General features: G+C 41.0%; 2 protein-coding genes across 12 annotated transcripts in view; one reads left to right on the top strand and one right to left on the bottom strand.

Moving 5' to 3' along the window:
* The window catches only part of MYO6 (myosin VI), a 153,520-nt gene extending 133,816 nt beyond the window's left edge, over window positions 1–19,704 (top strand). For 5 of the 11 annotated variants that reach the window (XM_046674461.1, XM_046674463.1, XM_046674459.1 and 2 more), the window contains 10 exons: window positions 80–158; window positions 1,262–1,422; window positions 4,194–4,220; window positions 4,628–4,657; window positions 7,492–7,530; window positions 10,877–10,980; window positions 11,896–12,027; window positions 14,878–14,904; window positions 17,231–17,449; window positions 17,977–19,704. In XM_046674461.1, coding sequence (XP_046530417.1) covers window positions 80–158; window positions 1,262–1,422; window positions 4,194–4,220; window positions 4,628–4,657; window positions 7,492–7,530; window positions 10,877–10,980; window positions 11,896–12,027; window positions 14,878–14,904; window positions 17,231–17,449; window positions 17,977–18,176 — 1,018 coding nt within the window. In that variant the 3' untranslated portion in view covers window positions 18,177–19,704. The remainder of the gene's footprint in view (window positions 1–79; window positions 159–1,261; window positions 1,423–4,193; window positions 4,221–4,627; window positions 4,658–7,491; window positions 7,531–10,876; window positions 10,981–11,895; window positions 12,028–14,877; window positions 14,905–17,230; window positions 17,450–17,976) is intronic. The other 6 variants (XM_046674466.1, XM_046674465.1, XM_046674467.1 and 3 more) reach the window with 6 other exon arrangements.
* Window positions 19,705–24,251: 4,547 nt separating this feature from the next.
* On the bottom strand, window positions 24,252–143,659 carry IMPG1 (interphotoreceptor matrix proteoglycan 1). Its single transcript, XM_046676263.1, is given in 18 exon segments — window positions 24,252–24,329; window positions 25,887–25,931; window positions 25,933–25,960; window positions 31,688–31,883; window positions 47,502–47,721; window positions 50,209–50,741; window positions 77,043–77,121; window positions 78,003–78,079; window positions 79,452–79,699; window positions 81,068–81,088; window positions 85,276–85,334; window positions 91,152–91,304; window positions 94,538–94,614; window positions 95,267–95,331; window positions 107,061–107,089; window positions 107,352–107,518; window positions 113,640–113,873; window positions 143,593–143,659. Coding segments are annotated over 18 exon segments (2,376 nt in total).
* Between the last annotated feature and the right edge of the window lie 520 nt (window positions 143,660–144,179).

Genomic DNA, 144,179 nt, shown 5'->3' with positions numbered 1-144,179 from the left:
TTTATTAATAGTTAAATTGACTTCTGAAGGATTCATTATTTTCTGTTAAATTTTTGAAGAGTTTCTATTATTTTGTTAGGAAACTTGAGATGGAAGCCAAGAGAAAACAAGAAGAAGAAGAGAGAAAGAAAAGGGAAGATGATGAGAAACGTATTCAGGTATGTACTTATTAGACAATCAGAATTCTATCAAAATAGAATCTACAGAATTACAAAACAAGAGAAGTGAGAACAAGATGCTGATTTGCTGGATAAGCTGCCACTGGTTTATTTCAGAAACAAAAGGCAGTTTCTGAAGTGGTTGTGGGAAGGAGATTCTGGATCTGGGAGCGCATTCAAGTCCAGGCTGGGTCACGTGCAGAGCTCCTGGCCCTGCACACGCCGCCCTGAGTGACTGCGATGCAGCCTCCTCCTGTGGGATGGGGATGAGTTGTAGCTGTGAGCGTTGAACGAGTATGCCTGTTAAATCATTTAGAGCAGGGCCCAGCTCAGTAAGTGTGTTTGTTGTTGTTGTTATCATAGCTAGGGGAAGGTCAGATGAACATTCACTTAAAACATGATTACAGTGTTTTAAAATATTGTTTTCTACCTTTGTAGATACTAGTATTAGGTTAAGATTACGATTCTCTCCCCAAATCCCCCCTCCTTTTTTGGTGAGGAAGATTAGCCCTGGGCTAACATCTGTTGCTAATCTTCCTCTTTTTGCTTGAGGAATAGTGTTGCTGAGCTAACATCTGTGCCAGTCTTCCTCTATTTTATGTGGGACCCACCACAGCATGGCTGATGAGTGGAGCTAGGTCTGTGCCCGGGATCTGAACCTGTGAACTTAACCACTATGCCACAAGCAGGCCCCCCACCCCCATCTTTGAAGAAGTCCCTGTCTGAGAATAATTGATCATGAATTTGAGTTACAGTCTGTCTTGGCTTTCATAGTTTATCCTGAGCACAGCCAGTACTCTCAGTTCCTGGCATCTGCTATCTGGCTGTCATGTTAACTGATCCCTGGGATACTGGGGTACTGTTCGGGCTGCTCATAGTACAATGATAGAATGGTGCACCTGTGGTTCCTCTGCCTTCTCTTGGATTGGGAACGAGAGGAAGTGTTAATCATAATACAGAAGGGAAGAGAGACTGAAGAGGTTTCTGGTTAAACAGCAGATATTCTGTAGTAAAGTGCTTGTATGGAAGTTTTAAGTAGCAATGGGAAGGATCAAGTAAGCAAGTAGAGAGCCCTTGGTGAAACGGCGTTCTGCCCTTGGCAGGCTGAGGTGGAGGAGCAGCTGGCCCGACAGCGCGAAGAGGAATCCCAGCAGCAGGCAGTCCTGGAGCAGGAGCGCCGTGACAGGGAGCTGGCCCTCAGGATCGCTCAGAGTGAGGCAGAGCTCATCAGCGATGAGGCCCAGGCGGACCCGGCGCTCCGCAGGTATGGGCTACAGTGGGTGAGGGGGCATGACACGCCTCAGGTACTGGGCCATGGGGATGGAGGGGGCTCCACAGGTACTGGGCCACGGAGGGGGGAGGTGGCATGGTGCTCTTCAGGTACTGGGCCCCAGGGGGTGAGGAGGGGGTATGAGGCTCCTCTGGTACTGGGCCCCGGGGGGTGGGGAGGCATAGCACTCCGTGGGTACTGGGCCCTGGGGGTGTGTGGGGGGCATGGTTCTCCGGGGGTACTGGGCCCAGGGGGAGGGCTGCGGCATGGTGCCCTGTGGGTACTGGGCCAAGAGAGAGTGGGGACCATTGCTCTCTGGGGGTACTGGGCCAGGGCAGGGGGTGCGGCATGGCGCTCTGTGGGTACTGGGCCGCTGGCAGCAGCATGGCTCTCTGTGTGCTTTCTTTACATCTCTGCTTCTCATTTCAGTGTGAAGGGAATAGGAGGAAGCCATGTTCCTTAGGTCCTGATATATTTCAATTTACTTTGAAATTAAATTTCATTTTAAGGTTGTTTGTATCCACTTTTATAGCCAAGTGAATGAAACAATTGATTTCATCAAATTGTTAAACTGTTGAGAAGTAAAAGTGATATTTCAGTTCATAAGTACTTTGTTGAGAAAACATCTCAACTTTTACTCTGAAATTGTCAGAGTTTTGTATAAAAGCTAGACATCTAATTTCTAAATACCTGCCATTAAATACTGGCATAAAAATCAGTGAATATATTATAATCCTGTTTAATATATTTGTGGTTGGGATTTATTATTTTCCTAATGCAGTTAAAAAAAATATATATATCATACACCCTAACACTTATAATGAGGAGGAATTTCACACATCACCCCCTGCCCCCAACCACCACGTTTCAGAGTAAATAGATTTCCCTTTCCAAGAAAGAAAGTTAATCACATTGAAATATTTTGGCTCCTTGAGTTTCTGAATTATCTCTAAATACTTGATTTTTATTGGAGTGTGGAAGAATACAGAAGTTCTCATTAAAAGTTGCAGGAAAGTTTTAATATAGCAGATTCACTTTTTTAAAACTTTAGAAACATTTTTTATTTTGATTATTTCTAAAAACAAAGCAAAACTAGTCTGTAGGGTTCCTTTTTATGTAGGTATATATGTGGTTTGCATATTGAGAGGCATATCCATATACATAACCACTCTTTTCAGAATGTCATAGCACTGTTTGTAACAAAATATAATTAAAACACAACCACTAGACGCTATTTCCTTGTGAAAGAAAAGAACTTAGTTCAAACTGCAAGGCAGTGATTAGATTTTATTTAGCCAAAAACAAAGATAGGGAGGGAAAAGGGTGTGTTAAGTTGCCTTCACACTTTTTCATGTAAGTAATTATGTTGAGGAGGTCTGGGGTCTGAATTGTATAAGAAAGTATATTATATTTTTATTTTTATTTTATTTATTTATTTTTTTGAGGAAGATTAGCCCTGAGCTAACATCCACTGCCAATCGTCTTTTTGCTGAGGAAGACTGGCCCTAAGTTAACATGTGTGCCTATCTTCCTCTATTTTATGTGTGGGACGCTGCCACAGCGTGGCTTGATATGTGGTGCATACGTCCACACCCAGGATTCGAACCAGCAAACCCTGGGCTGCCAAAACGGTGCATGTGAACTTAACCACTGCACCACCGGGCTGGCTCCACAAAGTATATTATGTTTAAATAAATGAAATAGGCCTATCAAACACAAGGTAGTATAATAATTGTTAAACTTTTCTCTTCGAATCCAACATTTAGGGCATTTATTAACATTTCACTATAATTGGAATATTTTTGCCTGGCTGTGGCTTTTGTAACTGCAGACTCAGCTCGCTTGCTGTCCAGTCCCTTCCACCTGTGTTATGTTGGACTGGCTGGGAGCTTCTGTGTATGACTGACCAGCGGCTGGGCCAGGCTCCTGAATGAACAGGCTCTTAGAGCTGCTGTCCCTGATGTGTGTGAAGAAGCTCTGCAGTGGACAGAGCTGGCTTGATTATGGCTGAAGTTCGTTTCTCAGGGACTGATGAATGGAGTCATTGTTCGTATTCATGGCCAAGTTTCACGTTCCAGCATTTGAAATGCTGAGCTGTATCCAGTGTCATTCCATATAATATGTGTAAGATACTGGCTCATCTATGGGCTCTTTCCTGTCCTTAGAAAGGTGCACTTCTTCCAAGGTGAGTGGGCACAGAGAAAGAGTGGACCGTTTAGGACCTTTAACATAAATGACAAGTTACCTGTGATTTTCAGTTAAGGAGAATTAAGTAGGTGATAGGACCACAACTGAGTAATTCGGAGATGCTCAAGCACTTACGACTTGGAAGGCAGAAGAGTTAGTTTTAGTTCTCCTGGGGGCATCCCTCAGGGTGATGTCCCCTCTTCTGGAATCCTCCTTTAAGTCCTTTCTGTCACCATCTTGCGGGACGTTCGGTTCCTCGAGAGCCTCTCCCCTCCTGAACTCCTGGTTATTCTACACTCTGTCCTGCAAGCATTGGCACTTCACTGTGGATGATGTTCTGACAGATTTCATGTTTCATAATTTGATCTTACTCCATGGGCTGTAACTAAATGTTTTTGAATGTTTATTTTACCTTTGTTAGCACTGAATTCTTTCTAACAAATTTATGAGTAAGAGCTCTCTGATTAACCCTGTTCTTAATATATAGCATGAAAATGTTGTTTTTGGGTTTTGTGATGCATTAAAAATGTGTGTAGATGGATTCTGCTGCAATAAACAATTTCAAGTTGCTTTTCTAGCTTGGATTCCCATCGAGTAACTCCTAAGTAAGAACTGTTTTTCTACATATGTAACATGTTTTAAAATGTGATCTCAATCAATCACACATATGATCCTTGATGCAAAGTGATGATTTCACATTACCTAAAATTATAAAATAACATCCCACTTCTATTAAAAACAAGTAAACCTCACAATGTATGAATTTTCTAATCTAGATTTAATATATTTGTTCTTTAACTTGCATTGAATGCCTTTAATTTATTTTCTAATTATTTTTAATGAAGATTTTAAAACGTTAAAATTCTGAGTGATCTTATATGTAGATTAAATAAAGATAATGGAGTTTTTTAAAGTCAATGAATAAAATCATTGAAACACAGATTTGGCGCAATCCAGATTTTCACAATTCAGAATTGGTTATAATATTAACTAAAACATATTCTTTTCACAGCATTGATGGAAGAAGACCCAAAATGACACCGTATGTTATTTCCCATTTTAAAACTTGATTTATTTATATAACCTTTTTAAAAATAGGTTGTGGATACTTTTTTTAGGAGAAATGGTTTCCTCATTGAAGCAAACTTTACATTATTTCATTGTATTAGGAAGAATGAGATAACTCATTCTTTTCCCGTTCTTTTTTTTGCCTGGGGAAATGTCGAGTGCTTCTCTGCGGTGCTCCGTCACAGGAGTTTGATTTGGTTCCCTTCGTGTTTTCTAACTTTGTTTAAACTTTAACACCCATTTTGTATTACGTGTTTTTGATTATCTCTTACTTGTGTCTTTATAGAAGCAGATGTATAAATAAGATATTTAAAGTATTTGAGTTATAGCAGATAGCTTAGTTTTCAGTATATATGATAGTTCATTCTACTAAAGATAAAATAGCTCATAATCTGAAGTTATAGATGTAATCTAATTTTGGTGCTAGTGTATCTTTTTATTATGAAAATCTCTCCACAGGGAGAGAATCTTAAGTAACATTTGGATATACATATAAAATGTATTTTACATTTGTAAATACAATTTAAAATGTAAATACATTTTGTATGTATACTATATATATAAAATCTGAATTTTAGCAGGTTTTAAGACCCCAACTATAACCTTTATAGTGATGGCTCTCAACTCTGTCAGACACCAGTACCAATAACAAATGTTTTATAACTGATGCAACCTACATAAATAATTCTCTCCAAACAGTACGTGTAAAAGAGAAGTAAAAGGACAGTAGCTTATAATAAAACAATGTTTATTTTAATATGAAAGTGCTTGCTCACAAATCAGGTACTCGGATGTTTTTCTTATACATAGAATCACCACTGAATGCGACAGGTACAAATGTAAATTCATAGAAGAATGTTCTATCAGTCAATTAACTGCCATGAAATTGTGAATAATATTTCGTAAAGTTCTGAACAGAGCTAAGTACAGTCTCCTCTCAAATATATAATAGTTGCTCTTCTTAGAAAAATCCTGTCAGCATTGAAACTATGCATTAAAAAAGCTGGCTTTTTTACATGTTACAGGTAAATTCGTTTATATGTAAAACATATGTATATGCTCTTTTCACCTCTGTGCGTCTGGTGGACATGTTAAAGTCACGTGGGGCATAGGGCAGCTCTTCCTCGTGCAGGATATTTGGCACCCCTGACCCCTCATCTCATCAGATGCCAGCAGCACACTCTCACATCAGTGTTACCACAGTGCACCAAAAAATTTGAAAATGTCTCTGACAAGGTGCTCTTGCCCTCCATTAGAACAGCTGTTTTATGGTTACCATTTGAGCTTGAATTTAAATAAGCCCTTCCACCTATATCTAAGGTGAAATTATGAGAATTTGCATATAGTTTGGGAAAATTAGAGGGAAAAAAGTAGCTGGATGCAGGAACCATTTCTATTCAGGTTTGGTGTTGGTCCTAGAGCAATTACGTAGGGTTGGGTGGGATATCGAATCAGTAGAGAGTGACATCCAGTATAGTGTTGGGGCACACAGAGAAGTCTCTGTGTGATCAACAGACCAAGTAGCAAAGAGCTTTGAAAGGCCATGAATTCCCTTGAAACCTGCTGTGGGAAAAGAAATGGAGGAAACTTTAGGAGAAAGAGATGATAAACAGAGAGACGCTCTTGGATACTAAGGTGGGAACCTTGAGGTAGGGTGATAATACAATTAAAAATATTTATCAAAATCATGCTGAGTTTGAAAGTTAGAAAATTCTGACTAGCCTAGAGAGAGAGTGATAAATGTATTGCTCAAAAGATAATTTTTATTAGATTATATTTGTGGTTTTTACTTTGTGCTTATTGTCCTCGATCATCAGTTTTGAAGGCTTACTTCCTCTCTGACTGTGCTTGCTTGGCGAGGCTTCTGTCAGGACCTAACCATAGCCAGTGTTCACTACAGGAGCCTCCGCTCCGTTACCATCAGTCCCGGCTCTGGGCAAGCATCCAGCGAGCTGTGCTCTGAAGCGAACATATCATCTTCTTTGCTTAGGATTTTTACTGATTTTAAGATTTTGAGTTTACCAGAGTCTGATGAATAGAATGAGTGAGAAAATTAATTATAAAGGAAGAAAGCAAAAGACAGGAAAATAAATAAAGAAGTTAATGAAGTGTTGATAAACACATGAAACATCCATCCCATTTCACAGGATTAAACAAACATTGAGAGTGGTTACACTCTCCTGGGGAATAAAAGAAGTCTAAGTTTTTGCCTTTGGGAGATGTTTACCCTTGGAAGGTCAGAACACTTCTGATCTTTAATTTAACGAGTACTTGATGTATTTGAATTCTTTTTTTTAAAGAATGCTTTGAGTTAGAATTTTAGAGCTTTGAATATATCAGACTCTTACTTAAACTCTGACGCTGTAAAATAGATGAGCTTGGTTTATCCCTATTATGCCTTATCTAATTAATATTTACCAAGCAACCCCAGTGCAAAAATCTTTGCGTAGATCTCTATCCTGCTGAGTTTCCTGGACGTATTTAGAACATGCTGTTTATAGTCTATACATAAACAATACCACAGAAGCATGGCTCTCTTGAGATTTCATCTGAATTTTCTACTACAAAAATGGAAGTGTGTTCAAATAACTTTAACTGGATTTAAACAAAAATTTTGCTGTATTTTATGGCTATATATGTTGAAAAGTATATCATAGACTTTTATAAAGTAAAATAATAGTGAATGACTAATAAATCAATAATCTTATTGAAAATATAAACTTTTAATTATACTATCAGATCTTAATTTTAAGTAATTTATATAGTTGTCTTTTATATAACTATGTTGTGCTATCATTTTTCTTATAGGGAACAAATGGCGAAAGAAATTTCAGAATTTTTGAGTAGGTTAGTGCAGTGTAATTTCGGGTAATGTGTCACCTCAAAATCATATTTTTAAATTGCTTTTCATTATTTGGATCAGAACCTGTTATGTGAACAGCCTGCTCTTTCTATGTAAATTTTCTGTATAAGAAATGTTACTTCGGGGCCGGCCCTGTGGCCCAGTGGTTAAGTTTGTGTGCTCTGCTTCGGTGGCCCAGAGTTTCACCAGTTCAAATCCTGGGCGTGGACATGGCACCACTTATTAGGCCATGTTGAGGCAGCATCCCACATACCACAACTAGAAGGACCCACAACTAAAAAAATACAACTATGTACTGGGGGGATTTGGGGAGAAAAAGCAAAAAAAAAAAGAGATTGGCAAGTTGTTAGCTCAGGTGCCAAGCTTTAAAAAAAAAAAAAAAAAAAGAAATGTCACTTATCCCTCCTGCCACTCTAACATAGAAAAAGATAAAAAACAGTGTTCCTCTAAATTGATGTTCTCAGTGAGGATACCGCTGGCGTTTTGGATGGGACTTTCCCTTGTGGGTAGCACTGTCCTCATCACTGGCCCAACCGACTCAGTCTCAGTAGGGGAACTCTTGCGCTCATTGTGACAAAATGAATATGTGGAAACTCACCTTGGGGGTGGTGCTGCCTCCTGGTTGGGAGCCACTGGGTCTGAGTGAAGGGTAAGGAGAGGAAGCGTGTGGCTCCGGGGCCTCTCTCTATAGCATATGGTCTAAACCTCTGGTGCAGACACTGAGCCACCAAAGAGGGTAACTTTCAGCAGGATCTGGTCCGCTGCCTTCATAAGTGAGTATGAATCAGTAGTATTTTAACTGTCTATTTTGAAGTTACAGAGTTAATTGAAAGTGTTAAAATTAATTTATTTTTTAAAATAAAAAGTTAAATTTACTACTGCCTTACTGTATTGTTTACATGATTGTCTTTATAACAAGTCTAAATAATCAGTAAGTTACACTTTATTTTACTATTTTAATAATTCCAGAGATGGAAGGAAAAAACATTTAAATGCATTTCCTTTGTGTACTACTTAGCATGCTGAATGTATTTTTTAGCAGGTGTATTTTTGTTTGAGGTAGTATGAATGAAAAGTTAGTGATAATAAAACAGCATTTTAAGCAATAATAATTTGAATTCAGTGTTTTTATTTTTTAAAAGTATCAAAACATACCTTATTTATGTTGACGCTTCATGTATATTCTGACAATCTGTGAAACTTATATTATGTAAATTCACTTTCTCTTTCAAAAAGAATAGAAAACCCATAATAATTTTCAGCTGCTCTCCTAGAAAGACTCTTAGAAGAGCTAGGAAAAAAAGAGAACTTTTTTTCTTTAGTTTGCTGAATGGTAGTTGAGGGATGTAGAAAAGAATATTTGAATAAATGCTAAGGCATAATTTATCGTTAAGGGTAATAGAGAGACCTTGCTGACACACAGCTGGCCCTTTCTGAGCAATGCAGTTTAAAAGAAAAAGCCACGTGGAAAATTGCCAGTCACACAAGCCTCCGAAAAGTATAGATTCTGCAATAACCGTATCAAAGATTTTAGCCACAAAAATGCAGGAAGGACTAAATGGCCACACGTGATTCTTTAGCCAGGCTTATTTGTGATTGACAGTCATCCTGTCTAACAGTTTTTAAGTGCATAGGGTGAGTATTTTTATTCTCTTAAATGAAAGCATAAATAAGCCTTTTAAAGAGGCAGAGGTACCTTTTTTCTTTCATCGTTACCCTTCACGTTGAAGGAATAGTTTCTCTTCTTTCGGGAAGAAGGGTACGTAGTTTCAGACATCGTTGTTGAGTGATGTCAATCGTATTCTGTGTTTGTGGCCTGTTTGCTAAGATTGCTGTTCTCCTTCAGAATGTAAGATGATGAGAAAAACATGAGCCCATTTTCAGATGTTATACTTGATCGTCCCTCTTTAATAGGAAATATTTGCCAAGTAGTAGATGATAGGCAAAATTCCTTGTATGATACTTGAAAAGGAATATTTTAGTTTTGTGTTTGCTTCTAATATTTGTACCATCTTCTTTTCATGTCTTGAAATGTGATGTGTTTAAGTTCTTCTTTTATTACATTGAGCTTAAAAGTCCATTTGCAGCTTATTGTGGATGCCTGCTATGTGGCAAGTGTAATCTTTCACTGAAAAATAATGTTCATCATTACAGAAAAGGCATTTTTGCCATATTTGCTGAATAATTATTTTAAATTATGTGTGTAGAAACAGGTCTTGAGCCTGGAGTAGCACTGCTATGAAGAAGTTGAATTTATCCTATTTTATTTTTTAATTATTATATTTTATGTGTATATATTTTTAAATTTTTGTTTCCTCTTTCCCACTCAGATATTCCTACTACAGTGGGCCAAATACAACATTGTTCCCTTTGAAATCTCTGTTATCTGCCTCATGACCTAAAACCTCTTCCTTTAATTTACTAGTTGTCATATTATTACTCACTAAATATGAAGGCGTGATTTTATCTGCTTATAGAACTTTTCTAGGTGTTTGTTAACAGTGAGCTAAAACGTCACAGGAGTTTCCAGGTGCCAGCAGCTCTTTCAGCCTGTCCCTAACATCTAATGCAGTGGCTGCATTTTGGCCGTTCACATATGGCCCCTGTGAATATCCAGATGCCCAGGGAGATTCTGAGCCAGTAGGTATGGCTGGGGCTTGGCCATCTGTAGCTTCCAATAGTCTGCAGGTGATTGTATTGTGCAGCTAATGGCTCATAAACAAACCCTTAGTGTGCTTCTGATGATCTTTCAACTATGCTGAAGATTTATTTTTGATTTTGAGGAATACATATAAATGAATTTTCTTTTTTGATGAAGATTGTCCCTGAGCTAGCGTCTGTGCCAATCTTCCTCTACTTTGTATGTGGGACGCTGCCACAACACGGCTTGATGAGCAGTGTGTAGGTCTATACCCAGGATCCCGACCCATGGACCCTGGGCTGCTGAAGCGTAGCATACAAACTTAACCACTACATTACTGGGCTGGCCCCATAAATGAATTTTTTTAACTTTACTTGTTCATTTATCCATGAGTTAGAACGTTTAAACTGAAGTCTGGGAAAAGTCTGTGGTATCAGAATATTGGAATCAGAAGTTATGCTTGAAAACCTAATATGGCTATCAAATGGCACACTAGAAAATTTTGATTTACCTGGGCATGCTGCAGTACACCATTCTTAATCTCATCTGTCAAAGATAGAAAAATTATTATGGATGTTTTTCTAGTCATTATTTCCAGTTCTCAAGCTTATGCTCACCTTCTGGCCTGTTTAGTCAACATTTCATTCATGTTTCTAGTTTAAATGTGCAAAAATATATAATAATTACAGAAGTCCTGCTGTACAAGCCACCAAGGCAGCTGCTGGTACCAAGAAACATGATCTTAGTAAATGGAAGTACGCAGAGCTCCGCGACACCATCAACACTTCTTGTGGTGAGTGTGCGGAGAGGCTCGGCAGCGTCTGGGGCCAGTGCCTGGGTGGGGGCGGAGTTCGTTCTTTTGCATATAAATTAATTTAAGCTATTCTCTTTGTTACTCTCACCTTAAAATGAAGACCTAGTTTACTCACGAAGGTAAAAGAAAAACACACTTATTAAATTCATTTTGCGTATCTCTTGTCTAGGTCAGAGAGGAGCAGCATAGAGAAATTATGGTTGGACTGTATTAATGACTGACCCTCTAATGTTGCATAATAGTTACGTAACCTCTAGATCAGAATCTTGTGGTCCGTGAACACAAAGGGAAAAATGGCAATGCTGTCCTTCCTTTTTAAAGCTGTCTTTCTGCTAACAGAACAGAGGAAAATTCTCTACCCAGAGGCTCCATAGTTGTGTTTTTGTTTAAATCATAGAGTTTGAACTCAGGACACTATGACCAGGAACTAAATTGTCATAATTGTAAAAAACTCCTATGTTCTTTCCCTCCTCACTGAGTTTATCTCCATAGTTATAAACATAAAAAATGTCTTGCATGTAAATTTACCTTGCATTTGAGCACAGTGACTTTTTATTCTATTGCTGTGGCCTGTGACCTTGGACAAGTGACTTAACCTCTCTGATTCAGGTTCTTAATATCTAAGAGTCTGTTTAGTCCAGCGGTCTCGTGTGGAGAAAACGATATAAAATAGTAATAATGCATAAGAAAATGCTCTGTGGGTATAAAAGGTAATATTACCATAAAATGCTCATCTTTTAATAATTAGCTTACTTTTGGTTTTGCACTATTAATTTAAAAATGAAAACTTTATATATATAAATATATGTTTATGCCATAGAATTATTGTTAGATAATAAATTAGAGATGTTAATTTTTTTTTTTCTTTTTTGGTTCTTTCTATGTAATTGATAGATATTGAGCTCCTGGCAGCTTGCAGAGAAGAATTTCATAGACGACTAAAAGTGTATCATGCTTGGAAATCCAAGAACAAGAAGAGAAATACTGAAACAGAGCAACGTGCTCCAAAGTCTGTTACTGATTATGGTAAAAACCAGTCTGTACTTTTGAATGTTCCGAAGTATATGTGTTTAAATACATGTAAATATACATAAGACATTTGGGTAAAATGTCCAATATAAATTTTACTGTGAAACTGTGATCCACTGAACCTAACACAACCATGATAGCTTGTGTTTCATAGCATTATTTCTATTTAATATGTCTTTGAAGTCATATTTGTTAACATGTATTGAATTTACTTGTCAAGAAATTCTAGAGGTAAGAATATTATTGTCTATACTGAAGAGGTTTGGAATAATGTTACAAATGCATGTTTGTTCCACATATAGTCATCCATTGTTTAATGATGGGGATACATCCTGGGAAATGCATCATTAGGTGATTTCATTATGCGCACATCAGAGTCTACTCATACAAACCTGGATGGAGAGCCTACTGCACACCTAGGCTATGTGGTACTGATCTTGTGGGCCCACTGTTGTTGACCTAAACGTCCTCATGCAGCACATGACTGTACACATATATACACATACATAAAGATTACGTGTGGAAATGTAAAGATTGCTATGAAAAAAAGAATGTTTACTGCAAACATTATTTTCCAATACTGTGAAAATAGAAGAGCGAGAAATAGTACTTTGGTTTTGACCAGAGTTTTGCCTAGACCAGGATTTGATTTTTTTTGACTGAGACCCTAAAAATGAATTTTGTTATGCAAAAGGCAAAGTTGTGCACTTGAAATTGGAAAAATAGAGGAGGATAGACATAACCTAGTAAAAGCATGTACTAGCTTTAACATTAATTGAGAATACCTGTGATATAGGAGTTGTAATTTCAGTCTTAAAAGCAATAATTAGAATTTCATTTGTTCAACTTGTTACTTTTAAACTGGCACAATTTATTAGCTTATTTCTGGTTAAAGTCAAGGTGTCAGCATATTTAATGTCTTTTTTTTAAAGGGATATATTTCCAACACTTGATATTATAGTTTAGCGATACATGACCCAAGTTGAGTTAGAAAATTTTTGAGCTCTTGGTTACGTTTTGCCTCCCTTACCACCTTCCTGGCAAATAAAAGTAGTATTTGATTAAAGTCAATTAAATGGTGGAATTTTAGTGTTTCTAAGTCGTTGCAAAGAATAGAGTGAGTGAGGGAAATATTATTAATGAGAGAGATGTTGGTGCTGGTGATTGTTCAGGGCCGTCATCAGTTACCTCTGGGAGGGCAGGCAGAGATCGCCTGGAACCACGAAGTGGCTCTTGGAAGGCCCTCTGTCATTCTTCCTGCAGCCACCACTGCCTTCTCTAGTTTAAAAATTTGTCTCTGGCAGTTGAAGATGACGGGATGCTTCCATTCCCTGTTTACTTTCTGTACCAAGTTTCTAACCATAGTTACCTTTGTTTTGTAAAAATGGCAATAGTCTATTCTTTTTAGCTGTAATGTTCTAATCATGACCTTTAGCTGATAGGTTTTCATTATGTTTTATTTCAAAATTTATATGTCTGAATGATTGCACTTCTTAAAACAAGAAGAAATTAATGTTGTAATATTTGGCACACACATTTTTAATGAATATACAAATATTTCTTGTATTTTTAAACCAAACTTTGATACCTTACTCATCCAACTTTGCCCCAGAAGGAGCAAATAATATATAGCTTACCTTGCTGGTTCTCATACTGTTTCCGTTCATAATATACTATTTGGAAGAACAAAAGTGTAGGTTAAGAAAATTTCCCAAGTCCCATCCAGATATATGAACAAATTTAGGAATTCTATGTGAACACACTCCACATATACATGGACTTCAAAGAATTTGATTATGGACCATTTTAGGGATAAAATGTAACTTCTGCTTTGAAAAATTCTTTCTTATTTTTCTCTTTATTTTTTCCTCACATAAAATTCATTCTGACCCAGGAATACAGTTAAAAGGAAAGGTGAAGGGCACTAAGATGCTTAACAACTCAATTGAGAAAATTCTGTACTTAGATGGTTTCCTAATGGGGCTGTTAATCAACCTTTAAAAGGAGCTGCTCTGTAGTTTAATATTTAGAAGGATTAGAATTCATTAATTTGAGAAAATAAAATTATGACAACTTCCATGGTTGACAAAAATATAACTCGATATTATTGCCTCTAAGACTAATACATTGACAATTGGTGATGAATTCTTATAATTAGGAGTGGGGAGTCTCAGGCCCTCTAACTATGTGCAGTGCTGGGTGACCACACTCTCATCACATTTACTACAGAAAGAGGTTTTCAGAAATAATTTCTGGGGCTGCAGTAAATTATCCAGTAAAGATTTACAATATGTAGTTGCTTAAAACAGTGACTTTTGAGAGTAGTTTTATTTTATAGTTCCTGAAATAAAAATGACACGAATTTAAGACTTAGACAATTTGAGGAATTTAAAACATACTGAATATATATAAATGTGGCAATGCTTTTTCTCTAATGCATATAATTTTTTGATGAATTTAGAAGTTATTCTCTTTTTTATACAAAAAATTCTAATAATGCTTTAAGGCTCGATAATGTTTATTATTAAGTCATTGTTTTGGATTTTTGTTTGGATATTATTGTGTCTCAAAATTACAAATGAAATACAATTTTTGTAATTTTGGTTCTCTTTATATGTCCATTAAGCAGAATTTTCTAAAACATAATCAAAACAGCTTTTTTCTTTTTTTTTAAATCAGAAAGCAGCATCTACTTGTAGGTAGTTCTAAGAGTGTTTGGCTACGGATAGGCTATTTACTTGTTAGTCACCGCCTCAATTGATGGGAAGCTGTTATAAATTAGAAGAATGCTCATTTAACAGTTTTGGCATTTTTATCTTTTCTTCAACATAAAATATTTGTTCACAGATTTTGCACCACTTTTGAACAATTCACGTAAGTCAATGGGTGGTAACTCATGAGCTAACTGGAAGATGGGTTAAAAATACTTTATAAAATACTAACTTCTATTAAAGATTGTTTTGCTACAATTTTAAGTGGAATTGTAGTACATTAATGTTGGTTTATCTGTATTAAGAGATTTAATTTGAGATGATGCTTTCATTTGGATCACTCCAAAGTATATTTGCAGAGCAAAATTTATTTGTTTTATCAAATTAACTCCTTTTAAAAAAACTAGCATTTTAAACTGTGAGTATACACAATTCTTATTGTAGCAAAACTCTATCTTAATAAGCAGCTGATCTTTTAGAATAAAGACTAACTTTAGGTGCTGGTTTCAAACACTGTGATGGTATAAGCCTTTCTCCAAAAGATTTGAGTTCTGTATGCTAATGTACACAGGTTTAACAGGATAACCCCTAACAGGAAGAGGAGATTATTGTTACCTTTCTAGCTTCCTATGATGCACCTTTTTTAGTAATTTAGAGCTTTGAGTCATCTTGTTTACAGTAAATTTCTTATAGAATTCCTTGAACAATAATGATTTGGATATAATGCCATGTTTATTGCCAACTGGTTGGACCTGATTTCTTTTTAAGCGCCTCTAGTAATTCCTAGGGTTACATTTGAAACTTATTTCACACTTTTGAAGATGATGCAATTGGATGTGAAACAAAGTTGTTTAGATTAGTCTCAAGCTTTCAACATCCGTATCTTTGTATTTTTCCAGATGGATATTCGTTTCCAGGCTTCCCTAATACAATTTCAGTTCTCACATTAGAAAAAGCCATCAAAAACTTTCCATTGGGTTTCTCAGTTTTACCCAATATATTAAGTTACAGGAGATGTTATTTTAAAAGAAGAAAGTAGGTGAATTTAATGGGTAACCATCACTATCGTCATGAGCTTCCTGTCAAGTGGTCATCGAATGCTAATTCACTGCTTAGGATGGAGGGGAGGGGTTTTTTTTATCCTTTTAAAATGTCTTAGTTTTGAGTTAGTGTATTTTCTGCAGCGTAGGTAATTTTAAACTTAAAATGGAAACACTGAACTGTGAGTAGTTTTGGGGGAACAAGAACAAAAGAATAAAGCAGCTCATCTCTGCTGACGTGCTAAATGAGGTGCGGCTTTCTGCAATCACTAACAGCGCCCCTTTCACGGGCATGTGTCGCTTCGCTCCCTGCTCTTTGCTGTCTCTGGTTTGCACAGAAAGAAATCCAGCTGCCATAAAGCTTTTGCTATTAGTGTAAAAAGTAGAGTAAGAGTATTTTCACCCTTTCAGTATTTGCAAATTCTTACAAAAGCTGCGTGACTGTTCTTCACCTATACATATTATATAATTTTTCTGTGACGTACTTAGCTTTTCAGTGAGATTCTTAATTGAGCTGCAGTAAATGGTTGATCTACTTTTAAAGTTATGAGTATAAAGCATATTAAACAGACTTGCCAAATTAGGCTGCTGAAGATGTCAGGTCATTGCCCCAGAGAAAGATGTATACGTTGCAGATAAAATAAAAACCTGTTTAGTAATGAAAATTGAGCAAGGGAAAGAAGATTGATAGGAGTGCAATGCCCAGTATTAGCAGAAAAGCAAGGATTTTTTTCTGTTGGTGAAGAGAACCAAACATTATACACTTTGCACTTATTTCAGTGGATTTTTTTCCAAGAGAAATCTGATTTCAGAGTCAGTCAGTCTCTCTGAGGGAAAGTTCCTGCTTACCATTACAGTTTTGTTGTTGTTGTCATGAAGTTGTCTCAATATTATTAGTAAAAGGTCTGTGCTGTCTTGGCTGTTTTAAATCCCAGAGTCAGTTGGCAAAGAGAAAACTCATATGTTGTCCACTTTTTTGAGGAAATTGTGATTAAGTTGACAAATGTCTGTAATCCTTCACACTTGTGAAATTATCATTTGCTTGTTTTATCATAAATAGTCCCGTTAAAGTTATGCTGAACTCTTTGGAGGAAAAATATAATCCAGTCAGTAATACCAGCTGGCTCTCCTGCCGTGTGGGTTTATTCTAGGTTCCTGATGTGGTCACTTGTGGGAGTCTGCTAGGGCTTGGCCATTGGTGGTGGTGGTTTGTATGTGTGTGAATGTGTGTGTGTTTGCAATGCCAAGGAACATCTTCAGGGAGAGAAAATTCTAAGTCACACTCTGTATTCATTTGTAGGCAATTAGTATTTACATTTATTATTAGGAACCTCTCTTCTTCTTCTTCTCCTTTTTTTTAAAAAAAGAAACTTGTGATGCATTTTAGGATTAAAGGCTGTTTCCGTTACCCCCTGGGCAGCTGGTGTGACTCTCCCTGTTCTCTAACAGCTCAGCAGAACCCAGCGGTCCAGCTTCCTGCGCGGCAGCAGGAGCCGGAGCGGCACCGGCAGCAGCGCTTCTTCCGCATTCCGTTCATCCGCCCTGCCGACCAGTACAAAGACCCCCAGAACAAGAAGAAAGGCTGGTGGTACGCCCACTTTGATGGACCGTGGATTGCCCGGCAAATGGAACTCCATCCTGACAAGCCACCCATCCTTCTTGTGGCTGGTGTGTATGATTACATGAAAAAATTTATAGAGCAAAAAAAGGATTATAAACCCTCCGAATGAAACAATTTAATATATAATATAATTCATTAAATTTCAGGGTTGAGGGATGGAGTTTCGTGGTTAAGTCACATTTCCAATGAATTGAGTTTTAACTTATTTATAATGTGAAATCACCTGGATTAATTATGTCCTTGTAGACGGCAAAGTTGTCTGTGTCCTGAGACCTTTTCATTGGTGTTTAATTCTATCAGTTGATTTGCAGTGGTTTAAGGAAACGTAGCATTTTTACTAACCGTGGTGACTTCTTTGATCAACTGCAGCGTTAATACATTTTGAAAGGGATCTTTGTGGAGGACAAATTTAAGTTGTTTCTGGTGAATTTATTAAGCAGATTTAATCTTAGAGGAAGAAAATAGAGTTTTAAAAGTTCTCAAAACTATGGGAGTGGATAGCTATTTCAAGAATAAAGTTTATAATAAACGGGTCTGGAAAGAGACGTGATTTTTCTGCTGCCTCATCTGTCAGGTAAGGATGACATGGAGATGTGTGAGCTGAATCTCGAAGAGACGGGCCTGACTCGGAAGCGCGGGGCTGAGATTCTGCCGAGACAGTTTGAGGAAGTTTGGGAGCGCTGCGGGGGCATCCAGTACCTCCAGAGCGCCATCGAGAGCAGACAGGCGCGGCCCACGCACGCCACGGCCATGCTGCAGAGCCTGCTGCAGTAGCGGCCGCGCCCCCCGGCCCCCGCGCCCCGCCACGAGCGCGCGAGAACGCCCTTCGCGGAGGGAACAGAGTGCATTAATCATGGCCTGTGTTAATTTAAGGTTAATTATGGTAGTGAATTTGAGGTCTAGAAATTATTTTCCTGAATCCAGCTGTAACTGTTAAACCTCTCATTATTCTAATATTTGTTACACTTGGACAGATTCTGATATTTGTCATCCTTTGCCAACAGACTACCTTAAATCTGTCATAATTGTTTAAAAATTCAAAATACTTGCTTGTTAAGATGACACAGTACCAAATAATTGGAATAATGAAACTTGACTTAAATTTCCTTATAAAAATTAAGACACTTAAAATGATCAAAGCACCAATATTTTGATTTGAAAAGCTGTGTACTTTTTACTCACTTTTTCAGAAATTCATGGAAATTTCCATCAAAGGTGGAAATTGTTATTTTTCCCCCCTCCTTTGCCGGTGTCTTAGTTTGAGTAAAGCAGTTCACCTGAGATTCTAGCATTCCAGAGTCTTGATGTATGCTATGTACTCCATGATAAAGAAGGGATTCACAGTATCCTGCACAGATTTTTCTTTTCTATCACATTGTGTTGCTAAAAGACAATTTTTCTTACACTCCATGGACAAATAAAGGAAGTTTAGACCATTTAAATGCGTAAAAGTTTTGAGATAATGTTTGTTTCATTTAGAAAAGGAAGTAGGTTTTAGGTGGCATTGTGGCTTAGCCGGCCTGAACTCAAATATTCTTCAGCTTCATCTCAATTGCAATTTTTGTATCAGAATCTTGTCCAGGTTGTTTCATATGATTTAAGCTAGTGTTGTGCTTCAAAACATGTTGGTTTTTAAAAAATTCCTGTGTCTTTTCTGGCCTTTGAGATTTTGGTAAATGTAGAACTGTTGTATAAGCTTTGTAATTCAAAAGCCGTTGTACTTAGTAATGCTTGTTTCGTGTAACTGATAAATAGTTTTTTTGTGTGTTGTTCGTTTTGATCAAATGTCAGCGGTTTCAAGCCTGATATCCATGACTTCATATTAGGAATTTGGAGACAAAAACGCATCAAGGAATTAGGTTGACATGATCCTGAGGAGTCTTGTTTGTATTTTAGAATAAAATTAGAAAATAAAATTATTCTCTGCACTTTTTTCCCCTGATTGTTAAAGACCCTAACCTTTGAAATAAATTTCCAGTGATTTTTCCTAGAAAGAGGACTTCAGTTAGGGAAATATTTCTCAGCTGATTAGCTTGGTGCTTGTGAGCCACAGACGCTGTTTTCAGAATTGCTTCTCTCATCCTGTGTCTCAGTACAGACGTACTTATTTATTATACTGTGCAAATGGTTGTCTTCTGTTAAATTTAATGGGTCCTGTCTGTGCTACTGAGAATGTGAATGTGATTTTCTTTTGAAGGCTGTCTTACTGCACGGACTCACCCACCCTTGGGTCATATCATCCCTGTGATTGGTGACAGAAGGTCTGGTTACTGAAATAAATGACCTGTTCTCTCTCTTCTCATCGCTTGCCTTTAATTGGTGTTTTTATTTGTGTAGGATAATAAATGATAAGCTTTCTTAACTAGTAACAAGTCCTTGAAGAAAATTTAGTAACAGATTTTAATGACTTGTCTCTTTAGCACTGTTTCCAGAAACAGTTTTATGTATCTCTTAGGTACATATAGGCACTAGATGGAAAACTAATCAAACAGGTGGAAATTATTGTAATGAGAGAACTTAATGTTTTGAAGAATTTGTAAGAAATATATCACAGCAAAGCATTGGTACAAGTCTTTAGTTTTTTACTTGAATAGTGAATAAATATAGTCTTAAGCCATTTTGTTGCTAATGATGTCACACAGCTGTCCTAGCACTTATCTGTTTAGTCTCCTGAGTTAGTTTTGGCTACTGGGAGAGCTGCCCTCATTCAGACAGACTTACAGCGACCTACACACAGTAGATGCGCCTACACACAGAAACCCCTTTTCTGAAGAAATTTAGGACTCTGTTAGCCGTTAGGGAAAGAGCAGAAATGGTGTTGCTAAAAGATGTTGACGGACCGCTTTACATGTTCACAATCACACCCGTAAACTCTGGGTGAAAACTGTAGGAATCAAAAGTAAATTCATATTTTAATCAGTCATTTTAATTGAGATTTAAAATTAGAAGTTCAAACCAGCTTATTGTATAGTAAGAATAGTCTCACTCAATACCAGTTCCTTCCTTAGTGTATGCTTTGCAAAGGTAGACATATATAAAATAAAAATGAGAGGACAATGTTTTCACATTCAATTCAATTATAATGTACTTCCTAATTCCACTAACACATTTGAGATCTGTATTATGAGCTGTGGGTACGCACTGAGAGAGTCTCTCTGCTCCACATGTGTCAGGAGAACACTGAGGATTCTTAGTTGTGAAGATGAGCAGATGGCCCCTTCTCAGAGGATCATCTGAGGAAGAAAGAGAATGATGCACTCGGGAGCACGAGCGCCCACGGAAGACAGTCTGCTGTGGCTCACCTGCTGCTCCTGACTTTTCCTTAGCTTGTTCTTCCCAGGAACATGTGAGCCCTTTTGTTTTGCAAGCAACCAAGAAAATATCATCTTAAGCAGAAAATAGATTGTATTTGTGGAAGCTTAGATAAAGAATAGAAACCCACGGGTGAGAAGAATAAGAAGGATTTATTGTTTGTAGAGTTTTATTAGTTGGATCTTTTCAAAAGACATTTTCTTTCACAGCTTATTACTATGGTTCTCAGGGTGTCCAAATATGTAGATCTTTGGTTTCTTAACCTGAAGTACCTTAAGAGTTCTTGGACCAGTAGAGTAAATATTTATTGAATGCATCCGTCAGTCAATTAATACAAAGTTAGTGGTAGACCTGCCTCCTTTTGTAGAAGAGAGAACAGAGATCAGAGAGGTCAAGTAATGTAGTTGTACACCACGGAAGAGAGACGAATGCCTTTGCTTCAGTCATGCGGAGCAAAAAGAATCCAAAGTAACTGTTTTGAGTAGCCCCCTCAGCGTTTACAAAGGGTTGCCTCTCTCCACATCTTCAGAAGGTGTGACAGGTTTTCTTTATCATTACCAGCAACACCAGTTATTGAGAGTTTTAATTTCTCCCAGAAGATAAACTAACAAGGGGAGGGCAGAGGATCTCTAAAAATGAGAACAAGGACAAGTTAGGGGGAAAGTTCTAACAGCAGGGAAAGAGGAGAGCCGCGGCGGGAGAGAGAGAAAAGGGGTGTGCCCCGAGGACTCAACGCCCCAGGCTGAAAAACACCCATGTGTTTTAGGGAACAAAGCACTCCGAGACTCTCGCTAAGTTTCAGAATGAATTGTATGTAATATCAGAGCAGAACCTATTGCTAAAACTTGGATCAAGACAGACCTGATGTGTAGGTCCTTAGCGTGGGGAAACGGCACTGTCGCGGCCCACGAGAAGTGGACGTTGTGTGCCTTGGCCTCGGGAAGGCGCAGGGGAGACACGCAGAGCAGAGCCTGCCCTGCCGGGACGGGGTCTTTTGCAGTTCAGTTCAGTGCGAATCGATGCATTCTTCCTTCTCCATTGCTAACTTAGTATATGAAGTAAGTTTGGTGGTTGTAGTTTTAAAGAGATAATCAGGAAAGAAATTCATATCAAAAAGAGAATATTTAGTCCTAATTTGTACCTATGCAGAATCTCACCTTCAAACCTCAAATAGGCTTACCTGATTGGCCATTTTATTTTCACTTTCGAAAACTTGTCTAATAGCAACTGTTACTTAACTTTTCCTCATTTCCTTAAAACTATATACCTTCCTAAAACGCCGATGTACCGAAAATACAAATAATAAATGCTTTCTCTGTAGAACTCCCTCTTGCATCTTGTGTTTTTAATACAGTTACAGGGTGTTATAAACAAAGACAATTGTAAGTGTTGCACGTGTTGCCCTATGTCCCAGATGGAACAAGTTGGAGAAGTCTGGGATCCTGAAGCTTCATGCAGTCACCAGGGCTGGAAGCGCCGTGCTGGGCGGCTGTAGCAAGGGGCGAGGACTCAGGTGATTGAAACTTCTTGAGCTTTGGGTCCAACTCCTTTGGGACTTCCATCCAGGGAGCAAGCAAGACTGTGTGTGAGCTGTGACTACTCACTTTGCCTAAATTAGAGAAAAACCACATCTTGGCTGCCTTTCCCCAGGCCCTTACCCAACTGTTTGTGAGAAGACAGGATGTGAAAACAGGGGACCCAAAGAAGAGTCCTTCTCCCTAAGGCTTCGCGTACAGCTGGCCTAGAGAGTCACCTCGTGTCCCTCATCGGGAAGCTCCTGTGATCCTGGTGGGTCTGCTGAGTGCAGAGAGACGCCGACTGTGTTACCTCCACAGCTCCTCTCTGGCTGGTTGGAAAAGACCAACCCAAGAAGTGGGTGATGGGAACAATGAGAGGCACCTGCTTCAGAAGGGGACTTCCCCACAGGAGATGGGGTGTCTGCTTACTTGCCTTTCTCCCTCAAAGACGGCATTCTCTGCAGTTGTTAGAGCACAGCTGAAACGAAGGGGTGGACAGCCCATTATGGGAGGTGATTACATTCGGTTTTCATTCTCTCTCATGATGGAATTTTTTTCACGGGCTTTTTATTGGCCTGTCATGCATCTAACAAGTATATTTTCCTTTGGGAAGTTCCAGGGATATGGACGTAAGTAGGTACGTCTCTTGCCACCATTCTTTGGTCTGTGGCACTTTTATCACCATATCCCAATTTGAATCCTTGTCCCATATCAGCTTCTCACTTTGAGGGACACTTGGGGTGGGAATAGGGGTGAAAGCTGTGCATCTGCAAGGGCGCGTGAATGAATTTTCAAGGGTTCGTAGCCATGGGGAAGTATGTCTTCCCAAAAGCCTGTCTCTTGTCAGGAAACATTTTGTTTTTATTTCTGAAGCTTACTGTTTAAATGTTGCCATCAATGTTTAATATTTTGCTATCTTTTGGCAGCATTAAAATCATGCTTGAAATCATTTATCATCCATAAAGCAAATCCAGGGACTATTTAGTAAAACACAGACCCAATTTTATTATAAATCTATGAACACAGTGCTTATATTTTATTGAAATTAAGGTTTTACAGCAAATTTGATAATGGAACATTTGAAAGAGATACAGAGAGATTCATTTTTCATTAAGTAGCACATCAAAAACTGGCTGAACTGGTCTACCTTGAATCCAGTCTGCCTATCCTCTAGATGCCAAAGTTAGCGTAAAGAAGTAGTCAACGAACTTATTAAATTATAGGAAGACATAGTTCATCTGTGGTGGAAAACAAGAATTGGTCATGTCACAAAGTACAACCTCACTTTTTCCCCAATATGATGTCTTCCTTTACAATAGATTTACGCAGCAACAAGAAAAGTAAGATTTTCCATGGTATGTATATCTGAACCACAGTTCTTTTTTGTTTTAAAGGAACAAGTCAAATTATTGGCAACAAAATGATCTACTGTGTAAGCAGTACTTTCTTATAATGTGCCTAAGAACTGAAGGAGTGTGTGTGTGTTACAGACACAGAGGTGTGGAGCGTGTATACATGTGTGTATATTGTCTATACATTCATGCATTTGGAGAGGCCTGCATCTCTTTGTGTAATCAGTCAACCTTTATGTAACATATAACACGAGCTTTGCTTCTCAGGATATTGTTCACCCCCTCCTCCCAAAACAATAAGTAAGTTACACATGTTGTAAATGATCTGTGAGCAATATTTTAAGGGCAGCTGGAAACAAATCTGGTTTACCATCACCTTGACTGTCATCCAGGAATAGCCAAATATGTTTCACTGATGGTGTTTTCGATTTTGATTATATAAGCATCATTTTCTTCAGAATTTACCAGTCATCAAGTATCCAGCTCTTCTCTACTGGAAATGTGGCGTGTGCTGGTTCTCAGTGTTGACTATATGCCTGGATTCCCATGACCAGTGAATATCCCTGCCTATGTTTTCAGGGTTTTGACGGAGTGGATACAATATTTCTTGAGAAAGCAAGCCATCTCTCTTGAGATAGATTAAATGATAATTTGTACATTTTCAGTTTTTAATTTCCTTCCCAATCTTAATGGTTAAATTCTTCATATCCTACAGTCTGTAATTCAGAATTTCTTTTCCTGGTTACCTGGAAGAAAAATAGTTTTAAGGGCTTAAAAAATGCTACCCAAGGTCAAAACAATGGTTCATTCCAATATTACCTCTGCTGGGGGATGAGAGAGTATGTTTGCCATTTAGGATATCTTCTTTGAAAGATTAGAGATGCCCCCCCAAATATTCTTAACTTTATAACCTACTAGGAATGTATTCTATTTCTTCTTAAACCTATTTAGATTCTCAGGCTGCACCGTCTCCTGAAGCAGAGGTGGCACCATGTTCCCTTCCAGCCATAGCAGACATCATTGTCCCATGTCGCTTCTTCATTTGGCATGTGGTCCTTAATTCTACCTGGCACTTCAGGATGTAGTTGGTGTTTACTTCATCTGGGCATTTTGTTGATCCTGTGTCCCATTGTTATTTTATGGCCTGCGTATGAACTTTTTCTGTCTTCAGTTTTCTTTGTTTCAGGAAATCAAAATGGCACACGTTATTCTCAGTGAGCACTTGGATACAAGAAATTATGATTGGCATTTGGTGTGATTGCCTCCGTACCCTTCTTGATTGTAGATTGACTGTAATGACTTGTTTCAACTGCCAGCTTTAACGTATTTGTTTCCATCCAACCCTCTAGATCTCAGGTAGAGTGGACACTGGCTGATTTTCACTCATTTTTTACCATTAAAATTTTTAGGTATAATTTTTGAAACTAGGTATATTTTTCCAAAAGTTATTTAAAAATCTATTTGTAGGCTATATTTAACCTGGTTCTAGATAAGTTATTTTCCTTTGTAAAATAAAATTATTTTAGTCAAATGAAGTGATTGGATGAGTATTTTAAAAGAGACATCTAGGACACTGGAAGGAACATTTATCTGAGGATGAGCTTTTAGGAATTTTTGAAGTTACTCATTGTTCACAAATCATGTTCTACATTTTTTTTTAAAGATTTCATTTTTCCTTTTTCTCCCCAAAGCCCCCCGGTACATAGTTGTATATGTTTAGTTGTGGGTCCTTCTAGTTGTGGCATGAGGGACGCTGCCTCAGCATGGCCCGATGAGTGGTGCCATGTCCACACCCAGGATCCGAACCAGTGAAACCCCAGGCCGCTGAAGCAGAGCATGCGAACTTAACCACTCTGCCACGGGGCCGGCCCCCTACATATTTTTGCTTTAGCTGATTATTTGAAATCAAAAGAAGATATTTTACAAGAATATAAAGTTATTCAGTTCCAGTAATATAAATTATTATTATGACAATTTCAACCTTGTTGAAATGCATTTGATAAATCACATGTATATTTTTACAAGAAAAGGTTAGGAATATTATAAAATACTTGGATTGCTTCTGTTATTTTATTGTTTTGTTTATACATTTCAGTTAATGCCAGACTTCTGTCTCAATCCTTTCTGCAGCAGGAAACGCCCTTTTCTCTCTCAAAATACTAAATTAAAAAGCCTGGCAAATATAGGAAAAGTGTTTTTACTTATCTCTATTTAAAACAAGAGTAAGGCCCAGAAACGTTTTTAATTTCCTCCAAAATTCAAACTCAGTAATTAAAACTGACATATAAAAATATGATCTTTACCTTGTTATTTTGCTCATATAGCACTAGTTTTTAGCTAGTTTCATTATGCTTGATTTTTAGAGTGATCTGGTGACCTGAAGAATAAAGCAAAAGCAAGACTTCCTGTTGCCTGGGCTTATCAACATTAATAGCAACTACAACTTTCTATTATTTTAGTTTTAAAATTATTATGACAAGTAAAAATGGATAGCGTATTTTTGCAGGTGCCTTCTGTTGGGGCTGGAGGAAGTATGCTCTCTGCGTCCCCCCTGAGTTTTGCCTTCCAGTTGGCTCACTGTTTCTTAAGCAGTGGTCTCAGGAGGATTGAACAAAGCTCATGGGAGAGATAAGTGATCAGTTCATCTCTCAAGAAGTCAAGTTATTTTTAAAGTCAACTTCTGAGTTGTGGTTGCTGAAAAATATCTGGTATAATATACGAAGGTGTAATATTTGGGAGATACCTTCCGATATATGCTCCCTTATCAGTCAACTGTTTTCTTTCTTCCAACATTCTGTCCATTATAATTCCAGGGAAAAGGGGAAGCAGGGTTTCACTATGGGAAGGAGGGAAAATAACATCCCGGTCTCACTGCTTCATGGGAAGAGGGCAGAGGAGAGAGGAGTAGTTGGAGGAGGTTAAGTAGTAAGTCCCTTGTTCCTCCTGCCACCAGCTAACGTAGCATTTTTGGTTCCTGCTTGCCCTGGTTCCGTGATTTGGAGGCTCTGAGACTGCTGGGGGTCGGGCAGATGTCTGGAATCAGAACTGAGAGATCGCAGGTGAGGGGAACATGGGAATGGAAACTTTCCAAAGGACGTAGTGAGACAGGGAGAGCCACCCTCCTCACTTGCTGGACCTGCGGATACCACCTTGGAGAAGAGAACGGAAAGGAGAGGATCTCTGAGCCTGACTACATGTTCCAAGGGAGTGAGCTGCTGAAAGTGACTGCTCAAACTATTAATCAGATACAACTTTAGAAACCGGGTTGGACCATAGTAAACTCCAACCGTTCCCTGTCTCAGCTCTCTTGGTCCACCCATCCCTCGCCCTACCCACCGCGCCCACCTTCCCATCCAGTGGAGAAAGGGCTCAAAAAGGAGTTAGGAGCAGCTTCTAGAGGAACAAAACGAGCGCCCCCCTCCCCCCCCAAACACCTGAGGTGTAGCACGAGTAAAACTGTGACCTTGCTGTGGTTAAAACAAGTACTTCCGTACTATTAAAACTCCTCATAAATGTCACTTGGTACCATCATTTACTTAATCTGGCCCCTATATTTGTAAACAGTTTCCATTATTATAAATAATGTCACACAGAACACATTAGACCCAAGTTAAAGAACTAAAGGAAAATTTTTAGATCTGAAGAGGAAAAGTCATGAATAATTTATTCTGTTAGATCTAGATTTGCATTTACTGTGTATGTATAATGATAATTGTGATTAATAAAAATCAAACTCATTAAACCAAAAAAGGGAGCTTTGAAAACGAAATTTTGTTTATTCTTGGGAGAATTTTGCTAAGTTCCTAGTACAGCTGATTTGGTATATAGAACACCTAAAATTGAGGGAAATGAAAAATGTGTGGAGTGTATTCCTAAATACTGAGTGGAGGAGAACCGAACAGAAGGAAGAGGTGAAAGTATAATGAACGGCAATGACTTGGCAGAATGAAGAGAACTGCCCCAATTCCAAAAGCTCATTGTGTGTCAGCGCACTCAGCACCTCAGGGCACCTGCCCTCAACGTGATTTTCCTGTCTCTTCACTTTTAGGGAGAATAACAACAATGCAGCCGAGTTTACATGTTGTTTTTAAAGTTACACCACTTAGTGTTCTCAGCTGATATGCATCTGGGTCTGGTTTCCGGGACTGAGAGGCACTCGCAGGGGTTCCTCCCATGCTCCCCTTTGTTGACCACCAGACGGCTCCACTGCCACTGGGCTAGCAGTTGACACTGAGGGGCAGCGAAGACAGTGCTGACCTAATCCCATGATTCACTCCTATTATCTCTATTATATAGGTGAGGAATTTGAGGCTTACAGGGGGAAATGTTGCTCAAGGCACAACTAGTTAGGGATGGAGCTCGAATTGGAATTCAGGTTTCACGTTAAAGCCTCTAATCTTAATCATTGTCTTAATCTATGGTTGGTAAGGTCTTGCCATCTGATCCTCATATAGGTAAGTTGTCAGAGTCACACGAATGGCATTGTGTGAGGAACAGAAGTGACTGACGCCAGGGCTTGCCGGTGTCGGGGCCTGAGGGACTCTCAACACTGTGCACACAGGGTTCTTCTCCACTGAGAGGCTGCCGGAAGCAGCTCGTGGGGGCAACGGGGTTTGTCCGCCTGCTGAGGAGATCAGGCCTTCATATTTAACATTTAAAACGGAATCTTTAATCAAGGAATTGGAAAGGGCAGAATTGAGGTGGTGTGGGGATTTTTCTCTTATTCTCAAAAAGAAATTGAGTATCTTTCTCTCCTTCCTTCTTTCCTTCCTTCCTGTCTTCCTTCCTTCCTATCTACTGCCCGGCGTCTAACATGGTGACTCAAAATGCTGAACTGAACTGGTGTGAGGAGTATCGGATTCCCGTGAATGTGAACACCACAGGTCCATCCTGGCCCCCAGAGGCAGGCAGAGGTGGACGGAGTAGAACACCCGACTTGGCGAGAGCCGTTCTTTTCCAGATCACCCTGTGCCTTGCTCTGTTGATCTCAGGGAGGGCAACCTGGAATTAACGTGATCTTCTTACTCAAGAAAGGGAGCTGTTTAAGATTACAGCCTGTACAGCTATCTGAAACAGCAAATAGGGCTGATGAAAACAAAAACCGAATGCCGTACACTACTGTTCATAAAAGCCACGTGCAAGCCCCTTCTCCTCATTCATCGTGCTCATCGACTGTTTCTTCCTCCCCAGCCCCCTTTCTTTTAAATTATACAGTCATTATTAAAAAACTTGGACCCAATTCCACTTCTTTCATAAACAGAATCTATGATCCTGCAATTCTCTTTCTCATCTAATGAAATGTCTTGGCCTTTTTCTACGGCAGCTCTGGTAGAGCTGTGTTCTTGCTCTCCTTACCTGTTGTGCTCCACAGTGACTACTACGCCCCCCATGGATGATTTAACTATTCCCTACAGATGGGCTGGACAGTTGCTTCATGATCCAAAGCAATAATGCTGTGCACAATTTTTTTTTTTTTAAGCGAGAAAGATTAGCACTCAGCTAACATCTGTGCCAATTTTCCTCTATTTCTTGTATGTGGGATGCCACCACAGCATGGCTGATGAGTGGAGTAGGTCCATGCCTGGGATCCACACCCATGGACTCTGGGCCTGAGGTGGAGCGTGAGGAACTTTAACCACTCGGCCACAGCGCTGGCCCTGCTGTGCACATTTTTTTGTACATGTATCTTAGTGCACAAGTGCAACTATTTTTGTAGGAATAGTTGTCTGGAAGTAGAGTGAGTCAAATTTAAAATTTCATAGATACTAACAAATATTTCTTGGAAAAAGGTTTTCCAGTTTACACATCCACCAGCAATGTTTGACAGGACAAATTTGCCCTGGTGTCACCCACACTGGATAGAATCAATCTCCTTTTGCAAACTTGTGAGTGACAAGTGACAGCTCATCAGCTTGGACTGCCCTGACTATAGTGAGATGGAGCATCTTTTCCTACGTTTTGCTGGTCATTTGGATTTCTTCTATGGATTGCACCTCTGTATTCTTTGCTCATTTCACATTCACACGCTTGTCTTTTACTAATGTGTAGGGGCTCTTATTAATATGGCTGTTCATCCTCTAAGATATATGATTAAGATATATGATGAGTTGTACATATTTTCCTCCCACCTTGTTGCTTATAGGTAAATTTTACTTCTAGTGCCTTTTCCCTGTGGCAGTCCTCTTCTTAACGTCTTCTGGGATGAGATCTTAATTAGGGGAGGTTTTTTAGCCCAAGATTATAGAAATATTCTAAAAAGTGTTTGTCCTTGTACTATCATAGTTTTGATTTTAGGTTTGGCTCTTTGACGTAGAATTGATTTGTGTGTAGTAAGGAACTAACTTTATTTTTTTCTAAATAGAGGCCAATTGTACTCTAATCATTGTGGACCAGTCCATATTTTCCTTACTGATTTGAAATGCCTGTTAAAATAAATTCTCTAGTACATAAGGGTCTGTTTGGGGCTTATATTTGTTCTGTTAACCTATTGTCTATCTTAGTGTTATAAACAGAATTACTTTACATATTGCTTCTTACAGAGCAACCTCCTCATCATCGTACTTCAAGATTTTCTCCTGCACATTTTCATTCCCAGAGGAACTTTAGAACCAGAATGTCAAATTCCATAAGGAATCCTGTCAGCATTTTAATTGAGATTAATTTGGAGAAAATTGACAGCATTGTCATAATCCTCATTACCTGAATGAATACTCTGTGCTTTATGTTTTTTGTAAAGATGCTTTCTAAACGCAATTTCAAATACCCCTTGCAGTAACCCAGCCAAGTGGGTTTTATTAGTCTCATTCTCCAATGAGGAAATTAAGGTTTAGAGAAGTTAAGTAATTTGTGCAAGATCACTCAGTAGATTGCTAAACCTAAATCTTAATAACAATTTGACTCCAGAATATTGCTTCTTAACAACCATAGGATAGTTGTCTTTAAAGTGTTAATACTTTAAAGGAACAAGGTATGTTTCATCAAGGGAAAGGTTAAATCTCTCTTGTTTCTTGTTGATTGGGTATGGAAGCAGATGGCTACAAGTCCCCTTGGTGGGAAATTAGAGACTATGGCCACTAGAATGAGTAAGAGGACAGTAAAAAAACCCAGGATGGTCTAATGAAGACATGGGTCTGAGGTGATCAACACTGAGGAAATGTCCAGGTGTGTGAGATGGGAAGCCCGTGACTAGAAAGAGGACAGGCTCACAGAAGCCTGCAGAGGCGGAGGCCACAGTGTGGCCCATCTGGATGTCACAGGACTTGGAGAAGAATTAGGAAACTTCATGTTCCCTGTTTATTCCTAAAGCCGCCTACACCTTAAAGTCTGGTTTGTGACTAGAAGGCCCGTTATATCTCGCCTCCTCTCCCCCTCCTATGGAGCATCTCTTAATCTATCTTTTGGAAATGAAGGATTGATTAGACTTATAACAACTATAGAATGGACTACTATGTAATCATTAAAAATGATACTACAGAAATTATTTAATGGCATGAGGGAATGTTCTAAGTAAAAAACTGACTAAAAACAAGAAGCCAGTCTAATTCCAATTTGCTTTAGAAAAGTCTATATAAACATTCTATATAAACATGTACACCAAAAGATAATAGCAGTTAATGTGATGAATTCCACATGATTTTATCTTCTGCCTCATAATTTTCTATATTTTCCAGCTTTCTTATGAGGAAGGCAATTACGTTTGCAAACAGGGAAAAAACCAAATATCATACACACACACACACACACACACACTCACACACTGCACACACCTGCACATTAAGGTAATAGACCGTGTGGTTTTCTGTCTTAAAGCTGACACAGGATCTTTTTTCTTCCCTTATTTATCTTAAAAAAAATACTGCAGAAAGGCTTAGAGCAGTGGTTCTCAAAGTGTGGTCCTTGGCAGCAGCCTTCTCTGTGCCCCACCCAGACAAGCTGAAGCAGAAACTGCGCCCAGCAGGCCCAGCCATGTGTGTTCTAACAGTGCTTTTCTGGGAGATTCTGATTCGCCCTGAAGTTTGGGAACCGTGGGTTTAAAGGCCCTTGTGAAGTCATTCCAGCGGTAGGTTTCTGAGAAACATGAGTAACAAATTCGTGGGGCCACAACGTTAGTGTGCCCGACCCACCTGCAGGGAGCTCACATTCCTCTCCAGGGGCGCAGAGGCCCGCGTCCCCGCCGTCCAGGCGCCCCTGGCCCTCGCAGCCCCGTCGGCAGCGACACTCGGCTTCCTCGGTTTGCTCATTCCTCACACACTGCGCGGATTCTCCGCAGGCCAGGAATTTGCAGGGGTCTGCTTGATCAGCTGTAAGAGAGGGAGAAGATTTAACGAATGATGGCGCCTGAGCAGCAGGACTGGCAAAAGTCAGAGGCCAGAGACCAAGTATTTTGCCATCACCCCATTTTGGAGTGAGTTGTACAGCAGTGATAAGGGGCTGGAGTGAAAATGGAACCACATATCTCTGTGCCTTGAAGAGTGAGTTTATAGACAGGGGTGATAACATTTAGCTCCAAATATAATTATGCATAAACTTTGTTGGGCGTCAGAATCATCTGGGGGCCTTGTTAAAACAGAGATTCCTGGTCCCATCTTCAGAGTTTTTGATGCAGGAGGTATGGGATGGGGACTGAGAATTTATTTCCGGGGAGGTCCCAGGTGGCACGCATGCAGCTGATCTGCAGAGCACATTTTGATACCCAGTGCATTGGAGAACTAAGATTTTTTTGTCTATTAGTTTTTTTAAAGGTAGACATTTTTTGCAGAGATGAAGTGTAAACATATATTTTTAAGATCAGAGGTACCTTATAAAATAGTAGACAGTTATTTATGTGGACAATTCTGAAGACTCAGCATGACTTCCTGATTTAAAAAACATTTTTCTCTTATTCCCTGGCTAATTCCTAAGACCCTAACGTTAGAGATTCCTTCCTTTGGAAAATCAAATAGACCTCTGGTATCTGGGTCTTCTTTGGTCATTAATTGTTCTCTTCTACTCTATTCTGAATTCTGTATGATTGTCTCAAATTCTTCGTAAAGTGGATTATAAATCAAGAGAAATGTACCCAGATTCTTCTATACAAGGAGCCCAGTACCTCGTCTGCTATAAGAGCTCTAAATACAAGCTCTAAATATAAGTTAGAGCAGAGATCACCACGGAGCGGATTGTCCGAACTGAGTATTTCAGGTGGGTTGCGTTTGTATGTGCGGGGACTACGAAAGGCCTTCCGACTGGACCCAGAGCACAGGCACAGAGGCGGGAAAGCAACAGACGGATGAAGAGAGAGCAGGGGAAGCCGCGACTCGTGGCCAGGAAGGAAGGGAACTGGGCCTGGAGAGGTAAGTGAAGGCCAGACTCTGGTAGGTCTGGAATGCCATGCTAAGGAATTGGGACTTTTCAGGCAGGTGGGAATCACGGCAGAAATGGGGGGGGGGGGGGGGGGGTGGGTATTAACCGAATTGTGCTTTAGAAGGCTTGTAAATAGAACTCAGAATTTTCAGAATTTGGCTTATTTCAGTAATCATCTGATCCAGTATTTCCCAACTGGGAACATCTGCAGAGCCCTAATTCAGCAAGACTCAGTAAGTTTTATAATAAGGTTTGCTGGCTACACAATGTTTTTTAAAAAAGCAAGTGAAACCAACGTAACAGGTTTCTTTCTTTTTCCCTTGTTCTTTCTCCCTTTCTCTCTTGTCAACCTCACCCATTCTCTTTGTACTTTTAACTGCCCTGGGGTTATTAATAAGCTAATGTCTATTGCGGCTCTTCAAGCGGAGAACACAGTTGCAGCTTCGTGGAAGTTACGACCACGGACTGTGTGCATGGGCCACTGGGGCACAGCTGGCGGGCAGAAGGCCACTGGTCCTGAGGTTTGCTGTCCTGATCCCGCACCTCTTGTGGTGGGAAAAGCCAGAGTGAGGGAGATGAGTGGGCCCAGCCCAGGCTGGGGCCAGAGCAGGTCCTTGAAAACCTGTTTTTGGTTCTCCCAGCAAGGTACACCCGCCACAGACTCCGTGTGAAGTTGTACATCTCTGCAGCTGGAGGGGCCCTCCTGGACGACCAGGCTAATATGAACCAGCTCGCTCTGCCTCGCAGCCCCTGAAGCTGGACATGTCAAGGGATCCTTGTCACTGTTTAGAAGGTAACTCAGATTTCCCCTGACAACCCAGCTGACTCAGGTCCAGGGCCTGGTTTGATATACAACAGCTGTCAGCTGGTTTACACTCCGGACTGCGGTCTTGAAAACAGCAGCCAGGAGGCAGGAGTCAGAGGCTCCATCTCCCTCTCTGCAGTGGAGAAGTCAGTTTAACTTGGAAAGCGGACTGAATGCACTGATGCTGCCCCTCTGAAGAGGAATGGGAAATGTGTGATAACCAAAGGAGTTTCCCGTTAAGGAGATATTTCTGTTTTACCATAACTTCCTTCAGCCCAGCCACGTGTAGTCTGAACAGAACACAAGAAGGCAACACTGGAGAAATGAATTCATCCAAATTTGGGTATATTTGAAGAACAAATGCACCTAGCTCATGGAGTCCTTGCTTTCCCCACAGTACTGACTCAGGACCAGCCTACAGAGACGATGTGGAGACTTCACAGCGCCGACCGCAGTTTCTATTCGCTGTGCACAGCATCTATTCATTCAACAAATAGCCACTTGACCTTTCAAAATCATCAGCACTAAGAATTCTAGACCAACTAATTGCTTTAGATTTTTATTTTATCCATATATAAAATTTTACAATTCAGATAGAATTTTAGAGCTAGAAGGTATTTTAGAGACTTTCTCGACTGAGTTGCTCTCTTTGCAGAGGGGGAGGTGAGAGACTCAGTGAAGCTGCGTTACCAAGATCACGCCTGTCTGGGCTCAAGTCCTCTGACTCCCTCCCGCGTCCTTGGACTGTGCGGGCGGTTCCAGGGAAAGGCAGAGCCCAGGGCGCCGCCGGCTGTGGCCAGCCAGGGCACTGCTGCCGACTGGAGTCAGAACAGGAGAGACCAAACTTGCAACGTTAATGTGCGAAGCAACTGCTTCCGCTCCTCTACTACTTAAAAATATTCTCCCTAGGTATGCTGACGACCCTCCTCACTTACATATCACACCTACAACTTTGGGCTTTAGGTAAAGACTGAGGACAGAGTGTGAGCGGATTCTGGGGACGAAGCGTCTCGGAAGAGAAGAGATTGGCTCTGTGAGGAGCGAAGTTTAATAGTAGAAATTTCTCAAGCGAAACTTTCCCTATGTTGTTGTCATTTTGTTTGTTTGTCATATGCTAAAGACATTTCTCCTTAGAAGGATGGACTCGTTCACGGGTAGGCCATACAATGGTTTGCCTTTTCCTTAACACAGCCCCAGGGATTTGCACAAAACAAATGAATCTGCACTTCCCATTCCTTGCCCTTGATTTGGTCAAGATTAATAATATAAACATTATGTAGCAACAACCTAAAATGTTCTGTTCTAAACATGCTCTGTAGCTTGAAAAGAGGGAGGACAAGGAGACTGGAGATCAACAGTCAATGAGGAAGAGAACAACTGGATGCCATTTTCTAGAGGAATGTTTTCAAGTCATAATCAAGATGCATATGGATTTGAGGAGGTGAAGTCCTCATGCTTGCTGTATAGACTAATTGGTCTGTAATTGCCTTATCTTTTTGGATTTGCTTAAATCCCCTTTAAATAGATTATTTCTATGGTGGGTTTCTCCATGAGTCTGTACCGCACCCACCAAAGACCTAGTATGGTCTGGGGCCTCCTTTGGGCTTACTACAATTGCCTGCTGGAAAAATGACTTAATTTTCTGTCCTTGACCCGTTTGGACAGCTCTTCTGTAGAGCAAACTTGACAATCTCTCTGTAGAGGCAACCCAGGGCACTTGGATAGTGAGTCGAGTGGTGTCAGTAGCTGCTAGTTTGCAGCTGGTGGGAAAAATCCAGGTTCATCCTGGCACCCAGAGCTCCTGGCCTAGCCCTCAGCTTCCCGTGTGGATTCAGGCCATAGTCAGAGCATTAAGGTCATTCTGTTTCAGGCCTTGTCCCTGACTTGGCCCAGGGATCATGAGCCTGAACCTCCAGCTTCACCAGGAGCTCAATGACAATTATTTACACAAACAGGGAACTCACATTTATTGAGGGCCATTTTGTTTTTGACACTGTAAACATGTCTTCATTAATATTCACAACAAGCATCCAAAGTGGATATTGCTGACCTCATTTTCGTATGTGGAAAAATTAAAGTCCGTTTTAGCTAGTAAGTATGACCCAAGATTAATATCTGTATTCCTGTTTACAATGTTCACTTTTGACAGCATTCTAGTAGTTTGCAAATATGGGATTTCCAGGAGACACTTCAGGGCTCCAAGGGGCCAATAGGGGATGAGAGAGTGCGCAGGAGGCCGGACCACGCCAGCATCTCCTCTCTCATCAGTTCCCACATCAGACTTCCAGGAATGCTTTTCTTTGAAGGAGGGCTCTCCCAACTAAACCCAAGCTCAGAACCATCATCTGGCACCACTCCTGCAGGAGGCAGAAGGTTCCTTCTAGAAAGTACAGGCTGATGCTACAGTGGCTCCGCATTTGTTTCTGTTGTTCAAACGCGACAGCAGTGAACATGGCTTGAAGTAAGTGAGCTGCCCTGTGGGGCTTGGAAACATTTGTATCATTCTGCTAGTTCCAATGGAAGCTCATTTTCTGTATCAGTTTCTCCTTTGGATTTGCTTATGTGTCTTCAGTATGCATTTCAAAGGTCCTTAGAAGCACTCCCAACTGGCTGGCTGAGGAAGGCTTTCTCTTGCTCTCCATCATGTGATCAAAAAGTATTTAAATGAATGTCCCCTGCCTGCAGGGTACGCTTTGAGGCATTTTACAGTTAGAGTTAAGAAGATTATGGTCCTGATCATCAAGAAGTTCATAAATTCACGGAGGTCATAGGTCCCTGATGGTTCCTGACTGTCTTTTTCAAACTTCCTGTTTCTGGTCCCCAGGGTACTCACGCTTGTCAGCCTGAGAACAGGCTCTCCCTGTCTGCCAGGCTCAGGGGGTCTGAGGTCTGCGTTTCACCAACTCCAGTTCATGACGCCACCCCCTCCAACACCCCCACCCTGTCCTGTCACTTGCCTCACATCCTTGGGGCTGTGTATTGATTGCTTTTCTGCCTTCTTCTTTATCACTTCTTTGTCATTCCATCATCCCCTTCTCTGGTGCTGTCTGAGCACCGACGTGTTGGACAGGAAGTGGAGCACCTCCTTGCACTGGGTCCCGTCCTAGGTCGGGATTTCCGCTCAGGTTGGCTGGAACTCAGGCTTCCGCTGGGCTGGCCTGGCCTGGGGGCCGAATGCGTCTTTGCGGACGTTTTCTCATTTCAATGCTATGAAACCTTGTGTTCACTAGATGGCGCTCAAAAGCAAAAGAAATAGGAACGGACTTCGGGGGTGAAATTTGAGAGCTAGATCTGACTGTCTCCTTCGCACCCGAGTGCGCTGCGCGCCGGTGCAGGGCGGCGAGGCCTGGAAGGGGCTGGCGGGGCTGGCCGAAGCGCTCCAGGGGCCGCGGATAGAGCCGTCGTTGCTCCGCGATTGCCACGGGATGTGGCGGAAACTCCTGGATCATCTCCACCCGTTTCCAAGAGGCAGAGCTGGGGCTCCGCAGTTCAGAGGGAGGCGCCCCCTGCGCCCTGCGCTCCGCGTGACCGAGCCGCCCGCCGGGGGGTGCACGTGGGGAGCCCGCCACGTGCCACCTCCCTCCCCACCCGCGCTCGTCACCGAGCCTCTGCCGTCCCGCTCTTTCGCGAGGAGGACGGGAGGGCCCGTTCCTTTGCTTGGGGCATCAGGGAGGGACGTTCTCACTCGTCCCAGTCAATGGTAATGGGCTGGGCACAGGACACACAGCCTCAGGGCTCGCCACTCTCAGGGGCTCAGGAACATGTTCTAAATTCTTTAAAATTAGAAGAAAAAATTAATATAATCCAACTGGATTATATTTGTTTCTATACCAACGCAGTTGTAAAAATATTTTTACCAGTTAATATTAATATTTTTTAAAATTGATATTCATGAAGACAAAAGGGCCTAGAGCCCAGAAATCCGAATGCAGTCCTGGTAATCTGTTCCCTTCTCAATGCGAGACCATCACTTTCATACCCTGCGTGGTGCTTATTGCCTCTACTGAGGGTTCGTCTGAGACATACCGCAGGGACCTCACCCTCCGCACAGGCCCAGCGGGATCATGTTCCCAAATCCGGAGAACATTCGGGGATTGGCTGCACCTGCGGAGGCAGTGACCTTGCTCATCCTGCTGTCAACGCTGACGCTCCAGGAAGGCGCGCTGGGCCCTGAGGACTGGCCCCCAGCAGCTGTCTGCGGCCTTGGGAATGCAGGTTAGCGTCTTGACGTCTCGTTTTTCCCTTCTATAAAATGGAGTGTTTAAACCGGGTGATCACTAATGTCCCTCGGTCTCCCATTCTAGGTGTCCGACAGGAACAAAGACAGCAGGAGGGTTAGCTGGACATGTTGGCACAGGCCTCCAGAACTGTTGAGGCAATTCAGCGGTTAAAATGACTTAAAAAAAATCTACATTTAAGTTAATATTTCATTGTTATTTTATTATTGGCCAAAAATATTTTGCTTTTGGTTTATCGCTGTAGGACGGGATTAGAGTGAGAGTAATTATTTAATGATAAACAGCACACAGCACAGCACCGTGCACCCAGCTGGGGCTCAATGCGCACTGTGGAACTGGAAGTTATTGATGGGAGCGCTTTCTGGTTTACAGGGGCACGCAGTGTGGGAAACTTTGGGCTTCATTTCAATTCCTCACCATGCACAAGAGCACCCCCCCGGGAACTATTCAGAGCAGGCTGTCCACGATGCTTTCCTGCGGCTGTGTGAGTGCCCACACACACCCTGGCCTGGATGAGAGGCTGAAGGATTATCTCTGCTCTCAGCCATTACTGCATCTGCCAAACTGAGGTGTTTTGGGTGCACTGGCGTCAGGGCCTGAGTGTTCCAGGATCACTGGTGGAGGGAGAGTTTGACAGCAGGGCAGTGGGAGGTGGCCATGCAGCTGGGCTGAGGCCCTGGCTTGTGTGGAGTGTTTGCATTGAGGGCTTGGATGAAGGGCTCCGGGAGTAGCTTAAGGAGGCTCCATGGGGTGGCCTGGGTGTGGGATCACAGCCCGGGATGACAGTCTGGAGAGGGGTGAGAGGCATCTGCAGTCCAGCCGCTATGGGGTGCTCTTGTGGAAGCAGGCGGTAACCGAAAGCCCCTAGTGGTGGCGTCCCAGGAGCCCCAGGGCAGCAGCAGTGTCACCCCAGGAGACAGAGCCGGGGACACAGGAGGTGAGAAGGGGGACAAAAGGAGAGAGCAGAGGCTGGGGAGAGCCTTCTGGAAGGAGGATTCCTGTGGCTGTCCCCGCTGGGAAGGGACACTCCTAGCAGAGCCAACAGTACATATAAAGGGGACATCTGAAAGTTTGGGACTTTTGTTCCTGAGATTGAGCTTTTTTTTGACATTCTAAGAATATGACAAATTGTTATAGGAAATTTCATTTGGTGAAATGTAGAGCCTAATAGTTCATTCAGGATTAATTCCACTAAGTAGATTAAACAGCCTCTGTCTCCCCAGTGGGAGGGTGACAGGACTCCTTTGAAAGAGGCAGTGGGGAGAGCGGAGGGAAGCACACGGCTGCCCGTGAGTGCCGGCCACAGCCCTTGGCGGCTGTGTGGCCAGTACTGGAAGTTCCTCACGCTCCTCTGAGACACAGTGTCTCCAACTGGGCAATGGGGGGAAGGGATGCCTACTGTGGTAGTGAGCTATAAAGATTAAAATCATCTCAACTAATAGTAGCTCTTATTGTCTTTATTGTCATTATTGTGATGAATGACATCTACCGCCTTTCCAGAGCTGGTGACTAAATGGGAGTCTTAGAAATTATGCACTTTCCAGAGAAAAGTGACTTTGTTGGTCCACATTCTGGTTGGAAGCGTCCTGGATGGCTGACTGTAAGTGACTCAGTGTTTAACATATACCGGCCTTGAGGTCAGCCCATTTTTGAGGAGGCTTCTTAGGAATTCAAGGAGAGAATAAGTTATATGTAGTTTTGCATTTTTGAAATCTTCAACCTGCACAGCTAACTGTCATGAAAGCCCCACGTGCCTCTGAAGAATTCTCATAGCGGCTGAATCGAAAGATGCCTCTGGTAGTTGGGGCTGCTGGCGGAATACTGAGCAAGTGTGATGTTTGGTTTTCAGTTGATAAGTCACAGATAGTTCTAACATTGGTTTATGCTTTCATATCACAGATTCGTTTATTCAGGGAGTTTTCAAAACGTGAACGGCAAAGCACACGCCGTAGCCACCGCGCGGCTTCTCCCGGCTCCGCGCCTCTGCAGGGCGGCGCCCGCGAAACCGGGGGATCCTTCACGTTCGCTCTTCTCTTCCGTCCCAAAGTAGTCAGGAAGTGATGTTTCCCCTCCCAGCTCTACTACCACAAACTGCTTTTCCATCCTCACATTAGGTCAAAAAAGAAAGAAAGAAAGAAAGAAAAAGACTTGATTGGGTTTTGCTTCAAATTTTGCAAATGGAACTAAATAATTGGTCTGGCTGGGCATTGCCTGTAAATGTAAGAAAACCAGGGCATAGAAGAGAAATGCGAAATCCTCTGACCAAGAAGCCTGCGCCTCAGCTTGGCCCAGCTTCCCACGGGCTTCTTCCAGAGGCCCCTGACTTCCCTTTTCTTAGGGAAGTTGGTTTAGAAAACTTGTAATTGTAAATTCATTTTCTGCCCCTGTGAGATGTAAATCTTCTTGCCAGCGTTACCACTCAGGACTGTTTTCCCCAGGACCTGGGAGCCGTCCTTTGAAACGTAACCGTGGAGGAAGAGGGCGCCCCTATCTCCCAGTCTCTGGGGGAGGGTTGGAGCCTTGCTCCCGCTTCTGAGACAGGTGAACGGTGCAGGTTGACTGTCTCACTTTCCATTTCACCCCAGCCTCACTAAAATCTGCCCTCTGCCCTCGCCTCTCCACTGGATTGCTTTTGCAGAGGGTTCTAATGACTCTGAACTGTCAACTTAACTGACCTCCATCCGCTGTTCACTCAAAGCAGCTGAAATGGCTGCCCTGTCTCTCCCGCTCTCCTCCCTTCCAGCCTCTGCGGCGTCATCCTCTCCTCGCTCCCTTCACTGGCCGTCCTTCTACTTTCCCATTCAGTGCAGGGGTTTCTCAGCGTTCGGATCGCAGCTCTCTTTTCCTCCCGCCCGACACACACATGGCCCAGGGACGTTTTTTTCCCTGTTCGCTGGCTTCAGCTGAGGTTTCCCAAATGTACACTTTTGGCATCGGCCTTTCCCTGGCCTCTAGACACTTACTGCACGGGCTGGAGGGCAACTCGCCTGATGTCCGTGTTCGTAAAATTTGTTTCCCCAAAAACATTTCTTTTGGAGTAATATTATATCCTTAAGATAGCTTACTAATTTTTCCTTTATTTTTTGCATTAAAATTTTTAAAAATGAATTAATGTATGTACCTTTTGTAACTATTTATATATGTTTACTAAATATTTTCCAAATATGCAATATTTCATGAATAAGCTTTTTATTTTTATAATCTTGAGAATAAGGACTGTTTAGTACTTAGTTTGAAGTCTTTTTGAGGTTTACAAAATTGTATTAAAGTTTAACTCTAAAAGACCATAAGACATAAAAAATAAAAAGGAAAAGAAAAGTAGGACGCCAAAGTGGATGCAGACATTGAACAGGGCTCGCGGACAGCCAGGCTCTCCCTTCCTTCCAGGCCGAGCTCCCCTCCCTCCCTACTGTTTTTTTGTCTGAGGAAGATCAGCCCTGAGTTAATATCTGTTGCCAGTCTTCCTCTTTTTTCCTTGAGGAAGATTGTGGCTGAGCTAACATCTGTTGCCAATCTTCCTGTTTTATGTGGGACACCGTTACAGCATGGCTTGACGAGCAGTGCTAGGTCTGCGCCTGGGATCGAAATCCGTGAACCGCAGGCCGCTGACGTGGAGTGCGCGAACTTCACCAGTGCCCAAGCTGCTATCGAGATGGAATAGGTACCCCGGCCGCCCAGAAATGCCTGCCTTTTCCTCCTGCCCTTTCTGGAACAGCCCCTCCCTCCTCTGCCTGGGCCCACCACCATCGTACACCAAGGCATCCCGTACTCAATGTCGCCCTCTGTCTGGGGAGCCTGCCATGACACCCTGAGCCTCTGGAATTACTTGCTCTCTGTGCTCCGCAGCATTTCTGTGCATATTCTGATTATAGTATTTGGCTGACTCTATAGCTTTTCCTATACGTGTCTCTTTCTCCCGGTGCGCACTTAGTTCCCTGAGTGCACAGATGGCCTCCACGGACCTCTGGGTCCTGGTGCCTGTAACTGTGCCTGACCCGCGGCAGATACTGCCGAAGTGCTTCCTGAAGGTATGAATGAACAGAGACCCAAACCATGGCTGCAGTGTCATCTACTTGTCTAACTGTTCTGTAACGGTAGAGATAAGGGCCGGAGGAGCAAGACGCTGGGAAATCTTCTATAGTTTAAGAGCAATCATTCAACGTTGGGACATAGGGAGGGAAGCTGAGCGCGTGGCCTTCCGAGTCACGCAGGAGCCCTAACAATCGCGCCTGGGGGTTAGGGATCCCCTGGGGTCAGCCCGCGCCGCCTGCCTTTTACAGCCTGCAGGCAACGGATTTTAGGTTTTTAAATAGTTATGTAAGCACCTACATAATATCCTCGATTTTACCTTTTGGTTTGCAAAGCCTAAAATATTTACCATCTGGCCCTTTAAGAAACACTTTGCTGACCCCTAGAAGGTAGTAGTTTTGTTTGACTTACCATTTACTGTCGATTATGGCATTATAGAACTCTACAGAATTAGAAGTTGTCGTATAGAAATGCGTAAGATACAGTGATGGTGTTTTCTGTTTTGTATTTCGCTTAACCCTCTCATTTCGTCATTCTTTCTTTTCTCTGGCCATATAAAATCCCTGTTTGCATATCCTCTTTCAACCAGATTTGTCACCCTAACAATTCCCTTATTAATGAGTTAAATAAAACTTTGACATGCTCACTATCTATTTGTGTGACAATTGTGTTTTTCCTATTTTGAGAGTTATTCTCTGATAAGGGCTGGGGGAGAGGGGGAGTACAGCTGGCGGCTCCCAGCCTTGGGGAAGGTGGGCGGTGAGGCGGGGCGGGAGACACTCCAGGGTTGTGTAGCCTCGTTCTGAGCCCCTGTGTTTCCCAAGAAGTGGGAAAGGGGTAAGACACCAGGAGCTCAGTTTTGCTGTATTTGGCCATCCTGGCTGGGAAAAGGTTAAAGTGATAAGATGCCTTCTCCATTTTCCAAGGACAGATTCTTGGGCTTCTCGCCCATCAACAAGCTAGGTATTCATTCCTGACATGCAGCATTTCCAGCAGCCGCCCCTTTTCTCTCTAAAGATTTCCCCTTTTAATTCTCTTTCAAGGAGAGTTTTCTTGACAGATTGGAACAGCACCAATGAGGTCAAGCAAATATTCTCAAGATCCAACCTTAGTCAGGGAGCTTTCCTGTATTTGTTTAACTGACTTTCTGGCATTATCTGAGGTTTTGATTATCCGCACCCCTCAGACCTCCCTTACTACCTGCCGAGGAATGGGTATTGCTGGGCATCCGTCCAATCATTACATGTGAGGAAAGACCGTGCCAGTGATGGAGCCAGGGGCTGTGTAAATTGGAATTGGAGTCCTTATTCTCCAGGAACTGGAAGTCATCATCTTCATTCGGGGTCCAGGACCTGAGAGGCAGCGCGAGCAGTGGGCTGCACTGGCTGGTTGAACATTCTAATCAGCTCGCCTGTCAATCACCATGACAGCTTACACTCAAATATACACCAAAAGGAGAAAATCTGGATCAGCTGGTCACGCTGAAAAACTAGAAACAAGTAGCTGTCATATTCTAGATTACAAGGAAGAAAACTGTTGAAAACCATCTACATCTTTTCCCTTAATTTGTTTTCAAATCTAGACTCCCTTTTCTTCTATAGTCAAAGTACTAATTTTGCACATATTTTCCCAAACTAATATTATACAGGAGAACTGATGCTAGAAACACTTTACTATAACTGTATAGGTTTTTTAGAACAGCGTTTTAAATTTCAGGTTCAAGAAATTTTCTAAGACATGCAGATTCGTAGAAGTCAGAATTTGACTCTGTTCAGAAGCAATGGTTGTGAGTAGTTTGGGTTTTTGGGTCGTCTCTGCCTGGTTTGCAGCAAGCTGTGAACAGGGACGAGGAGCTGTGACTGACGTGAGAATGAGGGTGGGAGTGTTTGCGGGTCTGTGTCTGAGTGGTTCCCTGATCCCCGCTGGTTCTGGGGTGGCCACCTCCCTCTCCTCGGCAGCCACCACCCTCCAATGGCAGCTCCGACTACTGCCACCTACACCTGTGTGGCTGGTGTCCCCTCCAGCTCCAGTGTTGACAAAGACTTCCTCGACCAAACTCTGCTCAGACTCCTCTGAAGTGTCAGCTCAGCCTCGGCTTTTGGACTTCCGTGTCTGTCTCTTCCTTGTGCAGTTGTAGCAAGATTCCGGCTAAGCTGGGCTAGTTAGAATCCCCTATCCTCCAAATCTGATCACCCTCGATATCTAAGTGGGTTCCTCATCCCCTGCGGGGATGTCTGATTGCTCTGACCTGCCTTCCAAACGAATCCTGTGAGACCAGTTTAGCCAGAATCCCCCACCCCGACCCTGAAGTTTTGTCTTAGAACTTTTCCATCTCCTGAGCCCACCCTGCTGCTTGCCTATAAGCTTCCACTTGCCCCTGCTGTATTTGGAATGGAGGTCACCCCTCTCCCCGCTGCAGCCGTCGAGATGGTCCCCCTTGAATAAAGGCTTCCTCTCTGTCTCTAACAAGGGTTGTGGTAATTGTTTCTTGAACGGTGCTGGTTGTCTCTGCGGCTGCTGCAGCTGTTCAGCCCGCACCACCACCCACCACCACAGGCTGCCTCGCTGCCTGAGACGAGCCCCGCGGGGCTGGGGTTCCCTACAATAATCTCCCCCACGCTCTCTCTTCTGTTCAGGCTCCAGGCCTCAACGAAATGGGATTTCAAGGGAAACTCAGTGCTGTCTTCATTATGGGACCACTCCTTAGTGATCCCCAGACTCACAGGCCTTCACAACAACGTGTGGCATATCCAAAAGTGCTCATTAGAAAGTCTTTTTGAATGAAAAAGGCGTAGTTTGGATTCTAGCATCATTCTAAGGTGTCCCTCTCTGGCCACATTCAGGTTCCTTGGGGCGGGGACCAGCTTTCGTCCATTGACGTGTTATGTGGCAGGGGATGGTGCTGCTTGTTTTGGATTAAGCAGGTGGAAGATGGTCAAGGTCCCATCATCAAGCACTTGCTGTTACAATTGGCGAAGCTACCCTTTGCCTTTGGCGAAATAACTAAGCCAGGCCCCCAGCCATGCGTGAGGAAGCGCCCCGCCCCTGCCCCTTCCTCCCTGCCTGCTCGCGGCTGTCCTCTCCCCCACTCCGCAGACTGGAAGGAACGCTTTTGGGGACAGGTTGGCACAGCAGCCACAGAGCCTCACTATAAATAGGACCCCTTTTGGATATTGGATTTATGCATTTTCATTTATATAGAGGAATTCATAGGTTCATTGTTTATTTTTAACTTTTATGGAATCCACACTTGGCTTCCTAACTCTGCTGTCCTCAAACTCTGGCTCAGGCCTTACGCATGTCCCAGCTGGCTCACGACAGCCGTTTCTGCGCCGACTTCTCCCATTCATTCATTTGTTTATTTATCCATTCTTCTAGGAGTTTTCAAAGTATTAAAAATACAGATTTTTTCCCCTCTCCAAGTATCTAGTAAGAAATCAAGTCAGGTAATTTCCCCGGTCGTCCAGTGCACTCCGGCGTTCATCGATGGTTCTAACATTAAAAGTCTGACTGGGCGTGTCCCCACAGTACACCAGGCAGCCTAGAGGCGTTCCTTGGGCAACTCAGTATCAATTTGGCTCCAGGAGGGGCTGAAACCCACGTTAGCACCATCTCATTTCTATTGCTATTGGCTTCTTAGAGGAAAAGCTACACAGCCGAACTGTTCGCAAGAAATTAGTGAAAATGCTTTCAGTTCCAAGCTCCACACAATACCTAGTCATGGTACTTTTTACTGTTCTCACTTGTACCCTTTGGGGTCACAGGTTATCAGTCAAGTTAATAATGACAGTGTTGCAATATTAACTACTAACATTTATTAGTCACTGTGTCTAATGTTATGCTAAGTGTTGTAAATATTCTTTTAGTTAATCCTCACCCCTGTTACTGTCTCCATCTTCCAGTTATGGAAATTGAGTGCCGTGTTAGCACACAGGACTGACATTCAGAACTCTGGCCCTCCAAAGTCATGGCTATGCTGTGCTTCCTTCCATCACCAGAGTCCCTTATGCTCCCTGGCAACGCACTCCTGGCTTCCTGACCTCTTTCTAAGGCACTGCTTAAGTGGCATCGACATTGAGAAGCCTGAATCCACAGCAGCACACCCGAGCGCTCCCCGCCGCAGCTTGGCTCCTTACCTTTACCTGATCCTGTTGCTGGACGGGTCTCTAAGGAGACTGTCAGCTCCCTGAGGGAGGAAGGAAGGGAGGGGCCTGGGCCCTCACCTCCCTTCTGCCCTCCAAGTTCTCCCTCAACATGTCCCTGTGTTGTTGGCAGTGGCCTGAGAAATCCATGTCCTGATCCTAACGCGGGCCCCAGCTCCTCCTCAGCGCTGAGGTTGTTTGCAGGGGAAGGCTGTTTGTCACTAGGATTTAGGAGGACTTTGACTTCCTACGGGGTCCAGAGGGCTTCCCGGGCCACCGCTGTTCAGAGGTCAGCACTCGAGCCACAGCGCCTAAGGGCACTCTGTCTTTTTAATGGTGCTGTTTACTCAGTTAGGAGGCAATTTTCCTAAAGTTGCTGAAAGTTCTGCTCTGTCAAAGATAAGTGTCTCCCAACTGAGCCTTTTTGTTTGCATTCACCCCTGGCCTCTCCCCTCTGCCTTCTGTTAGTTCACAGGAAGCCAGAGAGGATGTCAGAGATACTCCACTAATTCACAGCCAATTAGGAAGCTTTGCTTTGAAGCTGACTGGAAGGTCAGGCTGGAGCCTTGCCCCCTTAAACTCCAGGGAATTACAAAAACTTCCTTCAGTTGCTTAGCAAATAGAATTTTGAAACTAATGGTGGAAACACTTCCCAATTTGGGCAAAGCTGGTTACAATGGTCCATCCGCTAGGCTTTATTAGCAGAACAAATGTTGGCTTTCTGTTCAGTAGCTTTGGGCTAAGCCCCCAGATCTTTAAGAGTTTTCTTCACATCTAACTCTACTTTGTTTTAATCTGCTTGTGGAAACTGATCTAAGGTATACAGCGGGAAGGGACATTATTTTCTTCGTTCTTTGGTGATGGTGAAGTGGCTTTTCCCCAAGTTTGAATTTTGGTCTAATGCTTATTTTTCTCTCCTCGGGATGCTGTCGGTTTCATCTTGAATTGTCTTAGGAAGGAGTGATTTGGTAGTTAGACTGAAAGGTTTCTTGAGTAGGAGCCCCCCGGGTTGTTGTAGTTCACTGAGAAAGTGCTTTTGACTTTTAAGAGAATGTAGATTAGCATGGCTGTGGGCTACATTAGCCAACAACAACGCTTACGCTCAGTGAAAGTTTTGTTCTGAGGGGAGGTTAGAGCTCCCAGATGGTAAGCCAAGAAGCCTGCTTGTTCTTTGCTGTTGGCTGTAGGAAAACTTCTCTTCCTGCCTCAAGACTCTGCCTTTCTCATGGGGTGACCCACAGCCTCCAAAAGGTTATTCTATCGAGTGTAATTTTCATTTGGTTCTTGCTGACCTGCATGCTTAGACAAACAAGCAAAGAAAACCAAAAAGCTCCCGCAAGGTTCACGGTTGGACTCTTTTACCTGGCGCAATGTCGAGAGAGTGGCTGTCTATTTCCAGATCGAGCTGTTGGGCTGCCGCCGAGCGAAAACCCTCCAAGACCCCGTGCACTGCCTCGGTGAGGTTATATGGCACCGACCTGGCGAACCTCACTCTGCTGTTCACGATCACGCTCCCGTTTCTGAAGTTCAGTATTTCGAGTTGCTTAAATCCCGTAAGATTGGATCGTAGATATGGAACCAGCTGCAAAATCAAAGACGGTTTACTCTTAACGCTGTTCTAAGTGCTCAGCTGCTGCTAATTCATTTATATTCGCTTTTCATTATCTGAGGCATCAATTTCAGTTCCTTTCTTATTGCTTCTATTTTGCGGTTGCATTTAACGTGAGACCAGAAGACCACCATTTAATGATCTATTTGCAGTGATTACACCCCATATTTCCACCTTTCTATCTGTGTATGGAGATGGATGGGCAATGGTTTTCTTCATGATGCATTGTGAGAACAGAGGATTTTTACAAATCCAGGCCAATGCTATCAGCAAAGCAGGAATGCCAGGTTCAGTTATTAAAAAAAAAATCCAAGCAAATAAAAACATGTTCCAAGCTGAGCCCTAGAGCAGACTGACCTATGCCGGTCTAAATGGACATCTATTTGGAAGCAACCAATTTGAAATGACCTATCGAAATACACAGCAGCTTGAACGCCCACTTGTCTGTCTATGCAGGACATGTTTCATGGTCAACACAAATGCGGTGCCATGGAAACAGCAGGGACCTGGCAAGCAGGAGACTTGGGTGTCAGTCCTGGAACTGTCCCTAACTTGCTTGGTGACCTTCCTCAAGCCACTTAACCATGGTGTTGTACCTCAGTGCCTTATTTGAATAACGAGGGAGAAGAAAAAGTGGTTCCCTAAGGACCTTTTCCAAACTATAATTTAATATTCTCACACGTATGCCTGGGGCAGGTTCCCACACCTGCGTTTTGGGAGCCACAGCCATCCTTCAGACCCTCATTCAGAAGTGCTTGATGCTCAGCGACGTTGCTCTGTCCTGACCCTGAAAGTGACCCCTCCTTCGTGAACCAACACCTCGAAGCCAGGAGCACACAGTGTGAGCTGAAATCTCCCAGGCTTGGTCCAGACCTGCTTGTTCTTTGTCTCTGTCTCCACCCCACCAGAATTTTGACTCTGACCCTGACCCACATTCTGATACCCTTCTCCCCACAAGGTTATTGTGAAAATAAAATAAAATTTTACTCCAAGTGTGGAACTTCTCTTCTCAATCCACTCTCTCCAGATCTCTCCCACTCACCCTGATGGGCTCGTTCTTTGTGTCTTAGCACTGCTTTGGCCTCTGGTGGGAATTCCCCATCTTCACCTCGTGTGCAGACGACTGGCTGCTCCCTTCTCCCAAATCCATTCTCCTCTTCTTCATGCGAAAGAGCCTGCCTAGCTGGAGACCACATTTCCCAGCCTCCCTTGCAGCAAAGTGTGAACACGTGACCAATGGAATATGAGTGGAAGAGATGGCGGCAACTTTGATATTGCTTGCCTAGGAAATTGTTTGCTCTGGGCTTCCTCTCTTTCCCCTTCTCACAAGTGGAAACAGAGATGTCCCAGTGACCCAGCTTTCACTGTGTGAATGAGGAAACACCCTTGGGGTTGGCAGAATGCAATACAGAAGGCACGCGAGCCCCTGGATGACACTGCAGAGCAAAGCTGTTCGACCCACAAAGGGAAAGAGACATAAACTTGCATCTTATTTAAGTGACTGTATTTTTGATCTCTTCATTAAGGCAGCTTAGCATGCAGCCTAAGTAACACACCTGGGCAAGGTGCACTTGGACACTGGCCCTCACGTTGTTCCAGTATCTGCTCACTTCATTGTGGGGGGGGAGGGATGGAAAGACGGCACAAAGTCTTCCTTCAAAGTCAAGTCTTCCTTTAACTTCACTTGAAGAATTGGTTTTGATGTGGTTTTAATTTGCATAATAACGTATATGAACCTTACAAATATGTTTTCTGTTATTTTTAGAAATTCTGCCATCTGTGTGATATGATGGTGTACTTGACTCTCATTCACTGGGAGAGGCAACGCATAGTTCACGCTTCTTATTGTACGTGTATTTCTTATTGTACATGTAGAAACAAATGTGAGTTTTCGGGATGTTTTATAATCACAGATATATGCTATTATGACCATCTTCTCAGTTTCTTTGTTAAGGATCAGGAATGATAAGCCACTTAGCCATTTTTTAGGTTTACAGGAACTTAATGGGAACCAAGAAAGGAGCCCGTACCCCTGAACTCTCAGCCTCATCTGTGTTGGACCATTCTAGCTTTGTACCTTTGTCAGATGGCTGGAAAACAGCTTGTGGCATTACAACTTAGGAAAAGTCCACTTATATCACTTTTAAATTCCAAGTTCAGTACTTGAGTGACTATGTATTATTCCTGGGAAAACTAATTTAGGAAGAACTATAATAAAAAGATCTTAAGGATGAGTTTGTTCTCAAGAGGCTGGTCAGCAGTGTCTGTGTCCATCACGGAACTCACTTGCTTATTGGATCTAAATGCATCTCTACACTCTAGCTGAATGCCTTCAGCAAGAGCCATCTCAGAGGCGTGTCTCTTCCAACCTGCATTGCTCAAGACAGCCAGTGATCATATTACACAGTAACAACAAAAAAACAAAGAAGAGACAGAGACTTGTAAGCAGTGCCCACTCACCAGCTGTGTGAATCGTTGCTCCAGAGCTTGGTACTCCAGAGAGCTCTTATTGAATAGATCATTGGAGAAGGGCATGTTGGCGACACGCAGGCTGAAGAACACTATCAGCTCCTGGCCCTTGGCGGCGACGGTCATAGAGCTAGTGGTGATGTACTGTGAAGTTGGGACTGGAGTGGTATTCTCCAAGAAATGATCCGGGCTGGAAACATATCCACTGAGTCCTGGTACCTCAGAGGCGGCAGGCATGCTAGACAGCTCCATTCCATCGAAGTCTCTGACTATATCTCGACTGTGTGTACTCGCCCTGCTGTCTTCTGAAGGAGCAGGTGAATATAAAATTTCTGGAGCTGACTGATTGATGGCAGAATAATCACCTGTGGACATGGGTAGCCCAGGGCTTTGTACTGTCTGGTCAATGGACATGATGTCGACGGTACTTTGATCAGTCAGAGAGAAGATGCTCGAAGCAGTAAAGAAAGGTAGAGTTTCTGATAGGGAGGTAGAGGCCATAGTAGGTGAAGACCCAGAACCATCTGTGGAGGAAGCTCCTGAGACCGATTCATTATGTCCATGTGTTTCCCCAAAGAGTGGAAAGCAAAAAAGAAAATCCAAAGTTAAACTTAACTTAACAAAATGCATTTGCATTGATTAGTTTAATATCATCTTTTAAAAAACAAGAAAGGGCAAGCAACCTAAGGAGACAAACAGAGTCCCTGTGCTCTTTCTATTCAGGCCCGATACTTCTGGGTAGATGAGACTTAAAGAGCACCAGTGGCCTAGAATTTCTGGAATTACTGCCCAGCCACACACACCACACCTAGGGACCACCTGGTAAAAACTGACTATGTTACCAGGTGGTGCCAAACCACAGGTGGCATTGGAATAGATTTGGATCCCACATCCCCACCCAGAACTCCCAGCCAATTAGTTGTGCAGTTTTGGCCCTGAAATTTTATCTACTTTCCAGTCCTGCCAGGCTGAATTTTATGCAATTGGAGTTTTTGGATCCCAGTTATCACATTTTGGTAGTTTTACCAATTACAATTTAAATTTATGCTTTTCCAAAATTGGATATTCTGACTGAATAACTTGCAAATTTTCAAAACGATATGGCGAGAGTAAAGGTGTGAGTTGCATATATAATTTGAAGTTTATATTGACCATACAACTTGCTAAATATTTGATAATATTTCAAGATTTTGTCACTTTTACGTGATTATACCTCAGTAATTTCTGCCACCCCTTTGCATTGCTTTCTTGGGTACACATTGATCCACTGCAGTCCACTGCCTTTTTGGTGCAAAATTAAAATCAATAAGTATTTATGAACCAAGAAAGTGGTTATATGAAACTTCCAGATAAAGAGATTGGTGGGTTATTAAAATACTCCAATAAGCCTAAATCCAGAGCCACTGACAATATTTAAGGCATTAGGTGGATCAAAACAGGGAGCTTCCTGTGATTACTTCAGTGGCATTTTGGCACGTCTACGGGAAAGCTGTGCTGAGATCCAAAGACTAAGCATGATGAATGGACTGTCTGGGCGCAGATACCATCTTTGGACTCTCTGTCAGCTAATTTACTAGACTGCAATCACCCGAACTGAAACTCCAAGTGATAAACAGCCCTGAAAAGTGGAATCATATTAGTTTTATTAGTTTCCAAAATAAAATCTGCCTGTTGGTGAATTGTACTCAGATTTCAGAGGAGCGCCCTTTTTTCCTCTCATCTGGGGAGGTGTCTAGTCTGTTTACCTAAAATTCACTCAGCTGTCAGAATGATGTTTCCTAACATCCAAGATCTCTCTGGACATACACTTGTAGCAGTATTCAAATCTCCGTTGCTGTGGACTGAATGTTTGTATCCTCCCCAAATTCATAGACTGAAGGCTTAATCGCCGAGGTGACAGTATTTGGAGGTGGGGCCTTTGCGAGGTGATTAGGTCGTGAGACTGGAGCCCTCGTGGATGAGATTAGTGCCCCTAGAAGAAAAGGCACAAGAGAGATGATCTCTCTCCGACATGGGAGGACACAGCAAGAAGGCTGTGAACCAGAAAGAGGATCTCACCAGGAACTGAATCAGCCCGCAACCTGATCTTGGACTCCCAGCCTCCAGAACTGTGGGGAATAAATCTCTGTTGTTTAAGCCCCCCAGTCTGCGATATTTTGTTATAGCATCTTGAGCTGACTAAGACAGCCATGGAAGGATCTGGGATGAGTAAATTGAAAGGCTTCAAGTGCTCTCCGTGATTTGATTTGACTCCTTTGTACCACAGGGGAAATGCATCTGAATCTGTGTTCCTGTGATGTGATCTCTGTGCTCCCCCAGAAAAGGATCAAGGAGGAAGCATAATGATAGACATCTTCATCCCATTCCTGGGCCAGCATCTCATTATTCACACCTTTCTCACCATACAGACTTTAGTCAGAGTAAAATAGTCTGCTGCATTATGTCATCAACCAACAAAAATGACTTTCTAACTCTTTCCCTTTGTGGCATCTTAACATTAATTACTCACATTCACAATAAACCTAGCCAGGTTATTTCACTGGTGGAGCAGTTGGCTATTTAAATGTAGCGTTGCCAGATAAAATACAGGATTCCCACGAGAATATACTTCTACTAAAAAATTATTTGTTGTTTTTCTGAAATTCAAATTTAACTGGTCATCTTGTATTTTTCTTTGCTGAATCTAGCAGCCCTATTTATTTATTTATTTTCTTAAAGATTGGCACCTGAGCTAACAACTGTTGCCAATCTTTTTTTTTTTTTTTTCTGCTTTTTATCCCCAAATCCCCCTGGTACACAGTTGTATATCTTAGTTGCAGGTCCTTCTAGTTGTGGCATGTGGGACGCCGCCTCAATGTGGCCTGATGAGCGGTGCCATGTCCGCGCCTGGGATCCGAACTGGTGAAACCCTGGGCCGCCGCAGCGGAGTGTGCAAACTTAACCACTCGGTCATGGGCCTGGCCCTCTAACAGCTCTATTTAAATGTGATTTTAAAGACTCCTTCTACTCTCTCTTGGCTTGATATTGAAACTACTAAGGGTATAGTCAATTCCTTTGAAGTAAGAATATTATCCAAACCTTACCACCACTTATAAGTGTATTTTAAATAATTATGTTTCCATCAGATTCTTATGTAAAAATTAGACATGGCAGGGACACAGGCTGTTCCAACATTAAGTGTTTTACACTGTAACGGAGAAGTCAAACACTAAAGGCCAAGGCCATTCATTATGAGATGTGCAAAATAAGCAGACCCCAAATAATGTGAGCTTCAGCTGTTATGATAGAAGGTGTGTGGAGTTCCCGTGAGGGGGCAAGGTGTGTTCATAGGGACTTGTGCACGGTGGGGGTGCTGGTTAGAAGCCCAGCTGCTGGGTGCAGAGTAAAAGGCTGTTTTGGTCACTTTCTGGGCAGGAGACTTGTCCAAAAGCAAAGGCCATAGATGAAATGGTTCAATCCAAAATAGACAAACTCAGGGCCAGCTGAGGCCCAAAGTGAGATAAGCTGGTAAGGGGTGAAGATGGGTACAGTGGGGGCAGCCAAAGGCCCCATCAATAGCCAGAGAAAGGTAAGCAGAAGATGAGCAAGGAGGGAGGGACAAGTGCAGATGAAAGGCTATTTTTAATGCTGCTAGAAAGGGTCACATGTGTACATATACACACTACATCATAAATATCAAGTGGTTGCCTATTTTAAGTTTAAAAATCTAAAAAGAAAAGATTCCACAATCTTTAGATCTTCAAGTGGCATGACCAGCAAGTTCTTAATTCTGTATTAAACAAACCCATTCTTATTTATCACAACAATAATGTTATTATCTTCCTTTTTGGAATATTATAGATACAGAACATAAATGCTTATTATTCATTCATTCAACAAATAGGTATTGACAGCCTACTATGTGCCAGGCACCGTTCCAGGTGCTGGGACACATCAGTGAACAAAACAGATAAAAGTTTCTGGCCCCAAGGAGCTCACCATCTAGTGGAGAAAGATAGAAAGTAAATAAAATAAACAAAGGGGAATATATGGTATAGCAGGTGGTGGTAAGTGCTCTGGAAATAAAATGAAGCAGGAAAGGGGTTGGGAAGGCTGGGTGTGCAATTTTCTATAGGGTGGTCGCTGAAAATATAATATTTGAGCAAGACCTGAAGGAACTGAGAGGATCCAGCCATGCAGCAAATGCTGATGAGAAACTCAAAGGAAGAAGGATATTTTTCATGTTCTAGAAACAGCTAGCTGGGAAGGTAGCACGGCTAGAATGGAGATCTATACCATCAATCAAGTGTGAGGGCGACTCAAGATATTTTCAAACACACAAAGTCTCAAAAAATTCCTCCCAGGCACCCTTTCTGAGGATGTGTTTACCTGAAATGATTGGGTTAACCAAGAAATAGGAAGAAATGGGATACTGAAAAAGAGTTAGAGAAATCCCCAGGAATATGGTAAAGGGGTCTCTCAGGGAGATAGGGACCCCAGGTGTAAAAGGCAACCAGTTAAGACTGGATCAGTCTGGAGAGCCAGGTATATGGAATGCTTGTATCACCAAGCCTGCTGCCATTGTACCAAATTTTTTAACTTGATAAAACTGCTAAAGGATGTGCTCCACAAAACAAGAGCGTAAGCCTGGAGAGAGAAAGCCTGAGATCTAGGGATCAGGGAATCCAATGCGGGAGAAGGGCCAAGGAGATTCTGAGGAGGATAGCAAAGGGAAGGCCCAGGTGACAGTCATCCAGAAAGCCTTGAGAGGAACAGTCCAAAGAGAAGAGAAGGGGGTCTCTGAAAATTGGACATGGCGGGTTACCTGATGTGGAAAATTATACTGGAAATTTCAATGGAAAATTTGAGGAGAATTGGCAATAAGTGCAAAGAAAACTAAGCAAATGGAAAAAAAAATCAAAGAAAACATTGACTTGAGGAAAAAGAAAGCAGACCTCGAGCAAATAGATCAGCTGTGAATAATATATAATGTAAACACTGAATTTTGATTTAATGATAGTTATCACCATATTGAGAGGGGATGGTATCATAAGAAACTGAAATTCTTATTTAAAATACTAGAAAGTAAATAATATATAAAACTGATGACTCAAAAGGTATATGTTATTCAAAAATATAAGAAGAGTAAATGCCAGAAAAAATAGCTAATTGAGTTAAAGGGACTACTTTTGGTAAGTGGAACTTCACAGCGGGGAGGTGTGAGAGAGAAAAATGATGTATTTGTCAGAATACTCTAATATGATTTGACTTTTAAAAAAATAAACCTTTTATTTTGAGACAATTGTATACTCCAATGCACTTGTAAGAAATAACAGAGAGTGGCACCAGTGAACACGGCAGAGTGAGAAACGCCAAAGTCAAGTCGTAAGTAGCTGTGATGTAATAAGAAATATAGATTTGGTGTCTGCCTCCAGCTCCTGACAGAGAGCTCCTAAATTTCCAATGCTTCGGAAGGTATGCAGTCAAACTCGTTCTGTTCCGGGGAGAAACTGGGAGCTGGGTGATTTTTGCCTGCTCCCTGTGTGCTGAGCGCAGGGGGAGAGCCAGAGGCAGGCCTGCAAGTCCATTTAAGCTGCCTCTCTGTTTTCTGTGGTTCCGGGGGACTGGAGCCCCATTGGCTTTCAGAGCTGGGTGATTTGAGAGCCAGTCCCTTAGGTGGCAGCCATGAACTTTGGGAACTCCCTATTTATAGCTGGCTGATCAGAAGTACGAGTGATAGCCTGGGACTTGCAACTGGGATCTGAAGTGGGGGCAGTCTTGTGGAACTGAGCTCTTTAACGGTGGGGTCTGCACAAATCCCAGGTAGGTAGTGTCATAATAGAATTGTAAGACACCCAGTTGATGTGGGAAAAACCCCTACATATTTGATATCAGAAGGGTTGTGAACAGAGAAATAGTTTTCCTTTTAGTAGCCAAACCCTCAGGAGCTTTGGCACCTGTCAACCCTTCTTGAAACAATTATCTGATGGACATTCCATACAACTAAAAGGTAAATTCAAACTGAAAACTTGGGACTGGAGAAGCTGTGGTAGAAGGTTGGGAGTGGGTCTGTTCAACTCCATTTAAATATGGAAATCTGTCCAAGAAGCTGAGTGTTGTGGTTGTAGAACCAATTTTAAGTTTATAAACCTTGACAATGGTAAAATTCTCACCTAATTACCAAAACCTAGGGTGTGGGAGAAGGAAGCTGGCGGAACTATGAATATTCTGAAGATGTTATCTTTCAGGGCTGTACATCAAAAATGCTGCCTAATATTGACACATATGGTGCAAATGATAATGACTCTGCATTGATATTTTAGATAATCTTTCTTCTTAGCCTTTACGGATCGTTTAAGAATGAATATCTCATGAAGGAAGGAAATATTTATTTGAAATTCAGCAATTTCTTGAGTGTCATTTTAGTTTCTTTTTCTTCTGTTAAAGTTAAGTAAAATTAAATGTAATCCATTTATTAGAATGGCATCACAGGAAATTACAAGTCTGCAAAGGTGCTTCCATCTAGCCTATCTTTTACAGTGGATTGAGAGATATCTGGAATGACTGATATCATTCAGTTATTTCTGAGTAGCAAAATTTTAGCATCACTAGTTTATTTTCATTTTTTGGTAATTTTCTCCACCCTTTAACATTTTAAGTAATGAGCATGTACCATTTTAAAAAGATAAGGGTAATCACTATTTTAAAAAAGCCTATTGTTTAGTCACCCAACACAAATATGCTAATTTTGGTGAAGTTTAAGATCTCTGAAATCTCCTATGTTATCTCTTCTGCTCCTTGAAATACATAAATACACATCACATAAATATACATTTACATAAGTACACTTTTAAAAGTTTTTCTCACAGATGTTATTTTTAGGTTTTTGTAAACCTCAGATTAAAAAATAGCTCCTTAGTTATTTGGTGTAAATGTGAAATTTCAAATGTACACAACTAAGTAAAAGTCTTAAGCAGAGCCACAACAGAAGCAAAAATATTTTACCACCAAATCTTTATTATTATTAATAACATTAAAATAACATCTAGATCAAAACTGAAACTGGTAGAAACTTAATTCCTAAACCCTGGAGGACTTCCTGGGGCTTTCTTCTTGTTTTAGTAGATGTTGCCATGAGGTTACAGGCTCAAATCTAGTCTTAGACTCTTGAGAGGCAGGATTGAGGATGGAATGGGAAGAAACTAATACTTATTTGGCACCTGTTTTGTTCTAGGTACTGTACAAGAGATATTTTAAAAAATTCTCCATTTATTTTAAGCCATTTTATAAGCTTCCAACTGATTATACACTATGCACTTGCTACTTGATGTGAATTATTGGAGTCTCTGAAGTATCTGTCTACTTATGTCTTCTTCAGTGATTCAAGTGGGTAATGAAGAGCATTAGCCCAAGGCTGCAAAGATGAGTGCCCGCTTGACCAGGCGTCAGCAGAAGGAAATGTGCGTGTCTGTATATGTTGATGTGATGCATTTCTCTTCTCAAATCTTCAAGCAAAGACATATTTTTTTTCCAGTTTAGTTTGTTCCACTTTTCCCTCACTAAACAAAAATGGTGACTCTGTGAAATCTTAGACTTAAACCCTGCCTCATATAACATAAAAACGATAGAGCTTGGAGCCGCATGATACCTAATTACTTTCTTGGTTCTAACATCATCTCTAATAGTTTTCAATTTAGGATCAGCCCCATGTAAGGAAAAGGTGAGTGTGCATTTAGAAAAAGAGCCCATCTAGGTGTTTCGCTGGTTTGTTGGTGGCCTTAATAAAATTTGTGATTGTTTTCTCTGAAGAAATGAACATTTTGGGACATATGAAGTAATTGTGACGTGGATTTGACATACGATGATGGTCATAGTTCAGTTCTGAATGGCTTATGAATTACTTATTCCAAGATTATTGCAAAGGTGGTGTTTTCCCAGCTTTGACTTGCAAAGTGAAATAATCAATATATTTTTCTCTCTACTAACAACTTCCTATGTATCTGAGGAAATAATAAAGATTACAATTAAAGAAAATGTGAATTTGGGACTATGGAAAGCATACAAAGCATTCCATGGAGTCAGCCTCTAACATGGTTGTCGATGGTCCTTCCTTCCTGTTCTTCATTGCCCAGCAGGGCCTCCTCTCACACTGCTTAGGCCCGCCTTCCACAGCATGCTATGGAAGTGATGATGCGTGATTCTGAGACTAGATCATAAAAGATATTACTTCTTCACCTTGCTCTCTTGAATCAACTGTTCTGGAGTGACTCATCTGCCATGTTGTGAGGACACTCAAGTAGCCATGTGGCGAGGCTCCTATGAGGAAGAACTGAGGCCTTCTTATAGTCAATTTGCCAGCTATGTTAGTAAATCACTTGGAAGTAACTCCATCAGCCCTGTCAAGTCTCGAGAGGATTATAGCCTTAGCTGACATCTTGACCGCAACCTCACGAGAGACTCTGAGCCTGAACCACCCGGTCAAGTCATTCCTGGATTTCTGAGCAGCAGAAACTGGGAGGGGTAATAAATGTTTATTATTGCTTTCAGCCACTAAGTTGTAGAGTCATTTCATATGCAGCAATAGATAACCAATACCCAACGAAGCCCTTCCAGACCTGCACTGCAGGATTTCAGGTCTACCAGTCTCTGACTCTGGCTTTAATCAGAATGCCGCAAAGAATCTGCCATTTGGTTTAAGATAGTTATTTTAAGACATATCTTTCTTATTATACAGGAATGCATCATAATTTACATAAAATATGCTGGAAGGTTTTATCAGTATTCAGATCTGCAATGGGAACATTAGATGCCAACCTATTTACAGGGAAGCTTTTTGAACAGGGTGTGTGTTTGTATTTATAGTAAGAGGAAGGGGAAAGGTGAGTAGAAAGAAGGGCAGAGAGACAGACATAGACTGCACACTCAGGAACGCGGTCTCTAACACTGGTTTTGCCTCTCTGAATGGCATTTACCTTATCTAGGCTGCAACTTGCAACCTCCATGCCAGGTGCTCCCAACCGCATCAACTCTCTACCCCCCTTTTCTAACAAATATTCTGTAGTACCCCCTCAATGATCCTGAACTTAGCTTAATCAAGAATATAACCAAGCTAATACAGACTTTCGAAAAGTCAATGCATTGTTCAAACTGTAACATAAAGGAGAAAGAAAAGGAAAATAATTTATAATAACATGTATTTCAAAAGGCGTTGCAACAATCTAAAACATAATAAAGCAGTTATATGCTGTACTTCTATGTAAATATCCATAAATATCACTGTGCATTCCATAGCTACAAAGGCAGCCTGATTCAGATGTTGTGCTGGCAACAGAAATACCATGATCGCCACCGTCATCAGTAAGTCATTTTCTGAAATGGTGGTCAGCACTTCAGTAAAGTGCAAACAAAACACGATACAATCTCCCCTGAAGTTATACATCAGTTGCGTTCCTAGAAAACTTGAGTTAAATTAAAATCTTCAAAAATATATTTTGTGAATAATTCTTATACGAAAAAAGAAGTGTCAGGAAAAAATGAGAAAGACTAAGTGTCTTATCTCATGCAGCTTCCAGGTCATCTGATTCATGTGCCTCTTCTTGTCTGTGCAATCTGCTATCCGTAGTCTACCTACAGTAACACAAGTTATTCTTATCCACAGAGGGGCAAAGGATTTTCATCAGGTCGAATACAATTGATCATTTCCCAGTGGATATTGACTGGTTTTGCATATATTTGTAAATTTATTTCCTCATTTCTAATTGCTGATTGTACGTTGTTTGGATTCTCCTTTGAACTAGTCTTAACATCTTCCTTGTTTCCTCATTAGTTAATTGTTAAATACAATCTTTGATACATGTTCATTTTATAATTTTATGAAAGTCATAATTTTACCATTTAATAAAGTTTAACAAGAGTTAAGGTCTAGGCTTAGAAGTTTATAATTTTGTTTTTTCACATACATGAATGTCTGGCAAGATGTACAAAAATCCTGTTGGAAGCAGACGGATTCTTTGTTGTGTAGTACTGTCCTTCATGTTACAGTATTTCTTTTCCCACTACATATTAGCAGTACCCTCCCATTATGGTAGCAACCAAAAAGTGCCCCTCCCCCCAGATTTGCCAGGCGTATCCTACAGGGCCACAGGCCCACTGAGAATTCTGCTGACAAGATTGAACTTTATCTGAGCTTTACTGGACATTAGCTATACTTAACAACCCCCACTCACCTCAATCCATTGCCTTTTGAAATATCGCCACCCTTTCTTGTTCTGGGAAAGGGCTAACTGCAAAGAATCACTGTTCCTCATGACACCTAGATTCTGAGCCTCACTGTGCACTCTGTCCTGAGTCCCAGAGGACTCACAGATGACTCCCTTGCTTACCTGCCCACTTCTTTTCTTTGAGCCATTCCTCATTAATGAACGTTCTCCTGATTGTAATAGCCTGAACAAAATTGAGTCCTTAATTGTCTGGTACATTTTGTTTCACACACTGCTCTAACTTTACCGAATTATATGTACGTATGCATTCTTCATTCATTCTCCAAATCAATCATTCTTCAAACATTTAGTGAACAACTAACATATATCAGCATAAAATAGCAATTTAAATAAATTGCTAATGATGCATTTATGGTTATTTTAAAGGTGTGTTGGCTTAAAATCAAGGACAAGAGCCTCAAACCCGGAGAAGAGAAGAGGAATTTTCAGTTAATTCAATGATCATTTTTATAGAGGATTAGTGAATTCATTGTTCAATAGTTTGCTGGAATCCTGCTTTTTTCTAAAATTAAGCTTTCTGTACATTCAAGAAAGCATGGAAGAAGAGTAAAAAAGCATTGGACTTGGAATACTTGAGTATTTGATTCAATTCTGCTTTTACTTCACTCAATCACTCATTCATTGAACAAATATTTATTGCATATTGATTCATGCCAGGCATTTTACTAGGTCATAATAAGAGCTTTCATTTCTTGATTACTTGATACATACCAGGCACAGTTCTAAGCATTGTACTTATTAACTAAATCTTCACAAGAATCCCATGAGATAAGTATTATGATGACTATTTTATGGATGGAAAACTGAGGCACAGAGAAAGGTTAAGTAACTTGCCCAAGGCTGCGAGTGGCCGAGCTGGGGTCTGGATGCACACAGACTCCAGAACCCACCTTGCTGCACTGCTGGCGCTAGAGTGGAGAACTCCACAGACCTGGCCTTCGTCTTCACGGAACTTTCAGTCTTCATGCACTAACCATGTAATCACAAGTATGCCAAGTGCTGCGAAAGAGGACACCCAGGGTGCTTTGGGAGGCATAAAAGGGAGACTCAACTCTCATTAGCTGGTGGGTATGTGTTTGTGAAAGGAGGCTAGTGAGACCTGCCCTGCTGGCTTGAGGGATGTGGTGAGAAGCAAAGGTAAACATGATATAAGAAAGCAAAATTTAGCGAGTGCAATTCTTTGAACCACAAGCTGTGATCATTGGTATGCAAAGGGGTGTGCGTTGGAGATAGCAGTCTGGCTTCAGGAGAGTCTCTTCAGAGAACGACCTTAAGCAATTTTGTTTGTGAACTGCTAAGATCAAAGCAAGTGTTATTTTTGAAATAATGCAAACATGTCAGTGCAAATTTGGAAAATTGTTTACTTCACAAAAAGTTTTCATAAGAATATCATAAAAACATTGAAGGTATGTTTAATGAGGATTTTCTTAATTGCAATAAATATTCAGCAGTTTAAACGAAAAATAAAGTAGATTTAAAAATCAAACATGCATTCTAAAGGATGAGCAGAGACTTGGTTTTTATTTGGAGTTGTTTTTCTACCAGTAAATGAAAGAAATGAAACATGGACAGGAATTTTGGAGGAATGCTGAATTTTCTTTTGGGAAAGTAGGAAGTTACAAAATTATAAGTGAATCAGATCTGGAGTGTCTCCACTGGCTTGGAAGTGCCAGTACCAGGAACATACGCTGCCTGAGGGAAGACCTGGGGCCTTCCCTTTCGGAGCCTCTTGCATAGAGTGCTCTGCACACACCCAAGAAGGACTTGCGTTTGGTCTGTGGATGAGAAACTGACAATCAGGGGTCAGTTAGTGGTGGTCAGTCAGTGGTGTGATCAATCCATCTCTTCTTAAAATTTTTCTAATTGTTTGGAAATTGGCAAATTAAGATTATTGCAAAAGACTTAAGCATAAATTTTTATTTATTTAAACCTCACTTCATTCCATAAAGAATTCAAGGTGAAGTAAAGACCTCGCAGTGCCAGTAACAACATGCGCAGTGTCAGGATTTTCTGCTGTCTCAGAGTGTTCTTAGCTTTCTGGACGGGAAGACGTGGAGAGCCTTTTTAAAGCAGGAACTCTGAATTCCCCAGGTCTCAAAGTTTTGAGTGACTTCATGGTGCACTCACTAATACTGATGATTTAGCTACAAAATACCAAGTAATTTTATTCCTATCTGACATTTTATACCATGCAAAGTGTTTCCACATACTTTATCCAAAATGATCCTCAGGTAACATCAGTGTCATGGCAGAGTGAGCTTTCCTGGTAATCTCTCCCCTCCAACATACAAGGAAAAGGACATTCATACTCCAACAGAGGACATCCAAACACAACACAAAAAATGTCTGAGAGACCCACATAGTCATACAATGGTGGGCAGAGAGGCTGGAGCCCCCCTCGGAGGAGGTGGAATGGGGCAAGAGAAATCTTCACTCACTCCCCCAAAGACTGTGTTCCGGACCACGGGAGGCCTCTGAGAAGGAAGGAACGGGGGAGGGGACATTCATTCACGGGAACATCAAGGATCCCCAAGGGCCCTGGCAGGCTAGAGGGAAACCCTCTACTGGGGCAAGAGCTTTTGCAGGGGGTGACCTCATCAAACCAACACTCCAGGAGAGCAGATAGAGCAGAGTGAGAAAACCCCAAGAGCATGCGGGAGAAAGCTCCCCTCCCCATACTCACCTAGCACTAGCTCCAGCCCCTGGGATTTCAGCTGAAGGCAGAGGGGCCAGAACATGGTTCTTGACCCCCACCCAGTGGCAATAGGTGGTAACTGTGATCAAATAACACCAGGATGTGAAAAAACAGAGCCACTCCCTCCAGCAATATCAAACATTATATTAGATCTCCAAACCAGATAGAAAATGACAAGTACTAAAAAAATCAGTCCCGAGGACACAGAAATATGTAATCTAAATGACAGGAAATTCAAAATAGCTGTGATTAAGAAAATCAACAAGTTAAAAGAGAATGTAGAGAAACAATTCAACGAGTTCAAGAGCTACTTTGCAAAAGAGATTGAAACTATAAAGAAGAATCAATCAGAAATATTAGAGATGAATGACACAATGAAAGAAATAAAACAAAATATGGATTCCCTGAATGCTTGAGTGGACATCATAGAGGAACGGATCAGCATAATTGAAGATAGACATGTTGAAATGCTCCAGATAGAGGAGGAGACAGAACTAAGATGAAAAAGATATGAAGAAAGTCTCCGAGAAATATCTGACTCAATTAGGAAATGCAACATAAGAATTGTAGGTATTCAAGAAGGAGAAGAGAGGGAGAATGGAGCAGAAATCTTGTTCAAAGAAATAATAGCTGAGAACTTCCAAAACCTAGGGAAGGAGGTGGAAATCCATGTGGAAGAGACTATCAGATCTCCTAAATATGTCAATGTAAAAAGACCTACTGCAAGGCATATAGTATTGAAACTGGCAAAAGTGAATGACAAAGAAAGAATACTAAGGGCAGCAAGGCAGAAGAAAATAACCCCCAAAGGAACCCCTATCAGGCTTTCAGCAGATTTCTCTGCAGAAACCTTTCAAGCTAGGAGAGAATGGAATGACATATTCAAATATTTGAAGGACAAAAACTTTCAGCCAAGAACACTCTATCCAGTGAAAATATACTTCAGATATGCTGGAGAAATAAAAACTTTCCCTGACAAACATAAACTAAGGGAGTTGATAGCCACAAAATGATCCTCAAAGGTTTTAATAAACATTATAAAGGGTAATTACATTGCATGCAAATTTGTAATTTATTTGCCATAGCAAATCAAAACTTTTCCCATTATTTGATTCAATGTCAGTTGCTTCAATACTCAGTAAGCATAAACCTTCCTGTGGCCTTTTGTCCTGGTTCTCTGTCCTCTGCTTCCTGTGCTGTCTGGGTCTGGCCCCTCTCCAGGCTACCTCTCCTTCACAGGCAGTGCCCCTCGTCTGCTGTGCCGGGCAGCCTTTCATGCAAGATCATGCATTTTTGTGCTTCCTCCACGTTTCCTTTTAATGAGTCCCAATATATTCTGTCACTGCTGGCATATTTTGTTCTTGCTTTCTTTTCCCTAGCCTCATTCTTTGTTTCATTTATGTGTATTAACACCTCTTTGAGAAAAGCAAGGTGGATGTTCCCCATCTACGGATAAAGAATCTGAGACTGAAAAAACGTACAAGTCCTACTCAAAATCAATTTATGACAGGTTCAGCACTAAAGCTAAATTTTCTTAACATATCCATTTTATTTCCACAAAAAAAGCCAAAAGTTGTTGACGTTTTCCTCTTTGCCAGGGCTTCATTCATTCGTGTGTGCTTGTATTTATTCAGCAGAAATCACAGAATATCTAGTGTCAGCGTCAGGGACTTGTGAGGCCCCAGGGCAGTAGCAATTAACAAACAAATCCAGTCCCTCCTCTGGTGTCTCCAGTAGCTGAGAATATGGCAATGGCTCAATCTGTGGGGCCCCTTCTGTGTACGTTGTCATACCTAAAGGTCACGTCCAAGCTGTGAGGTGCTAACACCCCCGACATGCAGATAAAGAAACTGAGGCATAGAAAGATTAATACACTCTTAGTATAAGATCAGTGATGACTACTTAAGCTGTGTATTTAATGCTAAAATATAGCCATGGTCTCAAAGAACAACAGTACTTAATAAGGTGCTAGACGTAATACGTGTTGTAAGGAGTTGGATGGACAAGGGATGGGTAGTGGGGACACCCAATGAAGTGGCGCTGTTGAACCTTTGTGAATTATGTGCTACTTACAGCACAGAACAATGACTCTGCCCATCAGGGGCACATGGGTTTACTAATGTGATATAAAAATAAAGATCAGCTTTTTACTTTTCAATAATGAATCTCTAACCCACTTAAATCCTATTTTCCAGGTGTGATGATCTATAAGTGCAAGGAGAGGCAGGTCTACTGACAATGACGCCCCTCTCCATTTTGCTTAGGGAGAGTCTGGAAGCTGAGATTTCAGCAATCTCTAAGCAAAGAGTCCAGAGGAAACTTTTTACAACAAAAATAGACTGTAGAAATTTTGAATGAAGGAAAGTTACATCAAGTACATTTTAACAATTGTTGAGTCTGACAATTTAGCAGAAGCCTTGTTTATATTCCTCATAAAATTTCACAATAGAAGAGTAATTGCACATATTAACAATAAACTTTTTCTCAGAAGAGCAGATCACCCTGTTAAACCCTAGGCCTTGGGGGGGCTAGTGCTGAAATTAGTGAGCTGAATGGAAAAATTGAAAGACTGAAGAGCAGAAGTGCTTGTGATAAGAAAAAGCAGGTTAAATCCAGTCTGAGCGACAGGAGTCTGATTCCACGCTGTATGGGGGGACCAGCTACTCCGGTTCCCGCCTGAAGAGGGGGTCTCGCCAGCCATGCCTCGCGTGTTCCAAGCAAGATACACTTGTGGAATGGTGAATTTTAAAAAAGATGTGCCACAAAATGAGCAAGCTTACAAGAGAAATTGGGATCAAGAACACTAAAAAGAGGACAAAACATGTCAGACATGTGTACAAGGTTAACTCATCTTGATTTCATTTTATATGTCAAACCTGGTGAAATATTTCCTAGAAGAATTTAAACAAGAGAAGCAGGGTTATTAGGAAGAGCAAATCTATGCAAAGGCATAGGAGAGGAGGAGAGCAAGATACCCACAAGACAGGGAGAAAGATCAGTGCGACGCGAACGCCGCTGCTGGGAGTGAGTGAAAGAAAGGAGTCTGTGTGACTCAGTTTCCAGCACAGGTGCTCCCACTGGTGGTGGCTGCTCTCACTGAGACGGAGAATACAGGGGAAGAAGATGCCAGATTTCTCCTTGATAATCTGGAAAATGGAGAGAATAGCTATTCCGTGTGTTTTAAGGCACAGCTTAGAAGTAAGTTAATTAAATAAGAAGGCATGGAAGTGTTTTGGAAATGTCCAAGCCCACATGTCAGTCACAGTCACAGCCATTACAGAGGCACAGTGCTTCTCTAAGCTGCTTGAGGCCCCTCGAGCTGCATCAGAGTCCCCTGGGAATTTGTTGGAAGTGCACATTTGTCCCACCCCAGACCTACTGAATTAGAACCTCTGAGGTAAGGGCCCAGCAATCTGTGTTTAACAAGCCTTCCAGGAATTCTGACTCATGGAAAACCTTGAGAACACAGGTAGAGAAAAGGTTCCACAATTTCTTATGAGAAACCCGGTGACTGAAGCACACTGAGGCAGCCAGTCGCAGTCTGCCCCCGCGGACGATGTAAAACATTGCTTTTCTCTCCTCAGTCCTCCTAGTTCTTACTTCGTCCATAGGTGCCTCTTTTTTATCTTTTGCTGGTAAAGACTTTGGGTCAAGAAGAGCTACATGAACATTTACATTTAATAGCAAAATCTGTGAAGTCCACAAAAGGGGAACTCTTCTTTAGATTTAATTTAATTAAAGGCAAGGAAATTCAACCTTAGGTAGTAGCTTTGAACTCTGAAGAGTATCAAATCCATAATGTGATCACATTGAAGTTCCTTTAGGAACATTATTCTGTTTGATATTTAAAATGCCTTTTATATCAATGAACATCATTTTGGGAAAAAATGACATTTTTTGCTGTATATCTGTAGAACTTGTTAAAAAGCAAACGCATGTTAAAAAGCATGTTTGAGTTTCCAGGATGTTGTCAGTTCAAGCTGGTTAACATCTTTTTTTGCTACTTCTTAATGGAAAAAGCCCCCGTAGGAAGAGAACTGGTGTGATAGCTTTTGGTGGTTTCAGCCCAGTCAGAGTTGCGGAAGGCGTGTGTATTTCAGTCACTTGCAGCAGTCCCTTCTCACCTCAACATCTGGAAGTGGGCTCCATAAATACGCATTTGGAAGATATTCCTAAAGGACATCACATTCTATCAGCTAGTGGGATTCATGATGCGCAAAGAAGGCAAGAATGCAAGAGACTGGTTCTAAATTTCTGTTTTTAAAAGATAGTTTAGAAGCATGAACTTTTTTTTGGATACTTTAATAGTTCCAGCTGGAGCTATTTCAAATTCAAATTTCTAAGCATTACTCATCAGCAAGTGATCGACCAGAAGCACTTAAACTGCCTGTGGTGTGTTAGCTGCCTGGTTAATTTCATGCCCTTGGTATTGACAATTGTACCTAAAATATGAATTTCATCAGCTTTTATTTTACAGCGGAGTTTGAAGAATTTGCAAGATCATTAAGAGTAATGAACTGGCACAACCTGAAAGATCTACAAGTAGAACATACAACTGTGTCCTGGGGGGCTTTGGGGAGAAGAAGAAGGGAAAAAAAGATTGGCAACAGATGTTAGCTCAGGGCCAACCTTTCAAAAAAAAGAGTAATGAGCGGTATATGACTGTGTATGAAGAAATCATAGCTTAATCATATATTAACATTAAGTCATAAAGAACCAACTCCACGGGACGTGGTAGGTGGCGGTGGAGGGAGGATTTACGGCAGCCTGCAAAGGCTGAAGGCATAGGGAATGTGAAAGTTAAGAAGAAAATCTGAATAATTCAGGCAAAAATTCAGTTTATTATTTACTATTGGACGAAGAAAGTATATTCCAACTCTCCTCACCTGCAGTGAAGAATGCCTGAACCATTACTATCTTTCTGAGCAAATCATCCTTTCCTACTTTTAATTTAACATTTAAACTATGGTTTGAAGATAAAGTGTTACACTGATGAGGTTCACATTTTGCATCCGTGACTCTGCATCAACTCTGCACTTTATGATTCCCACTGCCACCAAAGGAAAGTCTGCGAGCATCCCCATATTTAAAATCCAGGGACATCATCATTATCATTAACATCTATCCACCTTCTGTCACCCATTTCTCCATCCATTCGTCTATAGAGTGTTCCTGGGGTAGAGGAATACAAGATAATTGCAAGAGTTAGTGTAAAAAGACAGAGTGAGACTGCTTCGATTTGAAGGCAGCTAAACGGGGTAACTACATCAAGAAGCTGTCAGCACTAAATGGGAACTACCCGGGGGATGATGCTGTCGAATTCTTTATTGAAACTGGTAGATTGGGTGTATGAGGAGCTATTTCTCTGGGAGAATAAGCAATTCTGTAGCAACTTTAAAATTAATACATAAGGAGAGAGCCTCCTGTTTTTAATTAAATGCAAATAAGGGGACAGTTTTGAAGTACAGTGATCTGTGTGTCCCCACAATATTGGAAATGCAGAGTTTGGATCGCAAGAGCTCTTGCTTGATGCCAGCTGAGCAATGTTTCATGGTGTTACTACAACTGCTGTATTGGTACTCGATGATGGGACCCCTTAGGATTTGGGCTCTGAGCTGATCCTGGGCCTGATTTCCCTCAGTCATTCCTTGCCCTTCCCTCTGCCATGTTTCAGGGCGGTGGGGAGGGGTGTGTTCACTCCTGTAGATTGCATTTCAAGGGCCTCTGTACCATGTGGTTTCTGCCTGGGTTTGGCCAACACGGGCATTGGTGGGCAGGGGTAGGAAAAAGTAGGGGCTATTTCTCCTCCTCTCTGTGTGCCTCAAGTCACTGCTCTGGCAAAAATTCTCTCTCCTCTGTGTCTCCAGCTCCCACTGGATGGGCGCTCCAGGCTTCCAGCTTCCCTCAGATGAGCTGGCCCCTGGATTCTGGTAAGACCACCTGCAACTTTGGTCTCTCTAGCCTAGGGGGATAGAAGCACTTGCTCTTCCTGGTCTCTGGGGAACCTCTCCCCGTTGTTTGCCTTCTTGGCTCCTCCTCTGCCTGAGCGACACATTCCCTGTATTACATTCTCTTTCTTGTAAATCATCGTTTAAACCATTATAAACTGTTGATATTTGACTGTTTTGACCTATAAAAATGGCAACCTAATGCCTGAAGTCTTTCTATTTTTTTGTGGTTAGAGTCTGACAGCTACAGGGCAGCTAAGGAAGGGACTCTTTGCACCAAAAAGAGACTTTGAAATGCTGGCCCTGGCAGAGGGGAAGCAGTGCGCGGGGAGCACGGGGCTGTACTAATTAAAAACACTACTAATTACGTGAATTTGTTGAAATCTGCTTTACTTGCACATGAAGAATTTGCTGGAATCTGGGGCCTACAGTACCCCTGGAATTCACATGTGATGGACAGTTTTCCCATCTAAAGTGTGCAGAGAAGTTATAGGAGGCCCTTAGGGAAATCAGTGTGCACTAGTGCCATATGAAGGAAAATCAGAGAATGGACTTACATGGTATGGGGGAGGAGAAAGAGAGCTCCCCTTAGGAAGGAGGAAAGAAAGAGAAACAGTGACATTAGGGTAAGATGAAGTTGTCAAGAGTTGCTGAAAACTGCCTGGTACACCATGTCATCCGAGTACGTATGAGAGTGTGTTCATGTGAAGGACTGTCAGCACGGAAGGAAGAGGAAGACGTAATTTCTAATGACAGTTGCTTCTACCTGCTTTTGCTGTTGCAGAGCTTATCTCAGAAACGTGTGGCCTCTGTTCAGTAAAATGTTGGAAAGAGATTAAACAGACCACTGCTCTGCATGATGATGGAATCACAGCTTGGAGAGGGGGTGGGGACAAATCTGGAGAAACGGTGGTCATGAGGAGAGTTTGAGGGAACGAGGGCAGGACAGCACAGAGCAGCAGGGTGGTATTGGCCAGTAAGAAGTTTCTAGTGGAGGGTGCGATTGACATTTTAAAAGAAGGAGGTGGAGTAGCTAACTTGAGGTTGCTTGCTGGGTGGTGGTGCGTTGTGACCTCCTCCTGTCCTCATCACCTCAACCTGCAACACAGTTGGATCTACTCTTCTCTGAATGGTGGTGAGAGAGAGCCACAGAAATCTAGACCATGACTCCAGACCAGAATGGGAGGGAGAGAGAGGAGAGAAAAAATTCAGGCAGGGAGATGGAGTGGCATCAGTTCAGTAGGGAGCAAAGTCAGAACGAGAATTTTCCTGGAAATTGACAAAACTTGGAGCAGGGCATTGAATTTCCTAAACTTAAATTTTGAAGGACAGTACTATCTCACTTGACATTGAGGTTAAATCTAGAATTACCAAATTTGAGAGTTGGATGGACTTTGATTTACTTTTCATCTTTCTCTGGGCGTTGTGCGATTGGGTCCAGGGGTGGCGTATAATTGCAAGTCTTTGATGAATGGCCATCCCTTTCTTCCTCATGGACCTCTCTGAACAATTTTTGTAAGCAGCATTCTCCTGTCTAGAAAATTTACTGTTTGGTCCTTGATTTAGAAGTTCAAGGAAGAAAAGGCAAAAATATTGACCACACTGGCTTAAAGTTCAGCTGAGTTTTTCTTACGTATCTTTCTGAGTCTTACTCTTATCCTTTCATCGTAAAATGGAGCAATTTAAACGACATCTTTGCCAGGCCTTTCTAGTGGACAGTTAGGATATGTCAATCTTTGGCTAGGAAGGTGGGCGGTTGCAGGATCCTTTCACTTCCTGCCTGCACATCAATCCGTGTCGGAGTTAATGGATCGCGTGCAGTGGGGCTGCTTGAAGATCTTCAGCACTCTCCTTTTGATGAAAGTATTTACCAATAAGGATTGTCGCCTTACGCGGGAGGCTGTCTGGAGCTACATGAGGAATGATGCAGTTTGAGACTGAAAACACTGATGGGCCCAATGAGGTTGACAGCACGGACAGAGAATTATGAGACCCCAATCATGCACCGGACACTGAGCTCAGTGCAGGAGTTTTTTAAAAAAGGGATAAGAACACATTCTCTCACCTCAGGAATTCAGTCTCAAAAGGATCCCAGACATGCATACTAATAATTTCGGTACTGAGTGGTAAATGTAATTGGTGTTACAGATGCTTTTTTGCTGTGGAGTCAGGGAATAGACGGTAAGTAAGAGTTTTTTCAGGGAGTAGTTGAGGAAGGCTTCACAGAGGAGGTGGCATGTTAGCTGGAACTGAAAGTATGAGTAGGAGGTTATCAGAGCAGAAGAATGGAAGGATATTACAGGCACGGCAGAAAATAATTTGTGCAAAGGCACAAAAGCATGAATATGGATGACGTATTTTGGCAATGGTGAGTGTGTGACCAGAACAGATTGTTGATTACTGTTTCTGGACCAATTAATTGGCTCACTCCGAGCTTCTTAATAGGTAGAACAAAACGGGAAAAAATCAAATTATTCCCAACAATTCTGACTTTCATGGATGTATTATAACACAAATTCATTCATTTACTCCTTCAATTCATTCAACATATATTAATTGCCTATCTAGTATGTGCCAAGCACCTGGCTGGACTCTGATGATATGGCAACGAACAGAGACAGACCGAATCCTTAACCTCATGGAACATGAGCCGCTGGGTTCTCTGTTGAGTTTATTCGGCTCATCTCATTCATTCCTTCACAGGCTGAGGTGAGATTAAGACAAATTGGAAACGTGTGGTGATTTTAACATATTACATAGACGGGGGAGGTAATAGCTAATTCTATGTGTCAACTTGGCCGTGGGGTACCGAGATATTTGTTTAAACAATATTCCGAGTGTGTCTATGAGTGTGTTTCTGGCTGCGGTTAACATTTGGATCCGTAGACTGAGTAAAGCAGACTGCTCTCTCTAATGTGGGTGGGCCTCCTCAATCAGCTGGAGGCTTGACTAGGACAAAAAGGCTGAGTAAGGGAGAATTCACTCTCTGCCTGACTATCTTTGAGCTGGGGCATTGGTCTTCCTGCCTTTGAACTTGGACTCAGACTCAGACTAGAACTTACACCGTTGGCTCTCCTGGGTCTCCAACTTGCTGACTGCAGATCTTAGCTTCCATAACAATGTGACCCAATTCCTTATATTAAATCTCTTTATATATATATATAGCATATATATATAAAATATTTATTTTATATGTATCAAATGATATATATATATAATCTCCTATTGGTTCTGTTTCTCTGGAGAAACCAGACTGATACAAGAGAACAAAAGACAAAACAATGTCCGGTAGCAGAATGGCTCTGCCTGCAGTTTGCTTCTTCACCACCTAAAACCTTGCAATTAATTAAGAGATCTGGCTTCCCTCTTAAGTGGAATGTCTAGCAAGTGAAAAAGTCTGTAATTTGAGAGGGAGAACACTAAAGAGCTTCTCTTTTGACAGATGACATGATCATTCTAATGAGCAAAAAGAAAAATGTATTGCTGCCTATACACACCTAAACCAAATCAAACCAAACCAAACCAGACCACAGAGAATTTCTACCCTAATGATTTGATGCTGTTTGTGAACGAGTTGGATGCATGTTATGTGGAGGACAGAATGTTGAGTTTCTCCGATGTGTTTATGACTCTCATTTTTATAAAATAGGAGTGATCTTAACAGATGATGGGCTCTGCAAGAAACAGTGGCTTGGGATCAACTATCCTAAAAAAATATTAGTAATAGAAGACCTCAGAATTCTATTCAAGATACTAATTCATTTAGTGTTCAAGAGGCATATTTTGCAAGTACTTTATGTCAGGGGATTAGCAATTAAATTAAACTGTGTAAGCTGAGAGATTTCTGAGCGCTTCACTGAGATTTCAGTGGCTTGGTGGGCATTTGGTGACACTAACCTTAAAAATTTTCCACGCTAAAATTATCTCAGTAAAACCATGGTGCAGAACTTCAGCGTCCTAGCTGTCATTTTCCCTGTGCATGGGAAAGACTCAGAACAGTTTTATGAGGGAGGGAAGGCTTAGTTTTGTCTAGAGTGCCCCTTTTTTCTCATTTCTATGTACATAAGTGGAATGCCTTTTTTTTTTAAATTTAATTTAATTTTATTTTAGTTTTTGAGGAAGATTAGCCCTGAGCTAACTACTGCCAATCTTCCTCTTTTTGCTGAGGAAGACTGGCCCTGAGCTAACATTTGTGCCCATCTTCCTCTACTTTATATGTGGGACACCTACTACAGCATGGCTTTTGCCAAGCGGTGCCATGTCCGTACCCGGGATCCGAACTGGCGAACCCTGGGCCACTGAGAATTGGAACGTGTGAACTTAGCCGCTGCACCACCAGGCCAGCCCGTGGAATGCCTTTTTATCAGGATATTTCCTGGTTAGGGTCTTCATTTTTTATTAAGATACGTTATTGCTATTCCCAGTTGGATCTACCTTTAATTGGAAACATAGAATATCTGTGCTTTAGGCCCATACCTGCAAATATGATGTTTCTTGGTCAACACTAATCAAAAGCTCAGTTATGAGACATAATTTTTATTTACAGAGCATTGACTGAAGGTTATGCAGCACACTCATTCCTCTAGATGCTGTAAAATCACTCCTTGAGTTAAGGCGAACTGTCAGAACCTCACCCCTCATAGAACTGCTGTGATGAACTGGGCTCTGGCGTTTCTTGCACCTCTCCATTGAGGGCCTTAAAGGAAACACCTGACACTGATTTTGCACAGTAGGGAGATGCAGACCATAATCTGGACTCTCCTCCTTATGAAGACCCATAGAAGAAATTTTTTCTCCTAAGCAATTACCGTGCCGTAAGCATGCAAACTCTAAACCACATGACTAGTTGTGTTTTCCTCATTGCACAGTCTGCTAAGAAGCTCAGAGTCAAGTCATGAGCCACCGAAAGCAAACTTAAAGAAATTTATGATGTTTATTTTATATACAATTTTCCCTACAGAGTCATCTGATTTTTAAAAAAATTTATTGAGATGAAACATAACATAAAATTAGTTATTTTAAAGTGAATGATTCAGTAATTATGAATTAGTAAATTCACAATGTTGTGCAACCACCACCAATATCTAGTTCCAAAACATTTTCATTACTCTAAGAGTCATCTGACTTATCTGCGTTTTATCTTTTCTACCATTTTGCTTTCAATTCTTTAAAATAAAATCCTATTGTATTCATGTCAATTTGAATAAGATAGAATTTTAATAAACAAATAATAAACAATCTACTAACAAGCCCAAGTGCAGGAGAATGAGAAGTAGTGGTCAGGGAACATGAGAAGAACCCAGAAGTCATTTTGTTGAAGCCAAATGAAGAAGGAGTTTCAAGAGGGGAGGGGTCAGCAAGAGCATCACACCAGAAATATCAAGTGAAATGAAGATGAAAATGAGGCTGCTAAATTGATTAATTAGGAAATCATCTGTGATTTTTGTGAAAATCGTGTCCCTATAATGTGTGGTTAGAGGTGAAATCTTGCGGTGATTAGGAGATGAAACAGTAAAGACCCAGAAGCCTATACTATTTAAAAAAATTGACAGTGTAGTGAAATAGAGAGAGAAGAGGCTGTGGTTTGAAGGCAAATCAAGTTTGAAGGAATATTTTTTTTAAATGATGGGGCTACTTAAGCCAAACGTAATGTAATAGATGGAGGAAACTTGAATGATGATCCTGGCTTTGGGACCAGCTATAGTGTGACCTTGAACAAGGCACTTCACATCTCTAACCTTGCTCTTCTTATCTGTGAAACACAGTAGCTTAACTAGATTATGTCTAAGATGCCTTCCAGCTTTAGCGTTCTTATACTATAATCATGAATGGAAGGAATATATAATAAAATGAGAACAGTAAAGGAATTTGGAAAATACAATGATATTTTTATCATAGGTATACTCTCATTTTTATTAATCTACCTGAAATGCTGATCTTGAAACAAGGTTTTACAATTTATAATGACAGAAAGGAATCTAGTGAGGATTTAATATCAGTCATTTCACCAAAAGGTTTGTTTTGTTTTATCCAACCAACTTTTAAATGATTTGGAAAATAGTGGACAGTGTGGATTGTGGTTGATTGTAAATGGCCCTAAATTCTTTGATACTCTCCTGTCAAGAGACAAGGTCTATGTTTCCTCCTCTTAAATCGAGATGGGCTCCATGGCTGCCTAGCCATTGGAATGTGAGAAAGTGACACTGTTTCTTGACTCTTAAGAGTTTGGCAGCTTCCACTTTCTGTCTCTTGCAATACTGACTCTTTGAACCCAGCTGCGAGGCTGTGAGGAAGCCCAGCGGTCCCACAGAGAGGCCTAGAGAGAGGAGAAAGCAGGCCCCCAGCCAGCAGCTCTGGTTGAGCACTGATGTGCTGGCCATGTGAGCGAACCATCTTGGATAAAGATCTTCAACACCAGTTGAGATACTCTAACTGACACAACATGGAGCAGAGAAGAGTTGTCTCCACTTATCTCTGCCCAGATTTGAGATGTACGGGTAAAATAAGGGATTGTTGTTTTAAGCCGCTAACTTTAAGGGTGGTTTGTAATGTAAGGGTGGTTGAAATAGATAACTATACAATGCAGTCAACGTTTATTCACTGATAATCATGTCAACCAAATATAATTTGTATAGGTGCTTCTGCTATCATGCTGTATGTGTATTTGTGAAAAACCTTGTATTCCATAAAACTGCACACTGATTGCGCACAGGTTTTATGAGGAAAATAGGATGGAGGTGGGTCACTCAAAACCTGTAGAATTTTGTAGAGTCCTAACTAAAACAGTAACAATCCTATTAAAAATATCAGATATAACAAATCTCCACTGGCATTTGCACCTAAAATCACAGTGAATCCTTATCAGCCTTGTATCCTGAGGTTCACGTTCCCTTAAAATAGTTCGCTTACAGTTTCACATGAGAGCTGTATAAAGTGGAAAGCATAGGGTTTTTTTTTTCTTTTGTGAGGAAGATTGACCCTGAGTTAACATCTATTATCAATCTTCCTCTTTTTGCTTGAGGAAGATTGTTGCTGAGCAAACACCCATACCAATTCTTCCTCTATTTTGTATGTGGGATGCCAGCATAGCATGGCTTAATGAACGGTGTATAGGTCTGCACCCAGGGTATGAACCTGCCAACCCAGGGAGGCTGAAGTGGAGCGCGCGAACTTAACCACTACACCACCGAGCTGGCCCCGCCTTCTTGAAGCCACTAAATCAACTACTTCTTGAACTAAAAAAACAGGATCTTATGCAGAATTTTCAAGGTTTTTCTTAAGGTTTTCATATGTTGCTAAAGATTTCTCTTTATCTGTGAGAAAGTTTGACCCTAATGCCTCAAAAATGAACATTCTTGGACATTCGAAAGTGAACCAAGAGGACTTCAGTGTTTCCTGACATCCTTATGTATCAACTACACATGAGCTAACTGGCACTAAAGAAACACACATAGCAGGACAAACAGTGTCAATGGTGGGCCTGTATATGGTGTACAGGATCACATATAATGATTGTGTGGGCCCAAACCCCTGTTGCCATAGCCTCTGGTCATGGACTTGGGCCTTGAGACTTACCTTGTCCTGATGGACTCTCAGTTTCAAAGCCCAGAAGAGACAGCTGTTCTGTGTGGGCAACAGCTGGTGCTGCTTTGGCTTCAGCCTCTTTCACGAGACCCATCAGAAAAGGGCCACCCGTGCTCTCCGTGGGACTGGGGACTAGAGCTGGGAGCAGGGCGCCGAGGGTGTCCTCCTCTTCAGAAGAGGGAGGCTCAGCGGACGGTCTTGCTGTTGGAAATTCTGGTGTTAGCAAACCTTCCCCTGGGTCAAGGATGCCTTTGTCACTGGTCTTTGAGGTAGCGTCATAGATGGATTCCTCAAAGGGGATGCTGTCAGCGAAAACAGACTTTGTGGGAAGAAACTCACCAGGTAGACCGTGTGCAGTGCTGTCCGCTGCCTCAAGCCTGGGTTGACCAAGAGGAAGTTCTGGACTCCAAGTGGCATCCTGAAGAAGGAATTTAGAAAGACAGATGTTGAGCAGGCACATTTCTTTGTCTATGAGAAGGGCTATGCTCTGTGTTTTTTTCTTTTGAATTAAATTTAGGCAAATCATTTTGTAGTTGATTTGAAACTACATAGAGGAAGGTTCTGGTACAGAAGCATGTCCTGAAAGGAAAATATGTTTTGATATAGTGTTAAAATATGATCCATTGGCTTCTTCATTAACTGAGTCTGCCTGTGTAGGCTTAACTAATAACTGAAATATTTTGAATTATGTTAATCCTGTTTGGATTTATGGATTCTTTCATTTGAAGAGAAGATAGAGCCTATTCAGCACTTCCATTTATGAACACCCCTGGAACAATTGTTGGCATAAATTAAATGAACATAGCTTGAAATATAAAAATTATTAATGAATTTATCATTTTTACTAGACATTAACTTGTACTTATGAAACCCCCATAAAAATATGTAGATAAGATCTTAAGACTTAAGAGCAAATTTATAAAATATGTTTACGTTTATATTTATTCCTGAAAGTCAAGTCAAAGTTAATATATTCTCCTTTAAGTATTCTTTTCAGTTCATGAACATGTGTTTCTTTTGTCAAAAATGGAGCAAATCCTGACTCTAATTGAAACAAAGATCTAACTAGATGGAAAGAAACTTTGAACTTTAGGATATTTGAAATTCAAGTTTTTTATATTTTATTAATACAGATACTGGAAGTGGGTAACACAGTACTGCCTATAAAAAACAGAAAAGAAATATAATTAGAATCACAAAGGGGACTTTGCTCTGTTTAGTCTGTAAGCTGATGTTTTTGATGGAAAGTTTTGAGGCTTTGTTCCTATTGGAAGAACAAAAGGACAACAACTCACTCACCTTTGTGATATCAGCAAGGAGCACTGGAAGCCCTGATTGGGCGTCAGGATCCGGGCCTGGCAATGGCCCAACAATTTCTGTGGGTGAAAAATCACAGAGTTTGAGTGTTTCTTTCTTTTTCTTTTGTGGTTTGGGCAATAAAACAGGGCTGTAAGATGTGGTCATAATCAGTTCTTAAGGAGTGCTGAAATAAATCACTAAGAATTCAGTGTCACACAAATTAATGGTTATTGATCTGAATAATATGTTGAAGGACAGATACGGGGGGGGCATCTTGCATGTTTATGTGACAAGAACAGTTATTAAAGTGGATTTTTTAGGACGTTTAGTTTTATTTACAGATTTGGATCAAGCAGACAGGCTGACTGCCTAGGCCAGTAGAGAGGAAAATATAACTAAGCTGACAAAGAAAAATGGCTAGAATAAACACTGGAACCGAGGACTACTCGTGGAGTCCTACTTCCACCCTGAAGCCTGATTCTCAGAACATTGCAGCAGGTTCAACAAAGAGACAAACTCAGAGTACCAGACAGTCTCTGAGATGAGTCTCAAGTCCATCTTTTCTTTCCTACCTTGTCTTGCATCTTGTCCCAAGGGACCTTTGTAGAGTTTTCCAGTGTTGAGTTTGACTCTCTAAACTAGAGAAACAGAACTGGCAGAGAATGCCAGTTTCATGCCATGTCATTCTAAAATGGCATTTCCAGTGCCCACCTATTATGCTGGGAGTACTGGGCCTACTGAGGATTCTAAGTTCCTGGGTCCCTTCAGGCACCCTCTGAGGATCCTGAGTGTGTCTGATTATCTTGTGTACACCTCTAGACCCTCTGTCTTCTCCTCTCCCTGCTACTCTCTGTCCCAGGAGGCTGACTTAAATGGACTATGTCAATGGTTCCTTGCCCTCTGTCTTTGGGATGGCATACCTCATTAGGCAACACTTCACACCTAGAGGTAGTGAAGGGGCCTTGCACTGTCACTCTAGCCCCAGGGAACTGTCCTATTCCTTTGGGCATCAGGGAAACCTTTATAAACAGTCCCTTTATCAAACTCTCCTCATGTTATCTTAATTTGAATGTGCCATCTGTTTCCTTCTGGGACCCGATAAATTTACTAGATGAAGGAATCTGGGTTGAATCAATAGAACAGAACTGTCCATGCTTCTTTTCTCCACCTGGGCTCCACTGGATGACAGTGATTGAGGTGGGCTGAACCGAAACTTTTGGCTTCTCCTAGAGCTATTCTTGGTTTGAAGTGGTCACCAAAGGCTCATCAAATGAGTCACAGGAGGGAGTGAGAAAAGACAGAAATGATACCGTACATGATGGGCCTATCACAGAAATGATTGACTCTACAAAACCCAAGTTAAAGTGATAGCGACCAGGAGACACTCACACCTCCTGCTCTCTGTATCAGAATGAGGATAAACCCAGAACTATGAAACCACCAACTGACCATCAGTGAACTGAACTGTCCCCACATCCAAGGATTGGTCTTCCTCTAGTGCTCTGCTGATCAGCTTTTTGAGGTCTAAAGCTGTGATATAGAGTTCTGTTTGCTGGTCCTCCTCCATCGTTCCATGGGGGACTCCTTCGTTTTCAATTTTGTTGGAATCAAAAGACAAGAGGTCACTTGCAGAACTTTTTGCTTCTGCATTGTCTCTCTTAAAGATGGCCGTAAGTTGCATTTCTGTGGAGCTTGAACTGTAGACAGCAGAGGACAATTGCACCCAAAGTATTGTTACATGCCATGTAAAGAGAGTCACTATGTTGCTACAAAGCTTCAGGACAGCTTCAACCCCTTTCCTGATGGGCTTTTTAAAGAATATCCAACTTCAAAACTAATTTCAATGTTGGTCAGAAATTTGAAACGTGGAAAAAGAATTGACATATATTTTAGTTCTAAAATAAAATGTCGGGATAGGAATTAAGTTCAGCTTGAAGAGGGACTACTGATTGATTCAAGTGACCATAGATTTTTATCCTAGGTCTTTATGAAAAAGTGTTAATTGTGAAGACTTGCTGTTATTGACCAGTGTTCTTGGTGGTCTTATAAGTACAGTCCTACAATGCCAATCAGGAAGAAGGATGACTTGTCCTTTTTTCTGCAAATAGCCTCCTTTACAAAGGTCTATGAAATGGCCACGTAGGATACAGCAGTGGTACAATAGCATGTACATGTTGTAATCAAGTCAAAGCTTCAGTTCTTAAGGTCATTTCTCTTCTACTTTTCTCAAGAAATACTTTTTAATTAAAAAAGAAAACTAAATTCAACATAATCTTTTCACTCAAGCTGCTTGTAAAACAATATCTTAGAGGGAAGGTGTGAGACGAGAGAGACGGAAGTAGCACATGATTAACTATATTTATCTTTCTTAGTAATTCAACGCCTTTTTGCATGCAAAAATGAAATTGGATTCTCTATAGCTCTGTCCTCTAAGACCAGGTTTTACCTTTTATTCATGCCATAAATCCACACAGAGGGATGCAAAAGTGTTTTAAAGGCCATAGGAACCGACAGTGTGTATTCCCGGCAGTTCCTTGGGGCACGCAATCAGTCAGAAGTTACAGTTCATTATTTCATAAGTCAATTATAGGAGCCAAAGCTGGAGTCTTATTACCGAGCTCTCCAAGTGCAGCAGGCCCTTCCCAGTTCACATTGACCTTGGAACCAAGGAGCAAGGTAGTTTCTCTGCTGTATTCCTGACTTAGGATCGTCACGTGGACAAGTGTGCATTCAGACGGACAACTTCTGACATGACGTTCAAGAAATTGTTAATGCATGCTTACATCACAGATGTGTGTTTTTATATTTTTCTAATTAGATTTTGAGTTTTATACAATACTCTTCTGCAGATCGTTATTGTTTACCTGCTTATCTCACGTAGTGATTTGACTCGAGAGTATTTTTGACCAAGTAATTGATCAATCAATGTCTTTTAATTAATAAACCTTTAAAAAGTCATTTGCTTTATCTTAGACTTATATGTAAAAGTTATTTGTAAAAGATCAACATATAAATTGTGGGGGAAAATGTACTATATTTCAAAACATCAAAAATGTCTGAATTACCCGTCTCGTTCTTTCTTTGGTCTTCATTTCGTTGTGCACGATGGGAACATGCAAGGGAAAAACAATTTATGAAATTTATTGAGACATTCAGTGAATCATTTTACGCACCAAAAAAAAACACGAGAAAGGTTCTTTTCAGTTGTCTCCAATGTTTGCCTAGAGCTTTGAAGGAAAAATGAACTGCCGTCAGAACGTGGATGGAAATTTTGAGAGCCATATGAAGCTCAGGAAGTAAACATCATTATACAAAGTTTCTGATTAGGATCTGAGCCTTAGTTCAGATTATTTGAACTTTTGGTCTTCTTCTTAAACTCTTTGAGAGCCTCATATTCTTCCTAAAGAGACTGTAAATATCCTATACATCCTATATTTTGGATGGTGCTGGTGCCGGGACGTTTTTTAGAAAGTATTTTATAGATGGATTTCTCACCCTCTGAATAGCATTTAATGATTAGTTTATTCCTGAAGGTAATTTATCTGAGACCAGACCCTAAAACTGGTTTTGGTGACTGATTATTTCTCAAATTGCTTTAATCAGTAAGCCTTGAGGGAACGGTACCATTCACCACGGAACAGGTTGCAAACACCTGTTTACTGTGTGCGTGGTCTGCGCCCAGCAGTTTACATGCATCTGCATGTAATCATTTCAACAAAACAGTCCCCATTTTACTGATAAGGGAACACGCAGAGAGAGGAGAAGTTGTCAGCTGGAAAGTGGCAGAGCCAGGATTCAAACCCTGGCCTGCCTGACCTCAAGCCTAGGCTCATTTTGTCGGGCTACCACTTGCTTGTGCCTGAAAAAGGCCATCTGGTCACCAAACTGACACATACATTTTGGACTCCTCCTGACATGTATATGAATTTAGTTTAGAAGCTATATTCAGTTTTCTCACTTTACATTTCAAATGATAGTCGCTGACAGATACTCTGCATGTGTGCTGGGGTTCGTGCTGCTGCTCCATCTGCCTGGCCCGTGAATTCAGCCGACTCTCATCCCTGATGTAACATGACTGACATGGGCTCTGCCACTGCTTCCCCTGTGGGGCGGGGAGACTCTGTGACTGTCTCATTGGGGCTGCTCTGTGGGAGGGACTTGCTTCTGTACCAGCTGGACATTCATCCAGGCCTGCCTCTTGCTTGTGTTCCTCAATAGCTTGTCATCCACGAAGCTCTGGAGAGAGGCTGGGCTTCCTGGATCAAGATTTTAGTCCTGCTCATTTTAAAAAATAGCTTTATTGGGGGCCGGCCCAGTGGCACAGTGGTTAAGTTCGCATGTTCCACTTCTCGGTGGCCTGGGGTTCGCTGGTTTGGGTCCTGGGTGCAGACATGGCACCGCTTGGCATGCCATGCTGTGGTAGGCGTCCCACGTATAAAGTAGAGGAAGATGGGCATGGATGTTAGCTCAGGGCCAGTCTTCCTCAGCAAAAAGAGGAGGATTGGCAGTAGTTAGCTCAGGCCTAATCTTCCTCAAAAAAATAATTGCTTTATTGAAATATCTGTCATGAAACAAACTGCACATGTTGAAGGTATACGATATGATTGGTTTGACACTGTACACCTGGGGAGCCATCGCCACAATCAAGATAGTGAGCATCATCATCACTCCCAAAGGTTCACTCATGCCCCTTTGTCATCCTTCCCTCTCGTCCCTCTCTGTCTCGTCCTCCCAAAGCAACCACTCATCTGTTTTCTGTCGCTATGGATTAGCCTGTATTTTCTAGAGTTAAGTATAAACGGAATAATAATCCATTGCCTTTTATCTGGCATCTTCCACTCAGCATAATAATCTTGAGATGAACCCATGTTCTTGTGTGTTCCAATAGTTCATTCCTTTGCTGAGTCGTTGTGTATGGTAAGAACATGCCACAACTTGTTTATCTGTTGCTCTATTGATGGACATGTGTGTTGTTTCCAGTTTTCGGCTAGTACAAATAAAGGCGCTGTGGATATTTGTATACAAGTCTTTAAGGAATAAACCCTCCAATTAGATTTAATGATTGTTAATAGTTTCCCATATTTGCTTTAAGAGATAAAGCAATATTTAAGTGGACCTTTTACTGTTCATCCTTGTAATTGTGTTACTAATACATGTCCTAACTACTTCCCGATTGTGTCGAGAGAATCAAATGAGGTCACAGATACAAAAATAGTTGTTAACTTGTAGGTCAGGTTTTATACAAATGAGAATGTGTACAAATGAAAGAAAGACAGCACCATGAGACTTACAGGATTCTAGGTCTTCTGTGGGGATCTGGCTCCATGAAAAAGCAATTTCCTTCATAATAAGTTTACTTTACAATATTCCGAGCAGTGTTATTAATGATTAAAACTTTGCTACACTCGTAAGCATATTGTTTATTGTATTCAGGGGTCAAGGTGTTTTCTGGGAGACTGTGTCTTCATTACATGATAGAAATCATTGGGAGATGTGATCAGATTTACTTGACAAGCATTCTGGCAGAAATGATAAGCACAGAGATAAACACACAGGAAAGATGCAGTTTTAAGGGATATATCTTTAAAAGTTTTACCTTGCAAAGTCTCATCACCTAACATTTTGGTTTTCTTCTGAAATAGACTTTTTTATTATTAGGTTTTCATTTATTTGAAGGGAGGAGATAATGGGCCTTTGAACATTCACCAGGAGAGCTGCTCCTATCGTTTCCTTCAGCTTTAAATGAAAAACGTATTCTTTGACTGAAGTGTTTCATCCCGAAGACCCTGCCATCTATGCGGAATATTCTCCTATCACCTTTTATTTCTCTCTAATCCATCTGACTTCACATGGAATACTGCAGAGCAGCATCTTGCAATAAAGAAAAACGAGGCTGCTTTGGTAAATGTTAAGGCTTTCATCCTTTATAACTTTCACTTTTCAATATTCCTTCCTCTGGTCTTACATAAATCAGAGGGCCTGAGTGCTTGAAAGAAATAAGCTGGTGGAGGCCCCCAGAGGCTGTTCCCTGTGGGTGTGGGAGCCCTTCACTGTGCACCTTCCAGCTGGGAGACAATAGATGGTGAAGGGCCAGGAAGGACTTCAGGTGAGGGTTGCTCTCCCCACTTTACAAATCCCCCCAGGGCATGGAATCTCATTCTGCCACAGCAGGTTGACACATACCCTGTGGCACAGTAAAAAAATACCATATTATGACCCCACCTGTAGATGTTTTGAATAATGAGAACTTACAAGAAAGAGGTAAAAATCCTTGCCAAAAATCATAAACCTGCTCTAGAGTGTTGAGATGCTAACGGATATAGGCCTGCTTGTGGAAAAGCTGTGGGGACATGATGGAACCCTGCTTTAGCATGGCACTATTTTATTACTTCATTTCTTTTATATATTTAAAATTTTAATTTAACAACTTTTGCCTGGTAATACATTACTGTGCTTCACACATCAAAATGATATAAAAGATATCTTTTGGGAAGTCTTGCTTCCACCCACCATGTCCCTGTCCACCTGACTCTCCTACCCCTAAGGTGCCGCTTTCTAGTAGTCTCACCTGTCCGCCTCGGGTCAGCCTGATTTGTTTAGACGATGATGATATTTAGCATTTGATAGGAAACCAGGCGAGCAGACACCAAGGCAACTAATTGCTACTTTTTTGGATTTGTCTCTGCTGAGGTGTTGTCCTAAGTGGTTCATTAAGAACATCGCCAAGGACATTGGGGCTGACCCCGTGGCCGAGTGGTTAAGTTCGTGCACTCTGCTGCAGTGGCTCAGGGTTTCACCGGTTCGGCTCCTGGGCACGGACATGGCACTGCTCGTCAAGCCATACTGAGGTGGCGGCCCACCTGCCGCAACTAGAAGGACCCACAACTGAAATATACAACTATGTGCTGGGGGGATTTGGGGAGACAAAGCAGAAAAAAAAAAAAGATTGGCAACAGTTGTTAGCTCAGGTACCAATCTTTTAAACAAAACAAAACAACATTGCCAAGGACAGCAGACGAGCTCTCTGCAGACAGCAGTGTTTCTGATCCAGAGGGAGGAAGGAATGCAGCTCCTGTGGTACCCCTGGAAAAAATCACCTACAGTCATGCTCTAATTAGACAATTCCTTTGTCTGAGATGTATCCAGGTTTCAGATTTGGCAGAGCCCAACAACGAGGGGAAAAAGCACCTTGTAATCCTCATGACATTGCTTTTAAAGGAGGACAGGGAGAGAGTAATTGAAAAATTGAGAAGAGTCTCCTTCTCTTACTTACCTAAATCCTAACACATGGATTTCTTTGAATCCTGGAAGTTTCTTAAATACCTTTTGCATCTGCAGAGAGAAATACATTTATGAAGTACTCTTTGGTTCTACTGGGTCAGATCTTACCTAATTGAAAAAGCCTGAGCACTTTTGATGAGTTAGGGAAACAAATGAAGATGGAAAATTGAAGCAACGATTGAGGCCAAACTCTTTGTTCTCAGTTATTTCTGAAACCTAGAGGAAAGTGTTTTGCTATTTATTTAAAAGCTGTAATTGGGTAGTTCTGACCTACTTTCATGGTTACTTTACATAAAATATGAAATAACTTTAAGGTAGTACTTGAAAGAAACTTTTTTTGGCTACAGTGTTTTTACTTATACACAGAGTAACTATAATATTTTCTGAATTGAATTATACGATTTGGAAAATATCTATAATGTTGAAGGGATTATTAAAGTCTAAATGGCTGCTGTATCTAAATAAAATGGTAGAAGGAGACTCTAATAGACTAGATTTGCTCTTAGATTTATGTGGCCTGTACAATAAATTTTCTTAGTTAATTTGACTCTGCTAATGAGGTGCATGCTCGAATATCTTACCACTGCGAGACTCAGTTTCTCCCCATCCCCCAACAGCCTGGCTTCTCCTCTGCCTTCCCGCAGGTGGGCGGGTGCTCTCCAGGCCATTGTCTTGGCTCTCTCCAAATCCAGGGGCATTTTACGTTCCTCCTCCATGATGTCTCTGCTTTTTTCTCGTTTTTCTTCCATCTCTCTGATGACTTTCTCAGTCTTCTTTACTCCATCCTATTCCTGTCTTCACTCTTTACTTTAAATATAAGGATTCTGCAGGTTTTGGTCCTCCACTTCCTCATTTCACTGCCTCTCCCGTTTATTCAGTAAGCTCAACTGTAGTGCTGTGCTAGGCTCTGGGAACGCATTGTCACATAGACAGGCACTGCCCCATCCACCTTACAGCTGAGGGAGGCAAGAGAGCCTGAGAGGAAGAGAGAGTAGTTGGTAGTGAAGCTTGGGAGGGAGAGCGGGGAGAAAGATGAGGCTGAAGAGGTGATCAGGGCCTCAGCCCTGTCCTCCTTCCCTGTGCCAGCTCCCCCCTGCCTCTCACTGGGGCATCTCATTTTCTCCCATGGCTTCAATGATCACCTGAGACACAGCTTTGAGTTCTCCATATGAAAATCCCAATTTTGCCACTAACCAAATATGCCCAAACCAGAGTCATTCTCTTCCATCCAAATCTGCCTTTCCTCCTGGGCTCTTATTTGTCAGGGTCGTGAACACCCATCGTCTTCCATGCCGGAAAGGCCAGCATCCCTACATACCTTCCCTCTGTGCCCCTCCCATCCAGTCACCAACTCCTGTTCGTTCGAATCTCACATGCCTTTTGTTCTCACAATGTTCTTCTTATTCTCATGGCCGGCACCCCCTCCCTATCGTCCCTTCTGTATTGCTGCAATGGTTTTTTGGGTTTGTATGGGCAAAGAGAGGTGATAGCTCCTTAAGTACAATTTTTTTCCAAGTTAATCATTCCATATCTGCTGCTCTTCACTAAAAATCCCTTGATGGGCTCCAATGACTAGTGAATAAGGTCCAATTCTTTAGAGGGGCATTTAAGGCTCTCTACAACCTACCCCCTCCACTGCCCAAGTAGCTTACCATTTGCAGTTCCTGCCATCATTACCTCCTTGACCAATATTGTGTCCTCTAGTCACACTAACTTAACCTGTCTCTGCCCAAACACAACGTGTACTTCCTCCAAACTTCTATGAATTTTTCCCCTTTAGCCTAAGATGCAACTTCCGCTACCTTCTGCTCATTGGCTGCCATCCTCCCCCAACCTTCAAAGCCAGCTCAAGCATCTTCTCTATTACAAAGCATTTGTAGAAGCCCCAAAGTCAGTCTCAATGATTCCTTCTTCCTACCACTCTAGAACTTAGGGCATGTCCCATAAAACAGTCTGTGAGGTGCCTGTTGTCTCTCTCTGAGATGAAGCTCCTTGGGCTCCGGGGTCATGTCTTCTTTATTCATCTTTATCTGCCCCCCTCTCAGTACCTGGCAGATTGCCATCCACATAGTAGGGACTCATCAAATTTTGTTTGAGTTAAGTGCAGCTGTTCATTCTCCAAACTCATCAACATGCCACTGCATTGTCACTGTATCTAAAATTACAGCCGACTCTACATTATCTTTGCCAAGGACCAGAGCAGTGATGCACGGAGAATCCCCAAATCATTTACATTGGGCTTTGGAGTGCATCACGGATTTTTTCCCTAGCAGACTGACTTACCTTCTAAATTACATCTTCTTGCACCAATATTAAAAATAGTTTTCATTCCCAGAGTGTATCGTAACTGCAGTGATGAAGGTAGCTCAGCTTTCGGGTGATGGGGAGATAGCTGTATAGGCCTGAGTTTAAATATTGGTTTTTCTACTTTCTGGCTGCAAGACCTTGAGTTTTTTGCTTAATCTCTCTGAATATCAGTCTCCTTAGCCAAAATGGGATAACAGTACCTATACTGTCAGTCTGCTGTGAGGAATGATTGTTAAATGCCTGACACGCAGTGGGCAGAGAGTGATATCGTATTATTTATTTACTTATTCTCTATCTCTTCTACTGAATTACTAGCTCCTTGATAGCCTGATTTTCTTCCACTTCCTCAATAGCCACGTAGCACGGAGCCCAGGAAGGGCAGAGGAAGCCTTCAGTCAGTTCTTTTTGAAAGCCTCAGTGAGGGGAAGGACAGGATGAGGGTCCCCATCGTGATTATGGGCAGGGGCCTTAGTAATAAGTTTCTGTGCCTCCACTCCCACCACACCACGGGCTTAACAGAGGAGAGCTAGCAGGTTAGGTTCTGCAGAGCTGGCCTTTATTACAGGGGCAGTTGGGAAAGAGCTGTGTATGTGCTTCAGATTGGCTCTGGCCTCCTGTGACAAATAGCCTGGGGGCCACAGGCGTTTGTCCTGCTGTTCCAGTAACTGTTCCAGGACTGAATGTTCAAGTGTGAGCTGCAGGTTCTGGAGCAGAAGATTCAGGCCCTGACTCATCCCTCTTTCTGGTCTAGGATACCAGAGATGCTACTATATGTAGGAAAACAATCAAGCAAGCACAGGACTGCTTTCCTAGAAGCTGTAGCTGCAGTGTGGGCAGCAGGCAGCATCGCTGGGGAGAGCCATCCTCCCCTCCAAGGATGCTCCATGGCACTGGCTCTGGTGGATGGGATTGTCACTTGTGTCCATGCCCTCTTTGTGAACCTGTCTGTGATTGATTAAGAATCAGCTTTGCTTAGGAGGGGGCAGAGGGTGTCTAGACAGGAGATGACAAAAGCCGTCAGTTAATTCTGCTAAATAATCTTCTGGGGACCTTCCAATCATGGAGCACTAACCACTAAATCGCTAATTAAGTGCCCAGTTAACCTTATTAATAATAGTAAATGCACAGGCGCCTCCCTGATTCTGCTGGAATGTATGTTAACGGGGCTATAAAGAGGCGGCTGTGTTGAGTTCTCATGAATGTTTGCACAGGAGAAAGCATTTAGAAAACAACTAAGCATTCCTTTTGACATTTGTATTAAATTGCTCATTAGGTTTATTGTGGAAATTAAATTACTGCAAAGCACTGTCCATTAATTCCTGATTAGGGCCGAATGGCTGTGCTGACATCAGTGTTGAGCTGTGGTGGGGCTGGTTGGCCATCTGATGGCAGGCTGCTGAGTGGTTCAGGCTGTTCAGGAGCCTAGAAGGGGAACAGATGCTCTAAGCAGAGCGGCTCCCCCTTAGAGAAGCCGCTGACTGTGGAAACCGAACCAGCAGGACTGAGGTGGTGAGTCTCTGGAGCGAGACTGAGCAGACACACTCTTCTTTGGCTAGTAAGTTTTTCAGAGGCTAGAAGGGGCTTGTTTATTTGATGATGATACAAAAATTTGGGGAAAATAGGAAGCATAGCATAGTGGTTCAGAGCAGGGGATCTGATGCCAGGCTGCCCGGGTTTGAATCTTGGTTCTACCAGCAGATAGGTGTGACATTATGGGGCATATTAATTAATCTCCTTGTGCCTCAGTATCCTCACTTGTAAAAAAGGGAAATAATATTTTTAACTTATAGGATTGTGTGAAAAATGGAATGAGTTAATACATATAAAACATTAAGAACAGTACTATTATTTCTATACACAGTGTTTTAGACTTGGACAGGGACTTTGAGGTCATCTTTAATTTCTAAATGAGGAATCTAAAGTCAAGGAAGTGACCCCCAAATTCTCCTGGCAAATTCTTAGAAGAAAGAAGACTAGAACTCAGATTTAAAAAAATTATAGTTTATTTGCGTTACTCTATATCAGGTTGTTTTAGGCACTTAGAAAATTAACCACAGGTCAGTGAAGACAGTCCATGGCCAATTATTCAATTTTGAAGATACTCTAATACTAAGGACTAGTTGAAAAGAATATTTGAAAGAACAAATAGAAGATTTAACAGACTATTCTTTAATTCATTCTGTCAAATGAATAATGCATGTCTAAGTACTTCTTTGGTTTATAAACACCGCATGCTGAAGCTTTCTCTTTGAAGTTTGTAGAAATGATTCTTCACATTTTATTGACTGAATGCTGATGCAGGGAGAGGTTGGAGGTCAAGAATATTTCAATTATTCATCTCCTCTCCAGTTGAGAGGAAGTGAGCATTGAATTCTCCATGTATGACAAGTAGGGCCTGTTTGCTCCCTGGCCAGGCTGAGTAAGATGCTTGGGCACCCAGGCTGCCAATAACGCAGCTCCTTGTTATGGAATCCCATGCTTCCCTTTTCAGGTGCATTTCTACAAACAATTACTGAGTAGTTAGCTGCATCTCCAGTTCTGTATGAGGAGGTGAGGCTGCAGAGATGAAAGAAATTTTCCTGCCTTCCAGGGGAAGCTCATAGCCTGGTGGCAGTGAGGATGGCAGGCAAGGAGGGAGGAATGGAGACAACAAAGCCATAGACATGTAAGCAAACCATCTCAAGACAGGGTGACAAGTGTTGTGACAACAGTGGGCACCAGGTGTTAGCCCAGAGGAGAGGCACTGACCCAGAAGGGTAGAGAGAACTTTCTATGATGAAGTTTGTAAGGTGAAGTCAGGGAAGGCTATTCCCCACAGAGGAGGCAGCACATGTAAATGCTAAAGGTGAGAAAAGATTCGCAAGCAGTTTGTATATCTGGAAAGTACAGTACAAAGGAGGGGGATGGCAGTGAGCTGGTATGAAGACGAGGCTGGCAAGGAAGGCAGGGGTCTCGTCATGGCGTATAGATGCCATGGACAGCGTGGTAGTTTGGTTTATCATGCAGGGAATGAAGAGCCTTTTAATTTAATCACGGACAGGCAGATATGATGGTCAGAGACGGAAGAGACATCTTGGGACATCTCAGTTTAGTGGATGACATGGACAGCATAATTGCCTTTCACCTGTCACCCGTGAAAAATGTCATGTCTTTAAATTGCATCAAACTGCAAAAGTGGAAATAGTATGAAAGATAAAGCCTTATGGATTAAAAATTCATATTTCAACTGAGTACATTCCCTAGTTCGTGCCAACATGGACACGTTAGACATACAGAAGAGCTCCTCAGGGCTTTCAGGTAAATGAGATTTAAAAACCTGCTAATATTTTAAGACAATGTAAATGTAAATGAGTTATAAGATGGAAAAGTTGGAATGGAAAACTTTCCTGGAGATCCATTTGTCCTAACATGTTGGGACCCATTGCAGTTTTTGACTGCTTTTTAATGGTTAAAAATGGATGCCTGGTCACAAGAAGGTGGAACTATTAGCCAAAAGGGTTTATGTCCTGCTGGCTCCCAGATTCTGAGTCACGACTGGGGCTGTGGGGAGAGTCCACTCACCTGAAGCTGAGACTCTGCTGCCAGCTCCTGGAAATACGGGGACTGGGGGTCAGTGAGCTCCGCCTTGAACCTCCGGTTGGCCAGAGAGATGCTCAGCTCCACCTTCTGCTCCAGTGGGCCCCTGGGTAGCTCAGTGAATTCTGTTTCTCTTTGCTGAGTTAAAAAAGGTCTTCCATTAATATAAACCACAAGCAAATGGTTATATTATATAACATATTGCTATTGTCTCAAGAAGTGGATTAGGAAGGCTTGAGTGCTTCTAGAATAAAAGTCCTGTTGACTAGAAGTGGCCTCCGAATTTCACTGGGAGACAAAGCAGCGAAGCTCCAAAGAGTTAACTATTTAGAATCCTTGAGAACACTGTCATTTGATGACTGTGTGTTCTTCCTGAAAGCATTCACAGACACGCACACACACACACACACACGATTCATATGTGTTGCTGGAGCATCACTAGGATTGTGCCCCATCCTAGCGTAACTTTATAAATACTCTTTGATGAGGACTGGATTAGACAAGATAACCTATAGATGCTGAGGTATCTAATATAATCCCTTTTAGAGAAGAGTCTGCCCTGGTTTAATGAGAACCTGTGTACTTAAGCTTCACATTAAAACTAGTTAGAAAGCACTGTCAGGTGAAGGGACGCTTTGAAATCTCTCTCTCAGAAGGAATGGCATACCTGGGCCACCTTCGGAAGCCTGTGGCTGTGAATAGACGCTCTATTCTGAGGATCTGGATTTGGCTTCTGCTCACAAAGGGCCAGGGGTCATCCCTTTTGCCCTCTGGTCTGGGAACAAGCATGCGTCTCTCATTGTTCTGAACTCACATGGGCTCCCAGGGCACAGAGCAAGCCTGCAGCTGGGTTTCAAACTCGGGGTTTGATAGATTTTCAGCCTTGGGTACCCAGACGATTCTGAAATCTGCACAGCTTTCTCAAAAGAGTAAAAAATATGTCTGTGGAAAATTGAATGTCTCTGGTAATGTACAAGGTGAAATTAGGAAGCTGAAAAAAGAGAAGAACCAAGAAAATGCTGACGGGCAGAACTCAGCCAAGTGGCAGCTGGTGTAGTTTCTCCTCACTTCTTATCACAAACTCCCCTCCTCCACGGGGAGCGGACTGAGGCACAGCCTCTGACTTTAATAGGGCACGTGGAGGACGTGGAGTCACACTTACGAGGCTACTGATGTTTGTTTGACAAAAAGGTTACTCACTCATTCATTCACTCATTCAAATCATACACATCGAGCCTCTGTATGCGTGGAGCACAGGACTAGGATCTATGGGAAGTTAAGAGGAAAGTGTGGCAGAAACACCATTTCAGTAAGCAGATTTAAAGTTCACATGAGACATTTAAATAAATTCCTTAGCTGTATTACCAAGAAGTCTCCTAACTTACCCTCAGCTGCTGCACTCATTTTCCATGCCTCTCACCCAGCATCCTCATGGATGCCTCACTATCTAGGAGACAAAACCCAGACTCTTTTTCTTGACCTTCAAGGCTCTCCACAATCTGATACCAATCTGCTTGAACAATTTTAGTCTCTCTCTCTTCTCCCTGCCCTGACCACCAAATGGCTCTGTCCACTCTTGCTGAGACACCACATTTTTATGCTCGTCTCCTGACTGGAGACTCTCCTCGCTGCTCCCCATGCCCACCTCCAGCAAACACATACCTCCACTTTTTTACTTCTTACCAACATCCTGTGGGTCGTTTAAAAGACTATCTCCTCTGACCATCTAGGGTAGAAATCTTTTCCTCCTCTAAACTCCTGTAGCAGCAAATTGCTGATTGTCTGAATTGCTCATTCAGTACCTATGATATACTCACCTAGAGTCTGCTTTTCATATGCTAATCTCATTGAATCCAGCATGATTCTCACACTTCATCAAATCTTCCGAAGTAAAAAACATGAGGCCATTTAGGCACAAAACTCTCAGTGAATACAAATGACTGGGGTCAAAACCTTTGCAAACTGTCCTGGCCTATCATTTTGTCCCAGTCTATACATCTGCCATCTTCAATCATAGCACTTGGACTGTTTTGTTGTACTTATTTGCATTATAAGTTTCTTGAAGACAGAACAGTGTCTTGTTCATCTTAGGATCTTTGGTGTTAACCCAATGCCTGGTACATCAGTGGATTTTAGTAAAATGTTTTCTGAATGAAGAGTAAGTGATAGGTGCAGGTTTTAAAAAGAATCTTAACAGGAGGATGTAATGAATGCGAAATGAAATATTTAGAGGATATTTAGTCCAGAAGGAGGGACCTATATTAGATTTGAAGAATATGGCACACAGGTAACGTGAGAAAACAGGGAAGGAAAACTGGAATTGTCCTAGAAATTTTACAGTGAATATGTTTAATCTCAATTTCTTCCAACAGCACTTTTCACTGTTGATGGAATAGTATTTTTGAGAAAAATAAAACCTTTATATTCTTTGTTTACAGCAATAGTTCCACCAAATCTGCAGCCATCTGATGTAAAGGCCAGAGAAGATGGCCAGCAGGCTTCTCATATCTGAATTTTTCTGGGAAGCTGGTGAGACTGACCCTCCTGTCCTCACTGTCCAGCTTTGACCTGTGCCTTGGGGAGAGGATCACAGGAAGGGAAAGAGCTGGAGAAGTCGCCCAGACATGGGGAGTCCGCAGTGGCAGCCTGGACGAGATGTGCAGGTTCTGATTTGCTACCCCTATGCTTCTGCCCCCTTCTGAGCCTGCTGCTCACTGGGTGCTGCCACAGTCCTGACACTCAGGAGGAACCAGGATGGCGTTTCCCTGCTTTGGGACTGAGTGTCTAGGATCAAAGCTTTCTTGGGGGGTTACAAATGCCCCCCCCCTTTTGATAACCAACATTAAATTCTGTGACAATCCCCTCATCCTGCATGCCTTTTCACTCAAAGAGAGCTGTGGCCAGTGCTCCTCTTTGCTTGTGAACACTTTCTATTTTTCCCCATTTGACACACAAGATTTTGATCATTTTGATATTTATCTGAACTATTCATCCTGGACATGACTGAGAACGAAACTTCTACCCTTGTTGTCAGCATGAGATCACACTTCAGTGGAGAAAGAACTTGATGGGTTGATTGATAGATGCATTCATTCTAATGTTGGTGAGCACCTGCTGTCTAGAAGGTTCTGCGAGGTACTGCTTCTTGCAATTCCTCTCACTTTGTCCTTGTTTTCAATTTATTTTCCCCCTTAGTCTCTAGGAAGAAGTGAGGATGCTAACTAAAACAAAGTCACTGACTCTTAATCAGAGTGATAAAAATGTAGCCCTAATAACATTGGATGGCTGGTTTGTCCATTCTCTTTTCCTGTTTCACTAATAAAACAAAAGCAGGCATGTGAAGGGCTAGACTGGCTCTCAGAATGTCTTACTATAGGCATCTGGGTGACGTTGAGGAGTGTCTCATCAGGAGAGAGAGGCAAGGGCCCGAGGGAGATGCTGGCAACATCTGTGGAAATTAAAAAAATTACAGGCACAAAAATGAGACTGGAGGAGGTTACATTAGAGCAAGGTCAAAATATCAAGTACTTTTTCCATCATTATGGAATTTCCAGATGTTAGGTGCATTCTGAACTCCTTTTTTTTTAAAGATCACATAAATATGTTCTTGAGAAAAATATAACTCACACTGTTAGTCCCAGTTGAACTCATCATTCTTTCTTCCTAGACCAAATTTTGGTGCTCTCCTAGATATGTTAAAGGGTTAAATATGTATCTCCTACATACAGTTAACTATAACGGTATTACAGTTAAAGAGTTCTGGTTGTGAGATCTCATTAATTTTTCTTCTGGTGACTATAGAATGGATGCATACACAGATATTTTTCTTGAATTTGTTTGTTTGAAAATACTGGTAACGATTGCCTCCAAATTGTAGGATAATTTGGAGTGATTTGGTTTTACCTTATTCTCTTCTAGATTTTCCAAGTTTTATACAATGAATTTAAATTATTTTATAGAGTTAGAAATACAAGTTAGTTTTGAAAATGTACATTATAAATTTTTCAACTTCAATTAAGGATTGCTTTTGAAGTACCACGTCTTCAAGATGATTTGAATTAAGGTTCAGAAGCAGACAAAATGAGGACATGTAACCTTACCTGTAGAAAAAGGAAGAGTGTCTCCAGGCATTCCTACTGTCTCCTCTGGGGATATTTCACCTTTTCTATCAGCACAATAGGAAAAAAAGAAGAGGTGGTGAAAGAGAGCTTGATGACAACAGAGGAAATGCATTTAAATTTCCTATACTCAGTGGACTTAAAAGTTAAAGAAAAGGTATACTTTAAAATTGGATCTGCCTGATTTTTCATAGCTGAAGTAACTGTCAAATATATTTTCATCAGGTGAAAATTCAAACAATTCCCCAAATCGTTCTGTTTGACTCCAGGATTTTCCATAAGCATCTTGGTTTTGCGTGGTCCTGGGGAGTATTTCCACAGGAGGCAAAGCTGGTCTTTGTAAGCCCTTGTGCTTACACCGTGTCCTTAACATCAAAGAAAATCAATGACATGATCTAGGACTGAAATATTCTTACTAAAATCTCAGACCCTCAAACCTGCAAATCCAGAGAGTCATTAATTTTATCTGACAAACTAACTCTTGGGACTGCTTGGAAAATGGAGGTGTAGGAGTGCTCTGAACTCACCTTCTCCCTCAGGCACAACAGATTTACAACTACTCTTGGAACAATTACCCCTGAAAGAGGACTGGAAACTGGATAAAAAGAACCCCCACAACAAGGGACGCAGCTGACTGAGGGTGGAAGAGGCAGAAATTCCTTCCTGGAGAGAACAAAGCCACATTCTAGCTGCAGTGCTTCATGGCCAGGAGCAATCCTAAGGTATGAAGCCTTCCCTGGAGGAGTGGAGGATCTGAGTGGGAGAGCAAAGCCACAATAAGCAGCTTTTGAACTCTGCACAACTGAAGCAAGTGTCATAATATCTGGCTTGGCTGGCTGTTAACAACAGTGGGGAATAAACCCAGAAAAGCTATTGAACATAAGAGAAAGAAAAGCCTGCTCTTAAAGGGCCCATGCACAAATTCACCTGTTTAGGAAAGCAACACAAAATCACCAGAAAGAAAGGTACACAGTCTTTTGGTAAAAAGAGACTCACTTTATAGGCTCTAGGCATATCTCAGGGAGGCAGGAGGTGGCTGGGACCACCTCCCAAGGGACTGAGACATTGGCAGCAGACATTATTGTGACCTAGTACAGGTATGCTGACACAGAAATTGGCAGATGCCATTGGAGCTCTTCCCCTGGCCTGTTAGCACAGGGGTTTGCCCAACCCACTAGAGCACAGATTTAATCCAGTTGAACCAGGGCAGACAGCCTGCCCTAGGGATGGGCCCTACCCACAAGCAACCCCTTGGGCAACCTGTGGACCTGCATAGGTGGGGTGTGTGTGACCTCTGCAGCAGGGCAAGTGGGTCTGCTTCAGTGGGGTGAGGTGTACACACAGGGCAGGACTGCATGGACAGGGTGTGTGGGCCTGTGGGGGTGGGGCTTGTCAGCTGCAGCAGACCTGGGCTCCTTTAAACAGCCATATAGGGGATCTGCCCCACCTTCCAATGCCTAAAACAATTATGTGCTGCCATGCCTGGGGCTGGCCCCACCAAGCTGTACAACTGAGAGAGCTGACAACAGCCTTGCAGGCCAGAGGCCTACAGCAATTGTGAGCCCCTGAGTCTAGCAACCAGTCATGCTAGGGTCTTATTCACTTAACAGAAAAACTGCAGTAGGAATGTTCTATTAGACCTTGCAGCCAACTGTGCTGGGGCTCCCTCAACCCAATAAAGTGACTGAAGGGACCATAGCAGCTGTACACAGCTGAGCCTTATAACCAGCTGTCCAGGGGGACAGCCTAACCTCCCCAGGCACCTACAGTAAGAGCAACCCCACCACAACAAACAGACTTGGGTAGCCCACACAGGGGGCACTCCTGGAACATTTGGAACTGGTGACAAGAGGGAAGCCCACTGTGGGCCTCATAAGGCATATGTTACATGAGACCACTTCTCCAAGATTGAAAGACTTAGCTGATCTACCTAAAACACAGATAAAAGTGCAGAGAAATAGGCAAAATGAGGAGACAAAAGAATATGTTTCAAATAAGGGGACAGGACAAATCCTCAGAAAAAGAACAAAATGAAACAGAGATAATCAACCTACCTGATAAAGAGTTCACACTAATAGTCATAAGGATGCTCACTGATCTTGGGAGAAGAATAGATGAATACAGTGAGAACTTCAACAAAGAATTGGAAAATATAAAAAAGAACTAATTAGAACTGAAAAATACAATAATGGAAATGAAAAATTCACTAGATGGAACCAATAGCAAAGCAGATGATGCCGAAGAACAGATCAGTGGGCTGGATGAAAGAGTAGAGGAAATCATCCAAGCTGAACAGAAAAAAGAAAAAAGAATTAAAAAGAATGAGGATAGTCTAAGGGACCCCTGGGACAACATCAAGCACACTAACAACTGTATTATAGGTGTCCCAGAAGGAGAAGAGAGAGACAAAAGAGACTCTATTTAAACAAATAAGAACTGAAAAACTTTCCTAACCTAAGTTAGGAAACAGACATGCAGGTACGGGAAGCAAAGAGAGCACCAAACAAGATCAACCCAAAGCAGCCTGTAATAAGACACATTATAATTAAAATGTCAAGAACTGGGGCCAGCCAGGTGGCATAGCAGTTAAGTTTGCACGTTCTGCTTCTTGGTGGCCTGGGGTTTGCTGGTTCGGATACGGGGTGCGGATGTGGCACTGCTTGGCAAAAGCCAGGCTGTGGTAGGTGTCCCATGTATAAAGTAGAGGAAGATGGGCATGGATGTTAGCTCAGGGCCAGTCTTCCTCAGCAAAAAGAGGAGGATTGACAGTAGTTAGCTCAGGGCTAATCTTCCTCAAAAACAATAATGTCAAGAACTAAAGACAAAGAGAGAATTCTAAAAGCTGCAAGAGAAAGGCAACAAGTGACACACAAAGGAAACCCCATAAGGCTATCAGCTGACCTCTCAGCAGAAACCTTACAGGATAAAGGAGAGTGGCAAGATATATTTAAAGTGCTGAAAGGAAAAAACCTACAGCCGAGAATACTCTACTGAGTATGGTTATCATTGAGAATGGAAGGAGAGATAAAGAGTTTTGCAGACGAGCAAAAACTAAAAGAGTTTATCATCAATAAACCAGCCTTACATGAAATGTTAAAGGGACTAATTTAAGTGGAAAAGAAGACCATGAATAGGAATAAGAAAATTATCAAGAAAAAATAAAGTAAAATCACCGGTAAAGACAAATATACAGTAAAGGTAACAGAACAACCACCTATGAAAGTCAAAAGACAAAAGTACTAAAGTTATCTATTTCCAAGATAGGTTAGTGGATACACACAAAAAAGAGCTTAAATATGATATCAAAAACAAAATGTGGGAGGAGGGGAGTAAGAGTAGAGCTTTTAGCAAGCAGTCAAATGTAAGAGATCATCAACAATATAGATTGCTATTTACAGAGATTATTAGATATGAACCTCATGGTAATCATAAACCAGAAATCTATAATAAATGCACACACAAAAAAGTGAAAGGAACCCAAACATAATACTAAAGAAAGCCATCAAGCCACAAAGGAAGAGAGCAAGAGAAGAAGAAAGGAACAGAGAAGAACTACTAAAACACCCAGAAGAAAGTAACCAAATGGCAATAAGTATATTCTTATCAATAGCTACTTTAAATGTCAATGGACTAACAGCTCCAATCAAAAGGCATAAGGTGGCTGATTGGGTAAAAAAACAAGATCCATACATATGCTGCATATAAGAGACACACTTCAGACCTAAAGACACTTACAAACTGAAAGTGAAGGGGTGGAAAAAGATAGTCTATGCAAATGGCAATGAAAGAAAGCAGGGGTAGCAATACTTATATCAGACAAAATAGACTTTAAAAGAAAAATTGTAAGGAGAGACAAAGAAGGGCACTGCACAATGAAATAGGGAACAATCTAACATGAAGATATAACACTTGTAAATATCTATGCACCAAATATAGGAACACTTAAATATATAAAGCAATTATTAAAAGACATAAGAGGAGAAATAGATGGTAACATAATAATAGTAGAGGACTTTAACACTCCAATTACAACAATGGATAGGTCATCCAAACAGAAGACCAATAAAGAAACGTTAGCCTTAATGACACATTAGATCAGATGGACTTAGTAGACATATACAGAACATTCCATTCAAAACCCACAGAATACACATTCTTTTCAAATGCACATGGAACATTCTCCATGATTGATCACATATTAGGCCACAAAACAAGTCTCAATAAATTTCCAAAGATTGAAATAATACCAAACATCTATTCTGACCACAATGCTATGAAACTAGAAATCAACTATAGGAAGAAAACTGGAAAAACCACAAATTTGTGGAGATTAAACAAAATTCTACTGAACAACTATTGGGTCAACAAAGAAATCAAAGGAGAAATGAAAAAATACCTAGAGACAAATGAAAATGAAAATATGCCAAAATTTATGGGACACAGCAAAAGCAGTACTAAGAGGGAAGTTTATAGCAATACAGGCCTACCTCAACAAAGAAGAAAAATCTCAAATAAAAGGGACCCCTCATACACTAAATAATTTAAACCTGAAATTACACGATGTTATAAACCATTGTGACCCCAATAAAATAACTGGAAGAAAAAGAGAAAAATCTCAAATAATCTAACAGTGCACCTAAAGAAACTAGAAAAAGAAGAAGAAATAAAGCCCTGAATCAGTAGAAGAAAGGAAATAATGAAAATCAGGGTTGAAGTAAATGAAATAGAGACTAAAAAAGCAATAGAAAAAAATCAATGAAACTAAGAACTGGTTCTTTGAAAAGATAAACCAAATAGATAAACCTTTAGCTAGACTCACCAAGAAAAAGATAGAGAAGGCTCAGATAAATAAAATCAGAAACAGAAGAGGAGAAATTACAAAAGATACCTCAAAAATACGAAAGATTATAAGAGAATACTACGCAAAGCTGTATACTAACAAATTGGATAATCTAGAAGAAATGGATAAATTCTTAGAATCATACAACCTTCCAAAACTGAATCAAGAAGAAACAGAGAATTTGAATAGACTAATCACCAGGCAGGAGATCAAACAATAATAAAAAATCTCCCCAAAATTAAAAGTCCAGGACCAGTTGGCTTTCCTAGTGAATTCTACCAAAAATTCAAAGAAGACTTAATACCTAGCCTTGTCAAATTCAGGAAATTGAAGAGGAGGGGCAGTTTCCTAACTCATTCTACAAGGCCAATATTACCCTGATACCAAAACGAGACAAGGACAACACAAAAAAGAGAAAATTACAGGCCAATATCACTGATGAATGTCAATCAAAATCCTCAACAAAATGCTAGCAAATCAAGTACAACAATACATTACATAGATCACACACGATGATCAAGCGGGATTTATTCCAGGGATGCAGGGATGGTTCAACTTCCACCAATCAATCAATGTGATACACCACATTAACAAAATGAAGAATAAAAATCCCATGATCATCTCAATAGATGCAGAGAAAGCATTTGACAGGATATGGTGTCCATTTATGATAAAAACTCTGAATAAAGTGGGTATAGAAAGAAAGTACCTCAACCTGGTAAAGGCCATATAGGAGAAACCCACAGCTAATTTCATACTCAATGGAGAAAAACTGAAAGCTATCCCTTTAACAACAGGAAACAGACAAGGATGCCCACTTTCACCACTCTTATTTAGCATAGTATTTGAAGTCCTAGTCAGAGCAATCAGGCAAGAAAAAGAAATAAAAGGGATTCATGTTGGAAAAGAAGAAGTGACACTGTCACTATTTTCAGATCACATGATTTTATACATGGAAAACCCTCAAGAATCCACCAAAAAACTTTTACAAATAATAAATGAATACAGTACAGTTACTGGGTACAAAACTAACATACAAAAATCAGTTGTGTTTCTATACACTAACAACAGAGCAGCAGAGAGAGAAATTAAGAATACAATCTCAGGGCCAGCCTGGTGGCATAGTGGTTAAGTTCACATGCTCCACTTTGGTGGCCCAGGGTTCACAGATTCGGATCCCAGGCATGGACCTACACACTGCCTATCAAGCCATGCTGTGGCGGGCATCCCACATATAAAATAGAGGAAGATGGGCACAGACGTTAGCTCAGGGCTAATCTTACTCAACCAAAAAACCCAAATTCAATCCCATTTACAACTGCAACAAAAAGAATAAAATACCTAAGAATAAACTTAACCAAAGAGGTGAAAGACCTGCCCACTGAAAACTATAGAACGTTGTTGAAAGAAATTGAAGAAGACACAAAGAAATGGAAAGATACTCTTTGCTCTTGGATTGGAAGAATTAAAACATAGTTAAAATATCCATACTTCCTAAAGCAATCTACAGATTCAGTGCAATCCCTATCAAAGTTCCAATGGCATTTTTCACAGAAATAGAACAAAGAATCCTAAAAGTTATATGAAACTACAAAAGACCCTGAATAGCCAAAACAATCCTAAGGAAAGAGAACAAAGCTGGAGGTATCACACTCGCTGATTTCAAAATATACTACAAAGCTATGGTAATCAAAACAGCATGGTACTGGCACAAAAACAGACACACAGATCAATGGAACAGATTCGAGATCCCAGAAATAAACCCACACATCTATGGACAGCTAATTTTTTGACAAGGTAGCCAAGAACATACAATGGAGAAAAGGAGAGTCTCTTCAATAAATGGTGTTGGGAAAACTGGACAGCCACATGCAAAAGAATGAAAGCAGACCATTATCTGATACCATGCACAAAAATTAACTCAAAATGTATTAAAGACTTGAATGTAGGACCTGAAACCATAAAAATTCTAGAAGAAAACATAGGCAGTACACTCTTCAACAGTGGTCTTAGCAGCATATTTTCAAATACCATGTCTGACTGGGCAAGGGAAATAAAAGAAAAAATAAACAAATTTGACTACATGAAACTAAAAAGCTTCTGAACAGCAAAGGAAACTGAACAAAACGAAAAGACAACCTAAAAATCTGATGAGCAGTTAATATGCAAAATATATAAAGAACTCATGCATCTCAAGAAGAACAAAACAAACAACCAAATCAAAAAATGGGCAAAAGGTCTGTTTCCAAAGAAGACATACAGATAGCCAACAGGCACATGAAAAGATGCTCAACATCACTAATTCTTAGGGAAATGCAAATCAAAGCTACAATGTGATATCACCTTACACCCAGCAGAATGGTTATAATTAACAAAAAATAACAATTGTTGGTGAGGATGGAGAGAAAAGGGAAGTCTCATACACTGCTGGTGGGTGGGCAGACTCTTGCAGTCACTGTGGAAAACAGTATGGAGATTCCTCAAAAAATTAAGAATGGAAGTACCATATGATCCAGTTATTCCGCTGCTGGGTATTTATCCAAAGAACATGAAAACATGAAAGCATAAAGATAGCTGCACCCCTTTGTTCATCGCAGCATTATTCACAATAGCCAAGACTTGGAAGCAACCTAGGTGCCCAACAGGGACGAATGGATATAGAAGATGTGGTACATATACACAATGGAATACTACTCAGCCATAAGAAACGATGAAATCTGGCCTTTTGTGACAATATGGATGGATCTTGAGGGTATTATGCTAAGTGAAATAAGTCAGATGGAGAAAGTCAAATACTGTCTGATCTCACTCATAAATAGGACGACGACAAACAAATATGTAAATACAGAGATTAGATTGGTGGTTACAGGGGGGAAGATGGGACGGAGGAGGGTGAAAGAGGTGACTGGGCATATGTGTATGGAGATGGTTGGTAATCAGTCTTTGGTGGTGAACATGATGTAGTCTACACAGAAACCAAAATATAATGACGTAGACCTGAAATTTATATAATGTGATAAACCAGTGTTACCTCAATTAAAAAAAAAAAGCAACTCTTGTGGTTTCAGTAATGGGAGAGAGATATGTCTCTGAATAATGCAGGTGTATTAAATCCCTATTCTGAACACAAACATTGCCTAAAATAGTAACCAGCTAGAGAGTTGTGGGAAGGTTCGCAGAGCCATGCAGTGGCAGTGTGGAAGACATCTAAAGGCAGATCCAAGGTTATGGTTATATAGCTGTCTGCATGGAATGTTGGCCAATTCTAGTAAGCTTTAGTTACAAAGGAGTAGCATTAATTGTGTCTTTTGAAGCTCACTGAAAGAGTTGTTACTATAAGCTATTAGGTTCCAAAAGATTGTGTCTGTGTTAGTACAAAATAGTCATAGTTGACCAATATATTTGATCCAGTTTTCTGTGGCTCATGATGATGGGAGGACCAAAGGGAATGGCTAGGTGCTCTATTATTGTAGAGTCATCCAGATTGGCCATAGCCAAAGGGACTATCTTCATATTCCTACTACCCCAATTCTGCCAAAGTGCTAAGAGGGGTAATATACAACATATTGTCAATCAGCCTGGCGTGGACTCTGACTAATCAGAACGGGTGTCTGTCGTAAACATGGAAGACCATATTGGTGCCCACAGGCTAAATATAAATTCAGACTGTACAGTGGAATTTGGAATTAGGTATTCTTCTTTGTTTATGCAGGTATTATGCTATGTGCTGACTAGATATTTTCACATGTGAAGGTATTTGGGGTAGCTATTCTGGCCTGAACTAAAGTCTAACTTATGCCCTATCAAACGCACGTTGTCCGTCTGCTCTAACCATTAGTGTAAAGAATGCATCAAACTTTATCTCAAAGTAAAAGTGCTTTCACTCTTTGAAGATAAGAAAGCATATTCCCCTCCTACAACACCAGGTCAGTACCAGTGCTCCTGGAGATAAGTTCCCTTCCCTTGTCATCAGGGTCATGTTGACCTACTAATTTGCAACTGAGTATGTCTTTGACTCTTTGATGAATATGTATCCTGGGTGTGTTTAATGTATGTTCTTTGTTCTGAAAAGTACCAACTGTACTGAAACATGCTTCTCCCGAGTGCTCTCCTCCCTGGTGGAGATTGCGCTTCTTGGCTGTAGTCCTCAGACTGGCTCATAAATAAACTCACCTCATTTTTAATCTATAGGTTGATTATTGGTTACTTGTGTCAACAGTGCTTAATGAATAGTTTTTATGGAAATTATATTTAGTAAACCCTCATTATATCAAACATTAGAGCATTTGTAATTTAGACAATTTTCTTCCTTTTTTTTTCACTTTACGGGTCTTTGGTTATAGTAAAGTCTCTTTCCTCCTATTATAAATTTGGTATCCTTGTTTTACTTTGCTGTAAAAAAAAAATAACCAAGAAGAGTAGTGGTGCAAATGCTGGCAACTGCATCAATTACAAGCCAACGGCCCACTTTGTGCAGGACCCTGTGGCAGATGCTATTTCCTTGCCCTTTGCCATTAGGTGAGATCCTCCACCGCACCGGCAATCTAGACTGTTACCGAGGGGCTGTAATTTGGGATGCTAGGCCACTGGGTTCTTCCACTGGCTTTTGTTTTAAAGTCATTTGAGACTGGCAGATTTATGGACTAGCCAGGTGAGAAATTTTTCTGTTTTGTCTTCTTGGAAAGGTTTGAAGTAAAACAGAAGGTTTTTTTTTTTTTTTTTTTAACAACTTGGTAATAGCTAATGTCGAATGTCTGTCTCTCACTACTTCATTCTCTCCAGCGATGCTGGTGGGTGTGGGAGTGGATGGGATGATTCCACTTCTTTCTCTTTCTGTCTTGGGTAATTGTTTCCTGTAATTTCTAATGTTTCTCTATGGTCTTGGCACATTCTGTTGAATTTTTTCTTATGGATGGCCTCTGCTTTTCTTCCTTTTTTCTTTTTGTGAAAATAGAAGAGTATCATCCCATATTTAAATCAGAAGAGTGAGTATGTCTGTGTCCTGTGAACCAAGTTAACAGCCTAGTACTAGGATGTTCCTGAGTCACGTTATTCCTTCTGGTGATAACTTTTTAAAATTTGCCAAAGAGTGGCTCCATAGACATATCAATTAACAAAATATATGAGGACTTTGCTCAATTCTACGGAGAAATAGAAAACGGTTCCTGCCCTTGACGAGTTTACATTCTCACAGGGAAATAGGGTAAAGCAAGCAAGTGTCAAATGAAAATGTAAGTGCCAAATAGAGTACAAAGTAGGAGGGATGGCTGCAGGCTCACAGAATCTGTTCGGACATCATGGGAGGGGCACTCTACTTGGAGCTTGAAAGGAGAGGAGGGTGTGGATAAGTGGGGTGGAGAGGGCAGGTTCTTGCAGGCAAGTGGGAGAGGCCGGGGGTCAGAGCAGGGTGAGTAGGGGCGGTCTGTGGCAGTGAGGAAGTGGCAAGGTGGCAGCACTGGGATCATGAGTAGTGGGAGGCAGAGTTAGAAAGGTCAGACGGTGAAAGGCCTTGATCAATTAGTTTGGCCTCTGCCTCAGTAAAGGTCCTGGCAGGAAACAGATGGTTTACTCATAGTGGGGTAATTTGAACAAAGTTTAATGAAGGGATTACTTACTAAGTTGTGGAAGAGTATGAGAGCAATCACATGGTGAGTGCAGTACCCCAGGGCTGGCAACAGTGGGGTGCTAAAGCCACGCCTAGTGCAGGAGGGGCGAGAGGATTGTGCCGCCACCACCAACACAGACAGAGAAGGCTCTGTGGACAGGGCTGCCTGACAGGAGCTTCGGGGAAGTGGAAGGATGTCAACAGTCCTCAAAGACTTCGCAGTTTAGGGGTAAGGGGAGGTGATAAATTCCCTTACCTCATTCTCCTCCCTCGTCTGATCCCCTGCTCCCCATTGGCTGGCCCTACCCAGAAGTCAGAGGGAAAGAGATGCCAGTGATTCAGTCCTTCCCGCTCAGCCTTCTGCACACAGAGCAGGTGGGGAGGGCAGGAGAGGTCTTCAGAAGGGCAAGAGGAAGAGGTGGGAATCTTTTGAAAGCCACTGAACAGGGCTTGGTGTAAGAAAAGGAGTATTTCAGACTTGCTGATGCAGCAGCAGCTATGCAAGTTCAGGAGGGAAGAGGTTAAAGGCAGGGAAACCTGTTGAGGAGACCAGGTTTAACATTTTTCATTGTGTAAATTAATAAGGCCCAGGACCAGGTTGTTGGCAAAGGAATAGAAATGAAGGAACAAACGTGAAAGGCAGCATGAAGAACTGTCAGTAATTCATACAGGCAAATTTATGTCTCTCTTTGTTGTGTTATTATCTTCAGATTTAGATTCCTAAATATTATAAAATGTATGTAATTTGTGAGCTTAGAATTTGGCGACAACATCTCTCCTCGTTAATCACTTTCTCCAATGTAGTTTTTCTTTCGTTTTTTTTTTTTTTTTTTGCATTTTGATTTCCTTATTTGATATTCAGTTCTTGTTGAGGGTATAGCTCAGAGCTTCAGTAATTTAGTCTGAGAAATACTAACACTTTACAGAATACCAAATGAGAGTTCAGGTTGCTTCCCAATTGTATTAAATATTTTTCAGATGTAATTAACAGTTTATCTTAAATTCTAATAATCAAACTATTTCAATTGTTCTATATCTTATGAGTGAAAACATACATTAGATACTTATCACATCATAATGAATTCATTTTATCTGCAAATATAGTGCAAATGTCAATCTTAGTCCATAAGGTCTATCTATTCCCCTTATATATATTGCCTTATATACTCATTTATCTTCAGCACAATATATGCATAAATTTTCAGTCAGAATAACGCGCACAGATCACAGTGAATAACATAATATCATAAAGACCCAATAGCTCAGTTTTTACTCCATTATATGATCTTTCAAAAGTCAAGAGCATGCAGCTCTCTATTTTGGGTACTTACCTCTCAGGGAAATTTCTCTGTTTTATTCTCTGCAGAAAGATAAAAAGTAGTTTACCAGGAGATAATGCCAACTGAAGAGCTACAGTCTATTTTCATTCCCTTTTCCCTTTAACTTCACTTCATTGCCTGTACAAGGTTATTTTGCAAGAATAAAATCCCTTCTGGCTTTATCAGATGTCTCCAACATTTCTTCAACTAACCCTTATGCTGTGGAAACCAGATCACAAGGGACAGGGGCTGGAGGCGGGAGCTCTTTGCGCAGGGTGCCTGTCCTCCAGTGTCTGGGCTCACCTGCTGAAGGAGATCCAGGTGCTCCTGGGAGCTGCTGAAATTTTTCCCAATGTCAAAGAGGCAGAAGGTCTCCTGCTGGCAGATGCTGACCCAGTCTTGGTATTCCCCTGTGTCCGGGATGCGGTCCAGAAAGATCCGATACGCTTCCCATACTGCCTCCTGACACACTGCAATGCAGCGTCATTAGGGGTTGAAAAGAAGATCTTAAGAAGATCCCCTTTCCCCACCCAAAGCACAATATTATAACATGGAAAGCTCTTTCATGGCTTAAGTCAACACACTAGTTTATAGCCCACAGAAATTAATTTATTTAACAAATATTTATTGAGAACCTATCTGTGCTATGGAGAAAAATAAAAGAAGGAAGTTAGGGAATATGAGTGTGTGTATGTAAGACTACAATTTAAAACAGGGTGGTGGAGGAAGGACTCATTATAAATGTGACTTTTGAGCCATTTGGGAAAAGCTCCCAAGCTTGGAGAATGCCAGAGAAATTGAAGGAACAGCAAGGAGGTCAGGTGGCCAGAGCAAGGTTGAGAGTAGGAAGTTGAAGCCAGAAAGATGTGGTGAGGGGGACACAGGTTGTGTGGGGCCTGGTGCCCAGTAGTCTTCGCACTCGGCACAGGCCCCTCGCTGTGCGACTTTCCAAGGGATAGACAGGCATGCAGACAGGTTGAAAGAGAGTCAATTTCTAGGTCTCAGCTTTCCTATCACGCTTTCTTAAAGTCAGGCTGCCCAAGGACACACCTTTCCTTCTTCATGTTCCCTTTGGTCACCCCCCTTCCCCCTTCATCCACCCCTATCTTACGGCACACAGTGCCGCGAGGTCGCCACAGAAAGGGACCATTGGAAACAATAGTGTTGAGGTTAAGAAAGGGAGTGAACTTAGTCGAGGGCAGCACACATTTTTGCAACTAGGATGGCTTCCGATTCTTTGCTTTCAACAAATTAGGAGTCTTAATGGAGTTGACAGCTGATAGATCATTAAAAATAATGATGACAGGTCATGATGGGATTGTTGGCACATAATGCCAAAGGAACTTAAAAAGTAGGATATTGCTATAACAAAACTCCATCTGTTCCCATCTACTGGCTATGTAACAAATCTTCTCAGCGTTTGAGTGACACTAAGTAAAAGAATAGGGATACAATTGATGCTAAATTCTGTCTCCTTTTAGCAATACACAATTTAAATAATAAGTAAAGGCACATAAATTAATAGAGGAGCAAAATCAAAGCAACCCACTTGTCCAGAGGCAGAAGTGGATGAAGCTTAAGCCACAGGCCCTTCCTTTAAACTGGCCCCTTCCAAGCCTTGCTCCCAATTTTAGATTTATAACTATTAGCGCCCACAAAACCTGTATCTGATCATGTATCCATCTGTCAATAAAAACTTACTTAAAATTTTTGTCAAATTTATAATATCTGTTTTAATCAATTACATATTAAAAATAACTATACATGCAAGTGAATCTGGAAGAAATTTCTTTGTACACATAAAACCTACAGTAACAGGAAATAAATAAAAATATAATTTCAATTTATATACATATTTTTGTTACTGAGAAGTATTTGAAAGTAATCGATAACAGACTTTGAAGCATAAAATAAATTACATTAAGACTCTGAAGTGGGAGGTGGAATGGAAACGTGGGCGTGTGGAGAGAAAGCCGAGCGACGTTTCCTCCCGTTAAGGAGAGTTCCTTCACATGTTTGTTGAGAGTGTTTGATGTAAGTACTGAGGGGCTGTGGTAGATTCCACTGGATACATATGAAGGCTCTAATTCTTATTTTATTTTCAATATCAATATATACAACTCACCAAAAGTTACATCCTATTGAATTAATTAAATTTATGATGAAAAACTTCAGATGCCAAATGAAAAGCATACAAGGGGGTACATAGTTTAACAATTATTTTAGGGGGTAAAGCGAGGAAAAAAGATGAGCTGGCTTTTGTTATAAGGAATTATAATATGTTGGTTTTACCTCTAGAGGAATGGAGAGCAATTGGAGGCTCTGGGGCAGAAGCTGACATCACTGAACTTTGTAGAAACTCTGATGGCCGTGCTGAGAGAGGTGGGGGTGGGGTGAGGAACAAGGGGAGAGGAGACGAGCTTGGAGACTCTTGCTCCTGTGCTTTATCCTCCCTAGCTCCCCACTGATTCTGTCTGGAGTCTTCTTAGCTTTCTATTTTAAGAGGCAAAGAAGACTCCAGACCAACAGAAGCTCAGGTCATTTACCAGCAGCCACCTGACCAGAACCCACATAGCCAGCAGTGGGTGCAGTCCCCACACCTCAAATCTGCCATGGAGTTTCCCTCATTTGGGGAAACACAGGGGCCAGCCCACTTGGAGAGCGAAGGAGCAGCCTCTCCCTGGAGAACCCCCTTCTGTGAACACGCCCTCTCCCCTGGCAGGCAAGGAGCAGAGAGGTTTACTTCCTTCCCCGAACCCATCATCACAGTCAGTCTTCCGCTCTTCATCCCTAGTCAAGAGTCTGCACGGCAGGTGAGAAGGAAACAACACTCTGGTGTTTAGATTTGTCCAAATCCTAAGAGTTGTGTGGCCAGTCTGAGCACACGGGCTGCCCTTGCTGTCCTTCTTGGCTACATATTCCACACCTGCTGTGGGGATGCTATTTTGTGCTTCTATCTTTCCCCAGTGGACCTGCTAGTTTAGTTCAAAACCATTAGGTGCCAGAGACATAACAACACATAAGATCAACTAGCGTTGCCTTTGAGGGGTTAGTGTTGGCGACTTTCACTGACAATATCCATGTGCGAAGCATCGGGGAGAACAAAATGCGATAATCCTTCTGTTTAACACTTAGACACGCCCTGGAGTGTGTTGCTTTTGGTCTCAGATTAAGTCGTCCTTTTATCTCAATCCATCTGACGGCTTGTTTTTGGTGCCTGCCTCTTCCTAGCTCTGCTCCTTTCCTGGCGGCCCTTTCTCCCAACTCAGGGACACAGAACACCCCATCCCCATTAAAACCTTCTCTTTACAAAGGCTCTGAGAGAACTTTCTTCCTGAAGCACAAATGGCTGAAGCTGCTTGAAGTATGATCTCCCTGGGGCATTGTAGTTTGTAAGGATCAACATGTTAAGAATGAAACAGGGACCAGTAGATTCTGTTTAGACTCTTTTTGAGGGGCAGGTTTTTTGGTGGCTCCTCTGATGTCATTTTTTCTGGCCTCCTGGAAGCTAACCAAAAACAGGAGGCACAGGATCCTTCTGTGACTGGGAGAACAGGAGCACGGGCCCACGACCTCGGGGACAGTCCCCTATCCTTACCTGGGAGCTTCAAAAGAACCCTTGAAAATTGAGGCGTCAAAGGATCTCGGGGCTGGAGGTGTCTGAAAACTTCTGAAAGTTGGATTTTTCTAACCCCTTGATTTACCTGTTCTGCGCCACCCTTCTCTGAATCTGCCGGGAGGAACTGACACAGGGATTCTAGAGAAATCCAGAGCCTTGCCTTCCCAGTCTTCCTGCACTTGCTGGCCAATGCCTGAAATCTGACCACAGAGCCTCAGCCTTTCTGCTGAATGTCATACGCTAGGCTGTGTGACAGTGTAGGAAGAACCCCAGGGAAAACACGTCCTGGAGGCCAGGCAAGGCCCAGAAGCATTATTCACATTTGGAAGGATTAGGTTAGACCAATGGTACATGAAGATGCCCTCCATGGGGTTGGGCACACGTTAGGTGGACAGATAACACACGGGAGTGGGAGTCAGGATGCCGGGTTCTAACCCTGCTCTGCCACCAATGGTGGCCCTGACTGAGCATGTCACCTCACTTTTCCTAACTGTACAATGAGGTTGTTGCTAGATGTTCTCTAGACCAGCGCTTCTAGCACTTTAAGATACAAAAAGATTACCTGGGGATCTTATTAAAATGTAGATTCTGAAAGTAGGTCTGGTGTGGGATCTGAGCATCTGCATTTCTAACAAGTCTCCAGGTGATGGTGATGCTGCTGGTCTGTGGACAACACTCGGAGTAGCAAGAGCTAGGATTCACTCCATCTTTAACTTTCTCTAAGTCACACATTAACGTAAAGAAAGATCTAGCTTTTGGTATTGGGATTCGGGGCAAGAGAGAGAGGAGAGAGACAGAGGAAGGGAGGGAGAGAGAGAAAGAGAGATAGAGGAGGGGAGGGAGAAAGAGAGAGACAGAGAGAGGTGGGGAGGGCTGGAGGGTTTGAAGGGAGGTGTTTGCCTGGGAAGGAGTGCAGGGTCCCGCCCAGGAGACAACCAGAAGCAAATTTGCCTCTCTTGCATCTGTACTATGGGATGAGTATACTTGTGATTCTACCACGAAGCTCAAAACATTTTCACTTGTGTGGCTTTAAGCCCTGGGAAAAGAAATAGCTCAATATTTCCTTTGCTTTGAAGAATTTGGAAGCTTTCACTCCTAACTTTAAAAGATGTCAACAGATAATTTTGTAAAAGCAGCAAACAGAACAAGTGGGTTACTCTGTCAAAGGAGCACTGCTTTGTAGCTGAGGCTTATTTCTTGTTTCTTTGTGAACCAATTTGTTAGACTTAAGAAATCTATGCTGATCAATAGTAAAATTTCATATCACCCAGGGGCGGTCTTAAATATAACGAACTGTCATTGCTGTGGGGAGAAAAACAGAGGTTTGTTTCATCCAGGGAAGCAAGAATGAAAGAGGCAAACCTAATCAAGAATAAAGAGCCAAGAATAAAATTCAGAGGTAAAAATTTGGTTGCAGGAATGAATAGTCTATTCTACAAATATCTGCGATGAATCCTATTTGTGGACATCATAAAGAATTAGAAGTTACATGAAAATAGTTAATAATAGTTGTGTTCATATTCAATGTGATGGATACATTATATATTTATCCTTCCATCTGTGAACAAATAACATGGAATACACCAGCGTCATTATCTGATCAAAGTGTAGGCACATTCAAAATGAATAATTTACACGTTACTGTCTTTCCCTTGCATTCTCAATGGTCTCTTTGCGTCCTGTATCCGTCAACAAGCCATTACCGAGAAGCTGCTATGCAGGGGTGCTGTGCTAGGACCTCAGAATGTTAATGTAGTCACTTGATTTTCTATAATTAGAGTCCTCTTTCTCACAGTGATCCAGTACTTGTCACTTCTCTGTGGGTGTGGCTTCTGCCAGAAAGCAATATCTCTTCACTTCTATGTAAAATGAGACATATGAGGAACATAAGGCTTGATATTTTTGAGACTTAGTTACTTATGCCTCCAAAGCCTGGTAAGACCTCCCCAGATTAATTCAACTCTTGTACATCTTAAGATGGAAATACTGAAGAACTCTGTAAGGTGTTAGTATCATGAAATGGGTTCTCAGTTGTCAAAATGTACCACGCATCACAGGTGAGAACTGAACCAGCTTGCTTTAGTCAATGGGCTTGAAATAGAGGAGGGTGGTTGTGCTTTTCGAAACGAGAGCAAACATCTAATGCGATGAAGGTGGAAATCGGTAAACCTCCTCAACTCTCACGTGTAGGACGAATCGAGTTTAGGCTTCAGCTAGGCAAGATACTGTGCATTATTTGGACCTACCTGGAGAATTTAATAGCAGCTACAAAAGATTCTCTCTTTTTGTTTGAAGAAGCAGCCATGGGAATTTTTTCATCTGTGCTAAGTGAATGATGAGGACAGCCACTGATGGCTGTGGGGTGATCGAACTCCGTAATGATTCCAGAAATCCTGTGATGCTGCCTTGGGTAAAAATTGCACTGTAGCTCTGCTGGGATCACAGATATTGTGCTGTACATCCCATTAACACCCCTGCATTACGTCTCGGTAAACACTGTTAATTTGTGACTCCTCTGCGCTGGGATGTCCCTCCAAATTTCCAAGCTTCAGAAGTTTCTGCTGGATCAGCAATAAACAACTTAAACTTATCAAGAAGGGAGAGAGGATCTGGATTGTAATGTTGCTTTTGAAAAATGGAATCTTAAGTCATAAATCAACTTGCTCAGATTCCTGACGTTGCAATCATCCTGTGATTCTTACTTCCTGACAACAACATTAAAATTCAACATCGGGCTTTGGCAAAAATAAAACAAAGAGGTAAAACCCAGATGCCAAGCCTTTCTGGTGACTTATTAAATGTCCTAATTATTGTTAGGACATTATTTGAAATAATTTTTAATGAATGATTTTATCAGTCTTGTGACTAGATGAGAGACTCTGGAAGTTTTGGGCTGAAGACAACCTATGGATGGGTGAAAGAGAAGGGATGAGAAGAACTGAAGGCTAACCAGGTGTCACCTCTTTCCTTACCTCTCAATCTATAATAAGCTTGAAGACTGGCTAAAATCTGTTTCATGGATTCCTGCGGACAGACTTTAACCCCAGCCGGGAAAAATGTGGATCTTTTTGTTCGGTGCTTTGCCAGATCGAATATTTGTCTCATGCTTGACACTTTGTACATTTTTGCAGTACTCTCAGTTGTTTCAACTCTTGGGGCATTGTCTATGTCTTTAGTTTCAGAATAGTAAATTTTAGTGGAGAGATCTGTAAAAGAAAGATTGATTTCCTGGTAAATATATATATTTATGTGACGTACGTGACACATATGACAAATGAATGGAATAAACTAAAAATTGTCACCCTCTAGTTTATGAAAGTTCCACTTTGGTGCAACTGCCAGATTTAATTTTCCAATGACAAGGCATTTTCAGAAATAAGGGAATTGTATAATGAGCTGATCAAGTGTATTTTTTTAAAAAAAGCCAACGTCTCAAGTCATCTTGCCTTTACAAACTGCCAAATATTGAAACCAATCCCCACACATCTCTCTAAAACTCACTCCTTACTTAGTACTCAAACCTCTCAGAGATGCCTCTTCTGACAGACATTATAGTTCGAGTGTGGAAAGATACAGCGTTGTGGTCTCCAGAGGTGTGTACTCTTGGTGAGGAAGTGCAGCGATTCTAAAAACCTAGGGAAAAATGTGGCAAAACCACCTCCTGCCAGTTAATGGCTGCCCTAGGATTTCCATATGGGTGAGGCTCAGAGGGTGGCAATCTGGTTAAAAGTGAGTTGGGGTAAGGACATGACTTAGAGTTGCGTTTTCAGAGCAAGCTTGATATTTTATGGGGGGTGGTGAGAGGAAGGATGAAGGGGAGAGCAAGGAGAGAAGACTGGCAGAGGATTTAGCTCCCCAAGCCAGTTCATTGTGTTGGCACTGCTCTGTCTGTTAGCGTTAGGTCTAGACTTCATTTTTAAATCTCTAGACCTCTCATTGTAATAACTTACATTCATGGAGCACTTTTTTAGATTGAATTTTTTGTCATATATATTATCTCATACCATTCTCACAAAAGCTCTATTACATAGATGAAACAGACACTTTTTCTCAGTTTACCACGCCATAGGGTACTGAGGCTTAGAGGTGGCAGAGGATGTTGACAGTGTGATCAGGCCTCTGTTTCTCCTCACCCACCCCATCTCTTTCCTTTTATCCATTCTACCTTTTAAGAAAGGAATTACTGATGAACAGTTAGGACCACTCACTGTGGTCCCTTGAGACCATATGCATGTGGTCTACAGAGATTTATATTCCCATTTTACTAAAGAAGGCTCTCAAACTCATATCTTCTGAATTACAGTACAGACAAAGGAATCCAGCAGAAATCCAAGCAGGGGAGCTGCAGAGCAACTCAAATCTTGCTGCAAAGCATAAAAGTCCCTCCTTCATCATGGAGGGTGGACAGAGTCCTAATGGGAACACATACTCTCTGTCACTTTGAGGAGTCTCAGAGCATTCTGTTGGTTTTGGGCAGTGATAAATTTTTAGGAATCTCCAGAAAGGAAGGGAGCTGAGAGATTAATTTGCTCACCTAGCCACACACCAGACCAATAAATCATAATCTCTGAGTGGAACACAGGCATCAGCAGCTTTTGAAGGTCTCCAGGTGATTCCGATGTGCAGACAGGTTTGGGAACCACTGTTTTATGGCTCTGTAAGGATACTTTCAGCTGAAAAGTCAAGAGAACCCACCTCGAACTGGCTTAAACGATAAGGAAGTTATTATCACATAGAAAAGAAGGCTAAAGATGAGGAAAGCCTGGTGAAAAGGGAGCCTCGGCTCTTGCGTTTCTGCCATTCTCCTGAACTCTTTGCTCAGCCCCCTCACCTGGTGACTTTACCCATAGGCCAGCTCCCACTGAATGAAAAGTGCTTGTCCTTGTTCATGTTGAAAAATAGGCTTTCTCTAAAGTATGGCTGACTGATGCCACGTACCTGGACCAATACCAATTGCCAGGGGAGGTGCCAGTGCTGTTGACCTGAGCTGAGCGATCACGGGGCAGGGGACTGTGCTTACCCTGAGTGGCGCATTCTAACTGTGGAGGCGGGGCCAGTTCTCCCTGAGTCAGGTTGGCTGCATGGCAAAGCAGAAGGTGCCCCTTTAGCGCTAAGGCAAAGTGCAAGAGGGGGATGGGAGCTGAGCATGCAGCCAGGAGTGCCCACTGCAGTTAGTAACATGGGGATTTTAGTTTAGGAATTTTAATTCTTAATAACTCTTTCAAACACTCTTAGATTACAATGTGGCATGTTGTAGTAAAGTTTTTGTAATTACATTTCAGTTGTCACTAAGAATGGAAGAAAATGTATGTCATTGGATAATTCCAGGCCCGTGTGGTGTGGGGAGCACTGGCTGTACTTGGGGAACCCGTGCTCATGCACCTTGCACTTCTCGTTCTTCCTGCAGTGCCTGCCCACAATGTGAGGAGGTCCTGCTAATGGCTGGTCCTGTTCTCCGCTTTGTCACCCCCATCTCTGTCCTTTGGGGTGGGTCTTGTTCTTACGTTTTTATGTTATGCTCTGGTAGAACTCTCTGAATAACTTGGTTTGGGAATAGTATTTCTTCCACCCTGGCTCTGGGAACAATGCCCCTATCCTGGAATTTTTCCCACTTGGATTCTCCTGGATCTTAATATATCCAGCTCATATCCAGCTCATATCCAGGCTCACTCACAAAGATCCTGCCTGATCTGGGTCTTTGGACTTTTTCCTGTCAGGGTGGGAATAGAAAGGAGGTGAGAAGGTCACAGATTTGCCCTGTTTCCCAGTGTTCCCCTGAGCCCTGACCTGTTCCCTTTCTCCACTCGGGTCAGCCTTTCCTTCTGCCTCACATGTCAAGTCCACACAGCTGGTGGTCGACAACGAGGGTGAGTCAGGCGACAGGAGGCTCGGCTTGCTGGGGATATTCTGGCTGGTGGCTGCTATCCTTTCATTCTTGAATGTGTCTGTTCAGAAAATAAATTACGCGAGCACCCAGTTTTTACTATCTCCCTGCTGGAGGAGACCCAAGGCAAACATTCTGCAAATGGCTGCCTCCCTCCTCTAGGAAGCAGCTTGTTCCATTTTTGAATATCTCTACTTAAATAATCTTCCCTTTGACCTGAAAATTACCTTCCAGTAGCTTCCACACATTAGTCTTATTTCTGCCCTCTGTATATCAAAGACCAAGTTACAGATACTTTCATAAACAGTTCCTCGTATCTTCCCTACTTCAGGCACTTCTCTATAGGAGGCTAAACATCTTCCACCTTTCTCTGGTTCCCTTTACACCTCAGCATCAGACATGTCAGCCTGTGTCCCTCTAGATTACCTACACCAAGCACGAGGACCGCTGTGATGATACTGTCACCTGGGCAGAGATCAGAATCTTCCCTGTGCCTCTGCTCCAAGTCATCACTAGGGAAGAGGTGGGCAAGGTCTCTGAGAACAGGGCTTAGAGTTACTTGGGTCCAAGGATATTTGTAGGCCAGGCCACACTGACAAAATATGTATCTTTTCCAAGGATTTTAACTAAAATAAACCAAAAGTTTAAAAAAATTGAAACATGGACTGTTAGACATTTTACTGAGGGAAAGGGAACTAACACTTACTAGAGCTAATGAAGGCGCTCTTGGGCAAAGCAATTAGATCACATTAGATGCTGTGCTCAGCGCTGCACAAATTATAACGTTGATACTGAACTGAACTTTGAAAGAGTCTTTGGATGCATTTTCATGAGTTTGATATTTTTAGTTTATAGAAGTATTTGGAAAGAGTAGGTAAAGGTTGAACAAGAATGAATTGATAGTTGGAAGACGTGCTGTAAAAAGGGAGCATATTTATTAGAAGATTGGAAAATTTTTTGAAGCAGAAACTGTTTCTCCAAGATGATGACAAAACATGAGTATAACCTGTGTGATGATGAATTGGCTGCCATCAGCAACTGTCTCTGGATGAAGTGCAAACTTACGAAGACAAGAGAAGGGCAAAATGATTTCAGAAAAAACAAAAAACCCCACATCTTTCCCATAGTACAAGAATATCAGCAAAGTTTAATTAAATATATTATGAATTTGGACAAAAACAAATGCCATTGTACTATTGTATATAGCAGATTAAACACCAGGACAACACCCTTAAACCAGTAGTTTTAGGCAATAGTCATATCACTGAACGAGTAAAAGAGGAAAATGGAATTTAATATATTTGAATATTCAGAACTTCTAAATACAGATGAGGAACAGCTAATATGCGTGGTGCTCACTGTCTAAATTTAACTTGAATATGTTCATTATTTGTGAAAGAAAAATGTAGTAGCAACACAAATCATAGGTCACACAACTATTCAAAATGTTTTAATAGTACCAGTGATACGCAGGGCACCGGCTCCCTGACTCACTAGCTCCCTAATTTAGACGTCCCTGGCTTCTCTGTGCCTGAGCTTCCTCCCCTGTGAAATGGGGAATAATAATGCCTCCCTACAGGGTTTCTGTGCTATCAAATAACTTCCTGCGTGCGCAGCACTTAAAACCGTGTGGGGCACAGGGTACGCGCTCAGTATGAGCTCCTTTATCCAATCATCTCCGCCTTCCACCTCCTGGTATCGCTGCTCTTTCCGCATACTGCTCCTCAGTCCTCAGAGCAGGCTGTGCGCATGCCCGAGGACTTCGGTGCTTCTGCGCGGTGCTCGTCTCGTTCATTCCTACCAGGAGCACCCTCGTCTTCCTTCTTTGTTAGGCTCCTACCTTTCCCTCAACGGCCAGCTTCTAAGCTTTCTCAGATCCCACGTTCAGAATTCCTTCGTTGCTCCCTCCTGTTCCTCTGGTGTGGCTCCTTGTCTCTTTTGCAGTTACTGATTCATCAGTATTCACTGAGTGCCTACTATGTTTCAGGCCCAGTATGGTATAAAGTGGTAAGTTAGATGAACAAATGTCGTGGAACTCGTGTTGTAGTGCTTGCTTTGTCCTGCCTTGGGCAAGTTTGTTGTAAATATATGACTTTTGCCCTTTAGGCTGCGAAGACCTTTGTACTGGCAGATACCTGGGCTTTTAGGCTGCAAATACCTGGGTATTATGATCTTGTCCTCTCTCCAAGTCACCTTGGTGCTTACCTAGTACAGTGTTTGTATCCAACAGTCATACAGTGCATATTTATTTAGTGAATTACTGAAAAGTTCCTGTGGAAATAGTAATGGGTCTTTTATAATATATGAATTATATGAATTAGATTTGTTTTAAGAACCATTAGACCATGAAAAATAGTTTCATATGTCCTGGCCACCTACATTATTTCAACTTCCCTTTTAACTTTCTTCTCCCTTCTACAGTGTCTAGTGTCAGAGGCTTTGGACACAGTCATCTTATTAAAGATAATATCCTAAGTGAAAAGACAAATAAAAAATTTGTTTGTGAAAGAAAACCAAAAGAACAAACAGGAGATGGTTTATGCATAAAATGTGTTTTAGTAAAGTCAGCGTTCTCAGGCACTTTCAGTTTATCCAGGAGTAAATAAATAAATGACAAATGGAACCAATTAAAAACGTATCAATGGGAAAGAATATTAATATTTCCTGGCTCTTTAGGATAGCAAGTCCTCCATTCCCTTGCCCCTCAAAGGTTGTGCTTGATAGCAAAACCACAACCACAGTCAAACCCAACCCTCTGCCTGCTCCTGACCTGCACCCTTGTGGCTGAATACGGCTGGAGAAAAACAACCATTCTGGCTCACTTTAAATTTGCAATCCTTAAATAATATCGCACTATATTTCCCAGGTCCATTGAGTTTCTCACTCGCCTGCAGAACTACACACAACTTTTCTAGGTTTCCTGCACTTGTTGCCATTTCTAACTCTCAGCTGATGACCTTGCTTCACATTGTATTGAGCACAAGAGGAGCCAGAGGAGACTTCACGAATTTCCAGCACTGCATCTGCTCACTAGCTGCATCTGTGCTCCCGTGCCCTCCTGTGACTATTTGATGAGTGCTCTCTGCTCCTATCCAAGGCCAACTCGTTTACTTCTGCACTCGATCCCATCCTTTTTCACCTGTTGAGGACATTCTTTCAGAAACCCTCCTTTCTTTCACCTACGTATTATTTTCCCTCTTTCTACTGGGTTATTCCTATCAGCTTACAAACAAGCTGTTATTCTTCCCTTCTATTTAAAAGATTCTCTTTTTATACCACTTCCCCTCCAGCTATTGACCCATTTTTCTTTTCACACAAAACTGTTTGAAACATCTGTTTTTACCTCCTTTCAAAAAACAAAGCAAGGTCCTATGTGAGTGAGGATTCGTCTGATGCCACATGCCAAGCTATTAATCTTTCCCCCTTTCATTCTCTTTTTTTCCCACACTGTCTCCCCGCTCCTGCAATGTACTGGTAGAGCCTGCTGTATTCAACATGCTATTGTGACACTTCACCAGAAGGTGTCGCTATTCAACACATAATATACTGAAAACCGAAGGCTGGAAAATAGAACTCCAATGATCACTGGTATGAGTTTGGAATTGTACATGTTAGAGTATTGATATTTGTTGATGGGGGTGGTGATTTTTCATCAAAACAGACCATTTGAAGAAGGGCCGAGAGTTCCATGGGATGGATTTCCGTTGGGTTGGGAGGTTCTCATGAAAGGCCAGCAGGTGAGAAATATTAGGTGGGCAGGAAGGAGGACAACGTGCCACGGGCAGGGCAACTTCAGGCAGGCTAAGGAAAGTGGTTGACACTGAAGGTTTAAATTAAATTTCTTTAGTCACTCTATCCTGGAGTTGACTCAAATTCTGCAACCCAGTGTAGCTATTACAAGTTTGGAAATTTTCAAATAGATAGAAAGGGCAGTTAACGAAACAACCACTGGATTCAAACACTGAAATAAAATATTACCTTACCCTAAGAAAAAGTCAAATCTGGAAAAAAGTGGAGTGTCAGCTCTGAAATATTGGGTTATTGACCCTTCACTTATTGTTTTAGAAGTAGATTGCCTAAGTATAGCTGAAGCATATCTACCAGCTAATGTGGAGGTGGCCCTCAGTCAAAATTATCTTTTCCACTCTAGGTTCTAGTCTGGTGGCTACATGGCCTTGATGTTGACTGGCATCCTGGGAGCCATTACAGGCCACATCATCTCCCTGTTATATCACTAAACAGTTTATTTTTTTCCTTTCCATATCAAGTTGACCTCCAGTCATAGACTGCTGACAAAATTCCCCTATTAGGGCTCAGCTTTGCCCATGAATCTGTCTCTTTCTTGGTTGTGTATTCAAATGGATCTCTACCAACATGTTTGGACCACGCACAGCCAAACTCTCCCTTCTAGAGGAATATTTTCTAGCCGCCTAACCCTACAGGCTTATAATACAGGATTACTGGACACAGAGTGGAAGTAACAGACATCAGGAAAAGGAGGATGGGGCTCCCATAGTGGCACTGTTATGAAAGCAATGGCCACTGGTATAAGAACTGAGTGAGCCCATTGTGTTTTCCTGAGGGAGACGGCTGCGATGTCTTAATGAATGAATTAACGGGAGTAGAGACAAAAAGTTACTGGAATTCCTGCTGAATAAAGACTTCCATTTGAAGAACAGAACTGTGTAGAGAGAAAATGGGTAACATTTTAGGACCAAAATCAATGACCAGAAATTATAAAAACAATAATTTAATCGCGTATAAACTTTCCTGACCATACCAAAAAAGAGTGAAGGGTTGCGGCCTTTATGCAAATGCTTAGCTTGTTTGTGATCCGTTATGTCCTGGTCTGGCCCCTACATTAGTAGAAATGCTCAATTACACACTGGAAAAATTTTTTTCCAAAGAGCCAGGGCAGCTAATGTACACATGCTTAACATACCTGAATATGTCTCAACACATTATGCAGATACACTGAATACCTTGTTCAATGCTGTTCCAGAAAATTGCATGGATTTTAAGTACACTGCTTTCTGAGGATCAAGTGGAGAATACAGGAGCTTCTGCACACTGCTTTCCCACCTCCCTTCCTACATGCAATTCCGAGTAAACTTCCATAAAGCCAACCCTAGTCTGTGGCCTGAGAGTCAAAGTTTGTTGGAAAAATGATACAAAAGAGGATCATGGAAATTAGGAAGCTTCCAGTGACTTTCTTTACTGAAATATGAAGTAAATAAACTCTCACAATAGTCAGCGTGCAGGCTGATTATCAGCGATGCGTGGGTGGATGCCATGCCATCTCCCTCTGTGAAGCTTTTGAAACTTGGACGCATCACAGCCTCCCTTACCTCCCAAACTGGCACGTGTTCAGCAGCATTACTCCCTACTGAGGATGAAATCATGCTCTCTTTTCTCAGAGAATTAGAGAAGTTGCATTATCTTTCTTCTCACTGAAAAAATCAGGTTTAGTCGTTACACTTGATCTGTCAGAAGGAAAATGGTTAGGATCTTGGAAAATCATTACAAGAAATAAATGTTGCTAACTCCCGTTTTCTACTCTCTCTGTACATATGTATTGAGCCCTTCTTCTATCTCACTGCACTTAAAAAAAAAAGAGGAAGAATCAAATCTAAAGGTGAGATGCTGAGAAATTTTGCTGAGGTACAAACCTGCACCTCTCGTTGTGGGTGTATGCAGCTGGGTGAGTGGGCAGGATCAGAACAAAGGTAGAAGAGAGAGACAGAAAAGAGAAAGGGGGTGTCTCTTTTGTGCTCAAGGGGGCGACCTTCTGAACAGGTGGAGCTGGCAGCTCTTCAGGTCTCCTAGATGTCAGTGAATAGAGAGGCAGGAGTCCAACAGGGCCGCATGCTCAACCACCCAGAAAAGAAATGTGTGCTAACTCTCCATCCCTCTTGTGGGGAGAGGGAGGAGGGCATGTTGAGAAGGGGAGAGTTCTCAGAATGGCTGGGATCTCTGTGTCCTGGGACAGGAGAGAAACACAAGTGAGGTACTTGTCATAGGGTGGCATGAAGGCCTCACACATGGCTGCCTCCATCTAAGGCGTGGGACCCCTTCCCAGTGCTGCCTCCTGGCTGAGGTCCACTCAGCCACCGCCAGCTCCAGAGGTGCTGTTCCTACTGCAGTTCTAGAATCACAGGGCTGCCCTTGACTCTCAAGTGCCCTCAGGCTGCAGTATTGTGTCAGAGGCTGTGGGAAGCCACAGAATCGACACGTTGCTTCTTCATAGAGTGCTAAATTTACTTGAGAATTTTAGAAGAAAAGTTTAAAATGTTAAGAATTGTAAGTGATTTTCACATAAATATATAAGCAAAATCACAAAAATCCTTTCTCCCTTGAATAAGCTAGTCTTGAAAGTTAGAAGAGTAGGATATCTCTATAAGCTGTGATTAACTGTAAAGTACATTACTTTGAAATCGTGGTGGGTAGAGTTAGTTTGGGGCTGAGGTCAGCTTGAAGTAAACAGGATGAAACTGAGGTGAGAACAACTGTGTTAGAGTTGCCAGCCAGCCTAGCTGTGGCTTGTTTTTAGGAGATGATGGAGAAGAAACCAGTGCTTTTTCCAGCAGCTGGATTTTTCAGTACTCCTCAAATCATCGCGGGGAGGCTGCTACCTTCTTTGTATACGTGTAGCACCAATCTCATTAAGCCACTTTTAATCATCTCATCCTTACATTAACTTAAATTCTGCTAACCCTTTTCCTGCTTCTTTTTCCCAATTTTTAACCCATCATGTATACTTTGTTGACCCAATCTCCATAGATTTCAGAATGTAGAGTTTGAACAAATACACAGATTATGAATAAGAGAATGAGAATAGAAATTTACAGGTAAATCTAAGATATGTGGATGATGAGTTGCAATTGTACCTCACAGATGTATGGACCTTATAGTTTTCAGAGCATTTCTGTAGCCTGGCTTGACACAAAGACTGAATGATATGGAAACCAAAGGGATATGCTGGAACGGTACCAGGTCATTCACAAGCCAGAGGCAGATCCAGTCCACGATTTGTTTGGAAGTGGTTGGGGAATACAAGTAGCAAGATTTCTCAGAGACCTACCAAGAGTCTATAAAAAAATCCCTGAAAATTCAAGAGTAAGCTAACAGAAGCTAGGAGTGCACTAAGGAAATATCAGGGGACAGGAATGTGGATTTGCTTATGGGACACATTAATAATGTGTACCAAATACTTGCTTCCCTTCTGGTTCCAGCTGTGCTGGGCTGCCAAGACATGGGGTATTTTTCTCCCTTTTATTCCTAGGGGTGCTACATATTTGGGCATATTTATCTCATTAGATTCTTAATATGTCTGAAATGCTCATATTGGAATCAGTTTTAATTCAGCCCAGCATCTCTGTTTTCTGAATCTTTTTGTTGTCCATGATTCTAGCATTGGAAACCATGAAACACATGATTCTTCAGTTTTAGTGCTTTCATGTAAACCTTATCTTGAAGTACATTGAGAATTCTGAGTAAAGAGAATTGCATGTATAGCATTCTTGCATATATTGCCCAAAAAGAATGATATTTTGACTGCTCAAGGAGAGAGGAATTGGAGGAGATTAAATGGAAACAGCTGTAAATCTTTCAGATGCATAAAGAGCTGTCACAGTTCATATAGAGAAGAAGAGTGGACTTCATTTTGAGTACCTGTAGGGCTGAAGTTACAGTAAGATAACTCTGCCTTCCTGAGACACTTCCTGAGCTTGGGCAAATAATCTCCATATGCTTCTGGTTTCTAATGTAAAAAGAGTATAACAATAATTCCAACACCAAAGTTTTGGATTAATGTTTGCATGTTATATAGTTTTGTTTTGTTTTGAAGATTAAATGAGAAAATAGATGTCAAGAGCTTGGCAGAAGGTCTGGCACATTGTAACCTGTTATTATGGTCTGGTACCATTCTATTCTTTTTAGGGCTAGGAATAGGATAGGAATAAGATTACCTGATTTAACAAATAAAATATAGGACACCAAGTCAAATTTGAATTTCAGATAAACTACTAATAATTTTTTTCTGTATAAGTGTGTTCCATGCACTTTTCGGAACACATTAAATGCAAATGGACTAAATACTCCTATTGAAAGGCAGAGATTGTCAGACTGCATATAAAAAAGATCTTACTATATGTTGTTTTTTTTCCTCAGAATCTTCCTTTTTTTAGATTGACATCTGACCTGAGATCTCTTGCCAACCTTCCTTTTTTATCCCCCTTCTTCTTTTTCTCCCCAAAGCCACCCAGTACATAGTTGCATATTCTAGTTGCAGGTCCTTCTGGTTGTGCTATGTGGGATGCTGCCTCAGCATGGACTGAGGAGCGGTGCCATGTCCACGTCCAGGATCTGAACCAGCGAAACCCTGGGCTGCTGAAGCAGAGGATGTGAACTTAACCACTCAGCCATGGGGCTGGTCCCTATATGCTATTTTGAGAGACACAGCTAAATGAAAAGAAATAGAGAAGCTGAAATTAAAAGGATGGAAAAAAGTTATAATATGCCAACACTAACCAAAGGAAAGCTGGTATAGCTAAATTAATATCAAATGAAGTCAGAGCTATGCTGGTAAATGTTTAATAACCAGTTCTTAGGGATGGATGAGAAAGTCTGATTTGTAACATTTGCCAACTTCCAGTGTTAACACTCCCTCATGGCTGATTTCAAGCCAGTGATGTGATATTACCAAACACTGAGTTGGGAAGAGATGTGTGCAGTTGGGTCCTATAAGTTTGTATGGGCCAGTTCCAGCACACCTGTGGACAAAATTCCTTACTGGGAAGACAGCATTACAGAGATGAAGACAGTCTCATCATAATGATAAAAGTTTAAAAGTCATCAGAGGGAGTGATATCAGCATCATGGCAGAGTGAACTGTTTCCTTAGTCTCTCCCCCTTAAGTTGCAACCAAACAGGCATTCACTAACCAACAGAGGATTCCCTACAAAGCACAATAGGATGTCTGAGTGATCCATGCAGACTTAGATCTGAAGATGGGGTTACTGGATCCCTGGGAAACAGTGGAAGGAGGTGAGTGGCAGTTGTCTTGATCGTGGGTCCTTGTGTAGCAGCCAGTGTGCAGCTGTGAGAGGAGGAAGGGAGAAGGCAGGCCTGTGTGCAAACACTTTTGCTTTCAGAGTTGCAGCTGGGCCTGCAGGAATGCTCCACACCGAGTGGTGTGGTAGCAGCCCAGGTGAACCACCCATGAATGCAGAGTATGCCCATGCACATGCAAGAGAAAGGACCCCTTGCCCCCTTACCTAGCACACCAGCTCAGCCTGTCCCCACCCAAGGCAGGTGATCAACACCAGAGCACCTCCATGTGCATGGGTGACCCGCCAAGTGGCTGCAGCCAGTGGGCAAATGCAGGTGAGCACTATTGGCACAACTTCCAGCAGACACACTTGGTTCAGAAAACATCACTTTGCCCCACCCCCAAGTGGTGGCAGGTGGAATCTGTGGTCTGATATTATCATTATGTGCCAGCAAAAGATCACTTCATCAAATGCAATGAAGAACTACATTAACACTCCAGAGCAGAAGGAAAATGACAAGTCTCTAGAAACCAATCCTGAAGTCACAGAAACTTACAATCTAAATGACAGAGAATTCAAAATAGTTGTCATAAAGAAACTCAATGAGTTACAGAAAGCTCAGAAAGACAGTTCAATGAACTCAGGAATAAAATGAATGAGCAAAAGGAATTATTCAGGGCTGGTCCAGTGATGTAGTGGTTAAGTTCACATGCTCCACTTCGGTGGTCCAGGGTTCATGAGTTTGGATCCTGAGTGAGAAGCTGCACATGACTTGTCAAGCCATGCTGTGGCAGACTGTCACATACAAAAAATACAGGAAGATTGGCGTGATGTTAATGCAGGGACAATCTTCCTCACCAATAAAAAAAAGAAAGAAGGAATTCTTGACAAAAGAGATTGAAACTCTTAAAAAAAAAAAAAAAACCAAACAGAGATTCTGGCAATGAAGAACACAAGGAATGAGATAAAGATCAATCTAGAAAACTTAAAAAAAGAAAGCTGACATTATGAAGGATAGAATTAGTAATTTAGAGGGAAGTTATACGGAAATTGTTTAGGTGGAGGAGGAGAGAGCACTAAGATTTTAAAAAAATGAAGAAATTATTTGAGAAATACCTGACTCAGTTAGGAAATGCAACATAAGGATTATAGATATCCTAGAGGGAGAAGGGAGGGAAAAAGGAGCAGACAGCTTGTTCAAAGTAATAATAGCTGAGAACTTTCAAAACCTGGGGAAAGAACTAGACTTACAAGTACATGAAGCCAATAGAACTCCTAACTACATCAACACAAAAAGAGCTCCAAGGCACATAAGAGTAAAACTGGCAAAAATCAATGACAAAAAAAAAAAATCATTAGGGGCAGCAAGGCAGAAGAGAATAATCTACAAAGGAACCCCTATCAGGCTTTCAGCAGACTTCCCAGAAGAAACCTTATAGGCTAGGAGAGATTGGAGTGATATATTCAAAATACTGAAAGACAAAAACTTTCAGCCAAGAATACTCTATCCAGCAAAAGTATCCTTTAGATAAGATGGAAAACTAAAAACTTCTGCAGATAAACAAAAGCTGAGGGAATTCATCACTATTAGACCTCCCTTACAAGAAATGATAAAGGATGTCCTCATACCTGAAATAAAAAGGCAAAGGTTTACAAAGCCTTGAGCAAGGAGATAAATACACAAATTAAGAAAATAGTAGCTCTCTATCAGAAGAGGTTAGCAAACATTTAATTATAAGAAATAAAGGGAAGGGAAGCATAAAAATAACTATAAACCCTTCATTTTAATCACAAACTCACAACACAAAACAGAATACTATATGACAACAATAACTTAGATGGGGAAGAGGATAGGGATGGGGGACCAGCCCGGTGGTGCAGCAGTTAAGTTCGCACATTCCACTTCAACCATCTGGGATTTGCAGATTCAGATCCTGGGTGTGGACCTACGCACCACTTGTCAAGCCATGGTCTGGCAGGCATCCCACATATAAAGTAGAGGAAGATGAGCACAGATGTTAGCTCAGGGCCAGTCTTCCTCAGCAAACAGAGGAGGATTGGCAGCAGATATTAGCTCAGGGCTAATCTTCCTCGAAAAAAAAAAAAAACAGAGAGGAAAGGTATGGAACTTGCTTAGGCTAATGGAGATAAGAGGCTATCAGAAAATGGATATCTCATCTATGAGATCTTTTATACAAACCTCATGGTAACCAGTAAACAAAAAATCAGAGCAGAGACACAAATAATAAATAAAGAGAAAACTGAGAAAATCATCACAGTTTGATTTCACAAAAACCCACCAAACTGAAAAGACAGAAACACAAGGGAAGAGAAACAAGGGAAATATAGAACAACCAGAAAACGAGACAGAAAAGGGCAATATTAAGCTCTCATATATTGATAATCACTCTAAATGTAAATAGATTGAATTCTCCAATCAAGACACAGAGTGGCTGGCTGGATTATAAAACAAGACCCAACAATATGCTGCCTCCAGGAAACACATCTCAGCTCTACAGACAGACATAGGCTCAGAGTGAAGGGATGGAAGATGATAGTCCAAGCAAATGGCAAGCAAAAGAAATCAGGTGTTGCCATACTTATATTAGACAAAGCAGACTTCAAGATAAAAAAGACAATGAGAGACAAAGAGCAGCAGAATATAATGATAAAAGGGACATTCCACCAAGAGGACATAACACTTGTGAATATATATGCACCTAACATAGGAGCAACAAGATATATATGGCTACTACTAACAGAGCTCAAAGGAGAAGTTAATAGCAACACAATAATAGTAGTGGACCTCAATATCCCCCTTACATCGATGGATAGATCATCCAGACAGAAAGTCAACAAGGAAACAGGAGACTTAAATGAAAACCTAGACCAGATGGACTTAATAGACATTTATAGGACATTCCACGCAATAACAGCAGAGTACAAATTCTCAAGTACACATGGAATATTCTCAAAGATAGACCATATATTGGGGAACAAGGCAGGCATCAATAAATTTAAGAAGATTGAAATCATATCAAGCATCTTTTCTGACCACAATGCTATGAAACTAGAAATCAACTACAAGAATAAAGCTGGAAAAGTGACAAACATGTGGAGACTAAACAACATGCTACTGAACAACCATTGGATCAATTAAGAAATCAAAAGAGAAGTAAAAAAATACCTAGAGACAAATGAAAATGAAAATACATCATACCAACTCATACAGGATGCAACAAAAGCAGTTCTAAGATGGAAATTCATAGCAATACAGGCCCACCTCAACAAATAAGAAAAATCTCAAATAAGTAATCTTAAACTACACCTAACATAACTAGAAAAAGAACAAAGCCCAAAGTCAGCAGAAGGAGGAAATTAGAAAAATTAGAACAAAAATAAATGAAATAGAGATTAACAAAACCGGAAGAATCAAGATCTGGTTCTTTGAGAAGATAAAATTGACAAACCCTTAGGCAGACTCATTGAGAAAAAAAGAGAGAAGACTCAAATAAATAAAGTCAGAAATGAAAGAGGAGAAATTTCAATGGATACCATAGAAATACAAAGACTTATAAGGGAATACTATGAAAAACTATATGCCAACAAATAACCTAGAAAAAATGGATTAAGTCTTAGACTCATACAACCTCCCAAAACGCAATTAAGAGGAAATAGAGAATCTGAGTAGAACAATCACAAGTAAAGAGATTGAAACAGTAATCAAAAATCTCTCAAAAAACATAAGTCCAGGACTATGGCTTCTCTGAAGAATTCTACCAAACATTCAAAGAAGGTTTAATACCTATCCTTCTCAAACTATTCCAAAAAATTGAATGAGATTGAATGCTTCCTAACTTATTCTATGAGGCCAACATTACCTTGATACCAAAAGCAGACAAGGACAACACAAAGAAGCAAAATTACAGGCTAATATCACTAAGGAACATAGATGCAAAAATCCTCAACAAAATATTGGCAAACTGAATACAGCAATACGTTAAAAGGATCATACACCATCATCAAGTGGGATTTATGCCAGGGACACAGGGATGGTTCAGCTTCTGCAAATCAATCAATGTGGTACACCACATTAATGGAATGAGGAATGGAATGTGGTTTGCATGATCATCTCAATAGATGCAGAGAAAGCATTTGACAAGATACAACAGCCATTTATGATAAAAACTCTCAATAAAATGGGTATAGAAGGAATGTACCTCAACATAATAAAGGCCATATATGACAAACCCACAGCCAACATCATATCAATGGTGAAAAACTGACAGCTATCCCTCTGAGAACAAGAACAAGAGAAGCATGCCCACTCTCACCACTCTTATTCCACATAGTACTGGAGTTATTGGCCAGAGCAGTTAGGCAAGAAAAATAAATAAAAGGGATACGAATTGGAAAAGAAGAAGTGAAACTCTCACTATTTGCAGATGACATGATCCATATGATCCAGCTATCATACTACTGGGTATTTATTGAAAGAACTTGAATCCAACAATTCAAAGAGACTTATGCACCCATGTGTTAATTTGCAGCACTATTCACAATATTCAAGCCATGGAAGCAACCCAGTTGCCCACCAACTGATGAATGGATAAAGAATGGATACTACTCAGCCATAGAAAAAGACAAAATCTTCTCATTTGCAACATGGATGGACCTTGAGGGTATGATGTTAAGCGAAATAAACCAGACAGAGAAAGGCAAACACTGCATGATTTCACTTGTGTGTGGAAGATAGATAAACACATGGCTAAAGAGAACAGATTAGTGATTACCAGAGGGGAAGGAGGGTGTGAGGTGGGCAAAAGGGGCAAAGGGATACATATATATGGTGATGGATAAAAATTAGACTATTGGTGGTAAGCATGATGCAGTCTATACAGAAACTGATAAATAATAATGTTCACCTGAAATTACACAATGTTATAAACCATTATGACCTCTGAAAAAAATTGAAAAAAAGATTCTCATCACAAGGAAAAATATTTTTTTTGTAACAATATATGGTGATGTATATTAACTAGGCTTATTGTGGTGATCGTTTTGCAGTATATACAAATCATTATGTTGTATATTTGAAACTAGTACGATGTCATATGTCAATTAAATCTAAATAAAAAAGTCATCAGAAAGCTGCAACAAGTCATAATTTTACACACAATATAAATTCAAAATATATAAAGGAAAATTTAATAGAACAATAAAGAAAGTAAAATCAACAATAATAGCAGGTGGGTTTTAAGAGATCTTTCTTGGTAATTGATTGAACAAACATAAAAATCAATCGGGATATAGAAGATTGAAAACACGATTAAACTTAACCTAATGGATATATTTGGAACATTATAAAATTAAAAATATACATATTTATACTATATATAAAATATACCTTCTTTTCAAGCACAAGGAGAACTTATATAAATATTGACTACATACTGAACTTTAATGCGTGCACATCATGTTTTCAGACCAACAGGAAATTAGGCTAAAAATCAGTTTTAAAAAACAACTGGAAAATCACCATGTTTGGAAATAAAAAAAAAAAAAACCTGAGGCAGCCCTGATGGCCTAGCAGTTAAAGTTTGGTGTGCTCCACTTCAGTGGCCCCAGTTTGGTTTCCAGGCATGGAACTAATCACTCGTCTGTTCATAGCCATGCTGTGGCAGTGGCTCACATAGAGGAACTAGAAGGACTTACAACTGAAATATACAATTATGTACTAGGGCTCTGAGGGGGAAAAAAGAGAGGAAGATTGGCAACAGATGTTAGCTCAAAGTGAATCTTTCCAAGCAGAAAAACAAGCCCCCCCAAAACCCTCAAAGATCTTTTAAAAACATCCTTTAAGTAACCCATAAGTCAATGAAGAAATCATGTTGAATATTAAAAATATTTCTATCAAAAATATAAAAATACTACATAATAAAAGTTGTGGGATATAGCTAAATTAGTACTTGAAAGATAAATTTCTCTCATTAAAATTCCTATTTTAGAAAAAGAAAGAAAAACTGAATATTAATGAGTTAAGCATCCATCTCAAGAGATTGGCAAAAGAAAACAAAATAAACTCAAAGAAAATACAAGAAAAAATAATAAATGTAAGTGTAAACGTTAATTAAAAGAGAAGAAAAATATAAAAGGAAGAAAAAGCAATATAATAGCCAAATATTTTTCCTTTGAAAATAATAATAATAAAAACAAAAAGTAAGACTGATCAAGTAAGAAAGAGAAGACACTAGGGCTGGCCCCGTGGTATAGTGGTTAAGTTCGATGTGTTACACGTCAGCGGCCTGGGTCGTCGGGTTCAGATCTGGGGTGTGGACCTACACCACTCATCAGCCATGCTGTGGCAGTGACCCACATACAAAATAGAGGAAGATGGGCACAGATGTTAGCTCAGGGTGAATCTTCCTCAAAAAAGAAAAAAACCCACAAAAAACGAGAAAGAGAAGACACAATTAACTACTAATGGGATTGAAAAAGGAGGATATTGTTATATTTTTCTACAGACATGAAAAATACAACAAAAGGATATTATAATTAACGTTTTGTCAATAAATTTGAAATTTTGTATGAAATGGATAAATCTCTAGAAAAATACAACCTAACAAAACTAACATAAAAAGAGGTAGGAAACTTAATTATCATTATAATATTTAAAAAAATTGAGTCAGTCATCAAATATTTTTTCATAAATATCATTCTCTGGCTTCCCCGGAGAGTTCTATCAAAGATTCAAGGAAAAAATAACTCCATTTTCATACAAAATCTTACAAAATCTCACAAAGAAAATTTAAGGAAAAAAATCATGGTCCAATCTTACTTATGAATACGAATGTAACAATTTGAAATAAAGTATTAGCAAATGGAATCCAGCAATGTGTAAAAAAGGGTCATGACCAAGTTGGATTTATCTCAGAAATGTAGCATTGGTCTAATATTTGAGAATTCATTAAAGTAATTTATCACATTAATGAATTAAAAGAGAAAAATCATTTGGTAATCTCAATAGATATAGAAGTCCACAATACATTTCTATGTGTATTCATGATTAAAACTCTTAGGAATAGAAAAGAACTTTAAAAATAAAACCTGATATAGAGCATGTACAAAAATCAAACACAAAAGCTGAAACAAGCATCATACTTAATGGTGAATCATGAAAGCACTCCCTTCAAGACTGGTAACAAGGTGAGCATGAGTGCAGTCACCATTTCTCTTTAACATTGTACTGGATGGCCTATGAAGGGCAGGGAGAAAATATTAATAAATAAAAGATACAAAGACTGAAAAGGAAGAACTCAAATTTTCCTTATTCGCAAATGGTATAATTTTTAAGTAGGAAACTCCAAAGTATTACTAGTGAATTTTCAGAACTAAGATTGTTCAGCAAAGCTATGGGATATAAAACCAATTACTTTTCTATATAGAAAATGTAATAAGAATAATGCCATTTACATGATCACAATTAATATAAAGTAGCTAGGGATAAGTCCAAGATGTGGAAGGCCTTTATTAAAATAATTATCCAACTTTGAGGAAGATTGACAATGGATGTTAGCTGAGGGTGAATCTTCCTCAGCAAAGAAAATAAATAAGTAAATAAATAATCATGCAACTTTATTGTAAGGTATTAATAAAAGGAGAGATATTCCATGTTCTTGGATAGCAAACAACGTTATAAAGCTATTGGTTCTCCCCAAATTGATCTATAGATTCAACCCAATTACAATTCAACCTCAATAACGTGTCTTGTGGAACTTGGTGAGCTAATCTTAGAATGTGTTATGGAAGAGTCGAGGGTTAAGAATAGCTCAGACACTCCTGTAGAAAGGGAATAAAGCCAGAGAAACATGGTTATGAGATATCAAGAACAGCATAAATTTGTAGTAATTAAAGCAATGTGGTATTGGCTCAGTGATAATAAAATGGACAAACTCATGTTCATGTAGAAGGGATATCACAGAGCAGAGAGGAAAGGAGAACCTAACCAGTGAATGATGCTGAAACAATTGATTACCCTCATTAAAAAAAAGAAGTTGTTTTCCTACTTCACATCACCCCACTCCACATGCACACTCAATTCTAGTGGCTTCAGTATGAAAGGCAAAATTGTACAACTTTTAGAAGAAAATATAGGAGAATATTTTCATGACTTTAAGATAGGAAAGGACTTTTTAAGTAAGACAAAAAAACTCCCCAGAAATCATGAAGTTAAAGGCTGATGAATTCAACTACATTAAAATTAAGAATGTCTGTTCATCAAAGGATACCATTAAGAGAGTACGAAGATAAGCTACAAACTGGGAGGAGACATTTGAAAGGTATGTAAGTGCAAAACGATTGACATCCACAACTTTTAAGGAACTTCTCTAAATCAATAAGAAAAGACAACCCAATGAAAAAACTGGCAAAATACTTGCGTGTGCATTTTCTAGAAGAAGAAACATAAAGGACTCAAAATATATGAAAAGGTACTCAACCTCATTAGGAATCAGAGAAATACAAAATAAAACCACAATGATATACTATCTCACTTCCCCCAGACTAGGACAAAAAGTCAGGCAATACCTAATGTCAATGAGGATTTGGAAAAAAAGAAACCCTCACTCAAAATGGCACAAACATGTAGGAAAACAATGTGGTGTTACCTGATAAGATTGAAAATATGCATACCTCATGACACAATGATTTCTCTACTACGCAGGAAGCAGGAGGGTGGGAGGAGAGAAGGAGACTCCTAGACTCTGGAGAGACTCCCGCCTGGTGTGAGCACCGCAGGACACATACAAGGGTGTTTGTATAGTGTTGTGTATAATAACAAAGACCATCAACAGAAGAATGAATACATGGTGGTGGATCTATACTAGGCAGTAGCGAGTCTCAGAAGCCTCTCCTGCACCATTTCAGACCCTCCTCGCCTCACTTCTTTCTCAGATTTGCTCTTCATGAGCTCTGACCCACTATGGGACACACAAGCCCACAGCTCCTTGCTTCCTTGCTGTGTCATGGTGTCCATTTTCTCCTGCCCCAGGACTTTCTGTTGCTGCTGAGGTGTGAGAAGCATCAGGACCCACCATAGATAAGCACAGTGGATGTGCAGGGAAGTTAACATCCTTTGAGGCAAAGCTTTGAGGAGATCTCTTAGGAGCTCTTCTCCATGTGCCCTCAGGATCCTACCCTATGGACAGGCCTGAGATGCTGTAGTCCTGTGTCTCTGAAGATGGCCCTTTGAGATCAGCAGTTGGGTACCCTTGACACCAAGTGGTGGCCAGTTTGGCAAAGCATCTTTATGTTGGTTCTCCCTCTTTCACTGCCTCACTTCTCACTTTCTTTTCCTCCTGGTTCCCTGAAAATGTGCTCTCCAGTGAAGAGTAACAGATTAAGTTTTTGCTTCAGGGTCTGCCAAATGCAAAAATGTGGATGAACCTTAAAAACGTAATGTTGAGCCTAAGAACTAAGTCATAAGAGAACACAAACAGCATAATATTATTTATATAAAAATCACAAACAAAACTAAGAAATATATTTAGAGAATATATCTTCTACAGGTGGAAACACTGATGGCAAGCAATGACATGATCAACACAAAATTCATGACAGTGGCCACATTTGGCACAGAGCAGAGAGAAAGAGACCCTGGCAGAGCAGATAGGGGCCTCTAAGATACCGTTAGTGTTTGTTATTTAATCTGGGAAGTGAGCATTTTATTTCTATTCTCTAAATACAACAGATATGTTTTGTACACCTTTGATGCATATTTCCCAAGTAAGGACTTCTGCAGGGAAGTCTCTGGCTCACGGCAGGGACTCAAGCAGTCTCTACAAGTAAGGCTGGAAAGGAAGGTGGAGCCCAGAGCATAAGGATCCTCAGATGAAATTATTGGAACTTATTCTGAAGGCACTGGGGAGACTTTGGATGTTCTTTTCTTTCCTTTTTCTTATTATCAAGCAGGGGAATGTGGTGTAAATGGGCAACAAAGCTAGTTAAAGCTAGAAAAATATAGGGACATTTCTGAGGTAGTATTGACAAGATTTGTTACGACAAGATTTGTCACTGACTGACTAGTTCTCATAGGTTTAGGAAATGGAGAAGTCAAAGGTTGGAAGCTGAGAGGAGACTGTTACACATGGTCCCACAGCAGTGGGGATGAAAACGTGAAGCTGGGTTAAAGAAGCTTTTGTGTACTAAAATTTATGATGCCATGCTGTGCTGAAACGGGCCCACATCACTGGCTCCTGAGAGCAGACTGTGCACATCCACATTAGATGATGTCTTGTTGCTAGTTTGAACTACCAATCATTTGGGAGTATGGCCACGGGGCTAGTATTTACACTATGGATATTGGCAAGCACTACAAATAGGGATTTTTACCTTCTGGAGAGAGAGTTGCTAAATGTTTATCAACACACCACTTGATAGGATCTGGTGACAAAATAGATACAAAGAAGAGGAAGATGTCTTAGGTGATACCAAAGTTCCTGACTTTATTTTTTTACTTTTGAGGAAGATTAGCCCTAAGCTAACTACTGCCAGTCCTCCTCTTTTTTGCTGAGGAAGTGCAGCCCTGAGCTAACATCCGTGCCCACCTTCCTCTACTTTATATGTGGGACGCCTACCACAGCATGGTGTTCCAAGCGGTGCCATGTCCGCACCCGGGATCCAAAATGGCGAACCCTGGGCAGCCAAGAAGCAGAATGTGTGAACTTAACCACTGTGTCACCGGGCTGGCCCCCCAAAGTTCCTGACTTCAGAGCTGTGGGTAGAAGATGACAGCAGGAAATGGGACTTAGAAAGCAGGAAGCCCAGTGGTTTCTGCCAGAAAGGGGGTATTACAGAGAACAAGATCAACCTGGTCGTTGCCCTCATGAAGCATTTAATTGGTTTTTAACAGTGCGTTATTGGAACACTCTGTGTAGCTTTTTCAAAATGCATATTCCTGTGACATGTCTATGCCCTAATATATTCAGCACTGTTTTATACAGAATGGTTAAAAAAATGAAACAATATAGTGAAGGTAATGCTTATACAAATCATTCTATCAACCCTATTAAATAATGAGGTGACATCGTCTAAACTGGAAGTACAGTTATGATAAAACATTTACTGAGAAAATGAGATTAAAACAAATCCTCTGATGGCCCATTATATAATGACCTACATATCATATCTTTCCAGAAGGGCAATAAATCGTGCTTCTCAAACCTGCTGCAGAGTAGAATCAGCTGGATAACAATCACTCCAGCCTGGGCCCCACCCCAGACAAATTAAATCAGAATCTTCACAGCTGGAGCCTCAGTGCTGCTGTTTTTACCAATGTTGAGAAACGTTGCATTAAAGTCTTTGGCTGGGAAAATGAAGTGAATGGAAAAGGAGACTGGAAGAGGAGGGTCATGGGGGAATTGGTTGTAAGCAGAGTTAGAGTCTCAGGTAGATAGAAACAACATCAGCAAAAATGTGAAATCTTTTTATTCTCTCTGAAATGAGAGAGAATGAGAAGACTTTGGATAAAGAATCGGAGAAAGTTTGAAGTGGTAAGAAGAGATGTCAAATGAAATCCAGTGACTTTGACCTTCTCAGTACGTAAGAGGTCATGGTAACAGTAATGGAAGTAGTCATCATAGTCATCTCAGGAGCTAGCATTTATTGAACTTTTTTTTTTCTGAGAAAGATTTGCCCTGAGCTAACATCTATTGCCAGTCTTCCTCTTTATCTGCTTGAGGAATATTAGCCCTGAGCTAACATCTGCACCAATCTTCCTCTACTTTGCATGTGGGCTGCAGTCACAGCATGGCTGACGAGTGGTGTAGGTCCACGCCCAGATCAGAACCTATGAACCCCAGGTCGCAGAAGCAGAGTGTGCTGAACTTAACCACTATGCCACAGGGCCGGACCCCTGAACATTTTTGTCGTAAATATCTCACTTAGAGCTTAAAAACACTCTTTTACTTATCTTTATTATAGCCCTATGAGAAAGACATTGTTATTATTATTCCTATTTTATAGAGCGGAAACCATAAGATGAAGATATGTATGAGATTGAGCTGTTTACCAAGGTAACAGAGCTAGTAAGTGAAAGCGCTGTCTGTGTAACCATGTTCTGTGTTGACTGCAAACCTTAAAGCCTTTGCTCTTAACTGAGCCTTTATATGAATAAGGGCGAATCATGCTGCAGGCTCAAGGAGAGAGGCAAGGTTTGGAAATTGGACTACAGGATTAAGTCAGGGAATCAGAGATGAGGATGATTGGAATAGTTTGGAGAGCCTGATTAAACTTATAGTGCATGAACTTGCTTCATGGAAGCACTCTATTTATTTGAGATTCTCTAATTATACCTGGCAGCTCAGGAAGGAGAGTAGAAAAACTGAAAGCTAAGTCTACCCAGAATGGAATTAACCAAGCAACTGAGGCAGAAGGTCAAAGAGAAAGGTTTCTATTGGAAACCTTAACAGGAAGACTGTTGAGAGAGGTTTGGGAGTGGACCACAGGAGCCAGGATTAATGTGTAGGACTGACGCTTGGAAAGGCTGAAGAATTGGAGAAACTGGGAGAGGCAGTGGGACTGATGTGTTTTGATGAAAGTAAAAATCACATTCAATAGAAGGAAGGAAGAGAAATTATTAGAAAGGGGTGTTTCAGAATTGTATATCTCTACAGCCTGAAAATATTGCAAACTTGGGGGTGAAATTTCGGTGTTTTGATAGTGAGGTATCAAAACTTTTGGTTCCCACTGTGTCAAAGCACATCCATTAGGCCAGGTACTGCCTTTAGATACATAACACAATCTGAAACAAGCCACTTGCCACTAAACTTAGACTTTAATGGTGGGCATTTAAAATGACACCATAAATAAATAACTCCAATTCTTTGAGGACTTCAAAATGTCAACACTTCTTTCTTCTTCTTCTTTTTTTCTTTTTGACAAACATTAGACCTGAGCTAACATCCGTCGCCAATCCCCCTCTTTTTGCTGAGGAAGATTGGCCCTGTGCTACCATCCGTGCCCATCTTCCTCTATTTTATATGTAGGATGCCTGCCGCAGCATGGCTTGATAAGTGGTGCATAGGTCCACACCCGGGATCTGAACTGGAAACCCCAGGCTGCCGAAGTGGAGTGCTTGAACCCAATGGCTATGCCACTGGGCAGGCCCCCACACTTCTTTCTTAAGGAGTAATAGAACTCCTAAAATTGGTGCTTCCATTTTTAGGATAGAGCTGAAGTCCATGGCCAGCTATCCTGAGATCAGTCATGCAAAGAGATGTCGGAAATGGCCCAGAAGCAGCAATCATCTGTTGTTGTTAGCTGAGGAAGTTGGCTTTTGAATTAATAGTAAAACACATATTAATTACACTCATAATATTATACTGGACTGATTAATAGACTAGGTAGATGTAAGATAGGACCGGATACAGCTCAAATCCCAGTTTTGGTTCTAACCTTCCCATCTCAAAGGATTTTAGGAACATTACTTAGCATTCTCTGCCTTAGGTTCCTGACCAGAAATGAGCACATTGCCTACCAACCAGCAAAATATTAAGCAGTAAGATGAATTAAAATTTGCTTGAGCTTTTATAAGTAAAATATGATATTAACCTAAAGGATTGTTAATATGATTGCCATCTACAAAGTGTTTTGATCAGGTCTGAACTGACTACACCAGGTTAGTAATAGTGCCCTTGGGTTTCATAGTTGGGTTTAATTAAATGTAACTTCTGTTTGTTCATAAATGCAGCAGGAACCATAAGACAGACAAATTAGCCCTACATATGTTACTTTCTGTGTGAAGTTAAAGTACTTCCGAAGTGGAGACTTTTCATTAATTTTGAGGTTCTGACTTTTCTCCACAAAATTCCTTTTGGTTTAGTTTCCTTTAATCCTTCTCCTGGGGAAGCAATTATGAAAACAGAAGAGAGCTGTGATGGGTGAGGGGCCTAAAGATGGCCGAATGAAGCAAACAAAACTGTAATGAATTAAGTTGATTTTATAAAGGCATGCAGAAAGAGATTTCCTCAAGAATGAGTATGTAAATGGAAAAATATTAATCTACTGAATATAAGCATATGCTTAGAAGCATTTATCACTGCTCTGTAGCTCTTTCATATTCTTCAAACATTCACTGTGGCCAGAAGAGAGGCGCAGCAGTAGAGTACATTCTCAATAAATAATTAGAGTGATGCCTGCTGTAGCTCAGCCTTGACAGTGGTATTTCCATATCTGGGTTCTCATTACCATGGCTGTGCCAAGTCAACCATTTCATCTCGTAGGACCAGCTTTGGCATGCAGGTTGCCTTGGACCCAGAGCAAAAAGTGCACTCCCCTCCCTTGTTAAAATGGTTCCATCTGACTTGTTGCTCTCGATTTATGAGGCTGAAATCCCAGTGACACCGTCTCTGACTCTCAGATAGTGAGCTCAAACCCAACGGTTGTTAAAACTGTCCTCTTTGGAAGATCAAACTCACATTGTGTTCAGAGTCTTTCCTTCCTTTCTACAAGCTGCTTTATGGTATTCCAAAGTTGGCACAACCAGTTCCCTCCCCACAACTGCAGAAGGGAAGCAGGAAGAGGTGGTGTGGATGGAGACCTCAGTCATCCCAGAGTCTGATCTATCACAATATGGGGATGCGGTTAGGACTTTCATACGGTCATTACCACATACTTACTGAATTATAACATAAACCTAAAGGCTGTAGTGAAAAACAAGCTTTGCTGCCTCAGATGAATCATTTTAAAACAGCATAAAATCTGGAACACGATTGTGGCACCTAAGGTATACAGGTATACCGGAGAAGATTAGAGTTCAAATATGGTTGAGCTTTAAGGTGGCTGCACCCTCATGATTGACAGAAACGGTCAAGAAAGCAGTTGGTTATGTTAAAGCTGCCTAATTAGCTCATGCATATAATCGTTCTTTAGGGTGATCAGTGAAACAAGCAGAGAGGGTCACAGGCAGCATCTGCTGTTTATTTTAAAGCCAGTATATCAGTATATTTTAAAGCCACTAACAAGTGGGTTCAGGTGTGCCGCCACAGATTGTTCAGTTGGACACAAAGCTTCAATTTTAAGGACATCTTCCCAGAAATAATTGAACAAGAAAATTTGCCTTGAACCTTTTGAATTACACTGCCCTGAGACTGTAGCAGAGACGAACAAAGTGTGGGAGCTGCCAAGTTACTGTGACGGCCATGGGGCAGCTATCTCAGGTGTACAAATGAAGCCATGTTCTGTTTGTTAATGGAGCCAGAATGAGGGAAAATAGCTTCCTGGGTAGTTTTATGAAATGAGAACATATGCCAGTAGTAAAGTATTAGCAAGAAGTGGAGTGTCTTCAAATGCAAATTTACTGACATTTCACAGCTACGAAAATAATTACCCTACTTTGGTGAATTAATAATAACTTAGCTAAAGGTTTCATTTAGTATAACCAAATATAATGCAAAAGGCACATACTCTGATAAACACTGTTTCCATTTTAGGGCTTGCTAAGTGTGGATGTTCTCTCTTTTTCTCCCACATGTTGGAATGTCACAAGCAATTAGATGAAATTCTTTATATGACATGGAAAGGCAAAAGCATAAGGCCGTGCTGTGCACATCAGATGCGATGGCATCCCGATTATGGATACTAGAGAGAGGAGCCTTGGTATTTGATAAAATAGTTGTTTTCTGAAACTATCGAACTGTATTTTGTTGCACTAAACGATTTTACTTAATGAACATTTTGAAATCAAAACTACTTTAATTTTATGTATCAATGGAAAAACTACATTCAGAATCTGCAAAGCTTAAAGGAAATCTTTTGAAATATTGGCGTGTCTTTGAATCTCTCAATATTCTGTCTTGCACCATACTGGGTACATGGTAAGCACTCTGTGGGATCAAATTGTGAAAAATTGCCTAACGGCATAGGAAACCTTTTGAGAAGCAGTTTGGCAATCTGAACCAAATACCATAAAACTGTTTATATTGCTTTGACTCAATTTTACTTTAGTGAATTTATGCTAAGAATCTTAAATACGAACTGTGAGAGGCTTATGCACAAAGATGTTCATTGTAATGTTATTCATAATAACAAAATAATTAAAAACAATTATTTCTCTTTTGTTGAGTATTTAGGTAAAGCAAATCATGATATATCAACTGAAAGGAACATTATGCAGCGAATAAAATGATGCTTGTCAAAACTAGATGGCAATGTAGAATATTCATGTGATATAACAGAAGGGCAAAAGCCTGGTATAAAATAGTGTGTGTGTGCAGTAGAACTGCAATAATGTGAAAATTAAATAAGTGAACATAGAAAGGCTGAGGAAACACGTGAAGTCGCTAGCGTGGGTTATGTTTGCATAGAAGTACTATAGGTAATTTTTTCATATCTTTTTGATTATTCAAATAATCTATAATTTTTAAAAAAGAAATTCTTGAATTTAAACACTCAGTTATTATGCTTAACAGCTAGTTGTAGTGAATTGAACTCTTCTTTCTCTCCAAACCATTTTCTATGTAAATACACTCATGATGGTTAATTAGTCACAAATGGGAAAACAATCTGGCTGAAGTATATAAACTTTAATTAATATAGACCTCACTAATTGAAGATTTACAGAAATTCACAGATCTGAATAAAACACCCCAAACAAGTAACATGTTTGGATTTTTCATTATGCAGTTATAATACTTTGTTTCATAGATATAAGCATATAATAAATTGTAGGTTTTTAGTAAAGCTTATTTCATTTAATTTTCTATATAAAGTTATGTTATTTGTAATTGCCTGTAATGGCAGATATATAAAATATATGAAAATAGAAACAAATAATTAAATTAGTTAACATAATTAATTAAACAACAAAAAAAGCTGATTTGCCTGGTCAAGTTTGTGAAGCAGAGAAATTGGTTTGCTTCAGCAGATGAAGCTCAGAATGCCCTGGGACCCCATCATTTGTTTCTAATTAAAATGTTGTTACAAATGTGAACATTTATATGTGATTTACAGGAAAAGTAAGTAAACTTTTGATTCATCCACTATCATATATGGTTAGCAAAACATAAAGGGAATTTTTATACAATCTTTTCCAGAAATGTTTTGCTCCTTCCAAACGCAATTACCAAAAAGTTAAATATAAAATGACGAGTGGAATCAGTTATTCAGTGACTTACAAATGGAACCAACTATTTGTTTCACTTTTCTATGGACATTTTCAAACCAAAGCTTCAATTAAAATGTTAATTTTCTGAAGATATGTCATCCTTAAAGAAGAACTGAACGTTATTGGTCTCAAATATCTTAAAAAGACTGAGCATGTTATAATGCTCAGGCTTATGCTTAAAAAAACTGAAGCTTTCTTCATCAGGTTTTAAAAAATACCTTATTCTTCTTAAATATGCCTGCTTTGTGGCTTGCTTTAATTTTATATTCATTTGAAGATTTGCCATAAGAACATGCAGTGCCTAGTTTTTTTCTGCATACAACTTCAAAAACAGCTAATTTTCTGAGCTGGCTGTCATCGTGAACTCTGAAGATGAAGCACACTTGCTATTTTCTAAGGAAAAGCAGCTCATTATTTAACTATGAGAGGTAAGAAATACTTATTTTTTCTGATCATAAATGACAAAATATTAATTTCACTTTTTAGATTTTATTTGTCAGTTTTAAAGGGTAAATAGAATTGGTTTCAAGGACCTAGTAATGTTGTTGATATTAATGGTAGAAATTTATATTCAATGTTTTATAAAAGCAAATAGGATGCATTAATGTCTCCTATTTTGTTAACATAAATTGCAGTTAAGATTTTGTAGGAAATGTTCAATCAAGTGAAAACTATTTCTGATAATCATTCAGCCAATCACTCAATATTTATTCTGGGCCTACCATACACTAGCCCTCTGACATACAGTTGTGACCTTGTCGATTTTGAATGTTTGCTTCTGTAAATAGATTTCATAGATAAGCAAATTTAGGAATAAATGCTTGACTTACCTTTGGTCCCTTGAACTTGGAGAAAAATCCAAAAAACAAAAATAGCTATTCTAGTTTCCAAAACCATTCTGGCTTTTGTGCCTTGATACTTCTGGGAAGAATCACGGAATAGCCCCAGACCTCATTAAAAAAAAGACAGAAATATAAAAAATAATTCAATATTGATGCCAGCTGAGTGAGAATGACCTTCTTGGTTTGCCTTTATGAGGGTGCTAATTTACGAAGAACATGAAGCAATGTCTGTTTCTGGAATAATCTGCTTACCTTCCCCTCTGGTGTAATCTCTGCTTAAGGGCCAGCTGGAGGAAGCTTTATCTCGTTAACCTTCTGGAGGAGCATCTGTCAGCCTAGCTCCAGGACCCTGAATGCCATTATAAACAAGTGTCCACAGGCAGAAGGAGTGCTTTTTCTTAGTTGTTCACCTGTTACAGTGACACAGAGAGCCAGGGGAAGTCCTGCCAAATGCGGAAGAAAGCTCACAGTGAGGGTCAAATGTTTTACAAAATGACTTGCACGAGGAACATCCATTGAAAGACCTTAATTGCCATCCCTGGAAAATTATGTGATTATTCAATGTATGTTAGTCT

Source organism: Equus quagga, chromosome 11, assembly GCF_021613505.1.
Source record: "Equus quagga isolate Etosha38 chromosome 11, UCLA_HA_Equagga_1.0, whole genome shotgun sequence".
Classification (NCBI taxonomy): domain Eukaryota; kingdom Metazoa; phylum Chordata; class Mammalia; order Perissodactyla; family Equidae; genus Equus; species Equus quagga.
This window is presented reverse-complemented; position numbering and strand designations above follow the sequence as displayed.